Raw genomic sequence first — 105,584 nt, 5'->3', positions numbered from 1 at the left:
TGTACATAATTTTTTTTTAAATGATTTCCTTAAGACTACATTTGACAAAGTTTTTAAATGATTGGTGTTTCTTTACGATTTAAGTGAGAGTATAATGGAATTAAAATGTTAATTCCACTGTTTCAATTTTTTTTCAACAAATGACAGTTAAACATTGTATTTTTCATTGAATCTTTCATTTAAAAGATTCGTTTAAAATGCAGATTAATTCAGTAATGATTGTTTCTTTACTGAATGAATCAGCATTTTTGAACGTTAAGTATTTATGAGTCATTCAATCATTCTTTCATTTTTTTTAAATAATTAATTCAAATAGGGGTGTGCGATATTGTCACAGTTATGTCTGTTTATGTATTTGGTTTCGCCCATTGTCTCCCCCTGTTGATCTGTGTCTTTTGGTTTAGCCCATCGTGTGTGTGATTCCCGGCACCTGTCTTGGTAATTAGTCACCCTTTATAAGTCTGTTTGGTTCTTGAGTTCTCTGTTGGTCTTTGCAAATGTTTGATGTCGATCGTGTGTGGATGTATTTTTGTTCCTGCCTGTTCCTGCTTGTGATTCTAAAGACTTTATTAAATGTAATAGTGTTTATAGTATACCTCGTCTCGTCTTCTCCAGCACGCTAACTCATAACAGAAAGACCGACCTACAACAGTTTACCCGGCACCTTCTCCTGCGTTTATTTTTCCGTTTTCATTTTTCTCAGTGTTTTGTTTTTTGATTTAAATGGACACTACAGTGCAACTTCTCCTCCTGAGGCAGGGGGAACGCTCCCTTGAGGACCACACACGTGAGTTTCTCCTCCTGGCTAACCAGTCTCATTCCCCGGATAGCAGCCTTATCATCTACTATCACGTTGGACTAAATTCCACCACCAAAGCGCTGCTATCCGGGAAGGGTCCTCTTGGGAGCTTGCCGGACTACATCGAGTGGGTGTTGGCGTCCTGTCAATCATCCTGGACTATCGACTTCGTCGAAGAGGACGTCAGCCCCACTCCAGACCCAGAACCCAGCCCAACATCACCCCGACAGGCGGAGTGGCAGCCCGAGCCCACCGACGATGGAGAGCCAGAGCCGAGAGCGACAGAGCCAGAGCCTGAGCCATCGGACCAGGTGCGAGAGCCAGCTGTAACATCCGTGACGGTGGAGTGTCAAGTGGAGCAAGAGAGGGCGATAGAGAGCCCTGCCCACTGCACCACCACTGGGGGTGAGCTTGAGTATCATTCTGGGGACTTAATTGACTTTTTCTCCGAAGTGTCTGTGCATGAATCATGTGATTTAATAGACTTTTTCACGGAACCACTGGCAGACATAAACTTCCCACCCACCCACCCTCTTCAGCCCACACCCATGTCTGTCTGCACACCGCTGTCCCCTGACAGCCCCTCAGCTCACCCTCAGTTCACCACCTGTGCAGTGGGCTCGCCGCGGGGCTGCCAGTTTCCATCGGCATCTAGGTTGGAGGATCCCTCTGCTCCGCCTCCAGCCTCCGAGTCCAGGACTCCGCCTCGGCCCTTCGACCCTGCGGTTCCACCACGGCTCTCGACGCCCTCCTCTCCACCATCGCCCGTCGATCCACCAGCTCCACCGGGCTCCATCGTCTTTCCGGCTCCGCCCTGGTCAGTCGTCACCCCATCGGCTCCTCAGGACTCTGCTCCTCCGGCTGCGCCTCGTCACGCCGTCCCACCGGCTCCTTGGGACTCCTCCTTCCTGCGGGCACAGCCTCCATCCTCTGTCGCTCCGGCTCCGCCGCGGACCTCCGGATCTCCGCCTCCGCATCGGCCGCCAGAGCCTCCTGTTCCACCTTGGCCCTCCGGAGCCTCGGCGTCACCCTGGATCTTCGGCTCTCTGTCTCCGCCTCGGGCTCCTCCTCCACCGGCTCCGCCTCCGTCGGTCGGCCCCATGGAGCCGGCATGCATTCTTCCACCATGGCTCCTCCCTCCGTCGGCTCCTCCGTGGGCCGTCATCCTGGCTGTGGTCTGGGTCTGTTCCTCCTGCCCTGGATCCCTCCTGTCTCCTCCCTGGCTCCTCCCACCATCGTCGCCCCCTTGGACTGTCTGTCTTCTCACCTGGACTTTTGTTTTGGTCCCCCTCCTGGGGTGGCGTCCTCCGCCGAAGCCCCCTCCATTATGGACTCTGGTTTTCTGTTTTTTCGCCCTTTTTTGTTTTGTCTTTCTTTTTCTACGGCGCGAGGACACGCCTATTCGGAGGGGGGCGTAATGTCACAGTTATGTCTGTTTATGTATTTGGTTTCGCCCATTGTCTCCCCCTGTTGATCTGTGTCTTTTGGTTTAGCCCATCGTGTGTGTGATTCCCGGCACCTGTCTTGGTAATTAGTCACCCTTTATAAGTCTGTTTGGTTCTTGAGTTCTCTGTCGGTCTTTGCAAATGTTTGATGTCGATCGTGTGTGGATGTATTTTTGTTCCTGCATGTGATTCTAAAGACTTTATTAAATGTAATAGTGTTTATAGTATACCTCGTCTCGTCTCGTCTTCTCCAGCACGCTAACTCATAACAGATATATGTTGTCTATAGTAATATTGTAATTATTTGCGATTTGACATTATTGAGTATATCAAATGAACCAAACAAAAACACACATAGAGAGTGCACGCATACACTGAGATGTAGGTTAGACTACTGTGTGCGCATTTAAAGTTCACACTTTCACTGCGTGATTTAATCTATTCTATTAAAATACATTTAGTATTCCCTTAAAATTCAAGATAAGTGGGCAAATACGCCCCGTATGACTGTTATATGTCTTTTACATCACACAAAGAGTACAGTTTTGTCTCCAAATATCAGTACGATATGATATTATTTTATAAAAACAGTCCAATAAGCAAAGTTAATATACTGACTTTATAGATACATTTCAGATACAAGTTTCTGTTTTTGCTCTATTTCATCAACATAATAGTTGACGTAAAACTGTTTTGTGTCTCTGAGCAACAGAGTTTGAACAAATCGGTTGAATGAATGACTCACATATGCAATAATTTATCACCACCTACAGGTAATTTGATGTTTTTAAAATGCCTTTAAAAAATCTATTTAAACTAATTGGAAAAGTTCATTTCTGTTACTTCTGTAAATTTCATGTTATTTTACTTAGTTTGTGGGAGAACCGAAAATTGAAACAAACAAAAAAAAGTAATTCTCAATATTCAGAATCAGGCAGTTCTAAGTGAGAGTTGATGACAAAGGTAATCAAAATGTAAAAATAGGGAAAATGTTCAATCACAATCAAACATCCATTGGCCAATACTGAAAAAATAAAATTATGTTGATGGATTCCTGATTTATTATGCATCACTATTTATAAAAATTCAGACATAAAAAGTGTATCTACCCCACAATGTAGGAGAAAGAAGAAAAGATTTAAGAGCTGGAGCCATAGCCTCCAGGCAACCCAAGTTTATGTCCCAGGACTCCCGCCTCATGGTCCTTTCCTGATCCCAATCTATTCTCAACTCTCAAATTAAGGCAAAAGCACTAAAATATAACTAAAGAAAGAGAGAGAAAAGGTTTAAACATCAGAACTCCTTAAATAACCCACTTGATCCTTCTGTCTTCTGCCTAAACACACACATACCTACACTTGGTCTTGTGACTTTCACGTGAACGCCTGAGGAATGAGGCAGTGATCACTGGAGTTAACTGACATTCAGGAAGAGCTGAATCAACTGTCAGTTCTAACGAAATTGCAAAACTGGCCCTGGTTCAGTCACTGTAAAAACAAGCCTCCAGTCTGCTCCCTCACCTCCTGTCCCCATCAAACAGTCTCCAGTGGGACCTGACCTCAGTCCTCACACCGCAGTGGAGAAGAGTTCCCAGCCAAAGAATCCGCTGCATACAGAGATCCACATCATTTATCTTCGACATGTCAAAGCATGGCGGAAGTTCAAGCTGCTAATGCTTTACGATTACAGTTTTAAAACAAATACAGTACGAGTGATCTCCTCCTGAACTTAGAGGATAATCTCCACGCTGTGGTCTGCCACTGTAAAACGATAAGGACAGAGGAAAAGAAGCACTCCAGCACTCTGCCAAACGTGCCGGGCTCAGGGTTAAGCTAAACAATACAGAGAGGCTTTCTCTGATAAGACAAAGGAAATGGATGGAGGAAATATTCTGCACATCTTCAGATGGTGAAAGTTGGCAAGGCTTATCTAGTTTCAGTGCACACAGAGCAGTGTGGGAGGTGTCAGGGGGAGTAGATGCCAAAAGCGTCTCAAATGCAAATGGGAAAGAATTAAAAACAACAGATTATAATGTGAAAGTTAAACACAAAGCCAAGTGCGAATGTGTTGGTAATAAACAGCCTTTGTGGTGTGGACAATGCATTTGTTTACTAATCATTACGAAGTGAAAGTGTTGGTCATTATCCTAATACTTGAATAGCTGTCAGTTGACTTCCACTGACACTCATTTGTTCTGTTTAAACAAGACCATCTCTTGTTTGTTCACTATATGTTTGTGGCATTGACATACAACAGCAATTTTACGCCATCTTTCTCCCTCTCCAACGCAGCCTAGATACACTGGCAGTAATAATAGTAAAAACTGACAACACACGTCACAAATGAATCTACAAAAAGATATTAAAGCTGATTCTGTTCTCTCGCATACATGTATCATAGTAACAACAGTTTCTCAACGCCATAGTTACAACAGTTATTGTTAGTACATTAAACCTGGTAATGGCAGAAAAATAAATGACAAAAAGACTATAAAACACAATAAAAGCAATTAAAAATATTGAATAAAATTAACTATGTTCTATATGGTCTTTAGATATAAAATTCAATATGCATTTGAAGAACAAGTTATGACTTGTGATCATTTGGCACAGTATGCATTTTTTTTTTTTGAAAGTGTATAAATCAAATTTGATATAACTATTTGATATTTTGGTTATAAGATGACAAATCATGGCATATATTGTACTTTATGTTGGGATACAATGGTTCTCCTAAAGCACTGCATGACTTTACCTAAACTTTCCTAAACACCTGCAGTACAACAAGCATGTGAGTTTTTTTTTTTTTATTGATTGATTGGTTAAAGCACATTAAGCTGCAGATCTGAATACAAAGTTTATTAACTAATAGCAGAATGATATAGAAGTTTCTATAAAAATATGTGAGTTATTATGAATGATAAATGTGATTAACCAAGAAAACCTGACATCTTTTGCAGAAATTGTGTTTTAAATATTTTCTAACATTTCTTATTTGTCAAACTGTGTTGCTACTACATCAATATTCAACATCAAAAACGTTTTTTCAATCATATATCATATAGTTCACAATTCTCACATTATCACAGTTTATTTGCTATAGTTTAGAAAATGGTATTAAAATATGACAGAGTTAAACTTTGTCAGAACTAATTTATCTTGATAATGTCAAATAACTTTGATAGAAAGGTTACCAGTTACAAAGCAATGCTTAATTTTGTTCAGTATATGGTGTAAAAAATTAAAGAATTAAAGAAAAAAAAACACTTAAGCAAAATGGTCAGATCAAAGTGTCTGCATAATTTTTGGTCCCAGATTTTGTATCAATTTTACTGGTAGTCCATTGTATGAAGACTTTTTGGGTATAATATGTCAGTTTACTTTATTTTGCTATCCTCACTTACATAAATGAACTATTGTGTCCTAGTAAAAAATATCAACAATTTTATCTGGTGTCTGAATAATTTTTGGTTTGACTGTATATCATATCATATGTGACCCTGGACCACAGTCTTAAGTAGCATGGGTATTTTTGTAGCAATAGCCAAAAATCATTAGAATATTAAGTAAAGATCATGTTCCATGAAGATATTTTGTAAATTTTCTACCATAAATATATAAAAACTTGATTTTTGATTAGTAATATGCATTGCTAAGAACTTCATTTGGACAACTTTTAAGGCGATTTTCTCAATATTTAGATTTTTTTGCACCCTCAGATTCAAGGTTTTCAAATAGTTGTATCTCAGACAAACATTGTCCTATTTTAACAAACATTATATCAATGGAAAGCTTATTTGCTCAGCTTTCAAATGACATAAGAATCTCAATTTTGACAAATTTACACTTAAGACTGGTTTTGTGGTCCAGGGTCACATATATTCTTTGGCACCAATTCAAAACACACCTGTTGACCTGTTAAACACTTTTCAAAGCAGGTCAAACTTGACCCCTGTTATTCCTAGAACAAACAACACCTGTAATAACTATGGTATTCTCTTTCAGAACTAAAAAATAGATTCATGGTGTGAACAAAAGGACATTTGTTGCTTCTTTCCAACAGGACCACCATCCCTCCATCTCTACATATTTACATTACAGCGAGAGTAGAAACAGCTACATTTGGAGACTGAACAATATCTATAGCATTAATAAAGACGTTATTGTTCTCGAAATATGCTCAGCAGCCCAAGAATGAACGTCAAGTGATGTTTTGTTTACATAGTTACAAAATGCGCACGACGTTGTTTGGTGAGGTGAATGTAAACATCAGTAAAGAAGCCCTTGAACTTGACAATTAGCTAAGTGAGTAAACAAGTCAACCACACACACATCTACAAGTCAGCAAGTAGGTGGAAAGTAAGGAAAAGTTCCTACTTTTGACCGGCGGCTTGGTGGCCAGTGCTGCGATGTGTTTCTGCAGGCTGATAAGTTTATTCTCCAGGGCTCCGGAGCGGTAGCAGATGGAGGCGAGCTCTCCCTCCAGCTCCTCCAGGATGCTCACCGACTGACGGGATAAATCCGACAGCTGCCGGAGCACCGCGCACAGAGTCAAGCCGCACACATCCACCAGATCCGTGAACATCGCACCGCGACTCTTGCCGCCGCTCTTGCACACATCTTTAGGGACTGTGGTCCTCTTGCAGAAGGGCATCTTTTCTGCTGTTACAGTAAACTCCCTTTAAAAGTGCGTGTTTCGCCAGCGCTGAAGAGTGTTGGCGGAGACTCTTGCTCGGGATTGCGCGTACAGTGGAGGCATTTTATGCATTGTAATTGATTGTCCACTGTGAGGAGCTCTGCAGCGCTCCAGTTCACACTAGATCACTGCAAATCACAGCTCCAAACTCCCATGAACTGCGCCTGAGAGACCTCACCCACTCGTGCAACAAGACCCTATGAGCTGAATCTTTCACAAAAACTCAACTGCGCGTTCAGAAAGCTGAGTGGCTCTGCGCATGCCCACAAAAATAAGGTTTTAAAAGTGACTCCAAGAAGACTGGGAACAATGAGAGTAATAAAAACCCTTTCCTCCACTGCATTTGGCCATCCCTAAATACACATCTGGTCTAGTGTGTGTGTGTGTGTGTGTGTGTGTGTGTGTGTGCGTGCGTGCGTGCGTGGGTGTGTGCGTGCACGCTCTCCCCACCCTGAACCAGAACTTGGCTCACCTAGATGTTTTGTTCATCCAGTCTTTCCACACTGGATGGCTAGAAAGAGCGTACAGACAGAGTGAGGTCAAAATGATGAGGAGAGGAGGGGAGGGGGGAGAGAGAGGCTGAGAGTCCTCCATGTTTTATAATCTTATCAGGCATGTTTCTCCATGGCTTCATATGAAACCTTATCTCATACAGGGAATTGATTGGAAACATCTGGGCCTTGTTTTGCCTCACTGTATGACTGTCTTCATTGTTCCTGGTTCCCCACCCCACTCCACATGGCCCAAGTGTATGACAGGAACCGCTCCTGGTGGACCTTTTCTTCATGGCAACTCTCCTCCCCCTCGTTTCGTTGAAAGGACTATTTTCTACTCTTCTGTTCCTGGTTTCTTTTCATGTCTCCTGCGATAGACTGTTTCTGCCAAGTTTGATTTCAGGGAGTGAGGTAGTCTGGCAAGGCTCACATTTCATTTTCATAATATTGTATTTTTTTGCAAACAGGGGTAGCCAGACTCTTATTAACTTATAGCAGTGGAGCAGATACCAGGTGATAAATGAGGAAAGGCTTCAAATCTGACCTGAAGTTTGATGTGATCGAAGTGATTTATTTCTATCTTTTAAATGTGCAATGACTATGGAAGCCCAAAAAGTTATAATAATGACATGTCAATCAAAATCAAAATCTTGTGATACTAAGTCACCAAGTCTTATTATTTCAACTTTTTGTCGTAATTTTCACCATGTAGTAATTTTATTTTCATCTTTGAATGCATGATGAATATTGGAAGCAGATTTTTTTCCCACAAAGGGAAAAAATCACACTTTGGTCAATCATAATTATGACATAAAAAGTTATAATTATTGCAAAAGAAAGTTATAATTATGACAATGAAAAATATGACATACTAAGTCATAATTACGAGATGAAAAGTCAAAATCATGAGGTACTAAGTCAAAAAGTCAGACTCTTGACAATGCACTTAATAATTTTAATTTTTAATAATTTTAATATTTTTTAACCTTTTTTTGTTAACATCTTTACTTTTTCTCATAATTTTGGCTAATGTGCATGACTTTTTACATTTGAGGTCAAAAATTTACACACACCTTGTGGATTCTGCAAAATGTTAAGTATTTTAGCAAAATAAGATGGATATTGAGATTTTATTTTTTATTTAGTACTGACCTGAATGAGATATTTCACACACAAGATATTTACATATATTCCACAAGAGAAAATAATAGCTGAATTTATTTTAAAAAATGACCCCGTTCCAAAGATTCTTAACACAGCGTTGTTACCTGAATAATCCAAAGCTGTTTTTTTGTTTTTTGTTAAGTTGTTCAAAAATCCTTCAGGTCCGACAAATTCTTTGTTTTTTCAGCACTTTGTGTATTTGAACCCTTTTCCAACAATGACTGTATCCATTTTTTACACTGAGAACAACTGAGGGACTCATATGCAACTATTACAGAAGGTTCAAACGCTCACCAATGCTTCAGAAGAAAACACAATGCATTAAGAACCTTCTGTAATAGTTGCATATGAGTCCCTCAGTTGTCCTCAGTGTGGAAAAATTGGATCTCAAAATCATACAATCATTGTTGGAAAGGGTTCAAATACACAAAAATACTGGAAAACCAACAAATCTGTGGGATCTGAAGTATTTTTCTGAAGCACAGTTTAAATGTTCAGGACAAACAAGGGACTCATGAACAACTATCACTCTTTAACTATCACTCAGCTATTCTCTTGTGGACTATATGTAAACGTCTTTTATGTAAAATATCTTTTTAAGGTCAGTACTAAATTTAAAAAAAAAAAAACCTTCCATTTTGTATGATCCCTCTTATTTTGGTACAATAAGTGACATTTTGCAGATTCTGCAAGGTGTATGTAAACTTTTGACCTTAACTGTATCTCATGAATGAAATTTTTTAATGCCATTATTATGACTTAACAAATATTTTTTTTATGTGTAGGAGGAACGGGCTTCCATACCAGAGAAACACCTTAAGTCCATCAGCACAGTGAGGCAGGCGAGTGGTTTCAGGATGATTATGCGTTCAAATGCAGTAGAATGTTTAAACTCAAGGACACCAGAGCCTGTGTGTTTTTAGTTTGTATTGCGTTCTGGCAGACAGCCCCTGCAATGTGTGTTGAGGTGAGCCGTGCTGTGCTGCTGTGGACCAGCAGGCCAAAGGCTGCAGGAGGAACAGGCTGAAGCTCAGCAGGACCCATATGGCCTTCTGGAGATGAGCCTCAGCTATGTGGCACAAGAGGAAAACATACACACAGGTGTGTTCCAATTTTATCATACCACAGAATCAACAAATCCTAAAGCAGAATTATATATACAAATATTTTCTTGAGTTTATAAACACCCACTCATTCAAACATCGCCAAAGCTAAGATGTGAATTCAGCTGATGTTTACTCCCGAGCCGAAACCGTCCTGCTTATTTGATTTTGATAAATCTAATGAGCATGGTCAGACTCATATTTAATTGAACATGAAGTTTCTTTCAGTTTATAAACAAACTACTCAGATCCAGCTTTTCCTGAACTATTTCTGCTACATTTTGAACTAAATATTAGATTACAACATGTGTCCTGGAAATCTATTCTTGGTTCCAGCCCTAATAAAACGCACCTGAATCTGAAGTTTTAAAAAAAGGATAAAAAATACCCACACTTGCAATCTTTGCACTTAGAACTTAAAAACAAGGAAATAAACAAAATAATAAAGAATAAATGTATATGTGCGTACATGAACAAAGACATGTCCTGTTATTGACTAATGTTAATTTATTTAGAGCATAAGAAGGAAGAAACTCCAGGAACACCTTGCTTAAAATATGCATAAAGAAATATTAAGGGATATGTCCTTATTGACTACAACTGAACTGCACATTTCTACAGTGGCATCATTAAGTGAAAAGCTTACTTTGGCGTGATACCGCACCTACACCACTAGGTGTCAGTACAAATACAAAACAAATGTCAATTCAGCCGTTCAAACTATTTCCAGAGCACATCTTGCACTGTGGAATACAGTTATGGTATCCTACCAGTACAGTAAAGGCCATTACTATCATGGGCAAAACAGAACAACTCTATCTCCAGTCCTTGTGCTAAAACTGAGTGCTGAGGGAAGCACACGAAATTCTAAATGATGCAACACACATTCTAAATATTGAATTTAAAATAGTGCATTCATTCACATTCCAATTGCAATCAAGATATTCAATACCACTAAGTAAGAGACTTAACCACAGTACAAGACAGGGTCAGAAATTATCTATTTTTGTTCCCCGGAATTTGATTTTTACATTTGCGAGGACAATTTTTATAATCACCTTAATATTATAAAACAATGCTATGTTGTCTTTAATGTCAAATACTTAAATTTACCCTATTACTTTAATAAAATACGTTAAACTGTTGTAAGTAACAATAAATTTAATATCTAAATTATGCATGTAAAAAAAATAGGAGCTCATAGGATTGCAGTGTTGTGACAAAAATAATTATTGTAGATTTTTGCTCTTTATATTTTAATAATGTTTATTAAAATCGACACGGAACATAATATAAAACGTTTTTCGTTTTGGCAACATCACATTCTGGCTTCTTAGACAAACATGTCGGTCCATGGCGTTATCCAAGTCTAGCACAAGTTATACAAAAACTGTTATAATCACTGAAGCTACGAAATTCATATTTTACTTAGATCTGCACTGTGTTGTTTATGACGGCTTTTTCAGCGCTGACCAATCTTAGGGCCTCTGATTGGCCAAAGCATTCCTAAGTTCAACGGAAAGAGGTTTGATTGGCTATAAGGCTCAACGCTGCACAAAACAGCGCGTAAAAGCAATCTGATGTGGTGTGAAAGAATGAAACGCAATTCCGCGAATTAACACTTTTCATTCATCTTAATCGCAGTCATTATAGGTCGTTTCATTGTGCAGGGGCATTTTTTGCCTCTTTGACTTGCATTTATGGGGCATTTTTGCAAGGTCTTTAAAACGTATGTGATTATGCATGTTAAATATGCTGCAGTGGCCTAAGCCCAAGACAAAGTTCTCTTCAGAGACAATAAAGTATACTTTACCTCATACTAACAGCCAACCTAAACACCTACTATGTGTATTTACAGGAGTCAGGACATGAACACATTTAGACTTTCGATACTTCTAAATGTCTGTTCAGTATTCCTTATGTAACACACAACACAATTTTGCATGTGTGATGCTTCAAATGAAGTAAAGCAGTTGTCAATTTTACACCACTAAAAATGCATCACTTAGCTACCAACATATATAGAATATCTAATTATCTCTAATATCTAAGTTTTCCTCAACATTATGGAAATCTCAGAGAACAGGAGTTCTTAAACTTGAAGTGTGCTTTTAGAACTGGCATTTATCAGACCTGGGACAGTCTACCCAAAAGTGTGGGTATAGAGACAAATCTGAAGTGTCAAAACCTAGTTCTATTACATTATTTAAATTAAAGTAGTACCACAAATTTGGACACTTTAGAGCACCTGCATTTGCAACAGTGCACCCTATCCTGTCCTTCCTCTTTATATTTTTCAACAAAAGACAAGATTCATTGTAGTTGTAAATAACTTTTTATTTGAAACCAAGGCATTAGCTAGTCTGTTGATTTAGCTGCTGCTTTGTTTGGCAGCCAGTCTCTTGTCTCTCTCCTCAGCAATGGTTAGGCGGATACCCTTTCCACGAGGCAGGGACACCCATGGCTTGTTGCCCTGATGACAGAGACACAGTATTAGTACAACTAATCTAGAAAACCAGCAAAAAAGCCTCTTAGCATATAATGTATTTTTTAGAATGCACATAGGATGCAATGTGGGACTTCCAATATCATGTGACAGAAAACAATGTAGAAATGTGTTCAGCCCAATGAGTGGAAAGTTCCCAAAAGGTACAAATCTTAATTTTGAGCACTGTTTGAGCATATACCAAGCCTAGTCTACTGCTTGATAACAGTTCACATTAAACAACAGGAGATCCTGTACTCACCTTGCCGATGACAAAGATGTTGGTGAGCCTGGTGGCAAAGCTGTTGCCAGCACTGTCTTTAACATGCACCACATCAAAAGATCCAGGATGCTTCTCTCTATTGGTGATCACACCAATACGCCCCAAGTTAGCACCACCAGTCACCATGCAAATGTTGCCTTTTACATACAGAAAGAAAAAAGCTGTTAAGTGATGTGCAACTCGACATTTAAAAGAAAAGGACAAAGTTTAAAACAAGCTCACTAACCAGTCTCGAATTTGATGAAGTCTGAAATTTTGCCTGTGTCCAAGTCAATGCGGACAGTGTCGTTGACCTTGATCAGAGGATCAGGGTAACGGATGGTGCGGGCATCATGGGTGACCAGATGTGGGATTCCCTTTGTGCCAATGATGATTCTCCTCACCTTGCACAATTTGTACTGAAAACAGGACAACAGCATAAGCTCAAAGGATCTGCACTCTCAAATCACACGACGTAATCCTGCCATACCATCTATTACACGTCAAAAATATTAAGCTCACCTTGGCCTCCTCATTTGTGATGCGGTGAACTGTAAAGCGTCCCTTGACATCATAGATCAGCCTAAAGTTCTCACCAGTCTTCTCGATGCTGATCACATCTGAAAGAACGATAGCACAACGCATTTCATTAACGCATGACCATCAGATCATCACCTCAGCTTATGTTCTATAACATCCTGATAAACAGCCTGTCGCATCACCTGAGGTGGAAAATCAGTCACAGCAGATTAATATCCTGTTGGCACCTACTATGCAAGTATGGGTGCACAGTGGAAACGCTATGTGAAGGAGAGTGTTATATCAACACTGAGGGATTAGTCACTCAACGTGACGATTGCGGTTCAACCATCTGGTAAGATTCAGCTTGCACGCTCAATTGTGAATGCTAACGCAAAGACTGGACAGACTAGATCTCATTGTACTGAAAACACACTTAGCAGACTGACATTGGTTAAAATAATAAAACGAATCGTTCGTGTGGCCCAGCAAAACACGTCATATACCCTAAAGTGCCAGAATGTGGCTGCATAATGAACTTTACATCTCTAACAATCACATTGAGATAAGTACCTTTTAAACATAAAAAAAAAATGTTTGTACATTAGAACATATTGGGTTCCACATTCTAACAATCAACCCAGTGCCTCAAAACTGAGACACTGCTATATGTCAACGGCCTGAACAAGTGCATAGGACTCTGAGGTTGATGAAAGTTCCAAAACTTGTTTTAAACATCCCAGCTGAAGAGGAACAAAGTTGTTTGTGAAGCATCTCACTATTACACAGCTGGAGCACTTGGGGATTACCCCCCGGTTTCACAGACAAGGTTTAAGCCTAGTCCTAGACTAAAATGTAAGTCTGAGCTGTTACAACTGAAATAAAATTGCAGTGACTGATCTTAAAATATATCAGTTCCTTTGTTTTGTCTCAAGATGTGCATCTTGATAGTAATGTTTTTTCTAAGCGCGTTTATAAAAAATTCTTAAATGTCCTAATTGAACTATGGCCTAATCCTTGTTTAGTCTAAGCCCTGTCTGTGAAACCTGGCCTATGAGTATTAAAGAACTGAAGGACTTGAATAACACATACGTTTATCACCAATTAAAGGTTCAGATAGATATTTTCATCATACAAAATGTTGTCAATATTTAAACTCTTAAAGATGGCCCAATGCCCTTATGCTGTGTTCTTATTAATTACAGTTAAGGTCAGAAGTTTACACCCCCCTTTCAGAACCTGCAAAATGTTAATTTTATCCAAATAAGAAGGATCATACAAAATGCATGTTGTTTATTTAGTATTGACCTGAATAAAATATTGCACATAAAAGATGTTAACATTTAAACTTTGAATTTGAAGATCAGTGTAAATTTAACTTATTTAGTCTTCTAGGAAACGTGTAACTTTATGCAGTCTCTGAAGGGCAGAACTAAATGAAGAAATATGATATTTAGGCAAAAATAAGAACAATGTACACATCTCCATTCTGTTCAAAAGTTTTCACCCCCAGCTTTTAACACATGGCTTTTCCTTCTGGAGCATCAGTGAGCATCTGAACCTTCTGCAATAGTAGCATGAGTCCCTCAATTGATCTCAAAAATCAGTCACTGTTGGAAAGGGTTTAAATACACAAATATACTGGAAACCCGAAAAATTACTGGGACCTGAATGACTTTTCTAAAGAACAGCAAGCAGTTCAATGGTTTAGGACAAACAAGGGACTCATGAACAACAGTATTAAGAATCAAGGGGATGTAAACTTTTAATAGGGGTTAATTTGATAAATTCAGGTATTATTTTTTCTCTTGTGGACTATTTGTAAATGTCTTACGGATTAAATATCTTAATCAGATCAGTACTAAATAACATGATTTTGTGAAATAATAAAAATTATGCAGATTCTAAGAGGAGGATATAAACTTTTGACTTGAACTGTACCAGCCCACCAACGTTTAACCCATTTTACACTTCCACTCATAAAATCTAACACTGTTTGGTAGCATTGCTTTAGTAAATCATCTGGCATTTGAGCCTAAATTGAAATCGTGACATGGCACACCTATCAAATCGTTAAATTCTGCAATTTGGAATTTAGTATACAGTAGTCAACATTTGAAGTGGATCAAAATCTTTCACCGAAGTTGTCCTAAAATCAAAACAATACCTGTTTTGGTCTAAGGATAACTTTGATTAACTTTTTTGATCCACTTCAAATGTTGACTACTGTAGTCTGTTGTGCTGCGCATTTCAAAGTGAAGCATGGCACGGTGTTAATCACAGTACATGCAGCAAACTATATGCATGTGCTGTATGTTGAAAAGGTAAAATTGATTAGATTTATTCATGTTTATTAACATGTGAAACTTGCACTCTTCCTCAGGAGGACTTATATGCGCTCAGAGATACACTTGTAAAGTCAACTTTTAGCTTAAGGTGTCCGCCTAAAGGGTAAAATACACAAATGTGCCAAAATGCAGCACTTAGTGATTCTTCAAGTAAACCCTCATTGGTTATGTAATAAATTCATGTAAACAGAAAAAAAAATGTTTGTAACAGAAAATTGGATTGTGCAGCTCTTAAAGTTACAGTGGGCTATACTTCTGCTGCCGGATGTCTGCTTTTAGAACCATTGTAGAACTAGTTCCAAATTTATAAGAATTAGGTATACAATAAGACGCATGCATTCTGGTTCCCCTTACGGTGTGTTCACACGGGGCATCAGCGCCAACGTGACTTTGAATGGGTGACATCAAGCGTTGCTGAAAGGAATTGTGGATCCGTCGGCGGCGCTTCACTGGCGTTGCTCGCGGCAGAAGTTGAGAATTTCTCAACTTCTGCCACGAGCAACGCCAGTGAAGCGCCACGACGGAAGCGTCAGCCAATCAGGATCGTTCTATGCAAATACAGTAGCCAGGCAGCAGCCAATCACGCTCATCCCGTTCAAGAGCAGCAAACTGAGGATAAATTTTAAAATGGACGAGAAACTCATTGCGGTGGGCAATCACCCGGTCCTTTATGACCAATCGCTTTTTATGTACCGGGATTCATACCAGAGAGACCAGGCATGAAAGGAGACCATGACCATGGCGTTGACGCTGACGCCCCGTGTGAACACACCATTAACGATTCCTGTGTTCGCATTTGAATGTGATTTTAAAGATTATAATCAAACGATTTAATCTTGACTTCGTTATTGGAATCAAAACTAGGAATCGTTGGGAACTGGCATCAATAAGCAGAATCGAAATCAATAAAATTCAAACAATACCCAACTCTACTAGAGACGAATGTAGCAGAACTTACCCATGAAACCAGCAGGGTAGGTGATATCAGTGCGGACCTTGCCGTCAATCTTGATGAACCTCTGCATGCAGATCTTCTTGACCTCCTTTCCAGTAAGAGCATACTTGAGACGGTTCCTCAGGAAGATGATGAGGGGCAGACACTCCCTCAGTTTGTGGGGACCGGTGGATGGACGAGGAGCCTATACAAACCAAACAACAAAATCAATTCACTACCATTTGTCTTGTCTGAAGTTTATATACAAAGTGAAATTACTTCGTTTAGTCTAGTGTTTAAAGCATTAACATTACTAGCATAAGTCCCTAAACTACATGACACTTTGCATTGAACAGGTCAACATGGTTTCTTAAAAACCTTTGGCAAGTAGACATAATTCTAAAAATGCGGTTCACTTCACATCTAAAACTGTTACCAAAAGGGCATCTTTATGAAAGTAAAACTCCACTTACAAACACTCCAGTGAGTTTGTCCAGCATCCAATGCTTAGGAGCTGCGACACGCTTCAGATGCTTCTTCGGTCCTCGGGCCTGAATAAAAATAGAAACAACTCTTTGAAATCATAGAAAATCGGTGTGTGCAACCAAAACGTATACAAATGCAGTACACAGTGTTCAATGTATGGTTCTGCACTGAGAAAACCAACTCTGCCATGCGAGGCCTTCAGACTCTTTCCTGCCGATTAAAAACAGAGCCCTAAGCCCGCTAATTAATCAACACAACGTTACCATAATCTCCATTTTCTATCAATTACAAAAAGTATTAAACCACTGAAACGGTTTAAAACCTCACATTACGCCATCATGAAAAGGCGAGTCGCCTTTACCGCTAAGGGGTTGCGCTAAGCATTTTCCGTTAACGTTTTAAACATTAAATCTGCGCTTTTTCATGACAATTTGTGCGTTGTTCATCTTTTATGAGGTGAAATAGTATTATTTGGAACACAAATAGAAAGCTTTGCTCTCTTATAATGTTGATGATTGTGGATTATTTTGGGAGGCTATCGTGAATGAAATGCACTCACCATGTTGGAGTCTGCGGAAAAGGACCAACCACTTCCTGTCAGCGGAAGATAAGCTGAACTACCGGTGCCGAAGAAGGCCAAGCGAAGCTTCTCCTGTCAGCCATACGAGCGTGTGCCATCAAGTGGGGAGGTTTGTAATCACACTTTAAACAATAGTACATCGTTTGAGGTACTTCTGTGCTCTTCTACAGTTGTTTAATGTGTTAGTGTATGTTTCTTCACGTACGGGGATTTTTGGGCCATTTCTGGTCATATTGCCACGTTGCTATTTTTCATTGCATATAGATAAACAATCAAGTGACTCGCTTGTAAAGACGAAATGTAACAGATATGTCTGGAATTAGCAAAAACAGGCTTCTGATTCAATCACAACCATACCATATACACTACTGTTTGCAGTTGGGCAGCCGTGCATCATTCCCAGTTTAAATGTTCAACCTTTTATAAAATCAGTGTCAAACTGACAGTAATCACGTTCTGTATCTTGTGAATGCAATGTCCAAATCACAAAACTTAGTACACATGAACAAAAGGACAGTCTGAGAAAACATCTTAAATTTGGTGAATTTAGTGAGTGAACACATTAGTGTGGTATATAGTTTTTAAATATTGCTTATGTTTATTATTTGTATTCATTTTAAAGTGTGAGAGATGGCAGATAATAGTTGATGTTGGTTCAGAAAAGACTATGTCAGAGCGCAGGGGCGTTGCTAGACCTAAAGCTCTACTGGGGCACGGGCCCCCCATTACTCATATCACTATCTTTTTTGAAAGACATTTGCATTTACAACACAATTAACCATACAAACTTGTGTAACCGACTATTCTTACGCTGCAACAAGCACTAGAAGTAAATTTATACATTAATGCATATTTATTTAAGCATCTTCATTCTTCACATAAGGATTTTCACCATTTTTAAGGCAATTAATGCAGGGCACAGTGCTGCTAAAAGTGCGGCATACAAGTGCGTACCAGGCGGTGCCAGGCCGTGTTCGACCACTGGTTTCGTAATTTTATTCATAGCCCACCTCCACTGCATGCACTTCTGAGTGAAATGTTGCGCGACGTGCGCGCTGCAGTTAAATACACAGACGCGCGCGGGCATGGATATCTGCGTGCAAAGTCTTCGGTTAAATTGCGTTGCTTTTAAAAGCGTTAATTCATACTTCACATAAGGATTCTCACCATCTTTAAGGCAATTAATGCAGGGTACAGGGCTGCTAAAAGTGCGGCGTACAGGTGCTTACCAGGCCGCGTTCGACCACTGGTTTCGTCATTTTTTCATAGCCCAACTCGACTGTATGCACTTCTGCGTGAAAGGTTGCAGTTAAATACACAGATGCGTGCGAGCATGGATATATGCGTGCATAGTCTTCGGTTAAATTGCACTGCTTTTAGAAGCGTTAATTCAGTTGTTGCATATAGTTTAATGTCTTTATTTCGAGATTATCAAAGTAAATTATTAGGGATGCACCGAAATGAAAATTCTTGGCCGAAAACCGAAAAAGAGAAAACCAAGGCCGAAAACCGAAACACCGAAATAAATTATGCCAATTATTAGTACCATTGTGTTTATGGCTATGACTGTGTACTAATCTTACTAAAATCAAGGCATTGTAATTGCATAAATTAATATTAAAGTTTCAAAGAAGAAATCAATTATATTGATTTAAACTATTATCAATCAAGTATTATATTACTTCAATAACATATATATATATATATATATTATACTGCCTTTGTTTAAATTGTTTAATTGTTTAAATTTTTATAACATTCTCTTCTGGATCCATCAGTTCACATCATAGATAGACTAAAAAAATAACATTTACAAGTCTACGCGTTTCTCTTCCAGCAGGAGGCGCTGTCAGACTGCTAGTACACAAAGCAGCGCCACAAATGACTTTGAAATGTGTAGCACTCATATTTATTCAATGGATAGCCTTTTGAAGTTTCATCGCAATTCTTGTCTTTCAGTCCCCACATTTAAGACCACCTGAAATCATAATTAATAGCCTACTTTCTTAACTCCTAATAACACTGTAGTCATCAATGAAAATTAAGAGCTTTATTTCAAGAACTGACTTTCAAAAACAAACCTTACACAAAATACGTTTCGTTTGATTTTTTTCCCACCATGTTCGGGGCACAAGAAAAATATTAGGGGACTAAATGAATATCAGCATATGAAGTATAATCGTATCTCATTGTCTTCGAAAGAATGTGCACATCAGACGCTGAAAGGCAGTTTTTACTTTCACTTTAACATACTGCGCACTTTTCGTGTTGCTTGTGTGATTTCCATTGGCTCACCTCCATGGTTTAAAACATAAATAATTTATAAAATAAAATACAGTATATAGAAAAGACATATCTTTAAACTTTTGCGAACACCAATGTAAAGACATTGTTTTTCACTCACTGAAAGCTACATCTGTCTGTGCGCCGCACAATGCGCCGATCTCTGCTCTCGTCATCACTGAACGCACGACTGCAGACACACCCCCTCTTGAAATGTCGGCATTACAAGTTTTGCAAATCGCTGTCCGGTTGTCTTTCTTAGATATACTGAAATACGTCCACACCGCAGATGTGTTGCTTCAGACAAGCACGTGCAAGCTGCGGTTTCTGTCTGCGTCAACATACTGCTTCGGCCGTGTTGTTTCGGTGATAAAAGTGTTTCCGCCGAAAACCGAAAATATTCGGTGCATCCCTATAAATTATAACTCAAATTTGAGATTTTACTGGGGCACAGCAGATTTTTACTGGGGCACGTGCCCCAGTAAAAAGGGTCTAGCGACGCCCCTGAGCGGCTATGTCAGACAGTACTACGAAACTGTACTAGGGCAAAATAATTTTAAACAAACATTCATTATACATTTTATTTAATATTTTTGGTTCACAAAATGTCTTACAAATTCTCACATTTTTTATACATTTCTTATACATTTTTTCCTATACAGTTTTCTTCCATTTTTTTTTACAAAATATTTTTTTGTAAATAAATAAAATAATGATATACAAATAACTATTAATTGCAGATTGCTGCTTTAAGTCAAGGACTTGGAGGGATGGGAAGGCCACTCATGTCACAGTCCAGCAGATGGAAAGCAGACTGAGAAGAGAAATCAAGGGTGTCATTTTCTGATGTTTTCTCCATGTCTTAATCCATGACCTGAAGCAAAAACACATTACATGTATTGTCTAAATACATTACATTTACAGCACAGGCTCATAATGATTGTTTGACATGTCATAAACTAAACCAGAAACAACAAAATGAAACAACATTTAGCTTACCTGTAAGCTCTCGAGTCTGTACGTTAAACCAGGCATGGAGATGCATCTTCTCCAGAGCGAGTCTGTTCTTTGGCTTTGGCTGCAGACAGTCACAAATCAACTCGCAGCATTCTGTGCAAAAAGATGAGAGAGACATCTGATTATTAGCTTATACTTCACTCTTAGTATTTAAATGGTCCTTCTTTGTTCTGTGATGAAGATCTCACTTTGTGACAGGCCTGGACTGGTCCAGATGTTGGCAGCGGTCATGAACAGGTCCTCTGCTGAGGGCAAATCCCCGCACACCATTTCAAACAGGAGGATCCCGAGTGACCACACTGTCGTCGGCTTTGCATAGTACTTGCCGGTGAACTGGAACTCTGGAGGAAAGTACTCTCTCGTGCCTGGAAGAAAGAGATGTTGTCTGATGTTTGATACTTTTCCACAGCATGCTGACTTTATGTAGGATGTGTTTTTGTTAGCTAATGAACATACCACAGAAGACTTTGTAGGCTGAATTTTTCATGAGAGCACCGCAACCAAAGTCAATCAGTTTCACCTCCATGGTGTCCGGATTCACCAGGAGGTTCTCCAGTTTGATGTCCCGATGGAAGACACCTTTCTCACAGCAAGCGTTAGCAGCACGAACCACCTGCCACATAATGCGTCGTGCCATACGCTCGTTGAGGGTTCCTCCGTGGAGCTCCAGGAAACTAAACAAGTCCATGCAAGGGAATGGCCGCTCCATGACCATGATGAAGTGGTCAGTTTCTTCCTGCCAGTCCAGCAGTTCAATGATTTCAGGAGCTTTGGGGCCCTCATTGACCATGAGTGTCAGGCCGATCTCTAAGGGGAGGCGTTTGGGATGACCCGGCTAAAAGAGAAAACATGACGGTTTGATGGAGGTGGTTTCCCAAATAAAGACTTGCTCCACAAATCCACAGTTGAAAAATCATTTGTAGTTTGTGATTAACAAAAAGAGTTACTCAGAAGTAATGAGACAGAGAGCACAGTCTACTCACCACTGTGATATATGGCATGTGTGGTGCCTTCACTGAATATTTCACAGCCACCTGATCAACAAAACAAAGAGTTAACAGTTAGCCTGAGCACAGAGGTCATGTCTTTCATCAATCCCGAAGAAAAAATCAAAGTTTTGTAAGACAAATTAAATAAAATCAAAACCTTGAGTCCATCCTCGTGTCGAGTCCCTGCGTACACCAAGCCAAATGCTCCTTCACCCAGCTTGGGGCCAATTTCATAACCCCTCATTATGTAACCTATTAAAAAGCAAAAACTTGTAGTTAGTATGAAATAGGGTTCTATACATTTTCAAATTTTATTTTACATTTTATAGTAACATTTTCTTATTCTCATAGCTCATAGATTCTTATTCTCTTACCATTTTCCAGGACGTCCTGCTCTGGCTGTTCCTCAACAGCAGGAGGGACTTCTGAAGTTGAAGCTACAATATGAATCAATTCAAAATAAACAACAATAAAAAATGCTGCATCTTCAAATTTAAGTGATTCTTCATTTAGAGGCACTTTCAACTTGATATCTAAATAAAACAACTTTAAACTATGGAAATGAATGGATTTATTACTCAAAGTAAATTCTCACATACAGATAATGACACCTAATAAAATACATTCTCCATTCATTCTTTGATTTAAAGTAATTTCTGATGTAACCTATTTAAAGGTAAACAGTTATAGTTAGTATGAAATACAGTTTTATACATTTTCACATTTTATTGTACATTTTAAAATAACATAGATTTAGTATTCTTACCCTTGTCCAGGACGTCCTGCTTTGGCTGCTCCTCAGCAGCAGGAGGGACTTCAGAAGTTGGAGCTATAAAATTCAATTCAAAATAAACAAAAAAAAAAAAAAACTTGATATCTAAACTAAACTTGTTTAAACATTGGACATCAATCGATTCATTTCTCTAATTAAATTCTCACTTACTGATAATGACACTTAATAAAAGCAATTCTCCAGTCATGCTGTGATTTAAAGTAATTTCATTTCTGATCTCTAAACTCACTCTAAAATACTTTATGTAATAATGACAGCAGTATTTGGGACAGTGATTCTTTGTTATAACAGCTATAGCTGTAACTTCTATAGAAGACCAGAAGTTTTGGTAACTTAAGAATTAGTACCATTGTACCATTGTCAAGTCTCCGATATGTTCCCTCCACAGACTTGAAGTTCTCTTCAGCCTTAAACAGGTCGTATTTTGCAGTTTTGCTGCGAGGAAAGCTGAGAGTGGGCCATCTAAGGAAGCTCTTCTTCTTTTTCTCCTCTTTCTCTGCCTCCTTTCTCCCTCCATCAGTCTCACCACGCCCAAACGGCCACCTCCAGAAGCACTTATTCTCTCTCATTTTCTCCTCTCTTCCTGCCTCCTTTCTCCCTCCATCAGTCTCACCAGGACCAATAGGCGGCTCATCAAGCTGATGAGGATGGTTTTTCACCATGTTGGTGGTGTATTTAAAACAGGGTTCGTGTACAGACTTCATTTCAAGCGCTTTTTAGACGTGAATTGAACTGTCACACGATAAAACCGTTTGTGATTTTGCTATCAGATGCTCCAAAACTTGGAACAGATATGCAACTCTGATACTCCGAAACAACCAACAAAATGAGAAGGTGATTCCCAACTTTATATACTTCAGACAGTACCAACGTTCTAATTACCATGGAAACGACTGACGCCATGACCACTCATGCAGAGAAGCTGACTAGAATGAGAATTCGAAAAATACAAAAATGAAAAAAAAAAAAAAAAAAAGAGAAAACGACGATGTCGTCTGGTCATTTTGGATGATAGAATTAATATCGAATGGTATTTGATATTAATTATATTATTGACTGTGTCATGTATATCGCTTAGTTTTAAATAAGATAAAGCGATATATTGCTGTAATTAAGTTATTAAACGCAATAAACGCTAAAAAGAGCTTGTTATGACTTATGTGAATGTAAACAGAAAATAAATCAGACTTGTGTCAATATCACGCATTAGGTTTTAAAGTGACAGCAGCCTAAAATACCTGATGCTCTGTGTCCATTAACGTTAATCACACAACAAAAGAAAAAGAGAAAATCTCTCAGTACTCTGCTCTTAACTTGAGTAAGTTTAATAAGAATCAACATTATTATATATCAGTTTCTGTATTAATACAGAAAAATGAAAACTGAAAAGCTCCAGTTAAATAGACCTATTTCTTTGAAGTTTCTTTGAGATGCTGTGAGATTAAAAAAAGAGATAATATATTTCAGAACCCGATGAATGTCAATGACATGTTCCAGTATTTCATATAGTGGTGTAAATGTTTGATCTGAATGCTCTCAATGAGCACATATGAACCTCTCAAATAAAAGTTTTCAGACTTTTAAATGTTGTCTTATATTAAGTTGCTGTTGTGATGCAAAACATTTAACCTTTATTACCACAATATTACCGTTAAAATCACATAAGAAAGATAAATGAAAGATAAAAGATAAAGATTTGGGATTTATATCAGTAAAGATGTCTGATGATCACAGCTCAAATCTTGCTGTTGTCAGTGGGGATTGTAATAGTTGAAGATGGGACTACTCTTCAGCCTCTCAACTCTCGGAAAAGTGGTGATGGACAATCTAAGTGACCTTCCTGAATCAATGTGCCTTCTGTTTGGACAAATTTATGTTACAGTTTTTGTGCTTTTCTTGTCAGCTGAGAAAAAAAAAATTAAAATGACCTTTACATTGGAAATTAAAAACATGTTTATGTTAACAGTCAGTAAGACTTTCACCAACAGAGAAGAAACACCTTTTTTTTTTTTTTTGTATAACACACACTCCAAGGAACTGGTATATCTCAAATGTGTCTTGTAAAAATGTGAAAAAAAAAAAAATAATAATAATAATAGGTTTACATTTAAAAACAGTTAACTGTTAAAAAAATGCTTATGTTGTTGTTCATGTCTTTTAAAAATGTAAGCTTACTATTAAAAATGAGCTGTTTTGTTTAAAAATGTTATATTAAATGTGAGTTTACAGTCAAAAATAGGAGTTTACTGTTAAAAATGTGAATGTACTTTAAAAAATGTGAGCTCATGATGCTGTTGTTCATGTCTTTCTGGAAATGTGAGCTACTGTTAAAAATTAGCTATTTTGTTGTACATATGTCTTAAAAATATGACAATGTGGGCTTACAGACAAAAATATGAGTTTACTGTTAAAAAGGAGCTCATGATTTTGTTCACAAATTTTATAAATGTGAGCTTACTGTTATAAGTAATGAAAATGCAGTATAAGCCTAATAAAGTGGTTGATGTGGAAAAAAAACCCCTGTTTTAATGATTTATAAATTATTTAATACAAGTAGAATATATATATTTATATATAAGAATATATAATCTGAAACTTTAGGAAGTTTAGTCTGTTAGCCCTTTTAAATGATCTGTACTTAAACCTTAAACATTTAAGTTAATTCAATGAAGGGACCACATTCGGTCAACTCAATAAATCAAGTTGTCATTTTCCCATTACTCAAACAAACTGAGGGAATCACTTTCCTCAAATAATTTGAGTAGTCTGAACTTATTAGGGTTTACAGTGCACTCCTCTAATCAAAATATTTTAAATAAAACCTGTTTGGGAATATTATTTCAATTTGTAATCATTTAATGACTTTTTCATGTGCCATAAAATTTCAGTTTCTATCTTTTTAGTAAGTTCTTTGAATGACATGAATGACATTATCCTACAGGATTAGCTATATGTTTTGCGATTGTACCTTTGGCTTCCTTTTAATCACAGCGAAGTGATGAAAATGGGGAAACAGTGGCAGTAATTAAGACAAGGGAAAGTCAGTTTAAAACGAACTATTATATACATATTTATGAAAAGTGCGTAAATTCCAGGTTGTAAAACAGGCAGTAAGGGCTGGCTCAAACTGCGGCATCGGCATCTCGCAGCGGCACTTCCGGCGGCATGTCGAGATGCCGCTGGTTTTCTCCGGCAGGTGCCGCTACAGCGGCATCTCCAGATGCCAGAGCGGCATCGGCATCTCGCAGCGGCATCTAGCAGCGGCATTGCAGCGGCATCGGCATCTCGCAGCGGCAGCGGCATCTAGCAGCGGCATAGCAGCGGCATCGGCATCTCGCAGCGGCATCTAGCAGCGGCATCGGCATCTAGCAGCGGCATCTCACGCCGGCATGTCCAGCAGGCGTACTTTCTTCTTATTAAAAAAAAATAAATACATTTCAACAAAATAACATAATATACTACAGGACTGTCATTTCTTAAGTATTTATCATATAATGTGTAATACTGATGCTGGATCAGAGCATGTGTGTGTGTGTAGGATCCAGCAGTAAGTGTGTATTAATTTTTCATTTTCAGTTCGTTTCAGTGCCAACAAAGTTAGTAGATCACAAACGATAATAAATTAAAAAATGCAGTGTTTTTAATGTATTTGTCTATTTCAAATACTGCTTTGAAATGTTACTACTTATGAATATAAAATGTTAATACAGAAATTAGTTTGTTATGCTGCACAAAACAGATATCGCAGCTCTTATAGCCTAAAATATACTTAATGTCACTCGTTGTAATTGCATTTAGTAACAATTCATTTAGAGAGCTCTATAATTAAATTCCTACTAGTAACAATTCCAAACAAAGAGCTCTTTAAATTATATTTTACTATTTACAATTACAATTAAAGAGCTCTCTAATTAAATTCTTACTAGTAACAATTCCAATTACAGTGCTCTCTAATTTAATTCTTACTAGTAACAATTCCCATTAGGGAGTTCTACAAATGTATTTTTACTAGTCATATGTCTCCCATTGACTTCCATTTATTTTTAATTACAGAGCTTAACAACATAATTTCTACTAGTAAGAATTTCAGTTAAAGAGCTCTACAATTGAATTCCTACTAGTAACAATTACAATTAGAGAGCTCTTTAAATCAATGTTTACTAGTAATAATTCCAATAGCTCTTTAATTCAGTTTTTACTAGTAAGAATTCCTATTAGAGAGCTCTCGAATTCAATTGTCACTAGTAAGAACTTAATTAGACAGCTCTTTAATTCAATTACAGAGCTCTGCAATTAAACATATCTTTAATGTGTTTTTTACTGGTAAAAATTGAATTGTAGAGCTGTGTAACTGCATTTTTATTAGTAATAATTAAATTAGAGAGCTCTCAAATTGGAATTGTAACTAGTAAAAACTGAATTAGAGAGCTCTGCAATTGGAATTATTACTAGTAAAAATTGATTTAGAGAGCTCTCTAATTGGAATTGTTACTAGTAATAATTAAATTGTAGAGCTCTGTAATTAAAAATGAATGGAAGACAATGGAGACATATGAATGGTAGAAATTAATTTGTAGAGCTCCCTAACTGGAATTGTTACTACTACGAATTGAATTAGAGAGCTCTGTAATTGGAATTGTTAGTAATACAGTTTTTTTACAATCGTTTTTGCACTAATAACAGAACTGTAATATCATTTTTCAAAACTCTAGATACAAAACTTAAAACAGTCATTATTTGTAACACAGGCTGTCCAGTGTTCAAAACTTTGCATATTGCATTCATATCTTTAAAGAAGCCTTGCATTAGCAGAAGCATTGTTTCAAAAAACAAATTTATAATGAAATATCGTAGGAACATTACTTTAGATCACCCATACACGAGTTACCCATAGTTTCAATGTGTTTTTGCAAGTACAATCATTAAATATAGCTGTACAAAATATGTGATACAGGTTTCATTTTTTATTTTTATTTTTACTGTAGACTGAGAACAGTACAGACACAGTGGTATCATTGAAATACTGTAATGTGGAATTTACTGATAAAATAAATCTCAGCATGACCAGCTAAAACCACCAGGCTGGCAAAAACAGCCAAACAGCCTAGGCTGGTTTTAGATGTTTTTTTTCAGCAGGGTTAGTTTGTGTACCAACATTCTTGATACATTCTTTTTTACCAGGGTAGCCATTAACTCATTAAAAGCCCAAAAGCGATAACATAAAAATGACATCTTGCACTCAGTAATGTTAAATATGAAAATGTGTTCTGTAAAAGAGGTACATAGGGCCGTAGAAACAATATCTGATAAAGAATGAAATATGACATCCATAGATAGCCTACACAGTAAAAAAAAAAAAAGGTACTGCAGAGGTTCAATTTTGTTCCTGGTCAACAAAACATATAAAGGTACCTTTAAAGGTACACAATGGGTCCTTATTGTACAATTATGTACCCAAAAAATTGTACCCTTGGTAACACCCCAGTGACAGCTACTTGTACCCTAAAAGGTATAGTTTTGTTCCTTTTTTTCTGGGAGTGTAGTCCATCTGGGTCATATTCTGTGGTAACTGGTGTCAAATTATCTTTCCTGAAACATGAACTATTTTCCATAAAAGCTATGCTTCAAGGGTAATGCAACAGTTACTTATCATTTTAAGCAGATGTATCAACTGATAGTTTAATCTCTGTAATGCAATTAATGCACACTCATCTCAAGATGTAATTTCAAATTTCAAAACGGCTTGACATTGTATGTAATACAAATCATATATTTTATTAAGGAATGTGATCTTCTAACTTCGTTGGCACTGAAACATAACTGTGATATTGACACATACTTGAGATAGCCTATAGCCACACAGCCACAGCCAGCCAGCCACACACACAGCGCCACGCACACAGCGCCACGCACACGCACGTTCTGATCCAGCATCAGTATAAACACATTATATGATAAATACTTAAGAAATGACAGTCCTGTGGTATATTATGTTATTTTGTTGAAATGTATATTTTTTTTTAATAAGAAGAAAGTACGCCTGCTGGACATGCCGGCGTGAGATGCCGCTGCTAGATGCCGCTGTGAGATGCCGATGCCGCTGCGAGATGCCGCTGTAGCGGCACCTGCCGGAGAAATACAGCGGCATCTCGACATGCCGCCGGAAGTGCCGCTGCGAGATGCCGATGCCGCAGTTTGAGCCAGCCCTCTCTCAAAACAGGACTGCGTTATTATAAGCAGATCAATACCAGTTATCCACCAGTTAGTTGTTACTTGACAATCACTTGAATACCTGAACTGACTTGTTTATTTTAGTCTTAGATGTGCAGTTTTCCCAGGTAACATTTATGCATCTCTTCTTGAGTAATGCATTCTAAGCACAAGTTAAGGATATGGCTATCAAATTAGCTAGACGACATGTTGTATTTATCATGTTGGCCACTAGATGTCAGTACTAACCTAGTCATCTTTTACCGTCAGGTTTAGCTTTGCTAGCAACAGGTTTATACACTCCAAATAATAATAGTTTTAAATATAATTGCATTTTAATAGTAAATACTTCGTTTTTATATTGAGATTTATGTTTGATTTAGGTTAGCACTTGTTAATCTTAAATCATTAAGTGTGTTTCTTTTTTAATATTACATATAAAATGTGTGGAACTCAGTTAAACTTCTCATTGGAAAGAAAAAGACAAAGTGTTGTGCTTTGTAACTTTATTTTCTCACATTCAGAAAAAAACTGAAAAGTACACACTTTTAAATAGGTAATAACTCTCTTATGTAGAAAAATAAATGGATGGAAGAAAAGTGCTAAACAAAAAAATCTTTGATTAAGTTTCAGCAAGTCACAAATTTCAAAAACAGTACAGGAAAAAAGAAAAATGTCTGACAAAGTCCTCTTTCAATGGGTAAGTTGCATTTTAAGCATGTAAAATGTAACATATTTGTGGATTTCGAAGAAGACCCGCACAGATCTACATTAACAGTTCAATTGTTTTATTCATACAGCCTACTTAAAACACTGAGGGGAGAAAAAAAAAAGACAGTAGGCAATATTCTTTTAACATTTTAAGTGCACAAACCAATTATCTCTAGAAAAGAAAACTAGCATATAAAAATAAGGCTATCAGACCACGCAGGCTGAATTGTGGGGTAAACAGACACGTCTCATTAATATATTTAACCATGGAAAACGTTCGGCCAGGTCGAGTTCCTCCGTGACCAGCGAAGCCTGCAGTGACACGGCTTCTCGAGGGAATCTCTCGAATGATGGAGGTGCACCAATTTCACGATCACCTTCCGTTACACACTTGTAATACCATCCGTTAGTCCAAACAAGGGCTGGAAGTCACCAACCCACAGCAGGCAGGCAAGGGTAGCCGAAACCTTTGTTCTCTACAAACCATTTTTGCAGTATATCTCTTCTTCCACCAACCTCACAATGAGGCGACTCTTCAAATCCATTCCACATATCATAATGTGGATTTTATTAGGGTGTGAAAGAGCTTTAGAAATATAAACGCCTGTAAGGCAGAGGGAAACGTCTTTTTGGTAGGCTATGTGTGCTTAGTCCTTCGACTTCTCTAACAAACAGAAGTCTATAGCTCACATAAGTCTGCCCTCCAAAGCTGTAAATAACAGCTCTTGACAGTTCAGTTTTCTTCTCATTGATAGCCATTGTTTAGAAGCTTTGATTTTAAAGACAGAGGGAGATTTGGTAGCACCCAGAGATTTAGTCAGCAGCCAGCCGGCACATCCGCGATGAAATCAAACTCGTTCTGACCCAGCCACAGCTCTGGAAGCTCATTAGCACGGTCCAAACCCAGCTCCACCACAAGCGACATCAAAACTTCCTCATCGACCGGATCAGAATCAATGATGCCAGGTGCCTGTGCTGCCCCAGGAGTGGTGATCTGTCCTGGGCCCAGCATGGTGGCTCCGTAGCCTCGGTTGGTTCCGGTTGTAGCTGCAGAGGACAGATTCTGATAGTGGCTGTTGAGTTTTTGGAGCTGCATGGAGGCGATGAGATGCTGGCCGGACTGCAGGCAGAAAGGCTGGGGTTTTCCCAAAACGGGGGAGCTGGGATGGAGAGCAGCGGAGGGGAACGGAGGGCTTGTCTTGCCTGAACCAGAGTAGTGAAGCAGAGAGAGAGAATCACGATCCTTCATGGTGGCACTAGAACGCAGGAGGCTCATTAGATGGACACACCTGAAGGGAAAAAAGATAATAACATGAGAATGTTCCACAACACTTCATTTTAGGCAGACATCTCTTAAAATTGTTCTAGAGAACATCTAGGCATCACACACGAGTGAGGGTCACACATTACCAGACTTTTTGTTGTGTTTGTAACAACTTTACTCATGCAGAAATGTGTGCCTCATTGCAAGGTGACAGATGACAAATGAAAACAATGTGCTCTAAAACATGTTTGATGTCCTCTGACTGGATGAATAAAAAAACTAGGCAATCTAAATCTAGGCAAAAAAAAAAACTGTTTTTTAACTGAGATCACAAGGCAGGAGTTTATCAATGGATCAGAAGGGCAGCAAGTCATATGACTTTCCAAGACTATTTGTAGAGATGAACCATTCATAATCCCTCAAATGTGGGGTTAATTATGGAGTACGTGACAGCGTCCTGTGACTCCATATCCTCACATGTGCTCACACACACACGGAGGACAAGTAATGAGGCACTTAATCATATGTGCTGCTCCACTCTCCTCAATCCCCACTTAAAGCCATTCTTCTGGGGAAAGGCATAATTGCTGAAAGCTGGCATGCAGCTGCAATGGACCTCCAGCAACGAGCGGCACACAGGCTCATCTCAGCGCCCCTCCCAGACATTGACAGCTGTAGGGCATTCATCTCGAGATCTTTGTGTTTAGCTCATTGTATTCATTATTCATGGCCTGGAAGCTGTCACATATAACACGATGGAGCCTACAACTTAATTAGACCAAGACAAATGTAAAACTGAACTTTGCGGTTATCTGCAAAGGCCAAGTTTCATTTTGGACTAGTCTGTTTTGTTTGTGAAAAAGCATCATAAAATATGTGTTGGTCTAGTTAGATATTACACATATTGTTTTAAAAACTGCCAGGGAAATTGAAAACTGCTTTTTTTTTCCCCAGTGTGTCACAATCTGTGTGGTGCAGTAGAGATAACTACTCATTTCCTACTATCACTAGCCAGTGAGATGTTGTGGGTTAGTGGTGTCAGTTAAACAGTCAATTATGACACAAACAAGATTAAAACAGTAAGTAGTGACTGATTTAAGATTTAAACACAGCTGAATTACAACCACTAAGTGGATTAGATCCAAAACAGGGCGATAATATGTGATATCCGTATTTAGTATTCAAGACTGGTTGTGTAATATGTAGGATATTCTATAAAAGCTAGGTTTATCGTTTGAACAACAGTAAAAAGATCTGTAATAATATAGTTTGAAAGTTATTTATTAAAGTGCTGATAAATGCAGAATGGAAAAATAAAACGTTAAAAAAAACAGTAAATTCAAATCTTACCTTTATAGGAGAAATGGTCAAATTGCGTTCGTGTTGTGAATCCAGTATGACTGAAGTTACACGACTTTGATAATTTTAAAAAATGACTGTATGCGTTAAATATGTACTGCATGAAAATAAAGCCGTAGGGTGCTGTTGGATTTGGCAAAGACAGATACGAAGTCGACCCTGGACGTGAAGTTGGAGAAATGTTTCCCGTCCTGTTGCAGGAGAGCACCCTCAATGAACTGTTACTGAATCAAAGGAATTAGCCTAAATACACACACTCGACGCTCTCAAGAGGGATATGAGTCCGCTCGAAAACGTGACATGGAGTCTCTGTGAAACTGGAATGTGACAAGTCGACGACTGGCCAAGTGTAAGCGGATAATTTACAGTTATAACACATTTGAAAAGTTGCTTGATTACAGAATTAATATTATGTCATAATTGACTCACCAAACCCATATTTTTCTTCTTTGGGATTGCACTCCAGTGCTGATGTCGTCTGAAGCAATATAATGTTGAAGCTTTTCTGTGAGGAATATTATTTTGAATTAACATGTTAATATACATTTTGTTTTGACGTTTTCATAGAAAGTCTTTATTGTGTTCCATATGGCATCAAAGTCCTGCGTAGATAATATCGTTAAGACAAAAATTACTATTGTTATTACTCCGTGTGCCAGAGTGGAGTTTTATCCGGGTTTTCTGTTCACCCTTATGAAGCGCACGCCTGCACGGACACTTACACTTGTTGCCATAATAGATCACTTCATAATTATTTTTCATAGACACACCACAGACGTTAAAATGTCTCTGAGACAATTAGTCTTGACTGAGTCGAGATTTTATAAACACAATGATAATCAGACAACAAATGTATGTTGCTGAATGTATTTATTTTTTTTACTTCAAAGTAAAGTTTAGATCATAAAATCTGAAAATACTGCTGCAAAATGTATAACGGAACGGACAAAACTAGAATAGGTCACATTCTTCACTGGATTATTGTAAATTAAACTGAACCCCATCAATCAAAAACCTGCAAGCTAACGTTACGTCTAACAAAACTTGCTCATCTCGGTATTGATTAAAGATGAGATGCAGCCAAACGGCTGCTTTCTTTTGCGTTTTAACGGGTTTAAAGACCGCATCTGTCGTCATTCATGAAGACACTTCACATGTAGATTAGGAGGGAAGTGACGGGTAAAGGAGCAGGGATTTGCTCTACTCCTGTGGGAAACGTTATGCAAATGAAGACAAACGGTTTTGACGTGCCCTTTGTTTGGCACAACTCAAGAACTAATGTCATAAAGGCCACTTTTGTGTAGAATAATGGGTCACACTCCTCAAATACTTCATTTCAGTCCAGCGCTGCTGACAAAAACTCTGTAGAAATCTGTTGGCGATCAATGGAGTGAATAGAAGATCAGTCAGAATGAAAGGTTGAACACGTAGTAAGGGAAGATAGACGAGCACTTTGCATAAAATTCGTTGGGATGTCAAACATAGCCTACAACTAGATGAGCAGGTGCCAGTAGAAACGTCTACTAGTCCGGGTAGATGATCAACAACGGCTTTTCCAGGCAGTTTATAGGACAAATGACAAGATCTACCACAAAATATACCACTAAAATTGAGTGTATAAGACTTTATCTTTTTCTTAAACAACATTTTTCAAGGTTATGCATATAGACCAAACTAATACGTTCAGATATAGCCCACAAGAGAAAGTAATAGTTGAATTTATAAAAAATAACCCTGTTCAAAAGTTTACATACACTTGACTCTTAACACTGTGTTGTTACATGAATGATCGACAGCTGTGTTTTTGTTTAGTGATAGTTGTTCATGAGTCCCTTGTTTGTCCTTAATAGTTATACTGCCGCTGTCCTTCAGAAAAATCCTTCAGGTCCCACAAATCCTTTGGTTTTTCAGCATTTTTGTGAACCGTTTTCAAAAATGACTATGATTTTGAGTTTAAACGCTCACTGATGCTTTAGAAGGAAAAACAATGCATTAAAAGCTGGGGGTGAAAACTGAAAAAGGGTAAATTTAACTCATTTTGTCTTCTGGGAAACATGTAAGTATCTTCTGTAGCTTGTGAAGGGCAGTACTAAATGAAAAAATATGATATTTAGGCAAAAAAAAAAAAAAAGGTACACATCCTCATTCCGTTCAAAAGTTTAATGCATAGCTTTTCCTTCTGGGGCATCAGTGAGCGTTTGAACCTCCTGTAATAGTTGCATATGAGTCTCTCAGTCGTCCTCAGTGTGAAAAGATGGATCTCAATATCATACAGTCATTGTTGGAAAAGGTTCAGAATTTGTGAGACCTGAAGGACAGCGGGCAGTTTAACTGTTCAGGACAAACAAGGGACTCATGAACAACTATTACTAAACAAAAACACAGCTATGAATCATTCAAGTAACAACACAATATTAAGAATCAAGTGTATGTAAACTTTTGAACATGGTTCATCTTTATCAATTTAACTTATTTTTTTCTTATTCAGGTCAGTACTAAATAACTAAAAAAAAAATCACATGTATTTTGTATGATCCCTCTTATTTTGGTAAAATAATTAACATTTTGCAGATTCTGCAAGGTGTATGTAAACTTTTGACCTCAACTGTAGTTGAAAAAAAAAAGAAGTAAAAATCCTTGTTATTTTACAAGGAATAACATTTGAATTTAAACACGATCATACAAAAACTATATCCCAGTCGTTTTGCATCTGTGTTGCATTTTTAATGCATTTGTATAACCAAAACAAAACAAAATACAGCTGCAAGTATTCAATATGCATATTTTAGACTCCTAAAACGTATCAAATGAGAAAGAAGAAATGTATTCAATCCGTTATTTATTTAGTCTTTCTGCTCCAGAAAATGCAGAGGAAAAATCAAAAGCAGGATCACGAAGTATTGAGTAGACTGTTTGGTTCTACACGCATTAGGGTTTTAATAGGGCGAGCCGCTGAAAATCAGTCCCGTCTCTCCACTTAATTCTAAAAGTTTTACAGCGCTCTTTTGGTAGCATGGATCAGTTTATGGGGCTAAAATGCAATAAGCCCCATCTCTCAAAGCTAATAAAGGACTTAATGAATCACACTTGGTGTGCCATTGAGAGAAACCTCTGCAACCAAGAAATCCATAAAGATCATGCTGAAAAGAACAGGACTTCCACATGTGGCAGCCCCCAGTGAAACAAGGACAACACTCACTGAAAAAAAAGAAAAAGCCACACAATTACTTTTTTGTATTTTAATATATAACAGAAAGCATTTATACAAAAAATTAAAAGTTGACAGACAGCTTGAAAACATTTTAAATTTCTGACTCGCTCATCAAACAAAGAAAATAAACATTGTGGTAAAAAGCATGCCACAGGCAACATAAAACAGTTCATGAAGCCAACTTGACTTGGAATTTGGTCTGCCTATTAAACTTCACTTATCTAATCCATAACTGGACAAGATTGCAGTTGAAAGGTTATAAAAGATGGTTGGAAGCCAAACCGTAAAGATTTGAGAGCCTAGCCACGTCCTTGTCCATCTAAATCATGGTTAGACGTTTCTGGGATGCATCTTTCAACACTTTGACAAAACAATAACTCATTTTCAAATGATCCCATAAAATTAAAAACAGAATGAGTGACGACAAAAAAAAAAAAAAAAAAAACATGTTATTTGTGACATACTACACCCACAACATTGCATTCACGCTCTGTGTTTCATCCGAAAATGGCTTTGGATTTCTGTAAAAAACACACCCATTAAATATTTGCCTCAGATCCAACATTGACTAAAACTGTTCAAATGTGGCAACACTGGCCCATCTCTGCATTTAAAAAAATGTTCCCTGGAAACATTCAAGTAATGTTTTCCAAGCTCCCCTCTGGCGATGACTCCGACATACTGTCTTCATTAGAGAAGCAGGGCCTGATTTGGAAACATGAGCTGGGAGCCCACTCCTAAACTACATTCTTCAGATTCCCTGTAAACAAGCAGGGGAGGAGAAGGGTAAAGACAATTTGGAAACAGAAAACATACTGAGAAATATTAATACACAGACATGTGGTGTAATGAATGTAACTGTCAAAGAGTCACAGATGATGTCCACCTGAACATCTGCACAAGAACCTACCACGCTTTAATGTCACAATAACACTAATCGAAACAAAGCAGAGAGGATGCAAATTTAGACAAGAAACAGGATTTCCTATGACGTCTCTTACGGAAGCGCAAGCTATTCAAATATTTCGAAATCTAAATCAATTTACATAGATTTACAAACCGCAATTTGCATTGGAATCGGGCCTGCCATTCACACTGACACTATACAGTTGAGCTGAAAAAGGACGTCCCCTTTGTTCTCAACCAGCTGGTGTTTTGATAACATTATGGTTGGCTAATGAATTTGAATTTAAGGCACTAAAGGAAATCCTGGTTTAAAAAAGGAATCCATACTTTACAAAGCAAGCTTTATAATCAATAAATAATGGAATCTTATTTGATAGACACCATGGCTTGTTGAAAACTGGAGCAAAAGCGTTCCCTCACGTTCGGAAGCTATACATGTACAGTAACACTATTTTTAAGCACATGTTCCTCTTTGAAGGTTGCGGTTCTGAAGCCCTTGGAACTAATTACCTTCAATTCTCATTTGAAATGAGCAAGCTGTTCCTTTCCTACAACTCGTAAATGTAGGAAACCGTAAATGTTTATGAATCTATTTACATGTAGATTTTAGCAGATGCCCGATGATCTCCGGTCTCCATCTTTTCTGGCTTACATATGCATGCTCTTTTCGACTAAAAGGAGTGTTTTAAGGGATGGAATCAACAAAAATGTTCGGTTTGTTTGTAGTCGGCTACAATGTGCACAAACAATATGGTCTGCATTAACACCCACTGTTTAAAATTTAAAATGTCCTTCGAGATGAGGATCGATAAACTCACTTTGCTGATCAGAACCACTGAAAACAACCATGTATGGTGTTTACTCGTTTCTGCTCCTTTTTCTCTCAGCGTTTTATATAACGCAAAGCTGAGTGTTGTAAATGTTACCCAGATGTGCTTGGAAACTCCGGTAATGTGTAACAACTGCAAGCCTCTCTATTTATTACCTGCATTAATCAATCGCAGTTCTTCACAGAGAAATAGTTGTGAATATTCTCAGAATAGTGTTTGGGAAGGTCAGGCACATGGACTTCAGGTAAGGTTGGCATGTCAATCTTGGATTTGCTTCCTCTTATAAACACCACACACTTGTGTGACATACATGAGGCTGTAAACAACCAGCAAGCACTATGAAAAATCCTAATTAAAGAGTTTAATTGATGGGAGCTGTTTAGTTGAGGCACATGGGGCTGTGTGAGCTTGTTGAAAAACGATACGGGAGTCTTTAGAAAGCCCGGCACTTCAGTGGTGTAATTTAGTGCCTAATAAAACCTCATCACAAACAATTACTTCCTCCTAATATAAACCCAACCATTTGATGTCTATTGACCAGTGTGCTGATCAGACTATCCAAACAACAACTACAATTACCACTAAATAACAGGCTTATAAATAGTGCCAGCCTATAGTCTAAACCTCTGGCCTGGTATAATACCACCTTCAATTCACCTGGCATGTAGAAATGTCAAAAAATAAAAAAATTAAATCATTTATTAAATTGTTATTTATTCATTACAGTGTGATATAATCAGAAACCTATGAAAGCCCATTGCGCCACTAAATAAAACATTTTTAAAAATGTTTTTGCAACTTTTTATCTCAGAATTCTACCATTTTTACTCAGAATTGCGTGATACAAACTCGTAATTTTGACTCGTAATTGTGTGATATAGAGTCTGAATTTTGACTTTTTTTTTCTCAGAATTGCATGAAAACCTCACAACTGCAAGTTATGAGGTCAGACTTGCTAGATATAAAGTCACAATTGCGAGAAAGTCAGAATCGTCTGATAAAAACTCGCAATTCTGACTTCTTCCTTGCAAATGCAAGTTTGTATCTCGCAATTCTAACTTTTTTTCCCCTCAAAATTCTGACTTTGTCTCACAATTCTGACTTTATATCTAACAATTCTGAGAAAAAAAAAAAGAATTGTGAAGACAGTGGAGTCCAGAGTTATTTGAATTATATAAAATATTAGATGACAATTTTAAATTAGAAACTATAATAAAGGTAGATTATAAGCACTATAAATAAGTACTATAACAAGAACTAAAATGACTGAAAATAAATGAACTAAAAACTAAAAAAATTAAATTTATTGTCTTGTTCTTTACTTGATTAAAATGAGCCAAAGTAACACAATTGCTATATATTTTGTTCTAACTTAATTTCATTATTTAATCCACTTAAATATATACAAATAGATTAAAAAGTTTACTTTACCAATTTGTGTTGGGGCTTAATTGATCATTTTTGTTGCATTATCAAACTTTGCAGTGTTATTTTAGGATAAAAAAAGGATCCTATTTTAATATATTTTAAATTGTAATTTATTCCTAAATAATTTATTAACTGTAATTCATTTATAATGTATTAATTTATTACAATTTATTAGTTGTAATTAACTTATTAATATTATAATTTATGTATAATTTATTAAATTGATATTTAGTCATTAGTGTCACATAATCAGAAACCTATGGAAGCCCATTGCTGCCACTAAATAAATAAACAACAAAAAAATTATTTAAAATGTTATTGCGACTTTGTATCCCAAAATTTTTTTTTCTCAAAATTGTGTAATATAAAGTCAGAATTGCTAGATATAGTCACAATTCTGACTTTTTTCTCAGAGTTGTGTGATATGAACTCAAAATTGTGAGAAAATCAGAATCGTCCAATAAAGACTCTTTTTCTCAGAACTGTAAGTTTGTCTCGCAATTCTGACTTTATAACTCACAATTGTGAGTTTACATCACACAAATTCTGAGAAAATAAGTCAGATTTGTGAGCTTGTATCTTGCAATTCTGACTTTATAACTCGCAATTGCGAATTTATATCACACAATTCTGAGAAAAGTCAGATTTGTGAGTTTGCATCTTCCAATTGTGACTTTATAACTCACAATCGGGAGCTTATATCTCACAATTCTGAGAAAAAAAAAGTCAGATTTGTGAGTTTGTATCTTGCAATTCGGACTTTATAACTCACAATTGTGAGTTTATAACTTACAATTCTGAGAAAAAAAGTCAGATTTATGAATCTGACTTTTTTGGGAAAAGATTCCCAAAAAAAAAAAGATTTGTTTTTAAATACACTTTTTTGTAACATAAAAGTCTGTCAATTCTGATTAATTTAATGCATCCTTACTGAACCCCAAAATTTTAAATGGTTGTTATACAAATACAACTCTGGTTACCTTACATAAAATGTGCCACATACAAGTAAAATGACAGACAGATAATTGCTCCAAAATGCATTTTAAACTAAAAATACACTAAAACAATTACATCTGAGACATAGTTAGAGGTTTAGCAATGCACATTTCACATACCACACGTAAATACTGTTTCAACATGGCAAAACAGATGCCACTGAAAAGTCATATATGTCTATATAAACGCACTGGTTAACCTAAAGAAGTCATACAGAACCTAAGTAGAGGACTTTGTCAGTTCTCATAAAATTGATGTGTTGCGTGCAGCACAGGACAGACACTTAATGTAGCTCCACTACTTGACCTCTGTACACTATTTCACTCACTAATGACCCTCTGCAAGCAGAAGATCCTAAAGCCAAACCGATCCAGAATCTGTGCCCATGTGCGATGGGCTTTGCACATATAGCAGTCTTATATAGCAGTCTATAGCAGTCTTAAGAGATGGGTGGAAACCCTAAAATGGAAGTGGAGCAGTCAGCGCCTTAAGCCCTTTTTAATTAGTCCCTAGAGCTGCGGGATAGAGCAAACACGTAGCACATGCTACACATACCGCATGGGCAAAGAAAATAAGCACGTTTGTCTTGTACTGTTTAAGGAATAGGCAAAACTCTCATGTTGCAACTACAAATAAACAATGGCGAGGTAAAAGGAGTAAGAGTAATTCTTGTTAATAAATATATCTTCTGAAAACTGATATCAAGTAGAACTAAAATGTGAGTTTTCATGCACAGAAAACATCAATTTTGATGCAATTATCATGCATATATGTTATTGTCAAACTACAGCCTTTACAACGGTCTATGCAGGGTCAGCTCTCGGATTTCATCAAAAATATCTTAATTTGTGTTTCGAAGATGAACGAAGGACATGAGGGTGAGTAATTATTGACAAAATTTTCATATTTGGGTGAACCATCCCTTTAAGCTGAAGTGAAGGTCTGAAATGAGGCTGTCAGTTGTTGAACTGTACTGCCTGCTTCCCCATACGATGAGGTGGTGACCTCTGAGTGACTTTTAGGTCAGCAGCAAAGATGCCTGTTCTCCAGAAGAGTAAGTGGAGGAGACGTTAACCAGAGCAGGGGCTGGAGCGAGAGATCAATAAGATGTAAATGGGGAGAGAAATGTTTAGTCGTAACTGAAACACCACTAAGTAGACTGAAGCTAAGGTGGAGCAGATGTGACTGTCTGTTTCTTCAGCTTGTTGATGAGCATTTAAACTCAAGGGTTGCACAAAAGTCAAGGGTGGTTAAACAGGTCAACTGCATCCCATAAGGAGTGAGGTGATAAGAACAGGAGACCACAAACCGCCACTCATGTCTCTCATAAACACCAGTGGTTTAGAGGGATGAACACCCAATACTTTAAAGAGATAGAGTTCACCCAAAGACGAACATTCAGTCATTGTTTACTCATAAATCACCAAAAAAAGCTTATATCCATACTATGCAAGTCAGTGAGGTCCAGTGTTGTTGAATCCCTTTTGACTTAGATGTACGGCCAAAACAGTTGAAACATTATTCAACATGATTTAAAATGTCTTTTTGATACTTTTAACAAATGTTACTTTTAATACTTTTACTAAAGTATTTTTCTAATGAGCTACTTTAACTTAAATACACTCTAAAAAATGTATTTTTAAAAAAAACCCAAATACTGGGTTCACCTTTTTTACCCAGGTGCTGGGTAGTTTTTCTGCACTCTAAAAATGGTGGGTTACTTTTTTTAACCCAAATGTTGGGTTCAGCTTGTTGGGTCATTTTATTGGGTTATTTATTTATTTATTTTACCCAGGTGCTGGGTATTTTGTTCTCTAACTAAGCTGCTGGGTCATTATTAAGGGGTTATTAAATATTGAGTTATTTTTTTCTACCCAACCGTTGGGTTGAGCCAGTATCTGACAAACAACCCAGTTATAGTCAGTAGAGCAGTTCTCAGCGCCGCTGATTTAGAGAAATAGAGGGTTATATTTTATTTCATTTATAAAGTCTTTACTGTGCTGTAAATTATATTATTTTGTACTTTTGTTAATGGGTGTTTTTGCTCAATAATAAAAGTTCCTTTTTTGATTATTGCTGTTGCCTCAATAATTCTGTGTGTGATTTTTAATTTCCAGCCCATTTTAGGCCAGCAATATAATTTTTAAACAATAGTTGACTTTAAATAAAACAACCCAGCATGTTGGGTAAAAACGTTTAACCCAACCAGATGGGTCAAAATAACCTAGCATGGGTTCTGTTCAATATTTACCCAGCGCTGGGTTGCCAAATAACCCAAATTGGGTTGTTTTTAACCCAGAATTTTTTTAGAGTGTAGGGGTCAACATCTATAAATGTATTTTTTCTTTGTACTTTAAAATCTAATTAATTGTATTCCAAAATCTAATTATCAGATTTTTTTCTAATAATTTACTCAGCTGTATGTCTCTTTCTTCAGTCGAAAAGAAATTTCTTTAAAGGAAAACATTTCAGGATTTCTCCATATAGTGGATTTCAATGGTGACCAACAGGTTGAAGGTCCAAATTGCAGTTTCAATACAGCTTCAAAGGGCTCTACACAATCCCAGCTGAGTAATAAGGGTCTTATCTAGTGAAACGGTAATTTTCTAAAAAAAAAAAAAAAAAGATACAAATTTATATACTTATTAACCACAAATGCTCATCTTGCACTAGTTCGACCTCTTGCATCCACCCATGTGTTCACAAAGCAAACGTGCGAAAAAAGTCAAACGCCTTTTACAAAAAAAGGTAAAACAACGATGAGGAAAGAATGAGATGGAGTTTATCGCCCTACTCTACCTAGTGCAACACAAGCATTTGTGGTTAAAAAGTGTCTAAATTTGTATTTTTTTTTTAGAAAATGAAAGATTGTTTTGCTAGATAAGACATTTATTCTTTAGCTGGGATTGTGTAGAGCCATTTGAAGCTGCGTTAAAATTGCAATTTGGACCTTCATCTCGTTGACCACCATTGAAGTCCACCATTTGGAGAAAAACCCTGGAATGTTTTCCTCAAAAACCTTTTTTTTTTTTTCGACTGGAAAAAGACAGACATGAACATTTTGGATGACATGGGGGTAAGTAAATTATCATGAAATTTTTATTCTGGGAGTGAAAATCATATTTTAAACAACACTATAAATAAAATAAACAACACTAAAATACCACTGCGCCACACTATTACTAAAGTGAGAAACTTTGTGAGACTTAGGCTGGCTTCTCTAAATCACATTTGTTCTTATACTCAAACAATGCCCATGTGTTAATATATGCAACACTGCTTTTCCTTTTTCACTGCCAGATTTTTGCCCATTCACACAGATGTTTCAATGAGCTCAAGAGGAGAAAATCTTTATTTTATTACATCTAATGGGCATCTAAAATGTTCTCAGCATTGCTTTAAAACATGTTTTGAGTCTATTGTCCCTGGAGTAGGTGAAAAGGCAAGAGTTTGCTGAAACCTCAAACACACACAAACACAGAGTTCACGCACAATTGCAGCAATAAAAATACACTAAGCTATAACATATAAGAAAAACGTAAAAAAAACATTGTGTCAAAGGGACAAACCAGACACTTTGTCAAGAAAAAGTCTCATAAAAGTGTGGATAAGTGCGTGTCTGGGGCCCTGCACGTACATATGTGCAAGTGTTCCTAGTTTAGCCTGCTCTCATTCTCATCCCAGCCGCTCTCTTGAGACATCAGCTTCAAGTTTCTAAGAATGCTTTGCTTATTTGTTTACTGATGACCGGGAACATCAAACAGACATGTTTCTCTTTTCTACAGCTGAGGAGAGCCAGTCACAGGGGACAACTGTGGTTGCTTTAAAGGTCTCCCTGGTCACTGGAGGGGAGTGGGACGCAAAAGTTCTTGAGGAGGCTGGAGGGACAGCTGGATGAACGAATGACTGACACGCCATCCTACCCATCATCAACGGATTTCCAAATAAACAGACCATTACTTTAAATATTTTAACCAGCTTTGAAATGGACAAAAGCAATTCCATCTGTGGAAATGGTATTCAGTTAATTCTTGAGATATCTAGGCCTGGTGTTTGTGTTTGGTGAGTTTCTGGTTGTTGTCATGGTGATTACCTTTGATGGTGCTGATGACCCTCTCCAGATGCTGGCTCTCGTTGCGGTCGGGTCGGCAGCTCGGGCTGATCTCCAGGGAATAATCCGGGCCGTATTCAGTGAAGTACTGGATTAGAGATAAGCAAAGCAAAACACAAAACATACTTAAAGTCACTATTACTTAACTTGAGACTTGCATTTACATTTTTTATTCATGTGTTGTAAAGGACTTGAAAAGAGATAATGAGGATGAAGATATTTCACTCTAATCCATCCCAAATTTGTGGAACACAAATGTGGAACACAAATGTTCTTTCTTATAAACAAAAGTTGAAATGTTCTTCAAAAGTCTTCATTTACTGTACGTTCCAAAGAAGAAAGTAAGTCATATGGGTTTGGAACAATGTGAGTGCAAGTGTATGATGACAGAATGTTTATTTTTTTGGCAAACTGTCCATTTAATTAAATATTATGTGTTATTAGGTGTATGCCATTCACACTTCTTATGACTTGCAAAATCAGCATTTCTCCTATAGGACAGATATCTACTAATAACAGTTTCACTAATAACCTTTTGATAGGATAGTTCACACAAAAATGTAAATTCTGTCATTAATTACTCACCTGCATGTCGTTACAAACATGTAAGACCTTCGTTCATCGTCAGAACACAAGTTAAGATATTTTTGATCCAAGAGCTTTCTGACTTTCATAGACACCAACACAACTACCACGTTCAAGGCCCAAATAGGTAGTAATGAACACCTTCATTCAACCATTTCAATCTCCACCACGCGTTCAAGAGAGTACCAGGAAACATGCGCCCTGTTTTAGGCCCTGTTTACACTAGTGCATTTTCATTTAAAAGAAATGGCATTTTCACTTAAATTCAGAAACGATCTGCGTATACACTACACAACTGTTTCACTTTCGGTGTCTGGCACTTTGGAGAAGAGTTAACTTCAAGGATGAATCTCGGTTTTCACTGTACAGGGCAAATGGCAGACAGAGTGCATGGCATCGTATGGGTGAGCGGTTTGCTGATGGCAACGTTGTGGATCGACTGGCGTATGTTATAGACAACGAACACAGGTGCATTTTATTGATGGCATTTTGTATGCACAGAGATATCATGACAAGATTCTGAGGCCCATTGGTGTGCCATTCATCCACAAATATCACCTCAAGTTGCAGCATGATAATGCACGGCCACATGTTGCAAGGATCTGTACACAATTCCTGGAAGCTGAAAACATCCCAGTTCTTGCATGGCCAGCATACTTTCCGGACATGTCACCCATTGAGCATGTTTGGGATGCTCTGGATCGGCGTATACGACAACGTGTTCCAGTTCCTGCCAATATCCAGCAACTTTGCACAACGATTGTAGAGGAGTGGACCAACATTCCACAGGCCACAATCAACAACCTAATCAACTCTATGCGAAGGAGATGTGTTGCATTGCGTGTGGCAAATGGTGATAGATACTGGTTTTCGGACCCCCTAATAAACTGCATTTTTTAGAGTGGCCTTTTATTGTGGTCAGCCTAAGGCACACCTGTGCAATAATCATGCTGTCTAATAAGCATCTTGACATGCCACACCTGTGAGGTGGATGGTTTATCTCGGCAAAGGAGAAGTGCTCACCAACAGCTCAGCTCATGAAAAATGGGAGCAAAAACAAAAGTGTTGCGCTTATAATTTTGGTCAGTGTATATTTTGGTTCAAATAAGTAACTCCATCCTGTCTGTCTCTCTGTTGATATTTTTTTTTTGTTATTCTGTTTTCTTTGTACATAAAGTCTTAATTGGAACAACTAATTTTGCACTTAATGCACTTTAATTCTGCAAAAGTACTGCTTAAGTCCACCTAGTCTCGCATAGCCAGACCTTCAGACTGACGGCTGAAGGTCTGGAATCCATGGCAGCTTTCACTGGCCAAGGCCCACCCATAAGGCGTTTGAGCGACATGTCAAACAACCAATCACAGTTCGTTTCGTTCAGCGTCACGTTTCGGGGCGTGGAAATGTCCCCACAACAACAGACTGGCTTGCAACTAGTCAGTCACTGATATAACCAGCATTCAAAGTTAAAGAAGAGGGAGAACAAGCAGTAAGTCAGTCATTTGTTTGCGAACGTTGCAAAAGTGTATAACAACAATGGCGTCTGCATAAGTTACTGTTAGCAAAACACTGAGTAAATCCGTCTGCACTTTGTTTCCCGACGGACCGAAAATAAACGCGACACTCGAGTCTCCTGGAAATCCGATCAAATTCAACTAATCAGATGACGACTTCGAAAACCCTGAAGTGTTTCCAGTTAAGTGTACCATACGCATCAGACGTTTAAGCCAACATTCCGTGGGCGTGACGTCTGAGGCTGAGACTAAAGTCCACCTAAAGATTTAATGAAGTATATTTGACTGTGCTAAAGTGGAACTATTGCAAGTATACTTTAGGTACGCTTTATCTACCTTGCATTTAAAGGCTGATATTATTATTATTATAAGATCATACAATCCTCATCAATAGTTACATTAAATCACATTTTAGGCTTAATAATAGAGAAACGTGCATTGCGCACAAGTAGTACTCCAAATAAAGTTTGGAGCGATATGTCAGTAAATATGTTAATAGATTTGAACTGTACTTAGTATGAAATCAATGTGTTTTAAATATATTACTTTTTTCTACGGGGGGCAGAAAGCTCTCAGACTTCATCAAAAATATCTTTATTTGTGTTCCAAAGATGAACGAAGGTCTTACTGGTTTAGAACGGCATCAGGGTGAGCAATTAATGACAGAATTTTTATTTTTGGGTGAACTATCCCTTTAATGTAATTTAAGTTTCCTTCAATAAAACAAGTTCTATTTTTGTGAGATTTTTCTCAGCTAGAAAGCAGCATATACTTCAATCTGGGAAGGTTTAGTCATACTTCCACTTCCTTCCAAACACACACACACACACACACACACACACACACACACACACACACACACACACACAAATATACATCAACTTGCTGGATAGCTGTGCTTAGTCTATCAGTGTTCTGACCCTTGGATTCAGAAGGCAAGCCAAAAAGCAGTTAAAGTTTTCCCTATCAAGAATTGCATCTGAAACACAATTAGTGATGCATTATGATTTTGAAATGGAAACTATAGGGACTGGCCAAAAAGACAGCCAGGCATGTTGCCTTGCTCGTTCGAAAAAAAAACACTGTCTGCATTGTGTTGGTAGAGTATCTGGTGTTTAAATTGGAAAGAGATCAGATTTGGTTGTATGTGAGTTACATGCATTAGCTCAACTCTGCTTTCAATTACTCGTCTTTTGTTTATCCGGCTTACCTCCGGTCCCAATGCGCTCCAACATGTTAGGGATTATACAACATATGAGTCTGTGAATGTGTGCAGTCTCACATTTTTATGCACACACCTATGAAATGTGTAAATAGGATACACTTGTACAATGTCTTGTGCACACATAATTAGTTAGATTACACTGTTAGTAAGCATTCACACACGGGACACCAAAGCATGCCACTTGCTTTCCCATGAACTCCACTTTTCCCAAGCAAGCTAATCTGAAACAGCACTGTCCTCTGTTGCATTGTTTGGTTTGGACCACACCAAGATCAGGTTGAAACTTTGGGTTAGTTCAGCCAAAAATATTCTGTCATCAATTACTCATATTGTTTAAAACCCATAGGACTTTTGTTTATCTTCAGAACACAAATGAAGATATTTTTAATGAACCCTGAGAGATTTCGGTCTCTCCATTAAAAGACCATTTTATCATAACTCCAATGCTTCAGAAAGTACAGTTGTGGCCAAAAGTTTTGAGAATGACACAAATATTAGTTTTCACAAAGTTTGCTGCTAAACTGCTTTTAGATTTTTGTTTCAGTTGTTTCTGTGATGTACTGAAATATAATTACAAGCACTTCATACGTTTCAAAGGCTTTTATCGACAATTACATGACATTTATGCAAAGAGTCAGTATTTGCAGTGTTGGCCCTTCTTTTTCAGGACCTCTGCAATTCGACTGGGCATGCTCTCAATCAACTTCTGGGCCAAATCCTGACTGATAGCAACCCATTCTTTCATAATCACTTCTTGGAGTTTGGAGTTTGTCAGAATTAGTGGGTTTTTGTTTGTCCACCCGCCTCTTGAGGATTGACCACAAGTTCTCAATGGGATTAAGATCTGGGGAGTTTCCAACCCATGGACCCAAAATTTCAACGTTTTGGTCCCCGAGCCACTTAGTTATCACTTTTGCCTTATGGCACGGTGCTCCATCATGCTGGAAAATGCATTGTTCTTCACCAAACTGTTGTTGGATTGTTGGAAGAAGTTGCTGTTGGAGGATGTTTTGGTACCATTCTTTATTCATGGCTGTGTTTTTGGGCAAAATTGTGAGTGAGCCCACTCCCTTGGATGAGAAGCAACCCCACACATGAATGGTCTCAGGATGCTTTACTGTTGGCATGACACAGGACTGATGGTAGCGCTCACCTTTTCTTCTCCGGACAAGCCTTTTTCCAGATGCCCCAAACAATCGAAAGAGGCTTCATCGGAGAATATGACTTTGCCCCAGTCCTCAGCAGTCCATTCGCCATACTTTTTGCAGAAGATCAATCTGTCCCTGATGTTTTTTTTTTTTTTGGAGAGAAGTGGCTTCTTTGCTGCCCTTCTTGACACCAGGCCATCTTCCAAAAGTCTTGGCCTCAGTGTGCGTGCAGATGCGCTCACACCTGCCTGCTGCCATTCCTGAGCAAGCTCTGCACTGGTGGCACTCCGATCCTGCAGCTGAATCCTCTTTAGGAGACCATCCTGACGCTTGCTGGACTTTCTTGGACGCCCTGAATCCTTCTTAACAAGAATTGAACCTCTTTCCTTGAAGTTCTTGATGATCCTATAAATTGTTGATTTAGGTACGATCTTAGTAGCCACAATATCCTTGCCTGTGAAGCCATTTTTATGTAACGCAATGATGGCTGCACGCATTTCTTTGCAGGTCACCATGGTTAACAATGGAAGAACAATGATTTCAAGCATCACCCTCCTTTTAACATGTCAAGTCTGCCATTCTAACCCAATCAGCCTGACATAATGATCTCCAGCTTTGTGCTCGTCAACATTCTCACCTGAGTTAACAAGACGATTACTGAAATGATCTCAGCAGGTCCTTTAATGACAGCTATGAAATGCAGTGGAAAGTTTTTTTCGGGATTAAGTTAATTTTCATGGCAAAGAAGGACTATGCAATTCATCTGATCACTCTTCATAACATTCTGGAGTAAATGCAAATTGCTATTATAAAAACTTAAGCAGCAACTTTTCCAATTTCCAATATTTATGTAATTCTCAAAACTTTTGGCCATGACTGTACATCAAACATACACTACCAGTCAAAAGTTTTTGAACAGTAAGATTTTTAATTTTTTTTTTTTTAAGAAGTCTCTTTTGCTCACCAAGCCTGCATTTATTTGATCCAAAGTACAGCAAAAACAGTAACATTTTAAAACATTTTTACTATTTAAAATAATCTGTTTGAATTTTTTTTTAAACCGTAATTTATTCCTGTGATTTAAAAGCTGAATTTTTAGCATCATTACTCCAGTCACATGATCCTTCAGATATCATTCTAATATGATTTTCTAATCAAAAAACATTTATTATTATGTTGAAATCAGCTGAATTTTTGTCAGGCTTATTTGATGAATAGAAAGTTCAAAAGAACAGCATTTATCTGAAATTAAAAAAGCACCCTTTCTAAATAAAAGTATTTATTTCTATAACTTCTTTTCAAAAAACATTATACTAACTTATACTGAAGCTTTTTAGTGTATAATGTTACAAAAACTTTTTTTATTTCAGATAAATGCTGATCTTTGGATCTTTCTATTCATCAAAGAATCCTGAAAAATGTACTGAACTGTTTTAAATATTAATAATCCAATTAAAAAATGTTTTTTGAACAGCAAATCAGAATATTAGAATGATTTCTGAAGGATCATGCGACACTGAAGACTGGAGTAATGATGCTGAAAATGTAGCTTTGATCAAAGGAATAAATACATTTGAAAATATTTTCAAATAGAAAACAGCTATTTCAAATAGTAAAAATATTTCAGAAATTTACTGTTTTCCTGTACTTTGGATCAAATAAAGGCTTGGTGAGCAAAAGAGACTTCTTTAAAAAACATTAAAAATCTTACTGTTCAAAAACTTTTGACTGGTATTGTAATGTATAATCTATTTGAATTGATGCCATTTTTTTTTTAACTATCCCTTCAACTTTTGCCATGATTGAGAAAAATTATCTCATTTCAAAAATAGATGATAAACAAGTTGATTAAGTCAGATAAAATTAGACAACACAGAAAAGGTCAGTAACTCCCTCCTCAAAAGGGCAGACTAAGAAATAAAAACAATAATGATCCACTCTCCAAGTCAAAATATAACCCAACACTTCATTGTCTCCAAGTGTCCCATCATAAAGGTGAGTTTAGGTTTCATCTCTTAACCTTTTGAACTCTGACCCCTTAACTATCAACACCACCCAACATTCATTATGGACTTCCCCAAAGCTCATTTCCAGCATTTATTCCACTCCGGAATTCTGGGAGCCAGCTACTTCCCAGACGCGACGGCACAAAAAGTCCCACCCACAAAAGAAGATACAGAGGCCAGGCTAATTGTTACTGTTGTGGCGTCACAAGTTTTCTTCAAGATGGAGAGATTGGAGAGGTTAAGGAACACCTGAAGGCCTGTTGCGTTCTCCCTGTAAGCTGTATGAAATCATAACTGTCACTAAATCATTAAACACAGGGTGTTTTTTGTTATTATCTTAAGTCAATAACATGGGCGGACAAACAGCATCTACTCACTGTCTGAAACGTTTCCCTTCTAGATCGGTCAGTACGTGCCGGCGGTAATGAGCCAAACCCGTGCTGACAGCCTGTCTGTCTCGCACTTTACAGTGAAGTACCAGACCTGGTTCAAAGGGCAAAACTACAGACAATGCAAACATAACACTGCTGGCACTCACAACATCCTGTTGAACTTGCTGTGAAAAAGTTGGCAGCCAGTGAGAACTTGTGTATCAAAAACAATTTCTAAAAGAACATTTCACAAATAACACCACAACTTGAGACATAAGAAACTAAACAACCTCAAAAAGGTCTGCGCTGTCTGTCCCCGTTTAGCCCAGTGTGGTCTTCACCCCCTCCTCAAGTAATTCAGACAGGATAGAAACCTTACAAATCACTTTAGCACTGTTTGACTAGCGTAACCACAGCTGTCATCTTTAGATTGTGTTTAAGTTAGCTGGCTAAGCTCACGAATGAACGATACACCTGTGTAGGCACCTGTAAACTCTGTGGCTAAGTGTTTGAGATCATGGGTGGAGTACTTCAGTTACTGGTATGTTGAAGTTTGTCTACAAGAGACACTGTTTGTACAATTGGGGGAAGTGATGCTGTCCATTCCTTGTAACCCCCCTCTGAATTCTCATGTGAAATAGAGTTAAATAAAAGAAGAACAAGAGAGAGAGAGAGAGAGAGAGAGAGAGAGAGAGAGGGAGGATCAGACGTCTATCTGGCTGACTGGCTGCAGGGGGGAAACAGAGCTCTGGGTGTTTGTTATTTCATTGGGCTGTGCTGAAAATAACTTGGCAGAAACGAGTGAAAAGAAGTTTTTAAAAAAAGAGAGGATGTACAGATGTTGACTGGCCACAGAGCAGTGAGGGCCGTTTCCACCCGCAGACCGAGCAGAGTCCCTGACAGCACTCAAACAAAAACATCGCAAATTTCCTACCACATGCTGATAAGATTTGACCAGAACAAAGCCACACGTTCCCAGTCTAGCCAAACTGGCCATCAACAGGAACTTTGTGTGGATTTAACACTTTCCTGTCCTCTTAACCAATGCACTTACAGTGTTCTGTAGAGTTCACCCAAAGCTGTTATCACTTACTCAACCTCATGTCATTCCAAATTTGTATGACAGGATATTTTGAAGAATTGTTTTGGTGAACATTTTCTTAATAGAAGATATGGTTACACTTTATTTTAAGGTCCAATTCTCACTATTAAAGGCATCATGAACTTAAAATTTCCCTTCGTCTAGACACAGTTTACATACACCTTGCAGAATCTGCAAAATGTTAATTATTTTACCAAAATAAGAGGGATCATGCAAAATGCATGTTATTTATTTAGTACTGACCTGAATAAGATATTTCACATAAAAGATGTTTACATATAGTCCACAAGAAAAACATTACAGAAGGATTAAATGCTTATTGATGCTTCAGAAGGAAACAATGCATTAATAGCCAGGAGTATAAACTTTTGAACAGAATGAAGATGTGTATATTTTTCTTATTTTTCCTGAATATATATATTTTTTTCATTTCAGAAGATACTTATATGTTTTGCAAAAGACAAAATAAGTTTAATTTACCCTTCAAATTCAATAAGTTTTCACCCCAGCTCCTATTTTCATCGCGTTTCATTCTGGAGCGTTTGAGTGTTTGAACCTTCTGTAATAGTTGCATATGAGCCCCTCAGTTGTCCTCAGTGTAAAAAAGATGGATCTCATAGCCATATAGTCATTGTTGGAAGGGGTTTAAATACACAAGAATGCTGAAAAGCCAAAGAATTTTTCAGAGGAACAGTGGGCAGTTTAACTGTTCATGACAAACAACGGACTCAGGAACAACTATCACTAAAAAAAAAATGCTGTGGATCATTCATGTAACAACACAGTATTAAAAATCAAGTGTGTGTAAACTTTTGAACGGGGTCATTTTTATAAATTCAACTATTAATTTCTCCTGTGGACTGTATGTAAACATCTTTTATGTGAAATATCTTATTCAGGTCAGTACTAAATAAAAAAAAAAAACTTGCATTTTGTATGATTCTGCAAGTTGTATGTAAACTTTTGAATTCAACTGTAAGGTCATTGTGGTATAAAAACATTATGTACATTTCAGAACTCAACTTTCTTGTTAGTCTAAAAACAGCTTATATTAAAACCACTCTGCCAAGACGACAGGTTATGGAATGTGCCACTTTATGACGTAATAGTGCGACTAAACGGCACCTCCGCAGAGAAAATCAACGCCTGCTTCTACATCACTGCCTGTTTAGCCATGCTTTTTAATTAGGTTCCAGGCGGTGTCAGCAAGAAGTTGGCCCTTTGTTCACTGAATTTCACAGAGGATTTGTTCACAAACAAGGCACATTTTAACTTAGGATTTTCAGAAAGATTGAAACTAAAAGGCGATTCTGTGCCAACTATATTGGATCCAACAGTAATGTCGTTTTTATTGTGTGGTCACTACTGTTTGGCTGTAAACACAACAGTTGCAAACACAACTGTTAGCCAATCATAGCAGTGGGCGTTTACTTCTGAGTCTATAATCCGCCACGCTTATTCAAAGAGAGTGTTTGGATGAGGGGTGTTAAAACAGGACAGAAAATAGCCTAAAATATGTTTTTTAATGTAAAAATCTTGATAACATTATAAGTGGACCCTTAGAGAACAGTACAAAATAAAACACAAATGCAGTTCATGACCCCTTTAACTAACTACTTGTTAATTAGTACTTATAAGCACACATTAATGCGTTATTCTATATCACCATGTTCTAGATCCCTTAACCTGACTCAATACCTAAACTTAACAACTACCTTACTGACTAATAATAAGCAGCAAAATAGGAGTTTATTCAGTGAAAACTTGTTAATGGTGAATATGTGTTCCCTATTCAGAAGCGTTACTGAAGATATTTTAATAAATGTTACACTGAAGAACACAAGGCATACAGGTTTGAAACTACATGAATTTCATTTTTGGGGAATCTATCCCTTTAACTTTTTCTATAACACAGCTATTTAGGTTTTTGCCAGTAAGTAACAATGCAAAGTTGTCAACTGTAAAATCTTTATTCTGCGTTTTAGATTTTCACCTCTCTTAGACAAGAATTTGTCTAAAATATCACAGCAACCACAGTAAACAAAGTGTTTCAATGTGGCTTAGATTGAAATATTCAATAGATTTCAAACATCTATCATGTTTTTGATTTTGTGATGGTGTTTACTAAACAATAGCACTTAAAAACTTAATATGTATTTTCAAACATTTTTTTATACATTTTATTTATTTATTTTACATTTTTGACAGGACAGTCTAGAGGAGACAGAAAGTGAAGTGGAAGACAGAGAAGGGGTGGGATCGGGAAAAGTCCTCGAGTCAGATTTGAACTTGGGACGCCTGCAGCGCAACAAACCAAGTTAAAAGTTAAATCTGAAACACAATACATGAAGCCAGAAAAGGCTAATTTAATCTGTGCCTAAAATTAGCTATTTCAAGCATTTTTATTATGTACTGTTTTATTGTATTTAAATATTCAAGGTTCTTTCAGTTATTTTAAGAAAAGTGCTTAAGCTTTTAATAATGAGCACAAGTCTGCTTAACTTCTCAACCTGTATTTGTAATGTAATTCAGTGGCCTATTAATAAACCATGATAAAGTTTCTGCGGTTACTGCGATATGAAAAATTGTATACCGCATAGTTCTAGCTCAATCAATACTGTGAGTTTAGGGCAGGAGTGATTTATTGAATAATTACAGTCGGGCACAACAAAAGATGTGTCTGGGAAACCTCTTTGGAATTCCATTTGGTGTTATTAGTGGCACAAAAATTACACACTTCGCCTTTACACAACAACTTTAATTACATACCTCCCAGTGACACAACTTTAATGCCACAGCATCTCAGAGACTTGTGTGTCTCTAATTCGGTTGCTAACTGTGTCCTGAGTTGCACATCTCAATCAGCTAGATCTTGCCTACATTTGGGCTATGATTTGGGCTGAGAGATCGAAGAGAGACATTTTATTAGTGCAAAAGGGTTGACAAAAAAGCATGTGGATCTACACAGCGTTGCCTCGCAATAAAAGGAGACGACGGTGCCTGTAATGCCAACAATGGCATTTATTTAGACCAATATCAGGGCTGTCTTGGCCCAAGCACAGCACAAGCTTTTCCAATTCATCAGCTTCTTAAAGAGAAACAATTCAGGTCGAAATAAAAGGCTCTGCATTTTTTCTCCCTTGTGAGAGGACTGTCTATATTAGCCTCACTTTTTCATCTCTCTGTGTCTGTGACAGGGCCTGAATGAGCTCGTTGTGTGCCTCCACTCCAGTCTGTCTTCATTGTTTGCAGTCCTGGCAGGGCAGAACCCAGACTGAGCCGCCTCAGAGTCTCAGCAGCTGGACCGGCTCGAGGGGAGACAGAGAGAGAGAGAGAGAGAGCGAGATTGCACAGGTACAAAGTGCTTCTTGTTCAACCTCTCTTTTCCCAGCTTCTTCTATGGTGCAATACTCTTCTATCTTTTTTTATACCCCCATTGGTGGATGGCTCTCTGTCTTTTAACAGCCTTATCGCTCTCTTTCTGCCTCTCTCTCTCAACCATCTTTGTCTTTATGGACTCACACTACAGTTAAATAGTGTTTTGTTCGGCCGGGATGGACACACAATAACAGTGCTGGTAAGGAGATGGGGGTTCCTCTCTCTAAGAGGGGAGAAGAGAATGTTTCATGCTTTGAAAAGCCGATGGAGGGAACAATGAAGGAAAAGAAGCTATAGAGAAAAAGAAGAGGAATGAGAAGGAGATGAGGAGAAGGGGGAGAAGGAGTGGTGGTCCGAAACTAAGTACGCCGTGGACCTGGCTCATATGGCCAGCATATGGAGAATCTAATGTTTGGTACCAAATAAATGTTTTCACCATTAAAGAGAATAGAATAGAATAATTTTCAAGCACACCACACCATATTTCCTGCAAGTTATAAGGTTTAAATTACAAAAGGTTTTGGTTTTTTTCAATTTTGGTAAAAACGTTGCCAAAAAAAGTGTTGAAAGAGTAAAAACACTGCCAAGATACAGCATTACTGCCCATTTGTCAATGATTTTGAGATACTTTTTGTAAGGTACTGACTGACAATTATCTGAACTGAACTGGGTGAGGTCTGGACAAACACTCTGGAAGGAATAGTGAACAGTTTTCATTAAAAGTCACAATGAACAATAAGCGGATTGGACAAAACTGACAAACAGATCTGAAGGAACTCTGCATCACCCAAAAAATATGAAGAGAGAAAGCCAAGAATTTATAATAAGGATTTCTAAAGTTACAAAGCACATTATTAAAATCAGATTATTTACTACTAGGTTATTACTTTATATTTTTCCACATATTTCACAACAATGAATCAACCAATCAATAAACCAGATAAACAGTGAAAAATATAAACTGTGTAGAAGTTGAAGAAACTGATACGACTGAAGACTGAAGTAATGGCTGCTTAAAATTCAACTTTGCCATCATATAAATAAAATTGAAAAGTTATTTTAAATTGTAATAACTCACAATATTGCTGTTTTTACTGTATTTTGGTGAACATATGACTTCTTTTAAAAAAACACTTAAGTCCATTTTATACATTTAAGAGCCCCCCCCAAAAACTCTGGCTCAAGTAAAACATCCAGTGTAATAAATTGTTAAACGTACCAAATATATGCTGCAAAATTTTTAGAATACATACAGTTGAGGTCAAAAGTTTACATACACCTGAGGGATCATACAATCTGCATGTTATTTTTTATTTAGTACAGACCTGAATAAGATATTTCACATGAAAGACGTTTTCCATATAGTCCACAAGAGAGAAAAATTTATAAAAATGAACCCGTTTAAAAGTTTACATTCACTTGATTCTTAATACTGTGTTGTTACCTAAATGATCCACAGCTGTGTTTTTTGTTTAGTGAGTTGTTCATGAGTCGCTTCTTTGTTCTGAACAGTTAAACTGCCAGCTGTTCTTCAGAGAAATCCTTCAGGCCCTACAAATGATTTGGTTTTTTAGCATTTTTGTGAATTTGAACCCTTTCCAACAATGACTGTATGATTTTGAGATCCATCTATTCACACTGAGGACAACTGAGGGACTCATATGCAACTATTAGAAGGTTCAAATGCTCACTGATGCTTCAGAAGGAAACACAACGCATTAAGACCCAGGGGTATGGAAACTTTTGAATTTGAAGATCAGGGTAAATGTAACTTATTTTGTCTTCTGGGAAACATGCAGGTATCTTCTGTAGTTTCTGAAGCACAGTACTAAATAAAATAAATATGATATTTAGGCAAAATAAGACAAATGTACACAACTTCAATTGGTTCAAAAGTTTACACCCCCGGCTCTTAATGCATCGTTTTTCCTTCTGGAGCATCAGTGAGAGTTTAAACCTTCTGTAATAGTTGCATATGAGTCCTTCAGTTGTCCTCAGTGTGGAAAGATGGATCTCAAAGCCATACAGTCATTGTTGGAAAGGGTTCAAAAACACAAAAATGCTGAAAAACCAAAGAATTTGTTGGACCTGAAGGATTTTTCTGAACAGCAGTGAGCAGTTTAACTGTTTAGGACAAACAAGGGACTCATGAACAACTGTTACTAAACAAACAAACAAACAAACAAACAAACAAACAAACAAAACAACTGTGGATTATTCAGGTAACAACACAGTATTAAGAATCAAGTGTATGTAAACTTTTAAACAGGATAATTTTTATAAATTCAATTATTATTTTCTCTTGTGGACTATATGTAAACATCTTTTATATGAAATATCTTAATTAGGTCAGTACTAAGCAAAAAATAACATGCATTTTGTATGATCCCTCTTATTTTGGTAAAATAATTAACATTTTGCAGATTCTGCAAGGTGTATGTAAACTTTTGACCTCAACTGTATATAATTTTTAATGGCTCTCAGTTGAGAAGGATGCTTCATATCCACCTATTTCCTGAGCAAATAATCAGCGCCGCTATGATGGATTCTAAGTTCTGTTAGGATGCTGTCGCATCTATGTTAAAATGGGATAAAAAAAAAGATTGACTGAATTAAACCTTTTCACTGTAACTAAATATAAAAATGTGTGCATGGTTAAGTTGTGCTCTTGTTGGCTGCCAGAGTAACAGCAATAAATGTAAGGAATTCATGTGAAGTACTTGTTTTGTGCAACAGCAAATCTGGCCATGTTCAGCGCTGTAAGCTAAACGCTGACAAGAGAAAATGAGCATGGCTTGCAGCACCTAAGTTAAAATACAGTGTGTAAAAAATGTGTTAAAGTAATGTGTGCTTTTTTTCGTGGACAAAATCCTCCGAACTTCGCCCCGATGTGTGTGTTAACATTATATCATCAGCCCTAAATCCAAAAACACACTAATTTGACTAGAAACACCAGAGAGCGGAAATGTAAAGCATAGTTGCAGTTGGGAGTGATTTTCACATTCAAGAAAAAGGTGGATAATGACAGACAATGAAGTTACTCCCAGCAGGGCACTATTGACTTCTAGGGCCAATTACAGTTTAGCATCATTACATAATCATATTCTGTTGTGCTATGGTTTTGAAGAATCTCTAGCTCAAATCTCTTCAATTGTATTAATCATCATCACAATCATCATTGTCATTAACGAACACCCTGAAAGTTATCTACACTGCTTTATTTTGGTTGCTTGCCCTGTTGAGTGGTCAAAGGTCAACATGACGCAGAAGGTCATGTCAGCTGAAACAATGGCATCTTTTATTGCGGTGGCCATGAAAGCGCTTTCTATAAACATTAAAAGACCTTCTTTGTCAGTTAGAAGAAAAGAGAGATATCAAACTCTCCCAGACCAACCAGAAGGCCTTTCCAGCCCTTCATCTCTCCTCAGAAGCTTCTCAAAAAAGCTCCTAAAAGGGCTCACTCAGAATTGGGTACACACATTCTCTTTCTCTAAGGAAAGAGAAAGAGAAGAGAGGGGGCATAAACAGTTGAGGAAAGAAAAGCACAAGTCCCTCTCAGTCAACCGGTAGGGACAGAGTAGTATTGTTAAGACCCCTTCACTGGTGTGCACACGCACGCCCCCCCCTCCCTGCTCCTGAATCACATGAAAACAAACCCGGTTATTGAGAGGTGCTTGGACATCTCTGATTAGACCGGGTGACTCAGCAGGAATGGAAGAGGAAGAGGAGGAGAGCGCCGAGTTTTATACAGCTGCTGAAAGAAGAGAGGGAGCGGGGTCTCACCTCGTGGTCCGGGATCTCAGAAGACAAAGTCTGTCCTAGGACGGTCCCCGTTAGATAGGTCCAGCAGCGGGCAGTATTGGCAAGGTTATAGCCGCCTGAGAAGGACAGAGAGAGGCAGATTTGTATACGCAGAGAGCGAAAGAGAGAGAGAAGGGGGATTCAAGTCAGCAAAAGGGCTTCATTGTACTAGTGTAATTACTACCTTTCATCTAGAGCTTGGCTGGGCAGGTCTGCAGCTTAGAGCTCATTTCAAAATGGGCTAAAATCACAAAAGTTCACTTTCTTCTCTCAGCCCAACCCCCCCTGGCAGTAACAACACACTAATAAACTTTTTGGCCGAGTCAGAAAGCTGGCAACAAGGACAGAAGATGTAGTTGTCAGCGTTAAGGCATGAAGGGAGAAGAAACTTAGGCAACACTGCTGTTTTTTAAATGTTTAGTTCACCCAAAATGAAAATTTTGTCATCACTTACTCACACTCATGTCATTTAAAACACGTAACATCTTAAACACAAATGAAGATTTAATTGAATATTTACATTTGATCATCTCTCATTCTTTTTGCCCATCCACTGAAACTTGCATGATTAAGTACAAAAAGGACAAAGTAAAAGTAAATCCATATGAATCAAGCAGTTAGAAAGAGTGCATGAATAAAAGTATAAATTAAATCTGTTCTTCATATAAACCAAAAATGTCACTTCAGACGACATGGATTAAACTGCTAAACCAATGTGGACTACTTTTACGTTCTCTTTATGAACTTGCTGCGTGGATAAAAATGATGGGAATATTAAAAAAATCTGTATTTGTGTTTAGAAGATGAACGAAAGTCTTAATGGTTTGGAACGACTGAGGGTGAGTAAATGATGACAGATTTTTCATTTTGGGAGTGTGATACAGTTCAACAAAAACAATGACACAAACCTCCTCCTAGAAGCACAGTGGGTAACTCCCAATCCAGTACATAGTTCAGACATTTTCCAACTCCAATGGGAGTCATATTGAAGGAGCACATGGGGTCACCCGCCATGGTGTCCGCTCCAAGTTGCATCACAACTGCTTCAGGGTTAAACAGAGCTTTGACTTCCTGCATCACACTAAGAGAAAACACCAACAAATGTTTAAATGACATGGGGACAAACAAAACATTTCAAGGAAGTTGATAATATTGGTTGGTTACTGGATCTTTACAGACCTAGTGAAGATCTGACAGTAGCGATCATCGCGGATTCCATCCTCAAGGGGGACGTTAACAGCATACCAGCGTCCTTTACCAAGTCCAGTGTCAGCCACATCACCTGTGCCTGTGAAAATAAATAAATAAATAATGACAGCCTTAATTTGGTCTCTCTGAAAGTCATTCATATGTCTGATAGAACTGATGGGCCAGTATGAATCTACATATCTATATTAAAGGGTTAGTTCACCCAAAAATGAAAATTGTCATTAATTACTCACCCTCATGTCATTCCAAACCCGTAAGACCTTTGTTCATCTTCAGATCACAATTAAAATATTTTTGTTTTGTATGAGTTCCCTGGTCCTCCATAGACAGCAAGATTCCTTCCATGTTCAAGGCACAGAAAGGTACCAAGAACATTAACAAAATAGTATGTGACATCAGTGGTTCAACCGTAATTTTACGAAGCTACAAGAATACTTTGTGCACAAATACAAAAAATACTTTATTTAACCATTCTTCTCCTGTGTGAGCACCATGACGCGTACACACACTTTTATCTGCATGTAAACAAAGCGTGGAGCATGCATGTTTTACATCAACAGCACCACACGCATGTGTTGTTTACATTCAGCAGACAGCACGTGTTGTGATACTCTCCAAAATGGAGCTAGAGTGACTCAGAGGAGAAGAGACAAAGTATTCTCATATCTTTATAAAATTACACTATTTTGTCGATGTCCTTGGTACCATTCTGGACCTTAAATGTGAAAGGTTCAGGGTCAGAAAGCCCTAAGATTTCATAAAAAAATATCTTAATTTGTGTTTAGAAGATAAACAAAGGTCTCACGGGTTTGAAATGACATGAGGGTGAGTAATTAATGAAAGAATTTTCATTTTTGGGTGAACCATTCCTTTAAGTTTTACTGAGCATTCATGTTGCTATTTACAGTATGGTTCAAAAGTTTGGGGTCAGTAAGATTATTTAGCAAGAATGAATTAATTTGCTCAAAAGTGACGGTAAATACATTATAGAACTGTTTCCACAAACATTAATAATGAGCAAATTTCAACTGTTTTCAACATTGATGATAATAAACGTTTCATAAGCACAAAATCAACACATTAGAATGATTTTGAAGGATCATGTGACCCTGGAACCTGGAGTAATGGCTGCTGAAAAGTCAGCTTTGCCATCATAGGAATAAAAAACATTTCAAAATGCATTAAAAATAGAAAAGATTGATTTTAAATTGTGCTAATATTTTACAATATTACTGTTTTAATTTAACTACTTCTTAAACAAAAAAAAGGCAGCCTTGGTGAATATAATAGACTTCTTTCAATAACATTAGAAATACAAGCTTAGGTGCTGTAGTGTTCTTTTCAGGTTAAGCTACTGCAGTGATATTGCTCATTGGTCATTTGCCTAATAACAATTATTGAACCATTTTTAAACCAAACGTTGTGATTTGCAGTCCAAAAAAAGTAAACTGATGTTTATTTAAACCAATAGGACTACGTGAACAAAATTTAATTGCCATCATTTTACCACTGCTGAAACTGTGCAGGGGACTTCCAGTTCCCAGCATGCTATGCATGGATTTGGACTGGGAGAGAAATGTTGAAATGAAGTGTTATTTATTTACATGTTTCTCGAATGAAAAATTGGGGGAGCTTGCTAGTGTTTAATGTTCTGTTATATTTGGATTTAGAAGACTTTCTGTTAAGTTGGACTTTCGGGTATTACCGCTGCGGTGAAGAGCGGAGCATGTGGTTAGCAAGTGGACGGGCTAATATAAAAAAAAAAAAACGAGAGCAATTACTGTGCAGATGCAAACGCAGTTGATCAGTTTTTTCCGCTTCTGGCCAAAACCATACAGTATGATAGAGAAGTCGTCACATTCAATATGTGTACTTTTGCTAGTTAAGAAAGAAATATAGATGGGTTATTTTGACAGTTAGTCTAACTTTACTGTGTTTTACTCAATTCAGTCAGGTTTCCGCTACAAGCATATGCATAGAATGGAATTTTATTTTAACATTAAGAAAATCTATTGCTAGAATGTCCACATGAATTAAAAGATAGTTCACCAAAAAAGGTTGAAAAAACAGTTTTGGTCATCTTTCCAAACACGTAAGACCTTCACTCGTCTTCGGAACACAATTTAAAATATTTTTGATGAAATCCGAGAGGTCTCTGATCCTACCATAGACAGCAAGGGTCCTACCACATTCAAGGTCCAGAAAGATATCAAGAGCATCAACAAAATAGTCCACATGACGTGGTTCAACCATAATCTTATAAAGCTACAAGAATACTTTATGTGTGCAAAAAAACTAAAATAACCACTTTATTATTTATTACCTTTCTGGATCTTGAACGTGGCAGGACCACTGCTGTCAACGGAGGGTCAGAAAGCTCTCGGATTTCATCAAAAATATCTTATTTTGTGTTCTGAAGATGAACAAAGGTCTTACAGGTTTGGATTGACATAACGGTGAGTAATTAATGACATAATTTTTATTTTTGGGAGAACTATCTCTTTAAGATTCTAAGTATGTCACTTGTGAATATCACTTGGCAACTGTGTGTGGCAAAAACAATCCATTAATAAATCAAGTAAACAATAATTAAATCCCACAACATTTTGCTTTCATAGAGCATTTGCCCAGTTACCTTTCCAAGCGCTATTGTTAAACTACTGAAGGGGCTCTCAGAGCCTCCAAGAAGCCACAGAGCTCCAGTCTCTGTTATCAGCTGGGTAATCAGACTCTGGGCGCTGGAGTGGAGCCTGCAGCTCCAGCTCTGGCATGGCTTGAAACATGACTGTCAATTTAGGGAATTAAAAGACGTGCTGGTCTTCACTGAGGCGTAGAGGCATGCTGAACTAACCTGGGAAGAAGCCAGGGGAGAACTTGTGCAGAGACACTGTCATGACTTTAGAGGTGAAGCTGAAAGCGTCCTCCACACCTGGAGAGGAAACAATGCATAAGTCCACTTAAAGGAAAGGATATTAAATTAGGTTTGAGCAAATGTTTACAGGAAGTGCCCTTTTTCACTAAAGGATTTGGGAAATAGCCTAAACTGAGACAGAAAAAAAAACCTGGTTTACATTTTATAAAAAAAACTTTTTAAAATGGTCAAATTATAGAATATTTGAAACATTTTCTGACCTTAACACACAATCACAAGTGTCTGAAGAGGTCCTATGAGATAATTTTCTGCTGTATGCCTGTTTCCCACATGTTGTTTTCACCACATGACTTTAATTTGGTGGAAAAAGTTTTTTAATTTTTTTTTCCAAGAAGACAAATATTATGCAAAACTACCTAATAAGGTTTTAATGAAACTTAGAAATAAGTGTTATGTCACTGACCTATCTAACGTTTGCTCTTGGTGTTAAAGTGGATTTGGACGTCTGATCTAAATCTAAAGCCAATTTGTGAACTATTTGTGGAAAAGAGGGATGTTTAATGGTATTAACAACAACAGGCTGTTACGGTTATTGTTATGGAAGTGTTATTACCATCTCCATGGTGAAGGTCCACATCCACATAGAGAACTCTCTCATACTTCTCGCGCAGTTTGAGGATTCCAAGAACAGCGTCATTCACATAACAGAACCCAGATGCCTCGTCCCTTATATAACAACACATATTCAATCAGCTGCTCCAGTGACCCACTGAACAATGTCCGACACGTACATAAACACTCATTTACAGTAAACAAACATATTTTACAAAAATTCGGCTTGTTTAACAAGCTTCCACAAAACAAATTAAAATTTGAACTTAAATTGTAAACCATGCTGAACTTCCTATTACTTATGCTACGGATGCCACTGGCATCTCAATGATTGATGTGGACTTGAAACACAAGAGGGTGGGCACAAGGCCTGTTGTGCCGTATTACTTCTTGGCGTGATGCCACCCTCCGGCCCAGTTGATGGCCACATCACACTTTCCATCCAGCAGATTCTGGGCAGCAGTCAGAGTGGCTCCTCCGACGGCAGCGGCGTAATCAAAAATACCCTCCACCACTGGACAGTCATAACCTGAACAAAAGAGAGCGACAAGAGGGGGGTTTGATAACACAGAGGGACAATGGGATGGGGTGTAGAGAGGAAAGTGAGAGGAAAGATAGTGATGGAGAGGGAGAGTGAGAAAGAACAATAAACACTGAGCCACATTAAAATAGATCCTCTGGCAGGAGCTTTGTTTCCCCCTCAAAAACAATAACACCATTCTCTATCCCTGGAGATTAGTATGAAGTGTCAGTCTGTCAGGCATTTAAATTACACATGGCTGTAATCCAGTGCAAAAATGAAACACTGATTGTAATAACTGCAAAGTCTGAGAAAGATTCAAGTATAATACTGCCCTCTTCTGTTAGCAAGCTTGCACTAACACAAGGTAAACCAAAAGCTTGGCTAACATACTATATGGCCAAAATTGTATGGACACCTAATTCTAATTCAAAGGAGCTAGGTGGTCTGTGAACATCTTTAAGCAATTTGAAGATCTGCCACATTTAACATGTTAACTTACGAAATAAATGAAATATTTTACGTAAGTTTTCAATTAAATACTTTCTGAAAATATTCAATGTGATTGTCCATTAACTGCTACAGTTTTTACGGTAAGAAATACAAAAAACAAAAAAGAACAAAAACTTTAACATTTTGCAGTGGCCCAGCCAGAGTCCTGACTTAAATCCAATTGAGAATCTGTGGATAAATGAAAGGAAAGGACGTGAGGCCAGATCAGAGTGATGGCAAGGAGACCCTCCAACCTGAATGAGTTGGAGCTCATCGCTAAAGATGAATGGGCAAAAATACCAGTGGAGACATGCAAAAAGCTGGTCAGCAATTATAGGAAGTGTTTGATTACTGTAATAGCCAATATAGGCTTTTCTATCAATTATTGGGAAGGGTTTGAATACTTTTTGTTCAAATGTGAATAAAAGATGAGTAATAATTTTTTCCACAATGATGCCTCTTGTACATCGTCTTATTATCTTCTGGGAGACGTCTGTCATTTATAAAAAAAATTAAAAAAAACACTTGCTGGTTGAATAAAAGTAACTTTAAGTCAGAATTTGCCTGGGGTATGAACAATTTTGGGCTTGACTGTATATATATTTATATATATTATTTTTTTTATTTTTAGTTGAATGTTTTATTTTTTACAAAAGGCTCTTTTGCTCAGCAAGACTGCATTTATTTGATCAAAGGACAGCAAAGACAATACAATTCTAAAATATTTGTATGTACTTTTTGCATCATTACTCCAGTCACATGATCCTTCAGAAAGAAAAGAAAAACAGCAATTATCTGAAATAGAGATGTTTTATAAAATTATAAATATCTTCATCATCACTTTTGATCAATTTAAAGCCTCCTTGCTAAATAAAAGTATTATTTTCTATAAGTCTCTAAAAGTTCTGAACAGCAAATCAGCATATTAGGATGATTTTTGAAGGATCATGTGACACTGAAGAATGGAGTAATGAGGCTGAAAATGTAACTTTGTTTAAAGAAATAAATAACATTTTAAAATATATATTCAAACAGGATACAGTGATTTTAAATACAAAGAAAATATTTCAAAATGTTACTGTTTTTGCTGTATTTTAGGTCAAATAAATGCAGGCTTGGCGAGCAGAAGAGACTTCTTTAAAGAACATTAAAAATCTTACTGTTCAAAAATTTTAGCATGTTTTTATAATTTTTATTTAAATCTCCTCTTTTTAAAATTCATCTGGTGCCCCCTTTAGAAGCTTGCTGAGGCCCTGGTTAAGAACCACAGTTTTATGGCAATAATCTCTGCAAAGATGCCATGTAATAATATTTAAACTTATCAGTTAAAAATTTTACCAAAAACATCACTTAAGGTTTATTAATATTATTAGTGGGTAAAAAAGTGTTACAGTTTTACATTATATATATATATAGTTTTTATTATATTTTTTATTATTAAATAGAATATAATTATTTAATTTAGCAAAGACATTATTTATAATATCACATTATTCTTTATCCCAGAGAATGTGTGTGTGTGTGTGTGTGTGTGTGTGTGTGTGTGTGTGTGTGTGTGTGTGTGTGTGTGTGTGTGTGTGTGTGTGTGTGTGTGTGTGTGTGTTTCTAACATCAAAATGCACATGCTCTTGTGTCTGAAGAGGAGGAAGTTCCTGCAACCAACATCTAGTGGAAATCCTTCCCAGAAAAATGCAAGCTGCTGGAAAAGGAAGTCCTTATTTATTCTAATAATTACTGTACATAATTTTGGCCATGTGGTCAAGTAATCACAGGCCTAAATGTCTGAATTCAAGTCTCACCCAGTCCAAAGTCACCAGACTGAGGGTCATCATTGTCCCCATCCTGGCTGATCTTATGCAGGTGCTGTAGGTAAGAGTCTGTGTGAAACACAGCCATCTCCTCTATTGAAGCTGCATGTGGCTTCACCACCCTAAAACACACACACACAAACACACACACACACACCAGTTTCAAAAACATAAACATTATTTACATACTACAGTCGTGGCCAAAATTTTTGAGAATTACATAAATATTGGCAATTGGAAAAGTTGCTGCTTAAGTTTTTATAATAGCAATTTGCATATACTCCAGAATGTTATGAAGAGTGATCAGATGAATTGCATAGTCCTTCTTTGCCATGAAAATTAACTTAATTCCGAAAAAAACTTTCCACTGCATTTCATTGCTGTCATTAAAGGACCTGCTGAGATTATTTCAGTAATCGTCTTGTTAACTCAGGTGAGAATGTTGACGAGCACAAGGCTGGAGATCATTATGTCAGGCTGATTGGGTTAGAATGGCAGACTTGACATGTTAAAAGGAGGGTGATGCTTGAAATCGTTGTTCGTCTATTGTTAACCATGGTGAGCAAAGAAACGCGTGCAGCCATCATTGCGTTGCATAAAAATGGCTTCACAGGCAAAAATGCATTTTCCAGCACGATGGAGCACCGTGCCATAAGGCAAAAGTGATAACTAAGTGGCTCGGGGATGTTGACATTTTGCGTCCATGGCCTGGAAACTCCCCAGATCTTAATCCCATTGAGAACTTGTGGTCAATCCTCAAGAGGCGGGTGGACAAACAAAAACCCACTAATTCTGACAAACTCCAAGAAGTGATTATGAAAGAATGGGTTGCTATCAGTCAGGATTTGGCCCAGAAGTTGATTGAAAGCATGCCCAGTCGGATTGCAGAGGTCCTGAAAAAGAAGGGCCAACACTGCAAATACTGACTCTTTGCATAAATGTCATGTAATTGTCGATAAAAGCCTTTGAAACGTATGAAGTGCTTGTAATTATATTTGAGTACATCACAGAAACAACCGAAACAAAGATCTAAAAGCAGTTTAGCAGCAAACTTTGTGAAAACTAATATTTGTGTCATTCTCAAAACTTCTGGCCACGACTGTAGAAAGTATATTAAAAACTGAGAAGTTTTCAGTTACACATAATCTTGACACACCTCATGTATTTCAATAAGCCATACGCCTCAATCAATGAATGCACCATACTCGCCTGTGAGAGAAAGAAAGAAGTAAAGAAAACCAACCAACCACATACTCATTTATACTTTTTGTATTCAAACAATTACAAAAATACTGTGATAACTTCTGAAATTACATTCAAGAACGTGTTTTCATATATTCCGTGGTACGGTTGATTAACATATTCATGTAGCATGGTAACGTAATTTACATGGTAACTCCAAAATAATACCACGGTAATACATTATGGTAGTCCATAAAATGGCAAATCTCTCTCATGTTCATGTCTCTACATAAAATATGAAACATCTGCATAAAACAGAGTTGTGTTGTGTTTGGAAGTGTGTGAAGTAACGTTAAAGAGCAGTTCATCTCACCCGGTTCGGCACTTTAGATAGTGAGTCGCATGTCTCGATGTACTCCGGACTATAAACATAGACCACACTGCGATTTCTGCTTTTATCATCTTTACTCTCGCTTTTATCACTCATTTAAAACCAAACTAATAAAATCAAAGCACCACATAAATCGACAGAGCCTATCAGTGCGCTCTTGCAGCTCCGACAACGAACGCAACGCTGCAACAACAAACGTCCGTTATTTCAAAATAAAAGTCCGGATTTTAAAACAAGAACTTCTCCTCTCATCAATAGCTCAAGTGTTTGTGTTTGTCAAGATAATGTACCGTTGTGATAGGAAACAGCAAAAACTCACAAATGTCTTGGTATTCAATAAGTGAAATATGTTTATTCAAATTTAAATTTAATTTAGTTGTTATTACATTGTAAGCAAAATAAATAAAAGTTACTATTCCATAAAAGCTTCAAATACATGCAAATATCTACTACTGGCTTGTAACAGAGCTGTAAAGACCACAAATACAAGTCTAAAACACAACTAATGTTAAGTACTATACATAAGTAGTTGCCTCTCCATTAGCTGTCGATTGTAAACATACACTATTCTTAGTTTATGCAGTATAGCTCTTCATTTATGTGTTGGCAAACAAAAACTTGCATGCTTAATACACTCAGTACAGACACCATTTTAAATTTTACGCAAAAGAAAATGCGCCTGTATAAGGACATACTTTCCATTCCTCACAGCCTCTTTTTCTTTCCTGTCAAAAATTAAATATGGAGCTACCCTGACTTAAGTCTATGGAAAATCTATATTAAGACTATCCAATGATAATAGCATCAAACTGTGAACTGCCAAAGCATTTGTTCAACAAGTTTATTCAGTCTTGTTCCAAACAGTTGCAGGTAGCTTTCACACTCAAACTCAACACACACCTAAATAACTGCTTTAAAATAGTGGTCTCTTTCTCTGTACAATAAAACTATACTATTTAAAAACATAATGATATCACTGTACAGTACAGGCGCCACTAGGGAGGAAGTCCTGGACATAGCTAGCAACAGCTTTAGTGAGGTATGTCATGGTGCCAAAGCGACCGCTGGGTGCAGTATCATACAGGAGACGGCAGATGCCCGTAGAGTGATCCTTTTCTAAAATACTGTCCTCTGCACCAAGATCCTTCTGCAGGAGTGAAAGAAAGGAAAATACTTAATATTTGATGATAATATATGCCAAGTGAAAACATTTTAGTTAAAGGGATTGTTCACCCAAAAATGTAAATTCTGTCATTAAAGGAGTAGTTCACTGTCAGAACAAAAATGTACAGATAATGTACTCACCCCCTTCTCATCCAAGATGTTCATGTCTCTCTTTCTTCAGTCGTAAGGAAATTAAGTTTTTTTGAGTAAAACATTTCAGGATTTCTCTCCATATAATGGACTTCTATGGTGCCCCTGAGTTTGAACTTCCAAAATGCAGCTTCAAAGGGCTCTAAACGATCACAGCCGAGGAAAGGAGGGTCTTATCTAACAAAACAATGGGTTATTTTCTAAAATAAATTACAATTTATATACTTTGTAACCGCAAATTCTCGCCTTGTCTAGCTCGGCCAGATGAGCGTTTGAGATTAAAAAGTATACAAGTTGTAAACATTTAAAAAAAATAACTGACCATTTCACTAGATAAGACCCTTCTTCCTCAGCTGGGATCATTTAGAGCTCTTTGAAGCTGCATTTAAACTGCATTTTGGAAACTCAAACTCAGGGGCACCATAGAAGTCCATTATCTGGAGAGAAATCCTGAAATGTTTTCCTCAAAAACACCATTACTTTACGACTGAAGAAAGAATGACATGAACATCTTGGATAACAAGGGGGTGAGTACATTATCTGTATATTTTTGTTCTAAAAGTGAACTACTCCTTTAATTACTTACCCTCATGTTGTTCCAAACCTGTAAGACTGTCGTTCATCTTCAGAACACAAATTAAGATACTTTTGATGAAATTCAAGAGCTCTCTGACCCTCCATAGACAGCAAGGGTCCTTGAAAGGTGTCTACGGAGGGTCAGAAAGCTCTCAGATCAATTCATCAAAAATATCTTAATTTGCTCAGAAGATAAACAAAAAAATTTATGGGTTTGGAATGACATGAGGGTGAGTAATTAATGACAGAATTTTTATTTTTGGTGAACTAACCCTTTAAATCCTCATACCTGGTCCTTGTAGAACATGTCATTGGCAATGTGAACGATCTTCTCAATGTGGATGATGCTGCCAATGCTTTGAATGTCCACATCAGCCAGCATTGTCAGTACCAGGATTCCTTCGACCAGCAGCTGTCTATATTCAGGCTGAGGGACACGGTTTAGCACCCTTTCCACATGTACCGCAAACTTAATCTCACCTGGGGTCATCTGGAAAAAGGAGGAGATATCGAAGATGAACAGTCAATGTTACAGAAAGCAATGAGAGGAACTTGTGAAATGATTTCTATTAGTCCTAAACCTCTCTTGTAGTAGAAGATGGTAGCACAAAGCCTTCAATTGAAAGGCCATGACACTGTGGACAAAAAAACAAACAAACAAATTAATATAGTCCACCATTTTGCATTCAAATCTTTTTCTAAGTGTTTTACAATTTAATCTTCCAACCTTCTGCAGAATCTTCCAGACTTTTTGATAGAAGCCTACAGGAACCCTGTTAAGAGCACCATCAAGCCTTCTTCTGCGCAGCCACTGGCCCTGCCGACTATCCCGGGACGAACCAACACTGACTGGGCCATCAAATGAATCAATTGAAGGCATCCGGTACCTCTGTAAGTCATATTTTAGCACAGATCAACTACCTGTGAAACTAATAAGTTCTAATAACTAATAACAAACTGTGAAACAACAAAAGGGATCAACATTAGGCCTATAGACCAATTCAGTTTTTGCAAACAGTGATGGCGTGTTATTGTGTGCGGAGTCTATCCGGTGGCAGAAAATAGCAGTTTTCAGAAGCCATGGAATAAAAGAATAAAAAAAGCTAAATTTCAGTTTATATTTCAAAATTCGGACTTTATTTTCACAATCCTGAAATTATATCTCACAATTCTGATAAGAAAAATCAACTTGTCATTATTTCAGCTTAAAATCATGAGTTTATATCCCGCACTTCTGGCTTTTTCCCCCCTCAGAATTGACAAACTTGCTATTGCCGAGTTAAATCGAGTTATAAAGTCTAAAATATGACATATAAACTTGAATTTGTGCTGAAAAAAGTCAGAATTGTGAGATAAAATGGATAAATGCAAAATATTATAGGTTTAAATAATATTTCATGCTGTAACTGTAGGGTTAATACAATATGCCCCTTATGAACAGCATATATAAATATTATGTAGACCTATTGTTTGAATCAAATTTATGCTTTAAAAGTTGAGTAATCATAGCAGGTTTCATCCATAGTCTATCTGTTTAAATGGCTGCGTTCAGTTTCAAATGGCGTCTTTGATGACAGTATTCTATAAAAATGATTTGCATTCCGATTCTAACATCCAAAGGCAAAACAATACATTTAATCTCTTATTCTGTGGATAAGAGATATCCACCAAAAGCTTATGATTCTTACATCAAGGCAATCTTCACAAAGGAATACAGCTTTATTGAATTTTGAAGCCTAAAAGCCAAATGTTAATATGACTTCTAAGAACTAACTTACCCCTGACTCCATGTGCTCAGTGTCAAAGGACTGACTTGAAAATGTCTACAAAGAGAAAAGACAGACAGCAATGGGGGTGGTCAGTTTTACAAACTTCCTAAATGACAAAAATCTTTTTAGCCACCTTCAACAATTATGTTCACATCACCCATGGAATTAATCATCTTGTAATGCACCTTCAGACCCCCTTTATGCGACACATAGAATCCAACCTTACATGTACATTTGAATTTACCATTAAATTCATTCATAGATAATTTACCCAACAAATTATGCAAACAATGACTTTTTAGAGGTGACAGATTCAAATTTTAGATGTACCGTGTTTTTTCTTCACACAGCATTAAATTCGTAGATGATTAACCCACCAAATTAAGCAAATTATGTTAGTTTATACCCTGACTTTTATAATTAGTTTATACCCTGACTGTTTCTGAACTTAATTTGAGATTAGACCATTAGACTGAGTCACAGCTCATTAGACACATCACCTTACTTTGGACCGACCATGAGAGTCGTTCTTCCAGCTGAAAGCATTTAAAAAGTATTAAACACATAAGGACATGACATATATGGTCACTATAATGTTTACACAATTTAATTTAATTGTGTCTTTGTAATATCTGGCCTATATACGGTGCCCTCCACTAATACTGGCATCCTTGGTAAATATGAGCAAAGGTGGATGTGAAAATAAATCTGCACAATTTATCCTTTTGATCTTTCACTCAAAAAATGTACAAAATTCTAACCTGTCATTGAAGTAAATCAATAGAACCTAGGGGTGAAATCTCATTATGAAATAAATGTTTTTCACATTGGCCACTATTATTGGCACCCAACTATTGCAACGTCGTTTTCCCAAGATAACAGTTCTGAGTTTTCTCCAACAATGTCTAATGAGTTTGGAGAACACCTGACAAGAGATCAGAGACCATTCCTTCATACAGAATCTCTCTAGATTTTCTAGAATCTCTCTCTTCCCAGCTTTATGCTGATGCTTCTTCTCTTCAGTTTCTATACAGGGTTCAGGTCAGGGAACTGGGACAGCCATGGTAGAAGCTTCATTCTGTGCTTAGTGACACAATTTCGTGTTGATTTTGATGTTTGTTTTCTAACAGATGTCTAACGATTTCTAACAGAGGGAGTGAGGTTTTGATTTTTTTTATCTGCTGGTATTTGATAGAATCTATGAAGCCATGTATCTAAACAAGATGTACAGGACCTCTGGCAGAAAAATGACCCAGCAGTATTTTTAACCGTGGGCATGGGGTACTTTTTTATCCCTGTCTGCACCAAAACCATCTGGAGGGTTAGCTGCCAAAAAGCTCATTTTTAGTTTCATCTGACCATAGAAGCAAGTCCTGTTTGAAGTTCCAATCATGTCTGACAATTAAATATGCTGGACTTTGTTTTTGGGTGAGCCAGGAGGATTTTTTCTTGAAACCCTCTGGAACAACATGTGGTGATGTAGGGGCTATTTGATCATTTTATTTTAGGCTTTCTCTGCAATTCTCCAACTGTGATCCTTGGAGAGTCTTTGGCCACTCAAACTCTCCTCCTTATCGTGCATTAGGATGATATAGACACACATCCTCTTCTAGGCAGATTTGAAACATCTTTAGTTGATTGGATCTTCTTAATTATTGCCCTGATGGTGGGAATGGGGATTTTTAATGCTTTAGCTCTTTTCTCACAGCCACTTTCTATTTTGTGAAGCTCAACAAACTTGTTTTGCACATCAGAACTACATTCTTTGGTTTTACTTCTTGATTAAGAGAATTTAGCTTTTGTGTTCCTCATATTTATAATCCTGTGGAACAGAAAGTCATGACAGGACAATTTTATACTCCTAGCCACCCTGGTGTGCTAAAAAAAATGTAATATTAATGGGAATATACTTTAGAGATATTTTACTTAGACAAAATTTTAGGGGTGCCAATAATTGTGGCCTATGTGAACTAGAGAAAAAAATTCATAATGAGATATCCCCCCCATTTTCCATTGTTTTACTTCAATGAAAGGTTAGAATTTTGTGAATTTTTCAAATGAAAGATCTAAAAGATAAACAATGCAGATTTATTTTCACAGTCACCTTTGCTCATCTTTACTAAGGGTGCCAATATTAGTGGAGGGCACTGTATGCTTTTGTTTCTTTAGTCTTCTTCAGTCACCTACCATCTTCATGTCACTCTTCAGTTTGCTGATGCCTGCACGCTCACTCTTGGTAGCACCAACATTGCCGACCTCATGGATGGAGATGACAGGACTGACGCCAGGCTCAACTGAACGAACTGAACAGCACAGAATATTAGCTATCGATGCAAACTCATTGACACATGAATCTTTAATTTTTACATTTTTGCTCAAAATTACACATCACAGTAAATTCTCATTAAGTTACTCACCACTTCTTTGAACACCAAATTCTTTGCCGCTTAAAATGTGGTGGAGAAGATTCTTCAACTCAGAGGGACTCAGTTTCATCAGACTCTCAGTGGCCTCCTCACCTTCAACACACATTAAATACATATGTTTTTACTTGTAAATGGAAAACACATCCTTCAATCTCCTAAAATGCACTATGAACACATGATGAATGATATATGCAGTCACCTGAGCAGTTTAGAGACTGGGCCAGCTCGGTTGCCATAACCTGAATAATGAGGCCAATCCTCAGCCGAAACATCTCACTGAACAAACTGGGCTGTGTTCTGATGATCATTGCCAGGTACACCATGATCTCCTAATGCATGCACAAAAACAAACAAATATATTGAAAACAAAAATGATCCCACACAAATTGAACTGAATTTAATGTTCTTTAAAGAAGTATCTTGTGCTCACCAAACCTGCATTTATTTGATTCTAAGTACAGCAAAAACAGTAAAATTTTGAAAAATAATTTACTATTTAAAATAACAGTTTTCTATTTGAATATGTTTTAAAATGTAATTTATTCCTGTAATCAAAGCAAATGTGTGACCCTGGACCACAAAACCAGTCATAAGGTAAAATTTTACAAAACTGAGATGTATACATCATATGAACGCTCAATAAATAAGCTTTCTATTGATGTATAGTTTGTTAGGATAGGACAATATTTGGCCGAGATACATCTATTTGAAAATTTGGAATCTGAGGGTGCAAAAAAAATCAAAATACTGAGAAAATTACCCTTAAAGTTGTCCAAATTAAGCTCTTAACAATGCATATTACTAATCAAAAATTACATTTTGATATATTTATAGTAGGAGTTTTACAAAAAATCTTAATGGAACATGATCTTTACTTAATTTCCTAATGATTTTTTGGCATAAAAGAAAAAACAATAATTTTGACCCATACAATGTATTTTTGGCTATTGCTACAAATATACCCCAGCGACTTAAGACTGGTTTTGTGGTCCAGGGTCACATATTTGATATTTTTGAGCAGCAAATCAGAATCTTAGAATGACTTTTAAAGGATCATGTGACTGGAGTAATGATGCTTTGAAAAAGCAGAGTTGAAATCACAGGAATAAAATACATTTAAATAGAAAACAGTTATTTTAAATAGTAAAAATATTTTTCTGTTTTTGCTGTACTGGATCAAATAAACGCAGGCTTGGTGATGAGAAAAACTTTTTAAAACATTAAAAATCTTACTGTTCAAAAACTTTTGACTGGTAGTGTATAAACATTACTCTCATGAAGTTTACAAATTCTTTGTTTGCTCATTAAATAATTTATACACGCTACTGTTCATAAGTTTTTAAAAAGTCTCATACTGTCATCCAGGCTTCATTTATATGATCAAAAATACAGTAAAACCAGCAATATTTTGAAATATTATAACAATTTAAAATGTTCTATTTTTAGATATTTTAAGAAGTAATCTATTAGTGTGATAGCAAAACTGAATTTTCATCAGCCATTACGTCATTCTTCAGAAATCATTGTAATCTACTGATTTGGTCAAGAAACATTTCTTATTATTATCAATGTTAAAAAGGTTGTGCTGCGTATTTTTTTTGTGAAAACCATAATGCATTCCTATGAAACAAAAATGTTTCGTAAGAACATAAAACTTTCACTGCCACTTTTGATCAATAATAATGCATCCTTGAAAATAAAATAGAACTATTCATGCTAAAATAAAGTTTACTAACCCAATACTTTTAAACAATAGTGTAGAATCAGTGTATGTTTGCATGTAACCTGTGTGAGGATGGCAATAGTGATGTTGTTCTCGCTGGCTTCATCAATAAGTAAGGCCAGTTGGTCAGGAGGCAAAGGCCTGCAGAGAAACATCCAGATCACCCACATGCTAACAATATAGTGCAGCATTTTGGTTTCATCTGAACTGTGAATGACTATGAAAACTCACGCAGTAATGGTCTTCTCTCTGGGCTCCGGCGGTAAACCGACTGTCAAGTGCTTTTGATGAGCCAGCAAATCTGAGCAGGCCTAGAAACATGACCATCAGGCAAAATACAGAACGATTTATGAAGCACATACAACATAAACACATCCTGTGAATTTAGAGTGCTGATCTCACAAAAAGAGCATATGTAATATTTTTTTTTGTGTGAGAGGAATGCAATTGCATTTAGATCTTTACCCAGTCTAGTTCCTCCACTTTCTTGCGAAGCATGCCTGAAATCATACGAATGAGATCCCAGCAACGCAAATCTCCTGCCTTGTCATAGAGTTCCACCAGCAAACTCTTGACAGTGGTGCCTTTCCCATGCAGCTGTGTATCCCAGTCCATTCCCCTGTGGGAACACGATAGATTCATTATACAATTAAACAGTATAGACAACTGATAACTTAGATTCAAACATGGTATTTGGCTTACTTGTCTTTGAAAAGGATGTAGAGGATGTCGGCCTGGTCATGTAGGCTCTGAGTATCTTTAAGCACCTGGACTAGACCACTATAGTCAATGCCGCCATGTGTATCCCGAGGCAGGTTACATTCAGAGGACACAAGCACCTCTGGACTCTACAGAGATTAATAAAACATATTAAAGAGTTTTCTGTTGTCTCAGTTTTGGATTATAAAAAGATACTTCATGTGTGTGCATATACACACATGACTTGTACGTTGTCCCGGGAAATCTTTTAGATTAAGTGCAGGCTGAGGGGAGTGGAAGAGCTTATTGGGAAGATACATGTGCACATCTGAAAATCAGACAGAAAAGTAAAGAAAAAGACAGGAAAAATTAATGAAAATATACAACAAAAAAATGCCTCATCGTGGTACTCTCCAAAATGGCGCTAGCGTGACGCGGAGGAGAAGAATTGTTGAATAAATGTGTTATTGTAATTTTTGTGCAATAAATAGTTTTCCTGTAGCTTCATAGTACCTTTTTAGACCTTGAAAGTGGTAGGACACTTGCTGTCTATGGAGGGTCAGAGAGCTCTCGAATTTCATCAAAAAAAAAAAATAATAATCTTTTAATTTGTGTTTGAAAAATGAACAAAGGTCTTGCAGGTTTGGAATGACATGAGGGTGAGGGTTTTAAGACTAGTTGTTGCATCCCTAAAAATGACCTTTCAACAAGTAAAATTAGTAGTGGTTAATATTGGTTCAGCTCACTGTGGATTTGGAGCTCCTTGGCTTTGTTCATGAGAGACACCATCTCACGTGTCTTAGTGGCTGCAGCCTTGAAGCGACTAAGACCTTTTGCCTGTGCCTCGACTTTGAGCCCCTGCTGAGGCACCGCTGCAGTCAACAGCTGGTCCAGGTATTGTGCTAGATCATCTGTATCTGAAAAAGAAATGTTAGAAGTCAGGATTAGAAAGAAAGAGCAATGAGAAAAAGAGAGCTTACTGGGTTGGAGCTGACAATGAGTTGCAAGACATTCAACTAAAAGAGAAAAGCACCAAACTAAAGTGCTTTTGTGACATTACAGAGCAGACTACAGTGCAAGTGTAAATGCATTCCTTGGAGAATATTTCAGGCTTGATAACCCAGATTGTTTATTTCTAATCAATCCATCCATTTCAGTCCTCACCAGAAATACCACAGAACCTTAAATAAAATGCAAAACAAATGCATAAATCTTGTGCAACATAATGCTGGTTTTCACACAAGTGCTTACAAATGATCAACATAAAAATCATCACAACTTGCAATGATGGCAGAGAAAAAGGCTGAAATGCCAAAGTAAACCAAAAGGGTCAAAGGTCAGAGATGTGTAAATGTTTTCTCCAGAAAATTCATTATACAAACTGTTTAAGTCATTTAGTTCACTTAAAACACATTGCACAAGCTCTCCCTAAAGATTGGACTCAAAAGATTAAAATAAATAAAGTGTGGGAACTTGTACAATGAACAATATAAAATGAGAGAAAAGGAAAATGCAAATGATTCCAAATTATCAAATGCAATAGAAAACATAAAAAAACAAAAAGCTTATCAATTTCAACTATTCAAATCAAAACCCTACATCAAGGATTTCATCTCTAGCTTTACTAACATCTGTATTTGATCATTTTAAAATAAAATCTCTTTATCAAGATATTATTTCCCTTACCATCACTGAAGCTCAGGTCATGCACAGCACCTCTAAAGTAGTCGTCCTCAACATCATCATCTTCATCCCAGCCCCTATTGGAGCGTGTCTTACCACTATCGAGGAAGCTCAGATGAGCACAACAAGATGTGGTCAGGAATTCAGATAACTTGCCAGTCTGGATCCTAGCAAAATTGAAAGTAGTAGGCAAGTAAGCTGACACTGCTCTTGAATATATATTGTTGATGACATTGTATTTAAAGCCTCATTCTAACCTTGCCCCTCCAAAGTAGCCATCCTGTAATTTCTTAAGGGTAGCCAGCACAGCAGGGTCCAAGTCTGTGTGTTCATTGTCTAACAAGTAACACAGAACAGAAAAAATTAAGGTAAAACTACACACCTCACATTTAGAATTTGTTGAGATGAATCCACATTATCAGAGGTGCAGATTTTTACTCACTAAGCATGGTCTGGGAAACGGGAAAGGTGACAGTAGGACGGCCGGTCATCCTCCAGCGAGAGGACAGGTAAGACAGGTCAGTGCGCAACATTTCCACAATCATCTTGTTGTCCAAAGCCAGATAGAACTGCTGATGATCTATGAACTACAGGGAAACCCAGAGAAATGAAGACAAATAATGGGATAAGACAGAGAAAATATGAAAAAACTAATCAAATGCATCATGATTTGGTCAGTTACCCAGATGTGCAGCAATATTGGCAATACTCGGATGTGAACAATGGCATGAACTGCAATTAATATACTACTAAATACCTTGCTCTGGTCATTAATGCTGTCTAAACCACTGAAAAATCTTGGAATGTTCAAGCTGCTAAATCATATAGAGAAGGGCTTAGTAAGCAGGTAGGGGCCCAATATTTTGACAAACTAAAATTAATAGGTGGTAAAGTTACATACGAACAGTATTAATTAAGATATGTGTCTAATATTTCACCTACCTGACTGGAAATGATAAGAACAAATAAGAATGTTGCCAAGATTCTTGCCCTGGAAATCCTGGTTCAGTTTGGCCAACCACAAACATTTTTTTTTTGCACTCATCTCCTTGATTTGTTATAACTTTTGGCAGTTTATAGTTCTCCAAATGTTTTCCCCAGTCTGACCGATTAGTACAGCCCAAAACAAGACAACAATTGACCATTTTCAGCAGCAATAATCAGCAAAATATGCAAGTTTTGTTCGGTTTAGTGGGATTGTTTACATTCAGTGCCGCCAAAATGCCCAATTGATGATGCGTTATTTTAAAAGCTGTGGCCACCTTTCTGTGGCTTTCTGCCTCACAAATTTGGCTGTCTAAGTCAGCATTAGGCTCAAAGATGCCTATTTTAGCACATTATGAAGAACCTGAGGTGTGAAGCTAAAGATGGTGTTGCGGACGATGTACAGCTTGGAGGTTCCCAACACGCCAATTCTACGGTAAGGTCTGCCAGTCAGCCCCAGTCTCTCATTACGCCCTTAGAGAAAAATAAACACACACATGCACCCTAATCAAGCATTGAATTTAAAAAGTAATAGCATGTTTTGTAGGGGTCAAACAATGTGTGTTTTTCAGGGCGGATGCCGATACCGATTATTACAGATCAAGCACACCAATAACCAATCTTTTTTAACCGATATATATGTCTGGTGTACACATTAAAATCAATGTCAAAATTAAGAATAACGAGGGCTCTGACAAAAACTTTCTTTACATGCTTTTAAATTATTTGATCAGCAATTTGGTTTTAAAAATGATCAATACTGCTAACCATAAAAATACTTAATATTGGCAGAAATAATAGGTTGACCCCTAATGTTTTGTATTTGTTCATACTAGCACCAAGACAGACCTTAAACGGATAGTTCACCCAAAAATGAAAATTATTCACCCTCATGTTGTTCCCATCCTGTTAGACCTTCGTTTGTCCACTAAACACATATTACGTTAAACGTGGTAGGACCCTTGCTGTCTACGGAGGGTCAGAAAGCTCTCGGATTTCATAAAAAATATCTTAATTTGTGCTCTGAAGACAAACAAAGGTCTTAAGGGTTTGGAATGACATGAGGGTGAGTAATTAATGACATAATTTTCATTTTTGGGTGAACTATCCCTTTAGGTGGTCCACTTCCTACCTAGTCTAGCATAAATATGGCTGAGAACTCGAGATGGTTGCACTCTGATGGGGTGGATGTCTGCCACTGTCTCCACATCAATCCCATTCTTCTGCAGGAGGGCCTTAATATCCTCATTCTCAGCAAGGACGGACACTTGTCAGAACAAAATACAAACATCAGCATAAGTTTCAACAATGCAATCCATCACATGTGCCATAAAGTGCAAGCGTTTTTTTAATGTTAAAACATACCTTGAACAACAACATCTGGTTTAGGGATGGTAGAAAACCTCCGGTTTAAGGGGTCTATCTCTCCAGGAGCCAAAAAACCCTTAAATGGAAAGGAAAGGAGAAATTTGAGGTGATCATCACACTTTCCCAAACATAATTTGGTAGAAAGCTTTCAAAGAAGAAGTATACCACAGAAATGTCCTATAACTTCTCACCTCTGCCAAAAGATTGCCTAGGACATAAAGGGACTGTCCCCACTTCAAAGGGCACTTTCCCATTGGGATCCTCTCCACTGTGTGCGGACTGACATACTCTTCATCCACCTGAAATAATTTAAAATATGTTGAATTCACAATAATCTAGTGACGTTTTATTGCTATTCAAATTATAATCAGGTTAATTGGTTGTTTAGGAATCTCTCACTTTATCTGGAGGAACACTATAGAGTTCAGGAAGCAGCCGTATTCCATCTTTCTGTTTGATCAAGATACCTTCCAGAGCTTCTCGATACTCCTGAACCTGAGAGGACAGAAATGTGGAAATACAGCCTGTCTGCATCTGCAGCACAACCTTGTTTTTAACCTCTAGAAAGTCTCTCTCAAGCTTTACTGCCAGAAGAAAAAAATCTGAATGATTTTACCTGCTCTGGACTGTTGATGAAGATGCCATCCAAGATCAGGTAGGTCCAGAAAAGTGGCCATTCACATTCAATATTTTCAAAAAGCTTCAGCTCAGCAGATTCATAGTACAGCCTGTTGGGGTCCTATTGGAAATACATTATTTTAAAAAGTATGAATAATTTAGTTTATTAAAGACATAGTTACAGACATTTAACATCTAAAGTACACATCCACATATTTCTGAAAATAAATCTTAAAGTATACTTCACCCAAAAATGAAAATTACACCATGATTTACTCACCCTCAACCCATCCAAAGTTAAGGGTTAAAAGGCACTCTATGGTGATATTGACCCTTATTTTAAAAAATGTCCTGGCTCTTCCAATTTACTGCCATTATAATGCCTGGAAGAGCCAGGACCTTTTTAATAACTCTGATTGTATTTGTCTGAAAGAAGAAAGCCATATACAGGTGCATCGCAATAAATTGGAATGTCAGGAAAAGTTGATTTATTTCAGTAATTCTACTCAAATTGTGAAACTTGTGTATTAAATAAATTCAGTGCACACAGACTGAAGTAGTTCAAGTCTGTGGCTCTTTTAATTTTGATGATTTGGCTCACATTTAAAAAATAACACCAATTCACTATCTCAACAAATTAGAATACTTCATAAGACCAATAAAAAAGGCAAGGCAAGGCAATGTTCATTTACTGTATATGTACTCAATACTTGGTAGGGGCTCCTTTTGCTTTAATTACTGCCTCAATTCGGCGTGGCATGGGGGTGATCAGTCTGTGGCACTGCTGAGGTGGTATGGAAGCCCAGGTTTCTTTGACAGTGGCCTTTAGCTCATCTGCATTTTTTCTCTTGACAATACTACATAGATTCTCTATGGGGTTCAGGTCTGGTGAGTTTGCTGGCCAGTCAAGCACACCAACACCATGGTCATTTAACTAACTTTTGGTGCTTTTGACAGTGTGGGCAGGTGCCAAATCCTGCTGGGAAAAAAAAAATCAGCATCTTTCAGCTGAAGGAAGCATGAAGTGCTCTAACATTTCTTGGTAAATGGGTGCAGTGACTTTGGTTTTCAAAAAACACAGTGGACCAACAACAGCAGATGACATTGCACCCCAAATTCTCACAGACTATGGAAACTTGAGCTATGAGCTTCTCCACCCTTCCTCCAGACTCTAGGACCTTGGTTTCCAAATTAAATACAAAATTTGCTCTCGTCTGAAAATAAGACTTTGGACCACTGGGCAACAGTCCATTTCTTCTTCTCCTTAGCCCAGGTAAGACGCCTCTGACATTGTCTGTGGCTCAGGAGTGGCTTAACAAGAGGAAACGACAACTGTAGCCAAATTCCTTGACACGTCTGTGTGTGGTGGCTCTTGATGCCTTGACCCAAGCCTCAGTCTATTCCTTGTGAAGTTTACCCAAATTCTTGAATCGATTTTGCTTGACAAGCCTCTCAAGGCTGCGGTTCTCTCGGTTGGTTGTGCATCTTTTTCTTTCACTCAACTTTCTGTTAACATGCTTGGATACAGCACTTTGTGACCAGCCAGCTTCTTTGGCAATGAATGTTTGTGGCTCACCTTCCTTGTGAAGGGTGTCAATGATTGTCTTCTGGACAACTGTCAGATCAGCAGTCCCCCTATGATTGTGTAGCCTAGTGAACCAAACTGAGAGACCATTTTGAAGGCTCAGGAAACATTTGCAGGTCTTTTGAGTTGACTGGCATGTCACCATATCTAAATTTGTTGAGATAGTGAATTGGTGGGTTTTTGTTAAACGTGAGGCAAATCAACAATTAAAAGAACCAAAGACTTAAACTACTTCAGTCTGTGTGCATTGAATTTATTTAATACACAAGTTTCACATTTCGAGTTGAATTACTGAAATAAATGAACTTTTCCACAACATTCCAATTTATTGAGATGTACCTGTACACCTAGAATGGCTTGAAGGTAAATACATCATGGGGTAAATTTCATTTTTAGATGAACTATCCCTTTATTTTTGGATATAAAACTGTATTTTTTTTCTACTTATTCTACATTAGGAACATTATCCAATACAATTAATGTATGGCCCAATTTGTGAGTATTATACACTGTGTGACATACTGACCTCTTTAGGAGTTTTGTGGCCATCTCTAAGGAAACGACAACAGCCATATCTTCCCTACAGACAAAAAAGATGCAAATTACAAATATACTACAGTGAGAGACACTCATGTCTGAGATCAAGTTCTGACCTGGAGCTTGGAGATGATTTCCTCCTTAGTGATATTGACTAACTCCATGTCTTCCACAGCAAAGGCTGGATATGAAATGATGGACAGGAGGCCAGCATCCACCTCTTTAGATGTTGAAGCTCTGGGCAACATGGAGCTCAGAATGGACTAGAGAGGAATATATGGTGGTAAGACGATAATAAATCTTTTGTTATCATGTCTGCTGAAGCATAGGATAATTCAGAGCACTACAATCTCTATAGCCTCACCTGACAGTGCTGGATATCATCAGGTAAGACATGAACAACAGAGTCAGGCCCCCCTTTGGCCCCAAACAGATTCAAGTCATCTAGGGCTTCAAGTGCTGCCTGCAATTACAAAAGGTCCATTCAGAGGCTGTTACAGTATTTTGTCCTAGCAAGAATCTCAATTCAATGGTCACAACAAAGCCAACATTCATTCAGCGTGCACTCAAATCCAAGGCCACAGACAACAAATTAGGCATAGCCTGCTCTGCCAGAGATGACCTTTACTCTTGCGTTTAGTGTTAATATCATTGAGGCTTCCACAATTGAATTCAAACCAGTACATTGTATTAAATCAAGGTTAAGGGATAGTTCCCTTAGAAGAGTACTCTGTCTTCTTGGACAGAGAAAGAACAACCAGAACCTTTCTGCTCTGAGCATATAATAGGAACAAACAGAAATGACAAGCTGGCAGGGAAAGCTGGGAAGGAACATTAATACCAGAGAGGCCATGTTGAGGTTACATTGAGTCACGTTAATATGTGGTGTTCACGAGTGCACGGTGTGAACAGCCCCTCCCGTCATGTCAGTCTGAGAATTCTCAGCTGCTCAGAAGAGGACTGACAACATTACACAGAAGTGTGTGAGTTGTGTCAAAAAGATAGTGACAAAAAGAAGGACGCTTCTTTTGTCTATTTTGTTTCAGACTCACTTTAGCCATTCCAATTGAGCTGGCATTGAGTTCAGGGATCCCCTGGTTGGTTTTGTCTCCTCTCTCCCACATTCCATAATCCTGAACAATCATAGGAGAAAAAGATAGTTAGAGACACACAGTGGCTCTTAAACAATTACAGACTAAAACGACTCAAGCATATACAAACATATAAGGCCTTTGTGATCGATACTGATAACTTACAGCCACTTTGTATGCAGATTCAATGTAAAACAGCAGATTTTGGACCACATCCACCTCATCCTGAGTGTACACAATGTGCAGCCCTAAAAGAACACAAGACATAGCATAGGATATGTGGGAGATAATCTAATAATGCTAGGCTCAGTAAAAAAACAGTATCCAATTAGATTCCAGTATTTCTCCCCTCACATTGCTGTTTTTCTATGATTTGTTAGACATAGTTTAGGGTTGTACAATAACAGCAAAAAACATAACTGTTGGTTATTTTCCTTTCATTTTGATTAATAGAATTAAAGTCTGTCATGTCGTTCATCATCTGAGATTTCTGTCCCTACATTAAAAACATCCATTACATCAAAATTTCAAAAAGTTCATAGAAATGTTGTAAAAGTAATCTGTAGATTTTAGTAGTAACTGATTACATGCAATCTGGATTACATAATCAATTCCAAAAATCGAGTACTTGTAGTATACTATATTTTATAATGCTCATAATCAAGACTACAGTTACTTTTTATGGATTACTGACTGTATGTTACGAAAGCTTTTTATTTCAGATAAATGCTGATCTTTAGATCTTTCTATTCATCAAAAAACCCTGAAAAGAAAATGTACTCAATTGTTTTAAATATTATTAATATTAATAATAAAAACTGTTTATTGACCAGCAAATCAGCATATTAGAATGATGTAAATTAAATCTATTTATCATATAAAGCAATCGTGTCTCTTGAGGCTGTTTGATCCATATGGATTACTTTTATATCTTTATGAATTTTTTGAAGCTTGGAAATGACAAGAGAATATTAAAAGTATCTTTATTGAAATTCCAAAGATGAACAAATGTTTATAGGTTTGGAATGAGATAAGGGTGAGTAATTAATAACACAGTTTTCATTTTTAGGTGAACTAACCCTTTAATATTAAACTTTTTATTTTGTGTGGAATAACTGTGTCATGATCATTTAGTCTCATCTGTAACTAACTACAATGTTCAACCAATAAGACATAATGAATTTTTTAACATTTCACAATTGAAGCTCACAACCTACTGACAAACCATGACCGTAATCTTCAATTTTTATTCGATTACTTGTGAAAGCCTACTAAAGACTATATAATGCGGACAATAAAAATTCATTTTACTATTTCAGAGGAAAAGAAATAAAACTTGCACACTTTTAGAGAAAGATGTGAGTGCTTCGGTGTCTTAAGTCATGTTATGCCAGCTCTGAAGTGAGACCTGGAGTACCTGAGGCAGTCATCTGAGCCAGGAAGAGCACATAGAGCGAGGTAGCGTCGAGCTGGAGATGCCCCCATTCCCTGTCACCCACCACAGAGGCACAGGTCTTAGTGTTGTACTTGGCGTGGAGGCTGTCCAAAGTGCTCTTACTGTATTTGAACTTCTCCACTTTGTCCAGCTGCAGTGATATAATGTAAGAGGACAAGAGAGACCACTTCAGATCACTTCAGAGCACAAAAGAGCACTTCAGACAATGTATAATAGACAAATGGTTAATATGTCTTGTGGGTGCTTCATGTACACTACAGTTCAATAGTTTGGTGTTTGTAAGGTTTTTATTAATTTAATTAATTAATTATTTAAAAAGTAAAAAAAATAAAAATACTGACCCCAAACTTGGTAGCGTATGCATGTGTGTTCATACCTCACAGCCTAATTTACAGGCCGATAAATAGAATGGTAACATAAATAGAAAGGGAAGGTGCTATAAATGCATGTTTTGGAATGTACAGACAGGTCTGGCTGTTGTATATCTTACTAGCATTATCTTTTTTATTTGTTGAGCATGTAGTGTGGTGGCTGAGGGTTAATGGCAGGCAGTACCTGTCGCATGATGCACTGAAGGAGTCCCCTCATTAACTTCACCACACTCTGAAAAAAGAAAAAAGAGATCAAGACACACTGACTGCCTCCAAAAACAACACTTGGAACACAGACTCAACTGTGACCTTTCGGCTCTTCATTTAATAGCACAGGCAAGAGTAACATGATACTTCTGAGCCACTGTAAAGAGAGAGCCTAGACATACCGATACATACACACACAGTCATGAAAAGACAACTGACCTTTCTTTAAAAAACAAAAACAAAAAAAAAAAAAAAAACCATGCACGGAAGTAAGATAATACACTCCACTCCACATATGCTCATGTAATCACAAATATTCATTCTGCAGACCATATCGAGTTATTTCTAATTTTTGCTGCAGTGTGACAGTATTAAATATCAGTTTCCATTTCCAAACATTCATTTTGCCATTAATTGTAATAATCCAGTGAGATTTTTGTTTGCAAAAGGAGTCTGACAACAGCCAGTGCTCCACACAGAGATCTGATCTCATCATCAATGGGTCTGTCTGGAATGACATGAAGAAACAGAACAAACTGAGACAGACTAAATGCAGAAGAACTGAGACAACATCTCCAAGATGCTTCAAGAGACCTACCTGCAAAGCTACCTGAAAAACTATGCGCACCTAAGGCAAAAGCTGCTTCAAACACTAAATGTTGATTTAATTGAGTTAATAGAAATTAATTGATTACGAAAAATCTATTTATGAGATTATTTTTGACAGCAATCTCATTTTACAGCATTTTTACAAAAGTGTCTAAAACTTTTAACACTACTGTAGCTTTGGAGGTAGGTTTCTTGAAGCATCTTGGAGATGTTGCCACAGTTCTTCCAGTGTTGTTTTCGTCAATGATGACGATGACAAAATCATTTCGTTGACGCCACTTTTTTTCATGACGATAACGAGACGATGACGAGATAAAAATAGCTCGTTGATGACTAAAACATGACGAGACGTGTGTGAGTTTTCGTTGACGAGACGAGAATAGACGAAAATGTTAGTGGGTGGTCCGTCAGACGTTTAAAATGCATGACATTTCTGCTTATTGTGCGTGCCAATTAAAACTTAAAAAGTATCTGACGCTATGGCAAGCCGTTTTAGCATTAAATACTCTTTGCTATACTAGTATGGCAAGCCGTTTTAGCATTCCATCCTTGTTTGTCTTTTATGTTCTAAAACATTCCTTCATTATTGTAATTATTGGTGAAAATAGTCGATCCGGAAGCTCACATTGTGTTGAACTATAGATCTGCTATTTTCAGAACTTATAAGTGACACTACTCAACAGCAAAATACTTACTGACTTACATTAATTTGTTAAAAGACTACTTTTTCCCCTTTTTTGACTAAAACTAGACTAAAACCTTTTTTACTTTTAGTCGACTAAAATTGGACTAAAACTATCACATATAGAAGTGACTAAAATTTGACTAAAACTAAGAAGCATTTTAGTCCAAAAGACTAAGACTAAGACTAAATCTAAGATGGTTGTCAAAAACAACACTGAGTTCTTCTGGACTTTGCCTGTCTTAGTTTATTCTGTTTCTCATTGTATTATTACAATTAATGGCAAAATAAATGTTTGAAAATGTAAACTGACATTTCTTACTGACACACTACAGCAAACAATAAAAATAATTGACTTAAAACCAGTTTTTATGTTTCTCATGAACCAATGTTTTTTAATGAATAATTATCTTAAAAGCTGTACTGGATTAATAAGAGTGCTCAATCAGTTCATCATGTGAACATTCATTCAAGTAAGATCAGAATCAATACCAACACACTGCATGATAAAGACAAAAAATCCTATCCCAGTTTGTACCTGCTCAAGCTCATAGGCTTTAGCCTTGTCTTCATCACGGTCTGCGTTTTTCCTGTAGGCCAAACTGAGAGCCCAGACAGACAGGATGCTATAAACGTTGTCCCTCACCCAGGCATCAGGCTGCTCTTTGCTTGCTGGTAACAGACCTGTCACTGGGTCCTACAAGTTAAAATTGTTTAGTGATTCAGGTACTACGCTATATGTATAATGATCAATATGCAAGTACTACTATTTAGATTATGTAATCTACAATTCAAAAGTTTGAGATCAGCAAGAAATAAATTAAAGATTCATTTTAGAGAATAACATTGGAATGATTTCTGAAGGATCATGTGACACTGAAGACTGGAGTAATGGCTGCTGAAAATTAAGCTTTGCCATCACAGAATTAAATTGTATTTTAAAATATATAAAAATACAAAAGAGCACTTTTAAATAGTAATAATTTCAATAAGTTTTTAATCAAATAAATGCTTCATTGGTGAGCATAAGAGACTTAGAAAAATCTATTTTAACTCAAATGTTCAATTAGTATGTATATACACTACCAGGCAAAAAGCTTTTGAACAGTAAGATTTGTAACTTTTTTTTTTTTTTTTAAATATGTCTCTTCCACTCACCAAGCCTGCATTTATGTGATCCAAAATACAGCAAAACAGTATAATTTTGAAATATTTATACTTTTTAAATTACCAGTTTCTATTTTAATATATTTTAAAATTTAATTTATTCCTGTGATTTCAAAACCGAAATTTTAGCATAATTACTAAAAAATTAGTCTACTAAAATAGTCACAGAATTTTTTTTAATATTCTGATTCGCTGCAAAAAAAAACACTTATTATCATTATTATGTTAAAAACAGCTATGTAGAATTTTTTTCAGGTTTCTTTGATAAATATAGTTCAGAAGAACAGCATTTATCTGAAATATTTTGTAATAACATTATAAATGTCTTTATCATCACTTTTGATCAATTTAAAACATCCTTGCTAAATAAAAGTATTAATTTCTATAATCCCCCCCCCCAAAAAAAAATTATACTGACTCCAAGCTTTTGAATGGTATAGTGTATAATGTCACAAAGGCTTTTTATTTCAGAAAAATGCTGATCTTTGTATCTTTCTAATCATCAAAGAATCCTGAAAAAAAATGTACTCAACTGTTTTAAACATTGATGATAATAATAATAATTTCTTGTACAGCAAATCAGCGTATTAGAATTATTTTTGAAGGATCATGTGACGCAGAAGACTGAAGTAAAGATGCTGAAAATGTAGCTTTGATCACAAGAATAAATTATATTTTAAAATATATTCAAATAGAAAGCAGTTATTTTAAACAGTAAAACTATTTCACAATATTACTGCTTTTGCTGTATTTTGGAACAAATAAATGCAGGCTTGGTGAGCAGAAGAGACTTCTTTAAAATGCATTAAAAATCTTTTGACTTGGTAGTGTACACCTGTGTCAGAAATTACGTTTGAATTTACAGTACAAGTACAGTTTTTTTTTTTTTTTTTTTTTTTTGTGAAGGTATATTATTTTATCCACATAAAACAAAAACACTCAACGTGTCTTATGTCAAATACTTACTTAGAACCAAATAGTTAATAATTAAATACACTAACACAGATAAAATTATTAATTAACTTTTTTTCACTTTTGTTGGCAAAGGCCCTTGTCAAACTTCTCCCCTGTTATAGCATGCACATGCAGACTTTATTTTTTATAGCCTACATAAAAATGTGTTTGTTTTTGACACAACAGAGAACTACAATACTCTTCTCTCTGCATGAATAAAGATCCAAGAACTATTGCAGATCGAAAACATCTACATAAGGAATGAAGGCATGTTTAGTTAAAACACAAACTATAGTGAAGCATCAACAGTTGAAAGAGTCAGTGGAAATGCAGACACTCACTTGGTGACGCAGAATAGTCTGATTAACTATCCGCGCGTAGTTGTCAAGCTTAACTCCAGAATTGCTGCGACTCCTCATTTTAGCTTCTAGCAAGTTTGCGAAAAACCTTTATGCTTCAAAAACAGCCAACATCCTCCTGCAATAAACCACCAACACGGACATTAAGAAGAGGAGGCGAGCTGGGCGAACTTGAAACCAAGTTGTCAAACGGCTGCATGGTGTTTAGAAACGCTAGCGCTGCACCGCCAAACACTGTGACCCATTGTCACCACTGTTTACAAAACTTGTTTTTTCCGATAAAGCTTGCGTACATTCAGTGAATATAAACAAACCTGGTCACGTAAAGGCAAAATCCGGAAGGAAAGTAACTTACTCGTGCACACTAGCGATTATACTGCAGCCAGTTACAGTCAGCTGGGAGGACCTTCCGACTTTTCAAAATAACACCAGTGAGCTCAACTTATATAATGTAATGTTATAGCGACACACTTTTTAAGGGAAATTAGTTTTATTAACTAGTCTGAATAACTTGGGGTGATGGAGCAAGGTCGGAAAAACTTTCACCTCAAAGATTAACACATCTTGTCAAAATAGAAAGGACATCACGTTCCTGACGTCATGGATGACCTGAGTTCAGATGCACATATGAATCCCTGTACCCATATTTCTTCTGCATGTGAGTATCTAATAATATTTAAACAAACAAAAACAAAGATTTGGCTCATTTTATTAGCCTATACTGTTTAAGAACGAGAGTTTAAAAAAAAACAATAAAATTTACAACTGATCTGATGCAAGAAAAAAGGAAAGTAAATGTTTTTTTGTGAAATCCCTTGTTAATTCCCTTGTTAATAAATTTTAACGAATCGCCCCCTCAGTTTATTTGTCTTAATTTATTTGACTTAATAAATTTATTAGTGGTAATTGGTTATTTACTTGCTATTATGATTGTAACAGTAATTAAACATTGTAAATCATCCGTAGGCCTATGTATAATGTTTTGTTAGTGTTCTTGTTTTGAAAAAAAAAAAACAATACTCAGTAATATCATAAAGATGTGTCTCGCACATGTCCACTTAGTGGCAGCATAGTCACATCCTAACATGTCTCTGAGAGAGATTTCCAATCAATAAATTTACTGAAGGAATAGTTTATTCGTTCAATCCTTTGTTTGTTTAAATCTCATCTTTAATCCTCTGAGTTTCAGGTATAATTGTCTGTTTTTGTTTTGTCTGCTCCCTTCATCTGAGAATTTCACCCCTCCTTCCTCTCATCTTCACCTACTTCTGAACAGTGATTTGTATCCAAATAATTTTGGACATTTAGACATTTTTGGCTTATCATTGCACTGTCCCAGCTAATCTTGACTTGTTATGCTGATGTGTATACCTAATATATTCTTATTTAAGATATACCTTATTACTGGAAAGTAATAATTATGTTGGGACGTTTGCCTTCATTTTTTATTTTAAAAATCCTTGCAGCTGTGGTTGCCAAAGTAATGTGGTTTGTGGTAAAAAGTAAAAATACATTAAAATATAATCTATCTACAGAACTTTTTTTTTTTTAGTGATAGTTGTTCACGAGTCCCTAGTTTCTAAAGTTTACACACTGGGTTGTATACCTGAATGATCCACTGATTAGAGGATGTTTTTTTGTTTAGTGATAGTTGTTCATGAATCCCTTGTTTGTCCTGAACAGTTGAACTGCCTGTTGTTCTTCAGAAAAATCCTTCAAGTTCCACAAATTCTTTGGTTTTTCAGCATTTTTGTGTGTTTGAACCCTTTCCAACAATGACTGTATGATTTTGAGAACCATCTTTTCACACTGAGGACAACTGAGGGACCCATATGCAACTATTACACAAGGTTCAAATGCTCACTGATGTTTCAGAAGGAAAAACAATGCATTAAGAGCCAGGGGTGTAAACTATAATCCATCCCGACCAAACCGGTTTCATTAAAGGTAGACAAGCATCAAACAATACACGCAGACTCATAAACCTAATTCACCACTCATCAATAAACAAAAACAAATCTGTCATAGCTACTCTTGATGCGGAAAAAGCATTTGATAAAGTAAACTGGAAATTCCTGTTTTCCACATTAGAGAGGTTTGGTTTTGGGGAGTCATTTATTAACTGGATTAAAATTCTCTACACATCACTCTCAGCCACTGTCATTACTAACGGACTAACATCACGCAGCTTCACTCTACACCGGGGAACTAGACAAGGATGCCCACTCTCTCCATCTCTATTCACCATATTCATCGAACCACTTGCAGCAGCTATCCGTCAAAACAAGTACATCAAAGGAATTCAAACATTAAACATACACCATATAATAAGTCTTTACGCTGATGATATATTATTATACTTACAAAACCCCCAAATCATCACAAGAAACAATAAAACTCATGGATACCTTTTCAAACATCTCTGAATACTCAATTAATTGGAATAAATCGGCTATACTTCCATTAAATTCCACCAGCGTGGATGTGACATCCCAAACATCCCAAATCCCTTTGTGCACCAATTACATCACATATTTGGGTATCAATGTTTCCGCCAAGCTGTCAGAGTTGTTTGCACTCAACTATACCCCATTACTTAAAAAAATAGATGACGATCTTCAACGTTGGATGAAATTACCATTATCAATCATGGGCAGAATATCAGTAACAAAAATGTCTATACTCCCAAAAATAAACTACTTATTTTCAATGATTCCAACACAGCCCACTCGTATCTGGTTCAAATCTCTAGATTCAATTATCACAAAATTCTACTGGAAAAACAAGACCCCAAGAATTAAATGAACAACCCTACAGAAACCAAAATCACAAGGTGGATTAGAAGCACCACATTTTTACAATTATTTTCTGGCAAATCAACTCCAAAACATATACAAATGGATTCAACCTAACTCATCAGAATACACATGGCAAGATATTGAACAATCAATCTGCAAAGACATTAACATTTCAGAATTACCTTTTCACAGTCAAACAATCAAAAAACATCACTGTTTTAAAACACCAACAATAGAAGCAACTCTGACAGCCTGGTGGAAGTTCCATCAGATCACAAATTCCCCACTCATACCATGTAAATACACCCCAATTTGGAATATTAAAAAAAAAAAAAAAAAAAATTTAAATAAAAAACAGATTCGATCAAAAGGGGGGAAGAGAGGGGAGGAAAAGAGGGAAGAAAGGACAGATTGAAAGAGGGAATTAGGAGGGAGGCGGAAACACATATATATATATAAAAATAAAAAAATAAACTTCATTCACAGGGTAAGGGCGAGGTGGGCATGGCAGCCTGGGCATTGCACTGGATTGATCCATGCTGAACGTCATACCTTTTTAATGCATCACAAAGCAACTGACACACACTGTGCACTTCAAGGCTGATCATATAACTTCCACCTCCTCATATAATTATTAATGTTGTTGTTTTATTATTATTATCAATATGAGTATATTATAATTATCACTGTTTACCTCTTTCAATCTTATTACTACTACTACTACTATTATTATTATTATTATTATTGTAATATTGTTTTTGGTTTTTACTTTTATTATTATTATTATTATTATTATTTTCCTTTGCGCCCTATTTCTCTATTGTTTTTTCTCCTCTTCCCTTCCTCCTCTTCTACTTATTTTTTCTACTGTTTGTTCCTTTTTTCTATTTCCTCTTTTTTCTGCTCTTTCCTTTTCTTCTAATTATTATTATTATTATTATTGGTCCTCTTCCTGATTTCCCAACCCCCCCCCCCTCACCTCTTTATTACTATCATTAATATTATTACTTATACTTTTGCTATCATTACTGTTCTGATTTGTCCTCCTGTTATCTTATTATCATCACTACCAAGTATTTATACCATTGTCATTAATCAAGTTGCTGATGTAGTAGTAGTAGCAGTTATCGTAGTAATAGAGATTGTAGTAGTAGTTGTGGTTGTTGCAGTAGCAGTTATTGTAGTAGTAGAGATTGTAGTAGTAGTTGTGGTTCCCCAAACTCCTTACCACTGACTGATTTCTTTATATCTATGTTTTATTTATATCTATGTTATTTGTTTTCATATATTGACTTATACATGTTTATGTATATATGTTTATTTGCATATATATATATCTTCCTTTCCTTTCCCTCTATCTCTTGTTTTCCAATGTATGTACTGTGACATGTCCACCCAGTTACCTTTACATGCACACATGCACACACGCACGCATCTGTCAGTTCCTGACTGTATTGGTTTTGTTTTGCCTGTCTGTTTTTTTTGTTTGTTTGTTTATTTGTTTGTGATCCCAATTTATGTACATCTTGCATATTCTAATTTTTAAAAAAAAGAAGCTACAGAAGATACTTGCATGTTTTCCAGAAGACAAAATAAGTGCAATTTACCCTGATCTTCAAATCTACACTGAAATTCAAAAGGTTTTCAACCCCCAGCTCATAATCCATTGTGTTTCCTTCTGAAGCATCAATGAGCATTCAAACCTTCTGTAATAGTTGCATATTAGTCCCTCAGTTGTCCTTAAATGGATCTCAAAATCGTAAAGTCATTGTAGGAAAGGGTTCAAATACACAAGAATGCTGAAAAACCACAGAATTTGTCGGACCTAAAGGATTTTTTTCTGAAAAACAGCAGGCAGTTTAACTGTTCAGGACAAAAAAGGGATTCATGAACAACTATCACTAAACAAAAAAACATCCTCTAATCAGTGGATCATTCAGGTATACAACCCAGTGTGTAAACTTTAGAACGAGGTCAGGATTATAAATCCAACTATTATTTTCTCTTGTGGACTATATGGAAATGTCTATTATGTGAAACATCTTATTCAGGTCAGTACTAAATAAAAAATAACATGCTTTATGTATGATCCCTCTTATTTTGGTAAAATAATTAACCTTTTGCAGATTCTGCAAGGTGACTTTAAACTTTTGACTTAAAATTACAATCAATTTTTGTACAGATAGTGTCATGTTTGAGTGGTGTGGATCATCTACTAGTGTTTAGAACTTAAAACGATCAGGAGAAATGACACAGATCGCAAGTACTTAACTACAGTTCTGTGAATTCCAAAGTTCTTTGTCAGTCAGAATGTGCGTGAACAGCAGACCGAAGCTGAGTGCTGAGCTGTTGCTCAAAATCCTCAATACCTCACCATGTCATGATCTTCATATCGCTTGATCTATCTGTCTAGCAATGTCAGTTCTAGCCATTTGAAAAGTCAATTTTTTACTTTTGTTCTGTTTATTAACATTTCAGAATCGTTGATTTATATGTCTCTGAACATTATTCCCCAATCTGCACTGCACATGCTTGGCTAACCTCTTTGATTTCTGCCATATCAGCCAAATGGCTGCTGTGTGCTGCGTGGTCTCTGGTCTCAGCTCAAAAACCCTGATCACACCACAGAGGCTTGCATGACAAATCGGTAAGCAGTGACTGACATCCAGCTATTCAGGCAAAATTCATAAATGTTAACATTTTTAAATGCACTAGAATTAAGTTTTTCCTGGAACAGCAGCTGGCCAAATTTTCTCAGAACATGTTTTTATTTCAGAATCCCAAAGTTCACTCTTATGAGACATGCACATATAGAGTAACAGTACAGTAAATATAACGTATAAATCGTAGTGATATATAGTCAGATATATAAAAAATGAGCAGTAAATGAACTGGTGAGTCATACAAACAAATAAATAAGTAATCCAATATTGAAACAATGCTTGGAAATCCTGATTTGTGAGATGAGGTGGAGACACTTGTATATAACAACATAAATAGTGATAGATAAATGAGTCTTAAATAAAAAAAACAAACAAACAAAAAAAACAAACATGAGCATACAGATAAAGGCAGAGGACGGAGGCAAATTGTTAATAATATCTAGGCACGATCAATAATGGCAACCTTTGCACTTTCTCTATCCCTTTCTCTCCAGGCTAGCTTTGGTTCAACGACATTTGAGTTGAGCTAAGGCACTAGTAGACACGTTTGCCTACACTTGCATAGATAACTTGCAAGTAACATGATCTAATACTACAGACCAGTTTCCATGTTTGGACTAAGCTTAGTCCTGAGATGAGCTGTTTGTGCCAAAGGCTATACTCTGCACTATGGACATCCAGGACTTAATCTGGTTCAGGGAAACTGGCCCAAAACACATACTCTATCACCTTCCCAGCACCACCTGAAATATGTCAGTCATGCAAATTCCACTAATAATGCTTCTTATATATAGCAATACCACTGCACAGGTAGATTATGAGGTTTATGTCTCAAAAGACTCCACATGTTATGTACCTCATGATAAGCACAATCTTCAGAACTTTACCTATTGCCTCATTTGTGGCTTACTATACTGTATGTCTAACTGATGATTAACTGCATTGTACATTCAGTTGCCTCCTGTTGCTCATTGAATCAAGTTTTCTTCATGCATGGTGTAGAAACCTCAGATCGGAGAAGGACGGAGTCTTTGGTTTAGGAATTAATTGATTGGCTGTAGGAACAGTGGCCTTTCCTGTGGAGCAAATGTAAAATGAAGAATCAGGACCTTTTTTAAAAATATGTTTGAAATACTGTCAGCAGGATAGAAAATGCATGCAATGACCTGCATATTCCTGTCGAGCACTCATAGTTGTTCTGGCAGTAGGCGCCGTGAGGTTTAGTACCCATGATTCTCCATAACGGGGTCATTCGAGCTGTTCGCTTCAGTGACCTTTGAACTTCCTGCACAGAAGTTGAAGGTGTGTCTGATTTTGGTGCAGGAGTGCAGGTCACCTAAAATACACAATGTGTAAATCAGCTCATGTAATATTGTATAAGTAATATCCGTTTAATGAAATAGATAACATTTCTGCATAGTTTATGTGGTTATGTTTCACAAGTTTGACTATTAGGTTCATAATATGTTATTTGTAAAGTAATAAATACACCTAAAACTAAAACTAAATATTTGTACCTTTAAACAATAATTACAAAAAACAATATTATAAACCACATTTGTGACCCTGGACCACAAAACCAGTCTTAAGGATATTTGTTGCAATAGCGAAAACTGTAAATGTCAAAACTTAATTTTTGATTAGAAATATGCATTGCTAAGAACTTAATTTGGACAACTTTACAAGCGATTTTCTCAATATTTAGATTTTTTGGCACTGTCATATGCCAGATTTTCAAACATTTAAGCCAAATATTGTCCTATCCTAACATATTTATTCATCTTTCAGGTGATGTATAAATCTCAATTTCAAAAAACTGACCCTTATGACTGGTTTTGTGGTCCAGGGTCACATATACAGTTCATTATTTTAATAGTATTGGTTATCTTATATTATTATATTAAAAATATTAAGCTAATATTTTAGTGATCTGAAGTATTTAAAAAAAAATCCACTGGAGTAACATGTAACAGTAATATAAATAAAACAAAAGTCAACAGTTTGGGAAGCTGTGAACAAATTCATTTTTAAAATATTAAAATATCATAATTACCTGTTGGACAAGCACCAAAAACACCAGGCTCCAGGCTAGAAGAGCCCCTCTGTGATTGTGATCCTGCATGCTGAATGAGAAATGCTTCAGTTGCTGTAACAGTGAGCTCAGCGACACTGACGACAGAGACGATGTACTGTCTTATATACGCTCCAGTCAGCAGAAGAGAGACTCTCCCTGATCCCTGTCACTTTCTCTCTCTCTCTCTCTCTCTCTCTCTCTCTTTCTCTGTTTCTGTCTCTCTGCTTTTTCATTACCAGATGCGGCACATGTTTGCTTAATGTTTGTGACTTGGATAAGCTGTCCTCTGGGGCTCTGGGAGAGAATGCAGCCAGAGTTGAGAGAAGCAAGGGATAAGAAAGAACGAGAGGAATGAGGGATAAGAACAAGAATCAGTCATTTTTCGACATGGGTTGTCAGGATTTTAGAGCTCAGTGATGTTTTACCTCGGTTTGTTGAACTGTATGGTTTATAGAGCTATGCAGTGGATTTTTGGATTCTGAGACTTTTGAATCAATAATTTCCATCTTGTTTCTTTAAAGTTCCCTTGACACAGTTCTTCTGTCTCACTTTTATCATATACACATGCGCATCAGCCTTGAAAAAGAACAATGGCTGATTAGAGGGTCTGATGTGTTTTGGAATAGGCAAAAAACAAAAGGGACAAAAAGACTGTGACTAACTCGAAACAAAAATGGCAGCGGGTCAGACATGAGTCGAACCTCTGATCCAGCTCATCACAAAGGTTTCACACTGACTCATGGTGTTTACTGGATATGATGCTGCTTATCGTCTTGGGATTGTCAGTTCACGTAAATAATACCCAGGACTATTTCATAAGCTGGTGGCCTTGCGTTAAACATTTCTAGCATGCTCACTGTTCTGGTCAGAGTATTGTGATAGAGCTCAAGGTTAGGTTTATCAAGGTTCTGCAAGTTTCTTCTTGAGTGAGAAGCAAACATGATGTTTTCAGATCAATGTTGCTTCTAAATCTATACTGGTTAAGTGTTTATTTAGGTCAAGCTTAACATACTGGTCACTTGACTACTTTTTGAGGACTAGTTAAGATCAAAAGTTTACATCCACATTTCAGAATCTGCAAAATGTTAATTATTTAACCTAAATAAGAGGGATCAGACAAAATGCATGTTATTGTTTATTTAGTACTGACCTGAATAAGATTTTTCACATAAAAGATGTGTACGTGTAGTTCACATAAGAAAATAATAGTTGAGTTTATTAAAATGACCCGGTACAAAAGTTTACATTCACTTGTGTCACGCGGGTGTGCAGGACGAGACGAGACGATAGACGAGATTAACAATCAACAATAAATTTAATAGAATTCTCCAAGATGAACAAGGCAGGAACAGGCAGGAACACAGAGGGCTTTCACACACATCCAGATAACGTTAAAGACCGACAAAAGACTAAACTCAAAGACAGACTTATAAAGGGTAACTCATTATCAAACACAGGTGACACAGATGACTAATAATTACAAGGACAGGTGCAACAGATGACGGTGACGAGGGCTAAACCAAATGACAACAGAATGGCAGGGGAAGACAATGGGTGAAACCAATGACAGACAGGGTTGTGACATCACGCCCCCCTCCGGAAAGGCGCGTCCTCGCGCCGTGGAAAAAACGAGAGGGGCGGAAAAAACAGAGTACATAAGGGAGGAGGCTTGGGCGGAGGACGGTACCCCTGGAGGGGGACAACAAACAAAGTCATGAGAGTCCAGGGGGGCGACGAAGGTGGGAGGAGCCAGGGAGGAAACAGGAGGGACCTGAAGCAGGAGGAACTGACCCAGACCACAGCCATGATGACGGCCCACTGTGGAGCCGACGGAGGGAGGAACCATGGTGGAGGAAGGCGTGCCGACTCCATGGGGCCGACCGACAGAGGTGGAGCAGATGGCGGAGGAGCCCGAGGCGGAGACGGAGAGCCGATGATCCGGGGTGACGCCGAGGATCCGGAGGGCCAAGGTGGAACAGGCTCTGGCGCCCGAGGCGGAGGCGGAGTCCCGGAGATCCGCGGCGGAGCCGGAGCGACAGAGGATGGAGGCTGTGCCCGCAGGAAGGAGGAGTCCCAAGGAGCCGGTGGGACGGCGCGACGAGGCACAGCCGGAGGAGCAGAGTCCTGAGGAGCCGATGGGGTGACGACTGACCAGGGCGGAGCCGGAAAGACGATGGAGCCCGGTGGAGCTGGTGGATCGACGGGCGACGGTGGAGAGGAGGGCGTCGAGAGCCGTGGTGGAACCGTGGGGTCGAAGGGCCGAGGCGGAGTCCAGGACTCGGAGGCTGGAGGCGGAGCTGAGGAATCCTCCAGCCGAGACGCCGATGGAAGCTGGCAGTCCCGCGGCGAGCCCACTGCACAGGTGGATGACTGAGGGTGAGCAGGGGGACTGACAGGTGATAGCGGAGATTCAGGATGGCTGGACGGGACCAGCGGAGACTCAGGATGGCTGGACGGGACCAGCGGAGACTCAGGCATAGGCAGAAGAGGGCGGGTGGGTGGGAAGTTCAGGCAGGCCAGTGGTTCTGTGGAAAAGTCTATTAAGTCCCCAGAGTGTTGCTCATTCTCACCCCCAGTGGTGGTGCAGTGGGCAGGGCTCTCTGTAGCCCTCTCTTGCTCCACGTCGTACTCCACCGTCGCGGATGTAGCAGTCGGCTCTCGCACCTGGTCCGATGGGTCCGGCCCTGGCTCTGTCGCTCTCGGCTCGGGCTCTCCATCGTCGGTGGGCTCGGGCTGCAACTCCGCTTGTCGGGGTGATGTTGGGCTGGGTTCTGGGTCTGGAGTGGGGCTGGTGTCATCCTTCGCGGTCAACGAAGCTCTGCTGGACACCAGCACCCACTCGATGTAGTCGGCGAGGCTCTCTCGAGGACCCTCCCCGGACAGCTGCCTCTGGATGTTATCATTAAGTCCCACGCGGTAGAACGTGCATAGGCAACTGTCCGGGTAGTGCGTAAACGGGGCGAGGAATATAAAGTCTCTGGTGTGGTCCTCGAGAGAGCGGTTCCCCTGCTTCAGGAGGAGGATGAGGACGGCGGGATCATTCATGACGGGGGAAAAAAAAATAAACTAAACACTGATACAAAAAAAACGGAAAATAAACGCAGGGGAAGACGCCGTGAATTTTTTTTGGGTCGGTCTTTCTGTCACGCGGGTGTGCAGGACGAGACGAGACGATAGACGAGATTAACAATCAACAATAAATTTAATAGAATTCTCCAAGATGAACAAGGCAGGAACAGGCAGGAACACAGAGGGCTTTCACACACATCCAGATAACGTTAAAGACCGACAAAAGACTAAACTCAAAGACAGACTTATAAAGGGTAACTCATTATCAAACACAGGTGACACAGATGACTAATAATTACAAGGACAGGTGCAACAGATGACGGTGACGAGGGCTAAACCAAATGACAACAGAATGGCAGGGGAAGACAATGGGTGAAACCAATGACAGACAGGGTTGTGACAACTTGATTCTTAACACTGTGTTGTTACCTGAGTGATCCACAGCTGTGTTTTTTGTTTAGTGATAGAGTCCCTTGTTTGTCCTGCAAAAAAATCCTTCAGGTTCCACAAATTCTTTGGTTTTTCAGCATTTTTGTGTATTTAAACCCTTTCCAACAATGACTGTTTGATTTTGAAGTCCATCTTTTCACACTGAGGACAACTGAGGGATTTATACGCATTTATACTATTACAGAAGGTTCAAATGCTTACTCATGCTTCAGAAAGAAACAATGCATTAAGAGCCAGGGGGTGAAAACTTTTTGAATTTGAAGATCAGGGTAAATTTAACTTTTTTGTCTAGTAGGAAACATGTAACTATCTTCCGTAGCTTCTGAAGGGCAGTACTAAAAAATAAAATAAAGATACTTAGGCTAAATAAAAAAATCTCCACTCTGTCCAAAAGTGTACACCCCTGGCTCTCAATGCATTGTTTTTCCTTCTGGAACATCAGTGAGCATTTAAACCTTCTGTAATAGTTGCATATGAGTCCTTCAAAATCATACAGTCGTTGAAAAGGGTTCAAATACACAAAAATGCTGGAAAAACAAAGAATTTTCAAACTTTAAGCAGGAGCGTATATTTAAGAACTCCAAATGACTTGCTGGTTAATGGAGTAGTTCACTTTCAGAACGAAAATGTACAGATTATGTACTCAGCCCCTTGTCGTCCAAGATGTTCATGTCTTACTTTCTTCAGTCGTAAAGAAATTATGTTTTTGGGGGGAAAAAATTCAGGATTTCTTCATATAATGGGCTTATATGGTGCCCCCGAGTTTGAGCTTCAAAGGGCTCTAAATGCTGAGGAAGAAGGGCCTTAGAGTGAAATGATTGGTTATTTTCTAAAAACATTTACAATTTATATACTTTTTAATCTCTACACAGAGTACACACAGAGCTAGACAAGACAAGCATTTGAGGTTAAAAAGTATATAAATTGTAATTTTTTTTAAAAAGAAAATAACCTATAATTTTGCTAGATAAGACCCTTCTTTCCTCGGCTGTGATCGTTTAGAGCTATTTGAAGCTGCATTTTTAAAGTTCAAATTCGGGGGCATCATAGAAGTCTATTATATGGAGAGAAATCCTGAAATTTTTTCCTCAAAAAAACATAATTTCCTTACAACTGAAGAAAAACATGAACATCTTGGATGACAAGGGGGTGAGTACATTATCTGTACAGTTTTGTTCTGAAAGTGAACTACTACTTTAAGACATTACTTATAGTCAAACTTAAGATACAAAGTGTGTGATTCGGGTAAGTAAAAACATGCACGTTGCAGTATTTGAAATGTATATCTACCTTGACGAAAAATAACCTTTGGGACATTTAACAGGGTTGGGTAAATCATGTGTTTATAGTGATCAGGAAGCTTTTCAGTACAATTCTACTAGGAAATCAGTATCCAACTCCATGTGCACAGACGTGACTCCTCTCAGGTCACTGTTAGTATCACTGGAAAAAAATGCTGTTGCACGGATTTACACAAACTAGCAGTTTAAAATACAACTGAAATCACTTTACATAGATTTGATGAACAAACCCTGAAGGGTTTTGGAGATAATTCTGTGTGCTGAACAACAGATTATGGGGCAATGCTGGAACATTCTATCATTTGAAAAAGATAAGAAACTAAATTCCTTGCACTAGCCTTAGGAAACTTTTTTAGAAGTTCAGCTGCAGGGGAAGAAGTTCTGCATATATCCATAACAGTCGTTCTATTTGAATCAAATGACGGCAGTTCATCAGGGTGTTCCTTCGGTGCTCCAGGGTCAAGGACAGCAATTGCTGACCCCGTTTGGCAAGTTTGTCGGTTTTGGCACTCAGTCAAACGATTGCAGACAAAGTACACCGTCCCGCTGGGAAGTGAAACCATTATCAGTTGCCAATGAGGAGAAAGGGGCCTCGGCAGATTCATCCAGTTTTATTCAATCAAGTTTATAGAATATACACCTGCATTTGGCAAAACATCTGTGGATCTGTAGAAATTGTGACTCATGTAGTTCAGTTCTAACTTCTTTGCTCCTTGGTGACAGCGAAATGAGTGAAACAGTGATAAACTGAGAACCTTTAGTTGATATGGTTCTCAAAATGATAACGTCAAGTTTTAAATAGGTAAGCCAGACTTTTGACTTTTCTACTTATCCAGGCCAAGAACTGTGCACTTCTTGGAAGGGGCTCTTTGATTGACATGTAAAACTACCAATACAGTTTATTTTTGCATTTTAAAGTCTTAACATAAAGCAGAAAATGAAAAAGTATACAGACTTTGTGCCAAAAAGGAGTTGACTGCTTTGCATAAATGTGTTTATGTCTACAATGATTGTGTAAATTTGTATCAAGTTCTTTGTTTATATCTTCAAATTAGTCTTGTTCTGTCATTCATGAAAGCTTTTGCCAAAAGCAATGTTGTTTTGTTTGTGCCAAAAGCACAATCTGTTTGTTTAGGACTATAGATGTATTTAACTTTATAGAACGGAGAACTCTTTCTCTCTCTATTTTGTTTACCAGTAAAATGTGTTAAAGAAAGTTTACTGAGAGCAGTAATTTATAAAGAATAAAATGTATCTCACTACAGGAACACTCTTAAAAATGAAGGTGCTTCACGATGCCATAGAAGAACCTTTTTAGTCTAAATGGTTCCATAAAGAACCTTTAGTATCTGAAGAACCTTTCTGTTTCACAAAAGGTTCTTTGTGGCGAAAGAAGGTTCTTCAGATTATAAAAAGGTAAGAAAGAGATGGTTCTTTGTGGAACCAAAAATGGTTCTTCAATGCATGGCATCGCTGTGAAGAACCTTTTAAAGCACCTTTATTTAAGAGTGTAGGATGATACAAGCAAACAAACAAACAGATGACAGAGATATATTACACAAAGAAGTCTTTTGGCACAAACAGAATGACTGTCTTCTCTGTTCTTATTGTCTTTGTGTTGGAAATAAATGCAAGTGATGTTTTGTTGTAAGACCCACTGTTTTGTGGTTTCCTTTATTTCTGGTTTCAGATACCAGACCTTCTCTACAAAGTCTTATATTTCTGTTCAAACTTCTAGATTGTATTTTACACAGTTAAAGTGATATATAACTCCAAAATAAAGTAAGTCCATTGTACAGACAAAAATGCTCAAATATTTCTCAAAATACCTTCTTTTATGGTCCACTAAAGAAAGAAAGTCATACAGGTTTGGAACAACATAAGGATGAGTAAATGAGGACAGAATTTTCCTTTTGGATGATCAATCCCTTTAACTAGAAGTAAGCTGCTCTACATAAACATATTCCCCGAGGTTTTGACTGATGGCTTTTTATCTTCATGCATTTGAGACTTTTGGCTATCACTGTATCTTCTTTAATCTGATTGTCCACCTTTGAAAAGAAATGTTCTAATTGGTTTTCCGACTGCTATTGCTTTCAGTGGTTGTGATCAATTCTACCATTGGGACACTATTTGGCGCTGTGGAGCTAAGTTTAGTTCTTCTGTCCTTCTCAGGTTACCTGAGCTCACATCTTCAGCCATTTTCACTGCTCTGTGGTGTACTGTTGCTGTCCCCTTTATGCAGGTCAGCTTTTCTGATTTGATGTTTGGTAGGGTAAAGTATTGTATTACATTCTTTAGTTTTTTGTTCTTTATTGTGTTGGAGAAGTTATGCTTGTTCTGTGAATTGTGTTAATTTGTTCCTCTTTTTGATAACAGAGGCCACTAATTGTACTCCTGACAACATTCAACAGGTACAATTTTAAATACACTTTTCCAGGTTAATGTATTGAGAGAATATTTTACCAGATTGTTTACATTGAATTTTGTGTGTTTTAAACAAAAGTGGTGGTAAATTAAGGTGAGCAGATTTCGGAAATGAAACTTCACTGTAAAAAAATGTGCTGTAAATTTTACAGTAAAATACTGGCAGCAGGGTTGCCAGCCGGTTACTGTAATATTTACAGCAGCATTGCTGTAATTTTAATTCATAGTATCATCCTGTAGGCTATTTCCTGATTACAACAAATAACTGTATTTTTTACGTTGAGTTTTTTTTTTTTTTACAGTATACTACTTTAATTTGTGTACTCTGTATTTGCAGTATTTATTTTCCAGATTGCTGAATATTAATGACTAGCAATTTAAACTATTTATTAACTGCATAAGCTTTAAACAATATTTAACTGCATAAAGTGTTGTATACATGTCCTTTTCAAAAAGAAAAAGGCATATTGTGATAAAGTTCATTATTTTCTGTAATGTACTGATAAACATTAGACTTTCATATATTTTAGATTAAGTACACACATTTGAAAGTAGTTCTAGCCTTTTATTGTTTTAATATTGATGATTTTGGCATACAGCTCATGAAAACCCAAAATTCCTATCTCAAAAAATTAGCATGTTTCATCCGACCAATAAAAGAAAAGTGTTTTTAATACAAAAAAAGTCAACCTTCAAATAATTATGTTCAGTTATGCACTCAATACTTGGTCGGGAATCCTTTTGCAGAAATGACTGCTTCAATGCGGCGTGGCATGGAGGCAATGGTGGCACTGCTGAGGTGTTATGGAGGCCCAGGATGCTTCGATAGCGGCCTTAAGCTCATCCAGAGTGTTGGGTCTTGCGTCTCTCAACTTTCTCTTCACAATATCCCACAGATTCTCTATGGGGTTCAGGTCAGGAGAGTTGGCAGGCCAATTGAGCACAGTAATACCATGGTCAGTTAACCATTTACCAGTGGCACTGTGAG

General features: G+C 37.3%; 7 protein-coding genes across 10 annotated transcripts in view; all 7 read right to left on the bottom strand.

Annotated features, from left to right (window-relative positions):
* nhsl2 (NHS-like 2) overlaps nucleotides 1–7,086 on the bottom strand; it is a 125,641-nt gene extending 118,555 nt beyond the window's left edge. For both annotated transcript variants that reach the window (XM_073835977.1, XM_073835978.1), the window contains exon 1: nucleotides 6,621–7,086. In XM_073835977.1, the coding sequence (XP_073692078.1) occupies nucleotides 6,621–6,897 (277 nt within the window). In that variant the 5' untranslated portion in view covers nucleotides 6,898–7,086. The remainder of the gene's footprint in view (nucleotides 1–6,620) is intronic.
* A 4,930-nt stretch (nucleotides 7,087–12,016) lies between these two features.
* On the bottom strand, nucleotides 12,017–16,878 carry rps4x (ribosomal protein S4 X-linked). Its single transcript, XM_073836990.1, has 6 exons — nucleotides 16,722–16,878; nucleotides 16,273–16,453; nucleotides 12,970–13,067; nucleotides 12,695–12,866; nucleotides 12,448–12,605; nucleotides 12,017–12,173 (listed from the first exon to the last, which is right to left on the bottom strand). The coding sequence occupies exons 1-6, from the start codon at nucleotides 16,746–16,748 to the stop codon at nucleotides 12,072–12,074; spliced, it is 738 nt and encodes a 245-aa protein (XP_073693091.1). The 5' UTR covers nucleotides 16,749–16,878; the 3' UTR covers nucleotides 12,017–12,071.
* A 3,473-nt stretch (nucleotides 16,879–20,351) lies between these two features.
* LOC141331550 (serine/threonine-protein kinase pim-2-like) lies at nucleotides 20,352–23,058 on the bottom strand. The gene is made up of 9 exons (XM_073836602.1): nucleotides 22,752–23,058; nucleotides 22,370–22,432; nucleotides 21,978–22,040; nucleotides 21,761–21,855; nucleotides 21,598–21,648; nucleotides 21,071–21,449; nucleotides 20,803–20,979; nucleotides 20,597–20,707; nucleotides 20,352–20,458 (listed from the first exon to the last, which is right to left on the bottom strand). The coding sequence occupies exons 1-9, from the start codon at nucleotides 23,056–23,058 to the stop codon at nucleotides 20,352–20,354; spliced, it is 1,353 nt and encodes a 450-aa protein (XP_073692703.1).
* A 6,395-nt stretch (nucleotides 23,059–29,453) lies between these two features.
* On the bottom strand, nucleotides 29,454–32,151 carry cited1 (Cbp/p300-interacting transactivator, with Glu/Asp-rich carboxy-terminal domain, 1). Its single transcript, XM_073837101.1, has 2 exons — nucleotides 31,932–32,151; nucleotides 29,454–30,606 (listed from the first exon to the last, which is right to left on the bottom strand). Exon 2 carries the CDS (start codon nucleotides 30,591–30,593, stop codon nucleotides 30,135–30,137), a length of 459 nt encoding a protein of 152 aa, XP_073693202.1. The 5' UTR covers nucleotides 30,594–30,606; nucleotides 31,932–32,151; the 3' UTR covers nucleotides 29,454–30,134.
* Nucleotides 32,152–35,199: 3,048 nt separating this feature from the next.
* Nucleotides 35,200–67,807, bottom strand: hdac8 (histone deacetylase 8). Its single transcript, XM_073836989.1, has 11 exons — nucleotides 67,619–67,807; nucleotides 67,220–67,272; nucleotides 66,055–66,185; nucleotides 63,631–63,772; nucleotides 63,245–63,357; nucleotides 62,611–62,688; nucleotides 59,730–59,838; nucleotides 59,459–59,631; nucleotides 58,533–58,627; nucleotides 43,405–43,510; nucleotides 35,200–35,911 (listed from the first exon to the last, which is right to left on the bottom strand). The coding sequence occupies exons 1-11, from the start codon at nucleotides 67,730–67,732 to the stop codon at nucleotides 35,889–35,891; spliced, it is 1,137 nt and encodes a 378-aa protein (XP_073693090.1). The 5' UTR covers nucleotides 67,733–67,807; the 3' UTR covers nucleotides 35,200–35,888.
* Nucleotides 67,808–67,960: 153 nt separating this feature from the next.
* phka1a (phosphorylase kinase, alpha 1a (muscle)) lies at nucleotides 67,961–90,279 on the bottom strand. 3 transcript variants are annotated; one of them, XM_073835975.1, is made up of 34 exons: nucleotides 90,170–90,279; nucleotides 89,797–89,932; nucleotides 87,873–88,031; nucleotides 86,021–86,068; nucleotides 85,427–85,595; nucleotides 84,175–84,257; nucleotides 83,971–84,051; nucleotides 83,283–83,381; nucleotides 83,035–83,181; nucleotides 82,908–82,961; nucleotides 80,795–80,917; nucleotides 80,578–80,673; nucleotides 80,370–80,477; nucleotides 80,176–80,254; nucleotides 79,943–80,077; nucleotides 79,175–79,284; nucleotides 78,269–78,413; nucleotides 78,084–78,162; nucleotides 77,830–77,993; nucleotides 76,890–77,060; nucleotides 76,383–76,471; nucleotides 76,147–76,292; nucleotides 75,910–76,063; nucleotides 75,676–75,755; nucleotides 75,507–75,585; nucleotides 73,921–74,050; nucleotides 73,713–73,814; nucleotides 73,483–73,598; nucleotides 71,796–71,831; nucleotides 71,305–71,349; nucleotides 70,254–70,415; nucleotides 70,108–70,161; nucleotides 69,816–70,016; nucleotides 67,961–68,783 (listed from the first exon to the last, which is right to left on the bottom strand). In XM_073835975.1, the coding sequence occupies exons 2-34, from the start codon at nucleotides 89,872–89,874 to the stop codon at nucleotides 68,610–68,612; spliced, it is 3,696 nt and encodes a 1,231-aa protein (XP_073692076.1). In that variant the 5' UTR covers nucleotides 89,875–89,932; nucleotides 90,170–90,279; the 3' UTR covers nucleotides 67,961–68,609. The 3 variants fall into 3 exon arrangements, with proteins under 3 accessions (XP_073692076.1, XP_073692075.1, XP_073692077.1); XM_073835974.1 differs by having other exon boundaries at nucleotides 90,129–90,218; XM_073835976.1 differs by lacking the exon at nucleotides 71,796–71,831 and having other exon boundaries at nucleotides 90,129–90,218.
* A 5,078-nt stretch (nucleotides 90,280–95,357) lies between these two features.
* On the bottom strand, nucleotides 95,358–97,453 carry leap2 (liver-expressed antimicrobial peptide 2). The gene is made up of 3 exons (XM_073836985.1): nucleotides 97,329–97,453; nucleotides 96,442–96,611; nucleotides 95,358–96,351 (listed from the first exon to the last, which is right to left on the bottom strand). Exons 1-3 carry the CDS (start codon nucleotides 97,395–97,397, stop codon nucleotides 96,312–96,314), a joined length of 279 nt encoding a protein of 92 aa, XP_073693086.1. The 5' UTR covers nucleotides 97,398–97,453; the 3' UTR covers nucleotides 95,358–96,311.
* Nucleotides 97,454–105,584: the final 8,131 nt, after the last annotated feature.

The sequence above is a fragment of the Garra rufa genome, chromosome 3 (assembly GCF_049309525.1).
Source record: "Garra rufa chromosome 3, GarRuf1.0, whole genome shotgun sequence".
Taxonomy (NCBI): domain Eukaryota; kingdom Metazoa; phylum Chordata; class Actinopteri; order Cypriniformes; family Cyprinidae; genus Garra; species Garra rufa.
Note: the sequence above shows the minus strand (reverse complement) of the source record. Positions and strands in the feature narration are given on the sequence as shown.

Bases quoted from the DNA above. Each gene is read 5' to 3' on its own strand.
- rps4x (XM_073836990.1), bottom strand. From the start codon at position 16,748: ATGCTGGACAAACTCACTGGAGTGTTT. The intron at 13,068-16,272 runs GTAAGTTCTGCT...TCGTTCTTTCAG, and splicing joins CTACCCTGCTGGTTTCATGG to ATGTGATCAGCATCGAGAAG. The intron at 12,174-12,447 runs GTGAGTACAGGA...CTCTGTCATCAG, and splicing joins ACATCTTTGTCATCGGCAAG to GGCAACAAGCCATGGGTGTC.
- LOC141331550 (XM_073836602.1), bottom strand. From the start codon at position 23,058: ATGGTGAAAAACCATCCTCATCAGCTTGATGAGCCGCCTATTGGTCCT. The intron at 22,041-22,369 runs GTAAGAATACTA...TTCATATTGTAG, and splicing joins GCAGGACGTCCTGGACAAGG to CTTCAACTTCAGAAGTCCCT. The intron at 20,708-20,802 runs GTGAGATCTTCA...CTTTTTGCACAG, and splicing joins CAGTCCAGGCCTGTCACAAA to AATGCTGCGAGTTGATTTGT.
- cited1 (XM_073837101.1), bottom strand. From the start codon at position 30,593: ATGAGCCTCCTGCGTTCTAGTGCCACCATGAAGGATCGTGATTCTCTC.
- hdac8 (XM_073836989.1), bottom strand. From the start codon at position 67,732: ATGAGTGATAAAAGCGAGAGTAAAGATGATAAAAGCAGAAATCGCAGT. The intron at 66,186-67,219 runs GTGTGTCAAGAT...TGTGTGTTTTAG, and splicing joins GGCTTATTGAAATACATGAG to GGTGGTGAAGCCACATGCAG. The intron at 62,689-63,244 runs GTAATAACACTT...TTTCCTCTCCAG, and splicing joins GGACCTTCACCATGGAGATG to GTGTGGAGGACGCTTTCAGC.
- phka1a (XM_073835975.1), bottom strand. From the start codon at position 89,874: ATGAGGAGTCGCAGCAATTCTGGAGTTAAGCTTGACAACTACGCGCGG. The intron at 74,051-75,506 runs GTTACATGCAAA...TGCATGCATTAG, and splicing joins CTATTGCCATCCTCACACAG to GAGATCATGGTGTACCTGGC. The intron at 70,162-70,253 runs GTTGGAAGATTA...TTTTGTCCACAG, and splicing joins TCTGGAAGATTCTGCAGAAG to TGTCATGGCCTTTCAATTGA.
- leap2 (XM_073836985.1), bottom strand. From the start codon at position 97,397: ATGCAGGATCACAATCACAGAGGGGCTCTTCTAGCCTGGAGCCTGGTG. The intron at 96,612-97,328 runs GTAATTATGATA...TGTGTATTTTAG, and splicing joins TTTTGGTGCTTGTCCAACAG to GTGACCTGCACTCCTGCACC. The intron at 96,352-96,441 runs GTCATTGCATGC...TTTGCTCCACAG, and splicing joins TGCTCGACAGGAATATGCAG to GAAAGGCCACTGTTCCTACA.